General features: G+C 38.8%; 1 protein-coding gene across 5 annotated transcripts; it reads left to right on the top strand.

Moving 5' to 3' along the window:
* The first annotated feature begins 54,113 nt into the window (after positions 1–54,113).
* MANEA (mannosidase endo-alpha) lies at positions 54,114–98,574 on the top strand. Of its 5 annotated transcripts, none has more exons than XM_079780726.1 (5): positions 54,132–54,258; positions 69,661–70,242; positions 77,195–77,304; positions 91,740–91,816; positions 92,522–98,574. In XM_079780726.1, exons 2-5 carry the CDS (start codon positions 69,699–69,701, stop codon positions 93,177–93,179), a joined length of 1,389 nt encoding a protein of 462 aa, XP_079636852.1. In that variant the 5' UTR covers positions 54,132–54,258; positions 69,661–69,698; the 3' UTR covers positions 93,180–98,574. The 5 variants fall into 5 exon arrangements, with proteins under 5 accessions (XP_079636856.1, XP_079636852.1, XP_079636854.1 ...); XM_079780727.1 differs by having other exon boundaries at positions 54,164–54,258; positions 70,025–70,242; XM_079780730.1 differs by lacking the exon at positions 69,661–70,242 and having other exon boundaries at positions 54,114–54,258.
* Positions 98,575–144,179: the final 45,605 nt, after the last annotated feature.

Here is a 144,179-nt window from a genome sequence, read left to right as displayed (position 1 = left end):
TAAGCCTGCCAGAGGTGCACACCCCCACAGCACGATCCCCCTCCCCGCAGCCATAGCCTGGGCTGGGGTCTCAGCGTGCGAGGGGCGCGCACCCCCACAACGCAATCCCCCTCCCAGCAGCCATAGCCTGGGCTGGGGTCTCAGTGTGCGAGGGGCGCGCACCCCCACAACGCAATCCCCCTCCCAGCAGCCATAGCCTGGGCTGGGGTCTCAGCATGTGAAGGGTGCAATCCCCCTCCCAGCAGCCATAGCCTGGGCTGGGGTCTCAGTGCGAGGGGCGCGCACCCCCACAGCGCCATCCCCCTCCCAGCAGCCATAGCCTGGGCTGGGGTCTCAGCCTGTGAAGGGTGCAATCCCCCTCCCAGCAGCCATAGCCTGGGCTGGGGTCTCAGTGCAAGCAGCGCGCACCCCCACAGCGCGATCCCCCTCCCAGCAGCCATAGCCTGGGCTGGGGTCTCAGCGTGTGAAGAGTGCAATCCCCCTCCCAGCAGCCATAGCCTGGGCTGGGGTCTCAGTGCGAGGGGCGCGCACCCCCACAGCGCGATCCCCCTCCCAGCAGCCATAGCCTGGGCTGGGGTCTCAGCCTGTAAAGGGTGCAATCCCCCGCCCAGCAGCCATAGCCTGGGCTGGGGTCTCAGTGCAAGGGGCGCGCACCCCCACAGCCCAATCCCCCTCCCAGCAGCCATAGCCTGGGCTGGGGTCTCAGCCTGCGAGGGGCGTGCACCCCCACAGCGCGATCCCCCTCCCAGCAGCCATAGACTTATCTGGGGTCTCAGAGTGCGAGGGACGTGCACCCCCAAGGCGCGATCCCCCTTTCAGCGGCTGTAGCCTGGGCTGAGCCTAAGCCTGTGATGGGCGTTCACCCCAACAGCCTTAGCATGGGCTGGGGTCTCAGCATGTGAGGGGCGTGCACCCCCACGGCCCGATCCCACTCCTAGCAGCCATAGCCTGGGCTGAGTCTAAACCTGCGAGGGGCACACACCCCCATGGCACGATCCCCCTCCCAGTGGCGGCAGCCTGTGGTCTCAACCACTGAGTCACACCAGCCAGGCAGATATGGAGAAGTCTTAAATGTTACTTTTTTTGTTACATATATTTTATTGATTTTTTACAGAGAGGAAGGGAAAGGGCTAGAGAGCTAGAAACATCTATGAGAGAGAGACATTGATCAGCTGCCTCCTGCACACACCCCACTGGGTATGTGCCCCTAACCAAGGTACATGTCCTTGACCAGAATCGAACCTGGGACCCTTGAGTCTGCAGGCCGATGCTCCATCCACTGAGCCAAACCAATTAGGGCTGTCCAATATGTTAAAGAAAAAAACCCTATCTAATAAAGAGGTAATATGCAGGGGAGGGCATTTGGGGGTGATTGGGTTGTCAGGGGAGGGCAGTTGGGGATGATTGGGCTGGCAGGGGAACAGTTAGGCATCGATCAGGCTTGCAGGGGAGTGGTTAGGGGGTGATCAGGTTTGCAGGCAGAAGCGGTTAGGGGCAATTAGGCAGGCAGGCAAGCAGTTGGGAGCCAGCAGTTCCGGATTGTAAAAGGGATGTCTGACTGCCTGTTTAGGCCCGATCCCTGTAGGATCGGGCCTAAACAGGCAGTCAGACATTCCCCGAGGGATCCCAGATTGGAGAGGGTGCAGGTTGGGCTGAAGGACACCCCCTCCCCCAGTGCACGAATTTCGTGCACCAGGCCTCTAGTTATTTAATATTCTATAGCTTTATTTCTCCTCCTACTTTGTCTATTAAATATTGAAAGAGGTATTTAAAATTTTTAATGTCATTGTAGGTCTTTTTTTTTCTTTTTTTTTGTAATTTTATTCATTTTTACCATTAAGCAAGATAACATAAGAAAAACTTGGGATAAGACAACAGTAGATCTTGTATCAAATGGAAATCAAATCTAGGAATACGATTAGCGTTTTGGGATTCTTTGAAACACGGGCCTATGTAAGCACATAGAGATGGTATGTAAGCAAGAAGGTAGCAATGAGGTGTTCTGTGGCCTTGCGCTCCGCTAATCTTGTGCTCCAGTGCTGGCAGTTGTGTCTTCAAGAGGTAGGAAAAGAAACCACTATGACATTTCCAAGGTGTGTTGTCCTAGATGCATAAGAACAACGGATAGAGCTCACTTGCAGTACGGATCTACCTGCCCAGTTAGGAATTTGTGATCAGATCACTTACTGAATAACCAGCAAAATATAAGCATTATACATTTTAAAATGTGAAAAGTGCTTGGATATGATTATTATCATGGGCTTTGTAGGGGCTGGGAAAACTTTGCCCTTAGTCCTTTATTTACGACTGTTGAATAATTAAAAGGACATACAAAGCAGATTAGCAGGAAAAAATAAAATTTTAATAGATGCACAGAGGGAATTTATATAAACATAACATTCCCAAATACAGTGAGGCAAAATTGGGTATAGAAGTCATTTTGGACAAAGAAGAAAATTGGGTAATGGGGTCTTAGATTTCCAAAGTGAATATGGGCAATACAGAGGTAGCCCTGAGAGTGGGGATTCCTGGGACATGGGGAAATCTAGCTAACAGGCCCCTCATTGGATCCTTCCTGTCTCATGCTAAGTTGAAAATACTTAAGGTTTCCTTCCTGAAGCAGGATTTTCTATCTGAATCTCTTTAAGAAGAAAAGGGGAGATAAAACTCTTCCAGAGTTTGTTGGTCTGTAATATATATATAAGTTTGAAATAATCTGCTTCCAATGTTACATATTCCTGGGACACTCTCCCAACCCCCACAAAATAAACTATTTCTTCAAGAATATTCAACAGTAAAGTGAATCAAACATCTCAGATTTTATTTTTTATTTCTACCAAAAGTATGTCTCCACCAATCCACCTGGTTCATCATTCTAAACTAACCTTCTCATTAACCATCCTGTGTGGTTATTTTTGGTTACTGAAGTTGTCACATCTGCCATGTGGCCTGCCTGAGCTTGTCAAGTTTATTGCATAGCCCCTTTTTTGTTCACAATAGCACAGTCATAAATATAAATATCTAAATAATATTCAATGTAAAATAACTAATATAAAATTAACTATTTTGTCAAAATAAAATAAAGTTATATCTTACAATTAAGAAATTTGAAGTTAATATTACTGATTTATGGCATTAATTCAGATAAATTTAGTGTTTGATTTTAACAAACAAAACTGCTTTTGAAGTAACAGTGATATTTAGAACATGGGCTAGAGATAACTAATACTGCAAAGGGAGTTTCCAACTTATTAACAGTGAGCTTTCAATCAGTTATCTATATATATAAAAGCCTAATCAACTGTTTGACCAGTAGCTATGACACACACTGACCACTAGGGGGCAGACGCTCTGACCTGTAGGTTAGCTTGCTGCTGGGGTCTGGCCTATCAGGGTGAGACAGGCCAGACATGTCCTGCAGCCCTCCCACAGCCCCTCCCCAGCAATCTGGTACCCCTTGGGGGATGTCAGAGAGCCGCAGGCCAGGCTGAGGGACCCCACTGGTGCACGAATCTGTGCACCGAGCCTCTAGTATATGATATTCAGCTTTGTTCACAGAATTAGTACATTTTATTTAGTGAGGAGATTATTTTTACAAGTTTTGCTATATTTTCAAAGGAATGAAATAAAAATAAAAATAAATTTTAAAGACTAAATTTGAAGATTTCAGAGGAATATTATAAAACATTTGTCTGATGTGCAATAGTCTCAATATGTTACATTAATTAAGGAAATATTAGTCAATTCTTGGTTTAACAAAATCAAGAATTAATAAGAGAGAGAGAGAGAGAGAGAGAGAGAGAGAGAGAGAGAGAGAGAGATTACTCCTGAAATAATTTGAAGGAAAAATGAAATTAGAAACACTATAAAATGGAAGATTCGCATTAAATACAATGCTATCTTAAAATAAGAGTTAAAAGGTCAACAATGTGATAGCTTGGCATAAACAAGGTCATTTATGTTGCCCTTTCCAGGTTACATCCCTTCCTACCCCACAGGACAGAGCGTTGTCCTAAGAATTTAGAAAAGCCCAGTGCAGCAGAGGCCGTGCTGCTGGGAATGGCTGCATCTAAGGAAGGGCTGGTGTTTCACAGGCCACTTTAGACCAGTTGGTAATGCTCACCCAGGAAGCTGTGTAAGATTCTTAAGCTATGTCATGGTTCCCTGGAAAAAACACCATGATAAATTGGTGATGTCAGCTCCGAGTTCCAGAGAGGAATTTGTTGCATACATACTGTGTATTTACTGCTTTTTTTCTAAGGTCCATTTCTTTAAGGTTCCAATACTTTTCTTTATGAAGTTTAGTGGGACATGCAAAAGTTTGAGAAGGTAATTAATTTTCAGGGATTTTCTTTATGAGCAGGGTAGAACAATAATGTCTATACCTGATATAGAGGCAGTCTTCATGTGTAGAGAAGAAACGGCTGAAGATTTTTACTGGCAGGATGATAAGACTGAAAGTGAGGGACTCTGAACAAATCCTGATTTGTGGAGGCAGTGGAAACTGATGAACCCACTTACGCACAAGCGTGTGTGCCAGTTTCAGTCACCCATTGCTAATGATCAAGCCTCCTCAAAACTTGGTAGATTAAAACAGTCACTAATTAGCTAGATATTTTATAGAATAATGACTAGATCTGAGTTCAGGTGGCTAGTTGTTCTGAATTCAACTAGGATCCCTATGCAGCTGCAGTTATCTGATGGCTCCCCTTCCCATTGGATGGGCGAGGTGGCCTCACTCACTCTGGCAGTGCATGCTCAAAGCGTGCACACTTCAGTTTTCTTCTACACAGCCCCTTATTCTCTTGTAAGCCAAGTTGGATTTCCTACATGACAATCTTAAGGCAAGGTTCGAAAAGAGCAAATGTAGAAACTGCAATGTTTCTTAAAGTCTAACCTCCCTAACGCATTCAACTGTCACTTCTGGAATATTGAGTTGGCCAAATCAAGACCCTAAGGCCAACTGAAATTCAATGGGTGGGAGAACAGACTCCACCCGATGATGGGACAAACTACAAACTACTGTGGTCACTGTAATCTACCACAGAGGCTATCCTATTGTTGGCGACCATTAGACACAAAGGAAACTTTTAAAAATACTTTTCATGAGACTAGAGAGGAAAATCATTGGTCAAAGTATTAAGAAAATTAAGAAAAACCTGGGGGCACATTTCTTTCTTGTATATGCAAATTTAATTGTAGGATTCATGTCTTATTCATATTTTCACAGAGTGGGTGGGAAATAAAGATTGCATGTATTAATAATAAAAGGTTTTGAAATATGTAAAGTTGTTTATGAATTTAAAAATATAATTTTTCTATGCCTCTAGGTCTAACAAACAACTTGACTATAAAATGTTAGGATATACATTTGAATTGAGCAGTTTGGAACCTAAATATGATGATGTGTTAATCCAATGAGCAAGGTGGACATCCAATGTGCTACCAATGTTAAGTGCAGAGAGATGCAAATTAGATAAAAATTGATGAAGTATATACTTGCCATTTTTATAGCAGCACCCACATTAGCACAGAAAAAGTGAAGGAATTTATAGGCCATTTGCATTTCTATGTAGAACTTCTCATAATGATCATATATTTATGGCTAAGCACCTTTTAACCTTACAGAACTTTTAAATGAGATGCAAGTTCTACAAATATTTCCAATGGGAGTTTGTCACTTTCAAATACAACTATTGCAGACGTAAAGGTTCATTATACGTGTAAAGAATTGTATCTGTGTATTTACCACCTTGACAGAATAATTATGGATGATGAGAAAAAAAATCAAGTGCACAAATTAATGACCATTTTCAATATATTTGAGGGAAACATAATTAGTTTATTTTCAGGTAACTTTTAAAATATCATTGTCAGATAAAATTGCATCTTGTAGCTTGTCAGTCATGATGAAGATTTAGTTTAATGTACCTTCAGGATTTTAAATGAGTTTATCACATTATCAGGAAATTACAAGGGTCTATAAGCTAATTAGAAATACGGTTAATATAAAAATAAAGATGAAACCGTGCATTACTGATTTAAAGAAACTTAGAAATCAATAAAGCCTAGTTAATTGAATATGCTAAACTGTATAATTTGAATAATATGCAGAAAGTTTTTTTCAAGTACTCCAATAAAGTGCAATCAACTCTCCTTGAAATTAAGGCATCATCTACAATATAATGAATTAGCTGTAAAATTCATAAGTCTATGCTCTTATCCAAACACTATTGCTAACATAAATACTCATTACTTTTTACAGATTTTCTATAACATGTTAAATTTAATAGAAAAATTGTTTTTTACATTTCCCCCAAACAACCTCTATTACCAAGAAAATGAAGACAGTGGCCACATTTCCCCCTAGGATTCAGTGGCATTAATACAATCATTCTTTAAAGTATCCTTTCTTATTATCTTAAGAATCATAATTCCTATACTGCACCAGATAAATTCTCCCATCCCTCCTAACAGTAAATACATCAATCTTTCAACTGCAGTCACTGCACAGCCTCTGCTCAGGCTTTGTTCTTCTGCTCCTTCTGCTTGTCCAATTTCTCTCCCCTTGGAGCTACACAGAGAAGCATCCACATTTGTGGTACCCACTAGGAAACGGGTAATTCATACAGAGGTTGTCATCTCTGGACGTTGCCAAGGTTATCAGTCCTCCAGCTGCATTGTTGCAATCTGTGCAGAGTGGCACTCATCACTCTCTTCCTCAATTATGTTCCAGACTAGTTTCCTCCTTCCCGGGGCAGTTCTGATTTTGCCCAAAATAGTTCCACATGTTTCTGCCTTTAACTCCTCCCTCACTCAGGGCTCAAAAGCAGGCCATGGAGGAAAACAGAATGCACCATAGCACTGTTGTCATGATCTCACCTCTCTCCTTTCCCTATGAAAAAGAAAATGTTTCAGTGGATTCAAGCAAACACCATGAGGAGGTGAGAGTGCTATGCTGGAGGTGTTGGTTGTGGTAGCTATGAAAAAAAAACCAGCCAACCTGCCTTGTTACAATAAAAAATTAGGAAAATAGTCTTCATGGCTGGGTGTTTTTCCCATTAAAATAGCTATTTACCTCTTCTTGTTTTTACACATGCTGCTTGTATAAGATTAGGGCAATTTCCTAATCTTTCATCAATTAATTTAGATTTTTAAAACACTCAAAATAATAACACTCATGGAGATGATTGCAATTTAGGACACATTCTGAATAAAAGCCTGCCCACAAACTCCTTGTTTATAGACCTAAGACAGTCATAACAACTGAAATATACTCATTTCACCCAGCCTACTAAATATCTTTTTAATACCTGAGGCAATTATTGTCATCTCAACCCCATGGTAGCTGAACATCTCAGACATATGTCTATCTTAGATATATCATAGAATAAATTGATATAAAGGAAAATGTCCCTTTTCTCATATTACAATAGAAAAGACTTAAATATGATAATACAAAGGTATGCAAATGTGCAAGGCACATACTCAAACGCATTGTCACCAGCAAAATTCCTTTGGAAGCAATTGAGCAACTCCTGCACAGATTTTCTAAAAATGTCTGTAATTTTGACCCCATATCACAATGTTAAGAAACCTATCTTAAGGATATTGCCCAACGTATGAAAAAACTGCATTCACAAGTATATTCATCCCCAAACAATACAGAGATCATCAATAAGAGAACAATTAACTAATCTCTTCCCAAACTGTGTTCCACAATATGTTAATTAATGTTATTTGTATTAAGGGTTCAGTGACCAAGATAATTTAATAGATTATTTTAAACAGGAATCTTTACTCTCAGCTTTCTCAGAACATTAAATGCTAATATGCAGTATAAGTTCCCAAGAGGCACATTTCCTCAAAAACTTCATCCGTAAGGCATTAAAAGATACTATATAGATGAAGAGTTATTAATTCTGTGGAAATTGCTTATAAATTAGTATCTTATATTGAGAAACAAATGATGACGGGATGAGAAGAGCAGATTTTGTAGCTAGAACAGGAATGTTGTTTTTATGTCAAGGTAAATTTTTTTCTGTTTTTCAAATTTTCTGTAGTGTGTTTATAAAGCTTTTCCTCAAAGAAAGCCATAAGTGAAAATAAATTAAAAGGAGCTTTTATTTTTGTTAATATAAAACCAAGATACTTACCTAAAATAGCCCCTGGATATAAACTTACTTCTGGAAGTGGCTAAAAGAAAATACCAAAAGAAAAAATGTTAACCTGTACTATTTTCTGCATATGTGTGTGTGCATGTCCATCAAGTGATATACATGCAAGAGACAGAGGTTAAATATATCCATATACATACATCAGCTAGGTAAAAAGATGTGTTTTCTGATCCTGATATAGCAACTATTTTGACTCCTTCTCTGAGTAGAAAATATTTGAATTTTACTAAGATCTTCAATGCACTATAATAAAAATAACTTGATACTTCTTTAGCATCAAGATGTATAACATTCAACATAATTTAGTCCCCTCCGGGAGAGATGTAAGACATTTAACATTTAAATAGATGCAAAGAACCATGTGTTCTGAAAGTGAATGTGAAATAAACTGATTCTCAAATTACTCCTGAATCCAGACTCATTATTTGTCATCATGCTTTCATATTGTAATAACAATGTACTGTTAGTTTTATCTTTTTCTTTTTGTTTCAATTATAAACCCACTTTGTCTCTGGTTGGGGAGGAGATAAGTTACTAGAATAAGGGATATATCAAACCATAAAGTTTCTCCTTAATCTATCCTTTAGGATAGTTGCAGTATAAAGTCTGATGTATCATTCAACACATTAAAATCAATAAATTAATTACTACATTAATGGGTCATTAATTTAAAAAGTTATTAATGAGTTATTTAATTGATCATTAACTAAATAAGTTAAACTAACCATTGCAGCACACATTAAAATCAAATGGGTTTCTTTTGAGGTGATAAAATCTATACTAATAAAAGGGTAATATGCTAATTAGACCAGACATCTTCCGGACGACCTTCCGGACCTCCTTCCAGACAAAGCAATGGTGGTGGGGCCGAGGCAGAGGCAGATAGGGGCAATCAGACTGGCAGGGGAGAGCAGTTAGGGGGATCAGGCTGGCAGGGGAGAGCAGTTAAGGGGATCAGGCCAGCAGGCAGGTGAGCGTTAGGAGCCAGTGGTCCTGGATTAGAGAGGGTGTAGTCCGGGCTGAGGTACACCCCTCCCCCATGCAAGAATTTCATGCACCGGGCCTCTAGTTGTTTTATAATTGACTGTGGTTATGTTGCACCTATCTGTGAATATCCTACAATCCATTAAATAGTACACTATAAATGGATGAGTTGTATGATATGTGAATTTTATCTCAAAAAAGTTGTTTGGAAATACATGATGAGAGGACTGGATCTTGTAAAGCATTCCTGGAATTTTATAAATAGAAAAATTTTCATATACCAAGGTGCTGCAACATTAAGACCACTCATTTCATTCATAGCTTCACGGAGAAGCTAACTCAAATATCATACACTGACAAGACTTCTGCTCTGTCTTAAAGAGTTTTGTCCATTTTGTTGGTCTTTTATTTGAAACCATGTAGGTATATGTAGGCAATATTTACATAAAACTTTGTATCTTCTAGTCATACTAAAGTAACTTTATTATACTAAGATGTGATATACTTTGAAAATGGCTTTTAATGGAGATTATTTAAAATGTTATAATTGGCCTACAACACCATACTTCTTCATTAATTTTTCTCCTATATCACATATCTAAAAGGCTCCAAACTGTTTTGTGTTCTCATAAAGCTCATTTTATGTACAACTTGTCCACCCACTCTTGTAAGAAGTTATTATGGTATCATTTCTCTGTTGTCCTGAATTTATACCAATTTTTAACCTGTGTATTTAGAACTTTATCATTCAGCAATTATACTCTTTATTAGGAGGAATACAACATTTTATCTGTGGAATAACTACACTCTAAAATAAAAAATATTTTATGATTTAAATATATGAATCATATTTTATGGTATTTTGAGAGTCTAACTTTTCAAATCCACTTAGTAGAAACAGTAGACAGAAAATATGCAGAACTAAGATAAGTATTTTGGTGAGAAGCCAGTTTGTCTTCTCTAAATATGCCCTTCTGTACCCTACATTTTATGAAATAACTACATAAAATCCTGAATTTCAGAGTAACCAAATCAATCAATCTCTAACTCTTTATCAAAAGTAAATCAGTCTTTAATTATTAATAACTAGACTCCCAAATTTAGCTGCACTTGAAACTTTTAGAAGTCAAATCAATCATAGGACAACAACAATGTATGAATATACGATTAATAATGTAATATTTTTTCTTAAAGGAATATATTCTTAAATCTTAGCTAAAATAAGAAAATATAATTATAGGCTGAATTAGAGTTTTAAAATTACAGGGATGTGTGCTTCGTTGATAGTAAAATGATTTTACAGTCAGAAGAATGTCCAGTTGTCTTAATAATGGCAGTTTTCAACAAAGAAAGCTTCAGGCCTCCCAAATCCTAAGGAGTCATGATAAATCTATTTCGTGGTTCTTTAAATGATTGTATAAATTAAGCTTGTTCACCACTAGACTTGATTTGTGTGTTCTAGACCTAGTTCATCTGGAGCTCACCCATTCTGTTTGTGTCTACATTCTTAGGTGATCTTTAGCCATACCCAGAATTTTATGCATGCTTACAAGCAATCCAATCTTTTAGCAAAATTATGCACCTGTGATGGTTAACATTATGAGTCAACTTGACTGGCCTAAGGGATGACCAGATTGCTTGAAAAACATTATTTCTGGCTATATCTGTTCTGTGAAAATGTTTCTGACAGAGAGGAGCATTTGAATGGGAGGGGGGTGAGATGGGAGTGGGCTGGAAGAGGTTAATGGGGGTAAAAGGAGGACCTATGTTATAATTTCTACAATAAAAATAAAAAAAATCAACCTCATTAATGTGATTGGGCATCATCCAAATTTGCTGAGAGCCTGAATAGAACAAAAGGTGAAGGAAGAGCAAATTTGTTCTCTGTGCTTGAGCTGGGGCACTCATCTTCTGTCCTTGGACATCAGCACTCCAGGTTCTTGGGCTTTCACTCCGACTGGGACTCACAGGACTGGCTTCCCTAGTTCTCAGGCCTTTGGGTTGGGATTAGAACTACGCTGCCAATTTTTGTGGCCCTCCACTTCTCAGCCCATGTAATCTCAGCCTTCCATAATTGTGAGAGCCAATTCCTCATAATAAATCTTTATATACATCCTTATTGATTCTATTTCTCTGGAGAACCCTGGCTAATACAGCATCTAATAGGTACAAGGCATGTTAGCAGTATATGTGACCAGTAGTGCATCATAGGTCTTGCATCCTAAGGTGGTGGCTAAAGGTGGACAGACAACTAACAGGCTAACACATATTCAACAATGCATCAGGTAGTGATAAGCACTGTGAAGAAAACTTGAGGGAATCAGTGTAATGAGGAGGGTTACTTCAGCTAGGTTGTCTGCCTAGGCATGTCCGAATGAAGTAAAAGTGTAAGCTAAGCAAGTCTGAGAGAATTGTATTCCAGACAAGATGAGAAATGGCAAAAACCTTCAGGTAGCATTTTTCAGAAATAAGAATTGCAGTCCAGACAGAGCATGGTGAGCCAAATATGCAGGGTTTAGGGAATGGGGTCAGGTATGAGATGAATTGCCCCCTCCCCCGGCCCCAAATTTATGGTTTGAAGTCCCTAATACCTCAAAATATAGCTGTTTGGGGTTTTAAAGTTTTAAAAGGGTAATTAAGTAAAAGGAAGGAAGGAAGCAAGGAAGGAAGGAAGCAAGGAAGGGAGGGAGGGAGGGAGGGAGGGAGGGAGGGAGGAAGGAAGGAAGGAAGGAAGGAAGGAAGGAAGGAAGGGAGGGAGGGAGGGAGGGAGGGAGGGAGGGAGGGAGGGAGGGAGGGAGGGAGGGAGGAAGGAAGGAAGGAAGGAAGGAAAAGGGAAAGGAGGGAGGGAAGAAGGAAGGACATGGCAAACAATAAAAGCATTACCTTCACACATATTTAGTATGTATCTTTTTAAGGCATGTCAATTTAAGTTTAAGTGATCCTAAACTAGGTAACCATCTACTGAGCAGATAATAAGCATTTTAAATTACTACTAGAGAAATATGAATAATCTTTATTAAATAGAATTTTATTTAGACCTTTTAAATATCATTTTATGGAATTAGATTCATTTTGTTTACAAACATGTTTAATGAGCATAAAGAAATGCAAAATAAAATTTGATGTTATTTAACATGAGCTTTCATCAATAGGCAAATTTCTTTTAAAAAATTGCATGAAATTGGAACTTCCTTATTGAAGAAGAAAAAATCACACTGGGTAAGATGAGCAGACAAAAATTGATTTTATTTCAATACATTGACATAGAGTTCAGGTCAAGTTTGAATAGCTATTTTGTGCAGAGACAAAGAGCCGGAAGGTTTTTAGCACTGGGGTGAGCTAGTAGAAAACTACTGGAGGACAGAGGATATTAGATGGGAGATAGATAAACTGCATATGTTGATTGCATAGAGTTATTTTTGAGTTTGTGAATCTTTTCCTTTGGAAGTAGGCAATCTCTAATTAGTACTCATGAAAATTAGGTTTCTTCCCTCTCACAGAGACTGGGAGATGGGCGGCATTTCCTCCTTGATGATTACATTTCAAAAGGATGGCTCCTAGGTCCTTGAAGAAGATGATCCTGGATTATAAAACTGAGGAGAGGCTGGGATAGGATTTATATACATTTACAAAGGGCCCAGAAAGAGTTTACAATTGCAAGTTTTCTAAAGCCAATGCCCAAAGAAAAGAGAGATCTGAGCCTATAATCAGTAAGAAACCTGTCTGAAGTTTAGTCAAGTTGAGGGGAATATTAAGGCCATTTTGGACAACTATATCATGGTCAGTTTAAGCACTTTCATTGAACTTATTTTATGGAAGTTATATATTTACTATATTTTAACTGTATAATTTAAGCTTTTGTATGCAATTTCCTTACATTTTGGTACATCTGATAGCCCTATAAACTTTCAGATCTTCTATAGTACTATTCAGAAGGAAGTATCTTCAGATAAGGGATGCATGGCTTCAGAGCTCACGGGCCACAAATCTGACATTTCATAGCTGGGTGACCTTAATTGAATGACAGATTTTTCTTGTAAAATAGAGATAGGAATAGCCACCTTCCACAGTCTTTAGCTAGATCTGACAAGATATTATTGTAAAACACCCAACACAGTGACTAGCACATAGAAGACTGCCATCAAATTCCAGTCTGTCCTCTTACTGCCCATAAAACTGTTGTAAATAAAGGCTATGTCAGCAAATATAACAAATTTTCTGATAGAGGAAAATTTCTGTTTCCCCCTATCATTTTTTCCTTTCAAACACACATAATAATATCTCCTATGATGAATGCTTAGAGCAAGGGCCTTGAAGTGGTCAGTTTGGGGAGTCCATGCACCAGTGACTTCTGTGACCTTAATTGGACTTCTGGGCCAGAGCTGCTCCATTTGTCAAATAGATATAATAATGGAAAACATCTCTCCCTCACGAGAGTGCTTTTAGCATTACCGGGGGGAAAAAGAAACTTTTTAAAGCACATGTGATGAAAGTACTACTGTTATTAAATATATAATGAATTGTTGCTAACTCATAGTCTGTGATGTTGTAAGATTCAATACCTTTGGAAGCAAAGACTCTCTTGAGAGTCTTGGCCAGGAGAAACTGTGTAATAGCAATTGAATTACCTGTTAAATTGGAGAAATCATTGAGAAAAATCAGTATCCCTATGGAGAAAGAAGAAGCCATTATATTATACCTCAGTAGAATACCTATAACACTGGAAGGAAAGTTGGATGTAATCTCATTTCTTGGCCATATCTATGAGAGGCAAGTGTTTCGCTAGGACATAGCCAAGACATTTCTTTTTTTAAAGAAATATGCTCTCACTATACACACACACACACACACACACACACACACACACATATGTGTGTGTATTATAATATATGTATGTATATATGTATATGTATATATTAATATATATACATATATGTATATATTAACATATATATACATATATATGTATATACAGTATATATACACTGAGTGACCAGATTATTATGATCTTTGAACGCATAATAATCTGGCCACTCAGTGTGTGTGTGTGTGTGTGTGTGTGTGTGTGTGTGTGTGTGTATTAGAGGCCCGGTGCATGAATTTTAGCATGGGTGGGGTCCGGCCAGCCTGGCCAGAGGGAGGGGATATGGGCGGTTGGCCGGCCTGCCTGCTGGTCAAACTCCTGGTCAAGGGGACAATTTGCATATTAGCCTTTTATTAATAGGATATACACCGAGTGGCCAGATTATTATGCGTTCAGAGATCATAATAATCTGGCCACTCAGTGTATATATATATACTGGAGGCCCAGTGCATGAAATTCAAGCATGGGTCCCTAGGGCTGTCCAGCGATCAGGGCCAATCAGGGCCTTCCTTCATTTCGTGCCACCCTCTGGTGGTCAGCGCACGTCATAGTGAGTGATTGAATGCCCAGTCTCCCAGTTGAACTCCCGAGGGGACACTTTGCTATTAGCCTTTTATATATAGATATATTAAAGCATTAAATTTAGTATTTAGAAAGTCAGCCTCTTTACCCACATTAAGAAATTAACACATACTAATTAATTTGCCACATACTTATTTTATACTAGAGGCCCGGTGCATGAAATTTGTGCACAGAGCAGGGGGGTCCCTCAGCCTGACCTGCACCATCTCGCAATCTGGGACATCCTTCTCACAATCCAGAACTGCTAGCTCCTAACCACTCGTCTGCCTGCCTGATCGCCCCTAACTGCTCATCTGCCTACCTGATCACCTCTAACTATTCACCTGCCTGCCTGATTGCCCCTACCACTCTACTTGCCTACCTGATCGCCCCTAACCACTTGCCTGCATGCCTAATCGCCCCTAACTGCTCACCTGCCTGCCTGATCGCCCCTAACTGCCTCTGCCTTGGCCCCCGCCGCCACAGCTTCATCCAGAATAACTGTCTGGTCTAATTAGCATATTATGCTAATGGTCTAATATTGGCTGTCTGGTCTACTTAGCATATTATGCTTTTATTATTAAAGATTATTATAGATATTGGTAAAGTATACAGTCAATAAATGTTTTCAAATATACAAATGGTCAAATGAATATTGAATAAAAGCTTCCCAACATTTACAGGTTTTCTTTGCAAGTTATAGAATTTCAGCTTTAGTTTTGTCAAAGATGAAACAAGTTTTGATAAGAAAATTAATGTTTTAAGTAAGATCAATACTTGCTGGAAAGAAAATGAAGTTGGTAAGCTTTGTAGCAGGTTGTAGTTAAAATTCTGAATGCATTAATTATAAATGATTCTTAAAAATTCTTCATGTCAAAAGTTATAAAATAGTTGAATACTAGATAAAAATTGTAAGAACAAAATTTGATGAGTAATACTATTTCAATAGGAAAAAGATTCCAGTGTGAAATAAATTCAAGTTCTATTTGTATAGAGGTGACGGGGTGTTCTGAAGGGAGAAGGAGAGAATAGGGAGGGGATTGAAGAAACTCAGTAGAGTTGGCTAAGTGAAAAAATTCCAAAAATGGGAAGGAAGAGTTGGCCTGTGTAAAACCTATCTGGATTTTGCTAACTGACATTTATCAAAAGTTAGGCATCTATTCTCCCACAAAGAAGATAGGGGCCCTATCTTCAAATGTTGGCTGGAACAAACAGAAGCAATTTATTTTGGCAGCCTATATTTTTCTCAAGCAGTCACTTTAAAGGGGACTAGAGTCATCTTAGGGATGCAGCTTTGAGATCTTAGAAATTACGTTAGTGTTTGTTCAAGTTTTTATGGGCCAAAGTTGAAATACAGTTGAGAAGAGGGCTCAGATGAGCCTGCATACAGTTTGGTCAATAAGAGAATCTTTGTCAGTGGAAACCCTGAAATTGGAATTATAGCCGTAAATAATCTCTCTCTGAATTGGACGAGTAAGAGACAGTGAGATGTCTAGTGAATGATGGAATCCATAACTAAAGGGATAACTGCTGTTACTTGGCAAGTCACTCTTAACTTCCTTATTGTGCCTTTGAAAAGCTAGAAGGCTTTGGCAACACTCTTGAAATTATTAGATTATATTAACTACTACTTAGCTGTTTATTTAGTCATATTTCCTTTTTATGTTTTTTAAAGTTTTATATTTTATTATCTGTATAGCTATTTAAACAGTCATTTATAGTCTCACACACAACAATGGTCTGACACAGAACAACATGCTTGCATGTCCCAGTAAATACACTGCATTAAAAAGTAAATAAATATTTCCACTGTGGAAACAGTATGGAGTTCCCTCAAAAATTAAAAATGGAACTCCCATTTGACCCAATAATTGCACTTCTAGGAATATATGCCAAGAAATCAGAAATACCAATCAAAAAGGATATATGTACCTCTATGTTCATAGCAGCACAATTTACAATAGCTTTAAGATTTGGAAACAGCCTAAGTGCCCATCAGCAGATGAATGGATTAAAAAACAGTGGTACATCTACACAATGGAATACTATGCTGCTGTAAAAAAAGAAGTACTCTTACCATTCGCAACAGCATAGATGGATATGGAGAGCATTATGCCAAGCGAAATAAGCCAGTCGGAGAAAGATAAATATCACATGGTCTCACTCATTTGTGGAATATAATGAACAACATAAACTGATGGACAAAAATAGATCCAGAGACAGAGAAGCATCGAATAGACTATAAAACTTGGGAGAGAAGGCAGAGGAAAGTGTGGGGAGAGGGGAGGTAAGAGATCGATCAAAGGACTTGCATGCATGCATATAAGCATAATCCATGGACACAGACACTAGGGGTGTGAAGGCATGTGCTGGGGGGGAGGTGGGAATGGCCGGGGAGAAGTCAATGGGGGAAAAAGGAGACATATGTAATACTTTGATCAATAAAGAATTGTTTAAAAAGTCATAAATAATAAAATAAAATACTTGATTGACATACTATATCTCTAACTTACTTTACAGAGAAAGCTAATATTTGACTAATTATGAACCACTAAGTTTGGCCATCAGACTAATGGAAGCCAACACCAGAAGTGTTTCCTTAGCACATATGACTCACACAATGTCTTCACTTCATGAGCACAATTTCTGGTTGCCCATGCACTGGGGCTTCCCTTTCTACTAAGGACCTAATTTGCAAGATTATTTTAGGCCCTTAATAACCCAAGTTCTATAAGAAAAGACAGAGCTCAAAATATATTATGGCTTTATTGGATGCTTTCTCTGATCCAGGCACTCTCTCAACCACATGCATTATTTTACTTAATTCCTACCACCATGCCGCGATGAAAGTGCTGTCATTAGCATCCCCAGTTTACACATGAGGAAACAAGCACAGATTCAACTGTCAGATCATGGGCATTAAGATAGATGTAAAATACAAAATCAGATTTCCATGAGGGAACAATAATTAAATTTTGTACATATTCGTATTATTTTAAAAGAATATTTTAGAGCAGTTTTAGGTTTACAAGAATATTGAGGGGAAGGTACAAAGATTTTCCATATACTCCATTTCCCCTCCCCTGTGCATAGAGTCCCCATTATCAACATCCCCCACTGGAGTGGTACATTTGTTACCATTGATGGACCTACACTGACATATAATAACCCAAAGTGCATAGTTTACCTTAAAGTTCACTCTTGGTGTTAGACCTTCTAAAGGTGTGGACAAAGGTAACGTATATCCACCATTAGTATCATTCTTAGTTTCACAGTGCTAAAATCCTCTGTGCTCCTCCTCTTCATCCTTCCCTTCCCCAGCCCTGACAACCACTGATCTTTTTACTGTCTTCATAGCTTTTCTGCCTTTCCCAAAATGCCATATAGTTGGAATCATATACTGGGTAGCCTTTTCAGATTGTTTTTTATTTGATAATATGCATTTAAACTTTTTTCATGGCTTGATAACTCATTTATTTTTAATAATGAATAATAATCCATTGTCTGGATGTACCACAGTTTATGTATCCATTCACCTATTGAAGGACTACCTGATTGCTCCCATGTTTTGGAAATTATGAATAAAGCTGCTCTAAATACCTGTGTGCAGGTTTTGAATGGACATAAATTTTCAGTCCCTTTGGGGAAACATCAAGAAGTGTGATTGCTGGATTGAATGGTTAGAGTATGTTTACTTTTGTAAAAAAAAAAAAAAAAAAAAAGCCAAATTATCTTCCAAAGTGGCTGTACCATTTTGTATTTCCACCAGCAATGAATGAGAGTTCCTGTTGCTATACATCCTCACCAACATTTGGTGTTGTTATTGTTCTGAATTTTGACCAATAGGTGGGCCATAGTATGTCTTTTTAATTTGCATGTCCCTGATGACATATTTTGTCTAGCATCTTTTCACATGCTTATTTGAAATCTATATAGCTTCTTTGATGAGGGGTCTGGTAAGGTCTTTTGGTTCATATGTTAATGGGGCTGTTTATTTTCTTATTGTTAAGTTTTAAGAGTTCTTTGTATATTTTATCAGATATGTCTTTTGCAAATATTTTCTCCCTGTCTGTAACTTATCTTCTCATTCTCTTCTTATTCATTTTAAGCAGCAAGTTATGTTACCTATTTGCAAAGCTCTCTTTGACCTAGGTTAATTAGATAAAAGCATTATTAATTTTATTTTAGATAAAATATTATTATAACAGTGGAGAGATACATTAATAAAAATATAAGCTTGATTCTTGCAGTTAAAGGGAGATGGCATTCAAAAGGTAGCCTTACTAGCTGCAGTACTTTGGTATCAAGGATGTAGTCCTTAGGTTTTTGAATGAAATAAACTTGGATTTCTCAGTTCCTTCACATATATAAGGTCCTTGGGTACTGATTGACATGAACAAAGTCATGAAACACTGATGTTTACCTTGGAATGTTAATACATGGACCCTGATACATCAGCCCGGTCACCAGAATTCTAGTGCCCACTATCTGGATTTGTCCTTTATTACATCAAGGTCCTTAGGAGAAAGATTTGAAAAAAATATGGAAGATAATTAGAAGATTGTATGGTGACCATAATATTAGCTCAAAGAAGCTGAGTGTTTTGGGGTATAATTCATCCATGCCATGATAAAGCCTGAATAATTACCTCTGCCTTATAGCAAAGTACATCTTTTAAGATTGAGGTGACCAGGGGTGGGGTAAGGTTTACAGTCAAATGGGTGATTGTAAACAAAGAGGAATATGTTGCATATGGTCAGAGATAAGAGAAATTATTGCTTGGAAACACAAGTATTTTAAAATATTTATCTATCTACTTATGGATTTATATGTAGGTATAGAGAGATTATAAATAAGAACTACAAGTGAGGGTGAAGCATTTCCATATAATGGATGGATGTTTCACAGAAGAGTCTGGCTGTTTTTGTTTTTTGTTTTTGAAAGCATTAATAGGATTAATGTTGATTTAGCCGTATGATAGGATATGAGCCACGAAACAAAACAGCAGCTCGACCTCATCTTCCTCTTAGCAAATCCCCAGAACTTCAGTTCCTTTGTCTGTCTCACACATGGACATTTGGGTTACATAAATGAGAGCAAGGTGTGTGGGGGTCACCTTGACACACAGCAGCTCCCAGCTGTATTTTCTACCAATCCTTTATACTGCTCAAGCCAATAGCCCTCACACCCGCTGCCACCTTGTAGCTCTCCCAACCCCGTGCTGACTTCACACAACGAGCAGAAACACCGTTTTTCATTTTTCTGAGCTCCCACTCCTTCCAAGGAAAGAGGGCTGTGGGAAACAGAGGTCATTCTCTGAGATGCTGCATCAGAGCAGGCAGATGTTAAATTATTTCTCACAGTTCACCCTCGTGACCACAAGCCAGTATTTTCACAAAACATATTCCTTCAATGTCCTGTGATTTTTTTTTTTCTGATGAGCACAATTCTAATATTTTACATGCAGGAAAAGGCAAGCTAGCACACCTACCACCAAAATCTGTACTACCCAATGATGTGTAGGTATTTTTTTTCTAAAACATGTTAATCTTGACCAGCATGCGTCTTGAGTCTTTTGACATTTTCTTATCAATTGCACAAGTCTCACTTTCATTCACTATCACTGGTATCTTTTAAAAAGTTATTAGAGCCATTGATATGTGTGTTTAGTTTCTTTCAGGCCAAATTTACCATGTTGTCTGGACAATCAGTTTCCATGGAGTTAATACTAATTGGGGGTTTTAAATGAGTTTCTAAAAATGTATTTTCATCCTGGGGTCATCATGAGAATACATTTCATTTCCTTCAATTTCCATATGTAAGCCCATAAAATGCTTTATTATATGCTTAGATGGAACATTAAAGCAATGCCTAGCACACAAACCACTCGTTTATATTACACCAATAGCAGTAGATACTACAGTAATACTTAGTACACCAAACATTGGTGCTTATTTCAGTGTAATTTCCCCATCCTTCCCAACAGAGTCATCTCTTACCTACATACTGTATATTTTCAGTGACAGGATGGTCACTGGAGTGTTCAGTAAATTCAGGATTCCTGCTGGCCCGGGGTCCTAATTCCTCCCAGCTATGAAGAAATAGGTTTTTACTGACACTGGTTCCCACATGTTAATGCAGAGTACAACCTATTTATTCTATAGAGAGGACACAGTGTTGGTTTTTTATCTGCTCAATACTCACTAACTGTATAACAAGAAATAGCACCTTCTTTTAAATTCTTGGCACACATGCAACAGGGAACGATAAGGACCACATGTTTCAGTGATCTGCTGCTATCCGTCAGATGGTCCTGAGCATTTGTAACCTGGCTTCTAAAACACCCAGCCATGCCTTTCTACACAACAGCCATCAAGCACAGAGGAGAGCCCTTCCTGGGTGAAGAAGATACAGCACCTTCTCAGAGCTGTTGCCAGGCAAAATGTTCTAAATCGCTTTTTATTTCCTCCTGGTAGCAGTGGAATCCCGCCATTCAGTACAAGAACTCCCATCAGCTAGTCAGCCAGGTGTTTTGCCTCAGCGGGCTTGAGACTCCTTGACATTGAGTGGGTAGCTCTGCAGGTGTTCCACTGTGGAGGCAGAGATGCTCCCTACATGGATACAATGCACTCCCCCAGAGCGGACCTCTTAGCATGTTCCCAAGCATACCATTTATAGTTTATCAAGGAACTTGGACAGCTCCCTTCTTTATTGGGATCTCTTTCTGATATTACACATGACATCATAAGAAACTCAAGCCTCAATATAATCTGATGCTCTTCCAGTATGGGGGCTGTTTGTGTTTGAGCCAAATAGTGTGTCAATACCTGTCTTTCACATCGGCTGTTCTCAGACATAGTGTCAGGGAAGGGTTTTTTTGTCCAGAAGTCTAACAATTGCCTTTAAAGGGCATGTTAAGGCTTCTGGCCGAATCTTGAGCCTGTGTGTGAGCAGTGGACATCTCTAAAAGCACTGCTTATGGCAGGATTATAAAGTCCCCAGGCATCGGCTTGGGCTACATTCTGCCCTGGACCACGTTCAAACCTTTTTTTTTTTTCTTTCTATTCTCTTTGTATGTGGGGACCAACAGGATTCCCAAATATGGAACATGTGTCCTCCAGAATCCAAACAGCCCTTTCAAGCTTTGTGCCTCTTTCTTACTAATACAGAACCGAAGGAATTGCAGTTTGCTCTTTACTGTGTGTAAAATGCCTTGAGTGGCCCTCGCCCCTCAAAGATTATTTCCAGATAAAGGATTGACTGGGCTGGGTTCTGAATCTTAGCCAGATTATTTAATCTTACTGGGCTACTCCTATTACAACTACAGCTTTTAAAGTCCTTCTCCCTCCAGCCACAGTTTTCTTTCTGAGAGGGGAAGTTTCATTATAGTCTCAACTTTATAAATCAACAGACAGAACAGAAACTGGTACCTGGAGAATGTGAGTAACCTTAAAGTGAGACAGGAAAAGTATATATCATGGAATCTTTCTGCTGCAGATACACACGGTGCTTGACACTTGTTTGAGATTCCAAGTCTATGACAACACAGCGTCACCATCAGCAACTAAAATTCCTGATGGTTTTTATCACGTCCAGCACCGCAGAAGCTTTGGGGAGAATTGTTTTCTTTAACTCTGGATTTTCTCCCAGGCCAGACAGGACTAAGATGGAGAGAAGTGGTGTTCGATGAGGACACCTTATTCCATGACTTTTTTCAATCAGGTCTGACATATCCTGTTGCCCTCCTGAAAGGTGGTATAGTTTAGTCTTGTGAAAATTAATAGACAGAAACCTCATTTAAAATCGAGTCAGAAAGCTAGAAGAGAGAACTCTAATGCACTTGCACCTGTCAATGCAGTGACCCCATGGGAAGAGATGCACTTTGCATCTCTGACAGGAAGTGATACTGCTTAACTTACCTCAGCTGGAGGAATAAAAGGTTCCTAGTTGCCCAATAACAGCTCAGCCAATGGGAGACGACCATAATGCAGCCAATGAAAAGTTACTAAACTTTAAATTTTCAATTTCTTCCAATGGAGTCTTTACTTAAAACAGCCCTTCCCAAGTGCATAAAAGAGCATTCCTCTTCTTTTTTACTTTGGACTTTGACGCGGTTCACCTTTAGACTACATGTCCAAATTGCAATTTTTTGTTTTTCCCAAATAACCCCCTTTTGCTAGTGAAATGCCTGGCTATTTGTTTAAGGTGAGTAGTCTTTACTACAGAAGAAGGTTAGGGCAGTTGTAAAGGCTTCCACTTAGCTGATCCAATGGAAACCTGGCAAAGTGCCGATGTCCCCAACATTCAGATACAGACCGGTAAGGGCAAGAACTTCCATTTATGCATCACACCCTTCCAGTTATACATTCAAGCAAAGGGGATAGCATCGCTGGATCTCTCTCACTTTCTTACGTTCTTATCTGGACTTTGACTAGGACCGTGGTAGCTCCTATTACAGTATCTCTGCGCTGTCCCCCAGCTTCCTTTTTGGCCTCTTAATATTGTCTTCTTGCTCCCTGGGGATTTATAGAACATTATATACTGATATCCACTTATCTCAAAAAGTTTTATCAACTCAAGGAAATTCTACTTTAACCAAAGCACATGGCCTGGAATTTCCCCTGGGGGTCAGGCAAAATATCCCATCTTTCAAGTCAACCCTCTAATTTCTTTTGCCTCAACCTACAGAGTACATTTAGCAGCCTGGGTCAGCACCATTTGTTAATGTTCCTCAGCAGCATCATTGGACTTAAATTCATCCAGGCTGGGTTTGAAAAAGCATATCTCATGGGATAAGGAAGGCAACTGCCAGATATGGACCAGATTTTCCTCTTTTTTAACCACTGACAATATGCAAGTAAATCTGTTAAAAGAATCCATTAAATTTCTTCCAATTTGCCCTGGCCAGTATTTCTCAGTGGTTAGAGTGTCAGCTCGCACACCAAATGGATTCCCAGTCAAGGGCACACATCTTGGTTGCAGGCTCAAACCCTGGCCCCAGTCGAGGCACATGTAGGAGGCAACCAGTCAATGTGTCTCTCTCACATTAATGTTTCTCTCTCTCTCTCTCTCTCCTTCTCCCCCACTCCCTCCTTCCTACCTCAAGTATTTTGACTCAAGGTCCTGAAAGCCTAACCTGCTTCTAACACCATTCTCTAACAAGGGTGGGGAATGTTTGGCCCGCAGGCCATATAAGGTCCTCTAATTCATTCGGTCTGGCTCTGCCAAGGCATTAGGGTTGAGTTAATTAAATGTTTGACCAAATGTAGCAGGCTAATTTTTAAGTTGATAATTTTGTATGGCCCACAAATCTATAATAATAAAAGCATAATATGCTAATTAGACCGGACAGCCGAACAACCTTCCAGACGTCATTCCGGACGTCCTTCCGGGTGAAGCTGTGGCAGTGGGGACCGAGGCAGAGGTGGTTAGGGGTGATCAGGCAGGCAGACGAGTGGTTAGGGGCGAGCAGACAGGCAGAGGCGGTTAGGGGCAATCAGGCAGGCAGGTAGGCGAGCGGTTAGGAGCCAATGGTCCCGGATTGTGAGAGGGATGTCCCACTGCCAGTTTAAACTGGCAGTCAGACATCCCCCGACGGGTCCCGGACTGAGAGACACACCCCCTTAAGTGCATGAATTTTGTGCACCGGGCCTCTAGTGATGCTATAAATATCTAAATGGCCCTTGGCAGAAAAAAGCTTCCCTACCCCTTCTTCTAGCATGACACAAATGTGAATTGACAATCAGATTCAAGAGGCACAGGCCAGACTTAACACAATACTATGTGCACCTGGCATTATAGAAGGAAATGAAGCAGTACATGCAGTAGGTTCAGCATATTCATCTCATCTCAGAGGCTACTCAAGTACACAAAAGAGGAGGCTTCATTTGCAGCCTCATGTACATGGACATGTATGGCTTTCACAGATGAGAGCCAAGGTATGAGTGGGTCACCTTGACACATGGAAACCTTAGCCTCTATTTCCCACCAAGCTTTTCTGCTGTAGTTATCACTAGGCCCAATGCCAACTCACAGCACCCTAACCCAAAGCAGATGTGTCCCACACAACAAATGAGGCATATAAAATATTCTTCATTTGTCTTAACTCTACTGTTTCCAAGGAAACAGTGCTATGAGAATTGAGGATTTTTTTTGAAGATATTAAGGCCTAATGTAAACCTTTACTTACAAATGTAAATAATACATTGACATATATATATTCACATTTTTATATATATTTACAAATGTGAATAATACATTGATATATATATATATATGTATTATTTACATTTTTCTATTTCTGTGCTTATATTTAGTGGTAATTTATATTTCTTTTATGTAACCTTTTAAAATTTGTGATACGTGTATCATACATAAAATATTAATCCAAAGTTTAGTAAGTAGTGTTTATATATAAATACCCATGCAACCACCTTCCAGAGTGAGAAAACGAACATTGTCTACTCCTCAAAAGCCTCCGGGTTATCATGTTCCAAAGCAACCCTTCTCAGTATTCCCAGGCCCCGTTCGTGTGTTTGGCTTTTATGGTGATTACACCATGTGTTCTTTACAGTTTTACCACTAGATATATACCACTAAACCATACAGTTAAGGTTTTCCTGCTTTAAATTTTATATAAATACTGGATGTGCCTTGCCCTTTTTTGGTGGAGTGGCTCAATATTATCTTTCTAAGATGCAACCATGTTGTAGTGTGCAGTGGTCTATAGTGTTCAATTATATAAAATATTAAAATTTATTTAATCCTGTCTCTTATTAATGGTCATTGGTGTTAAGTTCTCTTATAATATTCTTTGCAATCTGTAAGGTAAGCATAATCATTTTTGTCTTCCAGACAAAGAAAATGATGGATGGAGGAAATGTAATATACCCAATCCCACTTAGAGGCTAGAATTGAGCTTTAATCCAGCTCTCTGTGACTCCAGTGTCCATGGTCTTCATTTCTTCACTATGCTCTTACAATAATAGATATGGAAATAAACTAAGATAGTGGTAATTGAGATAAAGAAAGTGAACAAATTCAACCAAGTCTAAGAACGCAGATTCACTATACTTAGTGATTAATTTGAAGTAGTCACTGTAGGAGATGGAAAAATTGATGATAACACCATTGATCAAAGCAGCTAGCTTAAATGGTGGTTGGTGGTGTCATTTACTGAAATAAGAAATACAGAAGAAAGATCCAAGTTGGAAAATGGAGAAATTAGTTTTGACTTGAACCAGCAAGACAACTGGTACTTTGGTACTGGCAAGACAAGCTAGTGACTAATAATAGTAGCTTACAATTATTGTGAACTAACAATTTGCCAGGAACTGCTATAAATTCTCTACGTGCATTAACTCACATGGTTCCCAGACAAACCTATGAGGTAGATTCTATTCTTGAGTCCATTTTACAGATGATGAAACCGAAGCAAAGGGGGGCTTAGTGGTGTCCCAAGGTTACAAAGCTGGTAGGTAAATCAAGGTACTTACATAAGCAGCTATTTCTAGAGCTCGTGTTATTAAACACAAAAATATAATGTATCTTAATAAAAGAACACGGCCAATAATTGTACAATTACTTATACAGATTTGATACTTAGGCAAGAGGTCTGGGCCACAAATATGGATCTAAAAGCTGTTCGTCTATACATGCCAATGAATGCATGGAATGGATGCGTGAACCCCAGAGGAGTGGGGAATGTGACCAGCATTGTGGGCTTCATATGGAACTCTAAGGGATATGTGGAAGAATGACATGTTAGCACTGTCCATAATTAGGATGAGTGGGTGGCCTTTATATTCTTACATCAGTGGTTCTCAGCCAAAAGTGATCCCCCATCCCCCGGGACATTTGGCAATATCTGGAGACATTTTTGAATTTTATGACTGAGGGTAGATACTACTGGTATCTAGTGGGTAAAGGCAAGGAGTGCTGATAAACATCTTACAATGCACTTTCAATGTCCTTACAATGTAGGACAGACCCCTATAATAAAGAATTATCCTGTCTAAATGGCAGTAATACCAAGGTTGGGAAACCTTGTCCTACACAGATTAGTCGTTGGATGTGGGCCCACCAAGGAAAAGAGTGATGCAGGAGATGAAGCGCCTCAGCTACGAAGGGCTGACAGCACTTCCGGGAGCTGGGATAAGGTGTGTATTTCTAAGGAGGAGTGAAGCGGAGCATCAGAGCATCTGCCATGGCAGTGGGAGGGAGATAAGGAAGCCTGCTTTTAACCACCTGCTGGGATCAGCAGTGTATTAATCATGCACTTTTTACTTTCTGTAATTCTAATGATTTAACATCTTGGAGCATTGATTTTCAACCAGCCACAGGAATTTTTAAAACATGTAATACCTGACTATATAGTCAGAGGCACTGAACTATTTTTCCTTAGACTGTCAACTTAAAAAATGACAACAGCCAACACAACAATAGTCATCTGGTGTGAATAAATCAAAATTATACCTATTTTATGTCATATCGGCAAAAAATATGTTTTTTGGTGTTCCACAGAATTTTAATAATTAATTTAGGTGTGCCATGAGATTAAAAGGGTTGAAAATCTCTGTCTTGGGGCCTTGCTGGCCCAGGAGAGAAGATTGTCCCTTGTAAGTAAGTGCTGGCCAGTTCTACAAAGCAGCTGATTAGCCCTGGAGCACACCTTTTTTTATGCAAACCCACCAATCCAGAGCCGCCCCTCTGCCTCCCCACCACCACCACCACCTTTTCTCTCACTCTCAGGACCACTATGTCCCTATCCTAATCACACTATAGTTAGGAACTAGGCATCTTGGGACCGCCCAAAACACTCTAGCTTGCTGAAATTATTAAAAGTAGACAATGCTAAACCTGCCTACCCTGCCATGCCTGTTTCTTCCCACAGAAAGGCTCTTTCCCAAGGTTTCTCCTTGCAAACTCTGCTTCCTGACCAACCCTGATGCTTTCCTATGTGGCCCTGGATAGCAAGGCATGCATTCTCCTCTAGGGACTTACCAGTAGCAAACTAGCTTTTCCATGGCAATCATCTCCTTTTCTGAATAATCATCTCCGTGACTGAATAAAAACACCTACTTTTAAAAGAAAGCAGGGAATTTGAATGATTTATTTCTTTTTATTAGTTTTTATTTTTATTGATAGCATTTAAAAATATTGGCTTTGGCTATAGACTGAGTGCAATATTTTGTACTACATCCATGCACATTTTTCTCTTTTATAATCTGCTTATTCTTCATGGTAAAAAATATATTCACTCATGGTATTTCATCATAAACATTATAGGTGAATTGCTCTAGTGTTATTCACTGTCTACCTAGTTGCTAACACATCGTATCTTCTGATTTTAATCCAGTTTGTGAACATAAAGCTTCTAGAAAATATTTAATAAATTATTCTCATTCATCTTGTTTTGTAAACAATCAGTAATCCCATTTGAGTCATGCTAATGAGCCATGCATTGTTTATTTCCAAATAATTAACTTTTAACTTTTGTTATTAATGGCTATTATTATATTGTGATCTAATAGGGCATGCACAGTTTCAGCTTTTGTGTAACTTATTAAACTTTTCTTCATGGCCTATTGCATGTCTAGTTTTTGTATGATCCAAAGGCTTTTAGAAGAAAGTGTATATACTGCTTTTAAGTAAATTATAAATTGAAATATCTATACTAATAAAAGGTTAATATGCTAATTAGACCAAGAGACCAGACGTCCTTCCGGACAAAGCCATGGTGGGAGAGCCAAGGCAGAGGTGGTTAGGGGCAAGCAGGCTGGCAGGGGGGAAGTTGGGGGTGAGCAGGCTGGCAGGGGGAGGCAGTTGGGGAGCGACCAGGCTGGCAGGGGGGCAGTTGGGGGGTGACCAGGCTGGCAGGGGGGGGTAATAAGGGGTGACCAGGCAGGTGGGGGGGCAGTTAGGGGCGACCAGGCTGGGGAGGGCAGTTGGGGGCTACTAGACAGGCAGGGGGGACAGTTAGGGGTGATCAGGCCGGCAGGCAGAGACAGTTAGGGGTGATCAGGTTGGCGGGGGGGGGGGAGGGCAGTTAGGGGCAATCAGGCAGGCAGGCAGGTGAGCAATTAGGAGCCAGCTACCCGGATTGTGAGAGGTATGTCCGACTGCCGGTTTAGGCCCAAACCCCAGGATGGAGCCTAACCTGGCAGTCAGACATCCCCCAAGGGGTCCCAGATTGGAGAGGGTGCAGGCTGGGCTGAGGGGACCCCCTCCACATGCACAAATTTCATGCACAGGGCCTCTAGTGTATATATTGTCTTTATATATTTTTTTCCTCCTACATGGTTTTTCAAAACCTGGGCCATGTATCTTCAAAGCTACGTTTTTTTCTCTCCTTCCAATTTTTGTTTGTAAAGTTTTATAGCATAGTTTTTACTTTGAATATTTTGTAGCTATGTTGACATATAAAGGTTTATGCCTTTAATATCTTCATTTTTGAATATATCATTTTAAATAAAATTAGTTATTTTTCTATAATGATTTATTTGCCTCAAAATCTAATACTTAGTAACTGATTTTAGTATTACACACTCTCTTTTGTTTGCCTTTACACAATATATCTATGACAGTTCTTTTTTTCTTCTTCCTTTTTTGTTTTGTTTTGTTTTGTTTGTCTGGCTTTTTTATTTTTACTTTTACTTGGGAATAACATATAATTGAACTTTTTCTGTATAGGAGAGTTTAACCCACCCAACTTCAAATGTTTTAGCCTGTTATACTGGAAAAGCTTGCTCATTTACCCTTTTAGGTTCAATTAATTTTTAATACTTATTTACTCTCTCCTTCTTTCTCTTTCTTATCTGATTCTTCATGGAGTATAATTTTTATTACCTATGCTAGTGTATTATAAAACATAGATATTATCTTAAATTTTAACCAATACATACAAGTTAAAAATAAGTTCCAATAATCAATTTCACAAATAAAATAGTGTTTTGATACCATCCAATGTAATCCTGCATATTAGTATTATTTTACTTTTCTTCCTTCATCCCTCATTCACTTCTCAATTGGATAATAGGGAATTATAATCAGAAATTTGAGACCCAGATTTTTATTATTTTTACATTACATATTCAATTTCAAGAATTACTTTTGTATTTTGTCTGATAACCTATTTCTAACATATAATCCAACTTATTATGTATCACCATTTTTAATGCCTAATACCAGGTATTCTTTTATTGCATTTTTTTTGCTTTAATTTCTACCCTCCTTTCAATGTCTTTCTCTTGTCAATGTATTGAATTTTCACCTGTATTTTACCTTTTACACCTCAGTCCATATTTTCTTATATTGTATTATAGACAGAAATTAGATGCTTTAAAAAAACAGTGCTTTAAATTTATAATAGACATTTTCCAAAAATAGGTCCTTGCAGCTTAAATACTGTAACATTTCTTTTCTGTATCATTGGTTAAAATACCCACTTACCTTTTATACCTGCTTGTCCTAATAACAAATAATGCACCTAAACATGATATTTTATCCATAAGCATTGTGGGTGAATTCATGGGCCTTCTGACTCTATTATAACTTCCTCTCAGATGGATTTTGAGGCAGAGGGCTTATGGATGTACAGAGTCTCTATCAAAATTTCTTATATCCAAAAAACATTTATCTTTTGTGTCTATCTGGTTATCTTCCAAAAAGGATGATTTATAATCTGATGATTAGAAACATTCTTTCAATCTTCCCTTGCTAGACACAGTAAAATAAAATAAATAAATAAATAAATAAAATAAAAAGCAAACAAGCCAACAGCACACAGCATACAGTGTTCGTAATCCTGTCCCACTAATTCTTCCACATCCCCCAACAGCACCAGCACCTTCCATGTCTGCCGCTGGCTGGAACAGAATAATGATAATTTTACTTCTAGAATGATCAGACAAAACTACAAATGGAAGAAATCGAAAGATTGAATCGCCTTGTACCTTTCAGAAAGCAGCTCTTTCCTCCACTTTTGAGAAAAAGAAGTTTAGTGTTGCTGTTGGTACTGACTTAGGGTGTTGAGGCCAAGAGGCACTCTGTGGCAGAACAGTGAAGACTAATGACCTTGTTATTCTTTGTGACAGTTAATTTTGTGTGTCAACCCAAGTAGATGGGGAGATGTACAGATCCCTGGTTAAACGTTATTTCTGTGTGTGTTTGTGAGGTTGTTTCCAGACGTGATTAGCATTTGAGTTTGTGAACTCAATAAAGTAGAAGGCCCTCCCCACAGTGAGTGGAGTTTATCCAACCCATTGAAGACCTGGGTAGAAAGAAAAAAGGAAGAAGGAGAAATGTGCCCCACCTTTTCTGCCTCAGTACTTGAGCTGGGACATCTCATCTCCTCTTCTCTTCTTGCTCTGGAATTTATATCATCAGGTCCTCTGGGTCTCAAGCCTTCAGTTATATACTGAATTACACCACCAACTGTCCCGCGTCTCTACCTTAGGGATGACAGACTTGAGATTTTAATATTTTTATGCTTGTCAGTTGGGAAAGGCTTGGTCAAGCACTGCTACTAGATAGGATTCTTGCTTGTACTCTTCACTTTAAATATGCAATACATATCCTTAGCACACTTTAGGTTTCTGTAGTAACATTTATTTTGTAATACATATTGCTGTCATAATTCAGTGATTTAAACAGAATGTAGTTTTTGCCAGTAGGCATGTTCCCCCACACCTGGTGTTTTCTGACTTCCACCTACATCACTGCAGGTTCTAGGACAAGCCTTACCTTCTGATTTCTAGCCCAGCCTCTGACTCTCTGAGTTGTTACTTAGTGTTGCTATAATTCTGAAAATTTTGCCTTGGTTTCATTCTCACATGTGAGTTCTGAAGATTGGGCTTTTCCTTTTCCTTTGTGGGTTCAAATCCCTCTCTTGGTTACCTACTAAATACTTTAGGTCCTCTGGGTTTACTTATCTCCTGCAACAAAGGAAGGGATCTTAATCTTGCCTTGAAATGCAAAGCCTGCTCCCTGGTCTGAGATGGACATTCAGCTGCTGCCTGGCTGCCTCCCCGCCTCCTGCTGTAATTTCTAAACCTGTTCCTCTCAGTAGGCTTCCTCTGACATTACAGCCTGCAAAGTAAACATCTGTGATGGTTTCTTTTTAACATTGTACTCTAATTCTCAAGTGCACTTTTCCTACCTCCTGGCAGCAAGTTCTGTTTCACTATTATGGTTAGACTTAGCTCTAGGTCAGTTTACTCCAGGATTATCAAAGGTCTACTTTCCTGGGCCATGCATGGTCATGTTAAAAAACAAGGAAATGTTACATAAGCAAGGCATTACATCTCTGTGTTGAGTTGAGCATTTTCTTCTCTCTCATTCCAGCCAGCTCCACAGCTAGGTGGCTGCAAATTCAAAATGTATTTTAAAGCTGACAGTTTCTCACCAGTTTCACTAAAAGACCCTAAATCAAGTCAGCATTATATTCTACTAGAGTAAAATAGCCTCTAATGTTCTCCCCATCTTTACTCTTGTCTTTGCCCCCATCTCTTTTTCATGGAGCAGCCAAGAGGATCCGGTCACTCCCCCGCTTCAAACCCTTTAGGGCTCCCCATTGCTTTCACATTTGCTTTTAAGCCTTTGCTTTGACTCATGCCTTTATCCTCAGCTTTTTTTTTTTTTTCTCTAGCTACTCTCCCTCTCTTGTTCAGCATGCTCCAGCCACACTGGGCTGCTTGCTGGATTTTGAAAGTACTATTTATTTTCTTTTCTGTCTTGAATCCTTTCAGCTTCACTCTTATGAACAAATTCTAGTGAATTTATCCTTTAGGCCCTAGCACCTACTCAAACAGGACACCCTCAAAGAGCTTGGTATTGCCCAGCCAGCATGGATCAGTAGGTGAGCATCGACCTATGAACCAGGATGACATGGTTTGATTCCCAGTCAGGGCACATGCCCCGGGTGGCAGGCTCAATCCCCAGTGTGAGTTGTGCAGGAGGCAACCGATCAATGATTCTCTCTCATAATTGATGTTTCTATCTCTCCCCCTCTCCCTTCCTTTCTGAAATCAATAAAAAAAAATATTTAAGAAATGGCTTGGTACTGACCTCCCTATTAGACTACTCTGTTATATTCTCTGAGAGCACACTATATATTTTGTTGGTAGCATTTGTAATTTTCTTTTAAAATATATTTGTTTGAACACATGTCTGATTTTTGTTTTCTCCATTATCCCGTATACTTCATAATGGTGTCTATTTGGTTCATTACTCCCTGCCTGGGGTCTGGCAGTGTTTTGTACAAGTAGAAATTCAAACATATTTGATCAATAAATGAAAAATGTTAGGTGAACATGAAATGTAAGCACTAGCAATTTACCAACATTAAATATTTCCTATTAATAAATTATATGCCTAGTAATAATGCTAGGCATTGTGTTAAAATGTTAGTCTACAAGAAAGTCTATCAATACTTTCTTCATATACAGAATAAAGTTGGGAGGGAAGGGGGTTGGAATATATTTCACTGAAAGGAAACAATTGATTCAGTGACAAGTAGTAGGGCTGGTTAAGAAAGCTTCTGTTCTGTAGACATGCCAAAGCTCTTTAAACATTTCTTCATTGTTCACATAGATATTTATCTGGGGTTGGAAGAGTGCAACCATTTTTTATTTGCTTTATAACTGACGGTGACGTAGATTTAAAATCATCTTTTTTCAAAATCCATTTCTTAACTCTCTGTTCTAAATTTTATCTGCAAAACTACTAATAAAGTAGGTTCCTGCACCCTGCATCCTCACCTCTTCTAGCTCTCCTGACATCTGTCTTCCTCATGCAGTCTCCCAACGATATGTGAAGTCATGTACAATAGTGCACAGTGTCCATGAAGTCAGCTGTCCTCAGGGAGTCAACTAGTGACCTGGTTAGCTCCCTGTGCTTTTCCTCTTCTCTTATTGTGGATTCTTGCTCCTCACCTGTAAGCAGTAGTCCTGATAAATTAATGCATAAGACTTCTCAAAGGATTTGGTAAGGTTTTGGCAAAAACACAGATTCCTGGGTTTTACCTCAGAGATTGGGATTTGGTCATTCTGAACCAGGACTTAAATAGCTGAATTCTTGTTTGTTTGTTTGTTTGCTTGCTTTTTCTTTTCTCTCTAATAGCTGAATTCTTAACAAACACAGTAGGTACTCCTTATGCTGATGATCTACAGAAAACACATTGAAAAACAATCAAATCCTATTTGGTCATTTTTCATCTGGTCACCGATTGTCTAAAGTTGGCATAAGTATTATGTTGTTTAAGATCACTCAATTTTGTCACTAAAGCAGTTGCCTCTGTATAGGGTAAACCTTATTTAAAAGAAATAAGGTTTTCCACAAACTAGCATTCATTAATTTAGTATTACTTTTGACAACTCATATGCATTTTCAGTTAATGTTTAAAAAGGCTTAAATTCTTAAATTTATTCATTTTATCCAGTTATCAACATGATGACTATAGAAATATAGATTCAATTTTTTATTTTTTATATAATTTTTCTTAGGGTTCTACTACCTTGATAGTATAGGTTAAAATGTTTCTAAAGAGTGGGGGGAAAAAAGACTTAATAAACTTTAAATGGATTTGGAAGGAAGAAAAAACATCCATTAATTTAGTTCTTTAAAATTAAGTTTTAACGGTTAAAATATACAGATAAAATTGGCATTACAATACCTCTCAGTATGACTGCCATTTGTGCTGGATTACCTCCAAGAATCCCCTTTCCAATAAAAAATGATAGAAATGTGATGTTGTAGATCAGACACTTGACTAAAATATCTCTACTCATCAGACTTTGAAGAGTCAAACTGCAGGTGGTCCTGAATTTATTTTAGATGTCTGCTATTTTGCTCAATTTGAAATCTCTTTCAAGTAAAACAATTTAAAGGAATATCAGGAAGCAATTTATTGAAGATTATGTATTTATTTTAATCAACATAGAGAATTAACTCAATGACTGTAATATATCATCTGGATTCAGCTACATTCTGTGTGTTCTCTTTTTAGATGAAAGACTGAAATTTTCTGTGGCTCATTAAGTGTGGTATGGTTTCCTCTTTTCTTAATTAAATTTTAGTCCAAATCAATTATTATTTTTCACATTAAGTCCTATTCATCACTTTAGTTCAAGATATACTACCTTGTGTTCTATCTCATAATCATCTACTGTCGAGCATAATTTTTCATGCTGCTAAAAATCATTATAAATTATACTATTTTATGCTTTTGAAAATAAAATTAAACCTATATTTATCTAATTATCTATGTCATAACTGAGCAGTGTATATCTTATTGCTTCCTTTCAAGATGAGCAAATCAGTATACTTTTGGTTTCACCTTCCAATTTTCAGTAGTGTAATTTGCATGTTTGAAACAACTTACTATAACTTTTAAACATTGTTTATCTTTTCTTTCAAAACTTTTTGTTATTTGCCTTTTTGATATCAAATTACAATTATTTTTGCAATTATATATTTAAATATTTTAATGATCACAAACACAATTATATGGCTTAATTCTTATTGATTCAAAATAAAGTCCTTTTCTTAATTTTAATTGAGATAAAAGCTCATTGTTAAAATGTAATGGAACTTTCTGTAATTCCAGAGAAAAATATCTTTGCATTTTTTCTTTTCAGATATTTTTTATACATGTATGTAAAATTTTTCTACAGATACCCAGAGCATTTTACTCTCCTTGTTACATAGCTTGCTTTTTACTTAGCAATAAATTCTAAATGTCTTTATGTATCATTATATATATTTAATATTTTTATTGGTTTTTAGAGAGAGACACATATGGATGTGAGAGCAGAATATTGATCAGCTGCCTCCCACATGGCCCAGTACTGGGGATTGAACCTGGAACCTGGGCATGTGCCATGACCAAGAATCAAACCTATAAACTTTTGGTGCATAGGACGACACCCAGCCAACTGAGCCACACTGGCCAGGGCACAATATATTTTTACATATCATATGGGTATGTGTATATACAACTTATATAACATTTCAAGTTCAAGTATAATATGCAACTATATAAGTGTATCTTTCAATAATTTTAGATGGTTGACATCTAGGCTATTATAAACAGTACTAGAGGCCCGGTGCACAAAATTTGTGTATGGAGTAGGGGTGTCCCTCAGCCCAGCCTGCACCCTCTCCAATATGAGACCCCTAGAGGGATGTCCGCCTGATGGTTTAGGCCCTAGACGTCCCTCTCACAATTTGGGACCACTGACTCCTAACTGCTCACCTTCCTGCCTGATGGCCCCCAACTGCCCTCTCCTGCCAGCCTGATCACCCCCAACTGCCCTCCCCTGCCTGCCTGATCACCCCCAATGGCCCTCCCCTGCTGGCCTGATCGCCCACAAATGCCCTCCCCTGACGCGACCTGCCTCCTCCACGCAAGGTGGCAGAGATGCCGGGACCAGCATGTGGATATCTTGTGGCGGCCCTCTTGTGACGATGTCATGTGAGGGCATTGTGCGAGGGTGTAATGCCACCTAGGCTTTTATTATAGAACTAGAGGCCTGGTGCACGAAATTCGTGCACGGTGGGGGGTTGTCCCTCAGCCCAGCCTGTACCCTCTCCAATATGGGACCCCTCAAGGGATGTCCGACTGCCCGTTTAGGCCCGATCCCACCGGGATCGGGCCTAAACGGGCAGTCGGACATCCCTCTCACAATCCAGGACTGCTGGCTCCCAACTGCTTGCCTGCCTGCCTTCCTGATTGCCCCTAACCGCTTCTGCCTGCCAGCCTGATCACCCCCTAACCACTCTGCTGCCAGCCTGTTTGCCCCCAACTTCCCTCCTCTGCCAGCCTGGTCACCCCTAACTGCCCTCTCCTGTAGGGTTGATCACCTCCAACTGCCCTTCCTTGCAGGCTTGGTCCCTCTCAACTGCCCTCCCTTGCAGGCCAGGTGCCTCCCAACTGCCCTCTCCTGCTGGCCATCTTGTGGTGGCCATCCTGTGTCCATATGGGGGCAGGATCTTTGACCACTTGGGGGCAGCTATATTGTGTGTTGCAATGATGATAAATCTGCATAGTAGATAGGATAGAGGCCTGGTACAGGGGTGGGGGCCAGCTGGTTTGCCCTGAAGGGTGTCCCTGATAAGGGTGGGGTTCCCTTGGGGCGTGGGGCAGCCTGAGCAAGGGGCCTGTGGTGGTTTGCAGGCAGGCCACGCCCCCTGGCAACACAAGCGGAGGCCCTGGTATCTGGAATTTATTTTCCTTCTACAATTGAAACTTTGTAGCCTGGAGCAGAGCCAAGCCTGGGGCTCCCTCCGAGGCCCGCAGCCATTTGTGTTGGGGTTATAATTGAAACTTTGTTGCCTTAAGCGGGTGGGCCTGGCCAGGGTGTGTGGAAAGCTTTGCTTCCCCTGTTGCCGTCGGCAACCCTGGCCTGCTCTCTCAAGCTCCATTCTGCCGTCATTTGTTTGAATTTGTTTACCTTCTATAATTGAAACTTTGTAGTTTGAGTGGAGGCTTAGGCCTGCAACGGCTGGCAGAAAGCTTGGCTTCCTCTGTTACCTAGGAAACCTTGCTCTCTGTGGCTGTAGCCATCTTGGTTTGGGTAAATTTGCATACTTGCTCTGATTGGATGGTGGGCGTGGCTTGTGGGTGTGTCGGAGGTATGGTCAATTTGCATATTTGTCTATTATTAAATATGATTGGTTGAACAGATGACCAGACACTTAGCATATTTGGCTTTTATTATATAGGATAGGATTGTGATAGATATGTTTATTTTTACATATTGGTCCCATTAGTTCCTGTACATCTATACCTAGAGAGAAAAATGCTAAATTAAAGACATTCACTTTAAATATTGATATATGATTCCAGAGTGCTTTCAAATGGTTGAACTAAAAGTATGAGAGTGCTGCTTTATCTACAATTTTGACATTATATGATAGCAAGTTTGTTTTATCTTTTTAAATCCAGAAACAATTTTTAAAATTCAAGTTTTATTTTGTATTTTGTTGACCATATGTGAAGACTAACCAGAACTGAACTGACTACATAATTTGTAGGAACCAGGGCAGAATGAAAATCCAGGACCCTTTGTTTAAAAATTAGGAATTTCAAGACTATGACAGCAGAGCAAGCATTGGGCCTTTATAAATTCGGGGCTCTGTGTGACTCTCAAAGTTTCATACTCATAAAGCTGACTCCAGGGTTAGCTTTTTAAATGCATATTGTCCTTTTAATTTGATTTCTGACTACTGTTGATAAGTGGATTTCACCCAGTGTTTTTAAATTCTAGTGTGTCTTTTTATTCATTTGTATGAACTTTTTAAATAGCCCCACACCCAAATTATTGATATATTATCTATTTTTCTTACATATTTGAGTGTTTTTTGTTTACATTTAAATTAGATTTAAATATTTAATCTTTTTATAATTTTGTTACTTGAGGTCAGATCTTAACTGCATTTTCTTTTACCAAGCAAGTTATTCAATTGACCTATTATCATTTATTTTATAATGTTTGTTTTTTCCAGTGATTAGAAATGCCAACAGGAATGTAGGAATCAATTTCTAGAGTCTCTATTTATTTACATTGATCTAACTGATTGATCTTTCCCCAAAACCACAGTATTTTCATCACTGTAGCCCTATAATTCTATTCATTCTTCTTTCTTTAAAAATTTTCTGTTTGTTTGTTTTTCTGGTTAATTTTCTAGCCTGTATTTTTGAATTATTTTATCAAACTGTGAAATGGATCCCTTGGGACTTTGATTGCAAAAACAATGAATGTGATGATCTAGTTAAGAAATCAGGGTCTTTAAACATTAACTTTTCGCACATTAAAACAGGTATTTATCTCCATTTATCTAATACTTTATTCATATACCTCAATCGAAGGTAGCTTTCTTCATATAGGTTCTGCACATTCTTAAGTTAATTTTGTTTTCAGATATGTCTTTTCAAAGAAAAAAATTTTAAAAGCTCACCATGCTGTTTGCTTCTCAAGATCTGTTTTTCACTTTTCTGTACTCTGTGCTGGCCACAGGGGTAAGTCCACTGTGGACAAAATCAATCAGGTTCCCTTGTATTCTGGCTTTTGGGAGAGGATTTTATAAGCCCAGCAATAACATCATTTATAAGTTGCAGAAAAGTAATTTATGTGCTACAAGAATTTGGTTGAATTTTCTTTTTAATCCTTCTATTTATTGGGCCCCATTTGTTCATACACTTAGTAAGGGCTTGTCAGAGTATAACATTTTATTACCAAATTGATTGTTTAGCTGCCTGTAAAGCGGAGAGTGAAAATGACAATTTCAGAATACCAAAAACAAGGGATTTTATTTTTAAAACTAGAGGCACAGTGCACGAAATTCATGCAGGGGGGTGTGTGTCCCTCAGCCCAGCCTGCACCCTCTCCAATCTGGGACCCCTCAAGGGATGTCCGACTGCCCATTTAGGCCCGATCCAGGTAGGATCCGGCCTAAACGGGCAGTCGGACATCCCTTTCACAATCCAGGACTGCTGGCCCCCAACTAACCCGCAACTGCCATCCCCTGCAGGGCTGGTCACCTCTAACTGCCCTCCCCTGCCGGTCGATTGGCCCTAACTGCCCTTCCTGCCAGCCTGGTCACCCCTAACTGCTCTCCCCTACTGGCCTGGTCACCCCCAACTTCTCTCCTCTGCCATCCTGGTCACCCCTAACTACCCTCCCTGCAGGCTAGATCGCCCCCAACTGCCCTCCTTGCAGTCCTGGTCCCTCCCAACTGCTCTCCCCTGCTGGCCTGATCACCCAAAACTGCCCTCCCTTGCAGACCTGGTCCCTCCCAACTGCCCTCCCCTGCTGGCCATCTTGTGGTGGCCTTCTTGTGTCCACATGGGGGCAGTCATCTTTGACCACATGGGGGCAGCCATGTTGTGTGTTGATGTGATGGTCAATTTGCATATTACTCTTTGATTAGATAGGATTAGATAGGATAGAGGCCTGGTGCACGGGTGAAGGCCAGCTGGTTTGCCCTGAAGGGTGTCCTGGATCAGGGTGGGGGTTCCCTTGGGACATGGGGTGGCCTGGGTGAGCGGCCTGTGGTGGTTTGCAGGCCGGCCACATGCCCCGGCAACCCAAGCGGAGGCCCTGGAATTTGGGATTTATTTATCTTCTATAATTGAAACTTTGTAGCCTTGAGTGGAGCCAAGACTCCTGCTCGCTCCATGGCCACAGCCATTTTTGTTGGGATTTATTTATCTTCTATAATTGAAACTTTGTAGCCTTGAGCGGAGGCCTGGGCTGGCCAGGGTGTGCAGGAAGCTTGGCTTCCTCCATTGCCAGGGAAATGCAAGCCTCCTGCTCTCTCCATGGCTGCAGCAATCTTGGTTGGGTTAATTTGCATACTTGCTCCTGATTGGTTGGTGGGCATGGCTTGTGGATATAGTGGAGGTACAGTCAATTTGCATATCACTCATTTATTAGATAAGATTACTTCATCAAGTACTATATCCACCATCTATTGCAAGAATGTGTGATATGGATTGTTCTTTCATTTTGTTGTGAGATAGCCACATTGGTAAGAATTTCGAAGGGATTAAACACACAAGCTGGTGTCTTCTTTGTTGCATGGATGCATATTTGCTCTGCACTTGTACTTTTTTGACTTATAGGCCTCCATTTATGGAATCTGGCCTAAGCAATTTGACTATGCCCTTGCATTTAGGCATTACATATCCCTTCATCTATGACATTCCTTGCTATTAGCCAACTGCCAGTTCAGAGAAACATGAAAAAGAGGGTCCCTCTGGGTACTTTTCTCTCTACTAGTAGCTACATGTAACACTCTGAGCTCAGCAGCCTCGTGATTTTTGATGTGCAGCAGGGAGTGAAGCCTATAGCCAACATCTTCTGCCCAAATCCCTTGAAAAACTAAGAGACATTAAAGAGAGTATTATAAGTTTTGAACTTAGTATTTTGATTGTCATTTCATCTTATATTTTTTGCTTCAAGAGTCCAGGTGAATTTTTTTAGAGAGAGCAAAAGAGAGAGAGAGAGAGAGAGAGAGAGAGAGAGAGAGAGAGAGAGAGAGAGAGACTGAGTAGTTGCATACCATACATGCCCTGACCAGGGATCAAACTCTCAACCTGGGTATGTTTCCTAAGTGGGAATCACACCTGGAATCTTTTGGTGTACAGGAGGATACTCCAACTAAATGAACCACACCAGCCAGGGAGTAAATTTTTTTGACAGTTGAAGACAGACAGTTTTAAAATATTTTTTGTTTCTCAGGGAAGTTTTTTTGAAGAATAACTTTTAGAGAGCTGTATTCTCCTCCTTTTATTAGAACAAACTATTCCTTTTGATTTTCTTCTTTTAGTCATCCCATTTTTTTTTTTCTTGACTATGGAGAGATCTTTTATTGCCTGATATTAGCCCAAGCAGCACATGGTAAGATATATTTTTAAAGTCTTCACTGTATACCTGAATATATTTTTCAGGATATTTTTCTTATGTTTTAAACTAGAAATGCAATTAGCATAAGTTAAATGTATTAATCCAGCATTCTAAAAAGAATTAGAAGGAAGTTAACGCACGGGCAGGCATAGTGGGATAATGAATCTGTGCATAATTTCCTCTCTATAATTTATGAGGCTGCTATTCCAAAGACTACCTTTCTGTGCCTCGTCTTCCATTAGGCCCAGGCTTCAGTCTGCAGATAACATGTATCTTGTTGCCTCTCCTATGTTATTACCAAACTATTGGGAAGAAACACAGTGGGTCAGGGAGAAAATTACCCATCACCTATTGGTTTTTCTCCTAAATTAGGTTACATTCTTAGTCTCTCAATGCAGACAATTTAGAATGCTGTTGATCAGAGCAAGTAAATGGATCCAAAAGAGGTGCCTCCTGCTTATTCTATTCCGTGCCATTGCCTTCATCCCTCTCTGCTGGAAATTGTGAAGTGCCAGAATCTTCGAGATTTATTTTCTCTAATGTCACACTACCATCTCAGGATGAAGAAGCAAGGAGTCTTTCCTTAATTTGTTTCTAGGAAAATTAATTCAGTTCAAAGTATACTGATTAGTCATAGTTCTTAACACTATGCATGCTTTTCACCATTTTTAATGTCCTTTGGATATTTTACTCATTAATTACTAGGTGATTGAGAATGTTAGGTTGGAAAAGGGACTAGGTATATCATTGCTCAAGCCATTTACTTATCTGGAAGTCATCACCAATAGCTTATTATTCACAAACATAAACCCTCATCGATTTTTATTTGACATGCAGCAGGGAGTTTAATCGAGTTTTTATTCATTGATTTCAAGTGCTCTCTGCTTTCACCTAAAAAGTAGATAAATGCATTCCCTAATGTTTTACCCTTAGTTCTCTTTTTCTCTATAGTTTCTATAACCAGTCTCATCCAGTGTCTCTCTGTAGAGCACGCCCTCCCCCCCCCCCCCCCCCCGCTTTCTTTCCTTGAGGTGCATACCCTTGCTCTCTTTTTTCTAAGCTCCAAGGGCCTTCTTTTGCCTCTATGACTTGTTTCCTGCATCCACTCTGCCCAGCTGGCTGACTTCTACCTCTGTGATTTTCTAGATAAATTCTGCTTATATTTGAGTTCTTGCCTCAGAATTCTTTCATAACCAAACTCATGGACCAAGGTCTAACTTCACTGGTAACATCTGGTGCCATTCACTGTTAGCAGTTAGTGTTATTAGTGATACTACTCATACGATTATTCTGTACTAAGAATTGCTACTCTATTTAAATATGCAGCAACTCAGCCAATCAGTTTAGGTTAATTTCTTCAATTTAGAAGTGTCTGCCAACTTATTTTGATGAATAATTTAAGGCACATATATTTTACTCAGAGACTATTTCTTTCACTAGGTGTTTATACTAGGAAACTTAAGTGAATTAGATCAAGTGTCGAGCCTAATTGATCAATATATGGTTTCTTTACTTTTTTAAGTGTAAAATTAACGTAGGCTTTTTTACAAATGTAAAATATTCTTTAGTACATATATAATAACGGAAACCCTAGTTCCCAGAAATAGCCACTATTCAAAGTGTTTGGTATGTTTATTTCTTACAATTTGTTCTACAGGCACACATGTTTATTTTTTGTTGTTGCTGACGTTGTTCTCTATCTCTGCCTCTGTCTCTTTCCTCACCCCTGCGTTTGTATGTATGTGTGTGTGTATTCATGTATATATATATACAAAAGAATCTATGTAAATATATTACATGACATGTGGATATTGCAGTAGGCAGAATAATGGGCCCCCAAAGGTGTCCACATCCTATTCCTCAGAGCCTGTAAATATGGTACTCTGCATGACAAAAGGAACTTTGCAGATGCAATTAAGGTTAAGGATTCTGAGATGGGGATATTATAATGAATTATTCACTTGGGCCCAATATAATCTTATGAGTTCTAAAAAGTGGAAGAGGAAAGCAGAACAGTGAATCAGATGAATGTGACATTAGAAGGACGTGACCTGCCCTCGTTGGCTTTAACAATGAAGAGAGAGAGCCATAAGCCAAATAATGTCATGACCTCTAGAAACTGGAAACTGGTCTCAGTTTACAGGCAGCATGAAAATGCAGACACCCGTCATGCACCTGTAAGGCGATGAATTCTGCCAGTAAATGCATAAGCAAGGAAACATAATCTCCTTTAGAGCCTCCAGTAAGAAAGGCAGCCCTACTGACACCTTGATTTTAGCCTAAAGATATCCAAGTCTGACTTCCAGACTACCAAACTGTGAGATAAGCTATCTGTGTTGGTTAAGCCACTAAAGTTGTGGTCATCTGATAGGACAGTGATAGAAAACTGATACAGATATAAACATATTTCTATAGTTATGAACATAGTTTTACAACTTCATTAAAAAATAAATTCATGTGTACACCTGAAATTGATGTTATTAATTAATGCTATCCCAATAAATTTAATAAGAAAATACACATGAATTACAAAGAAAAATCACTTCTGTGCACAGCATTGCACATCCTATGTAATAAAGAGGTAATATGCAAATTGACCATCACTCCAACACACAAGATGGCCGCCACAAGATGGCCAGCAGGGGAGGGCAGTTGTGGGTGATAAGGCCTGCAGCTAAGGGCAGTTGTGGGCAAGCAGGCCAGCAGGGGAGGGCAGTTAGGAGTGACCGAGCCGGCAGAGGAGGGAAGTTGGGGGTGATTGGGTCGGCAGGGGAGCAGTTAGATGTTGATCAGGCTGGCAGGCAGAAGCGGTTAGGGGCAATCAGGCAGGCAGGCAGGTGAGTGGTTGGGAGCCAGCGGTCCCAGATTGTGAGAGGGGTCTCAGATTGGAGAGGGTGCAGGCTGGGCTGAGGGACACACACACCCCCGTGCACAAATTTCGTGCACCAGGCCTCTAGTTATAGTTAGAATTTTGTAGGATAAATTGTTAAAAATAGAGTAGCTCACACAAGAGTAGTTTTATCAGATGCAGACAGTTACCCTTTAAAAGGTTCTACCAATTAATATTTACACCAATAATATATGGGAATGTTTATATTCCACATCCTTGCTAAAACTAGATATTGTTGGTTATTTTAATGCTATGGCCTTTGCCTTTTCCAGGAATCAAAATTGCTTTTACAACTATTTAGTACCACTATTTATTCTTTATCTGAACCTCACATGTATTCTAATGTGACACTTTAGAGACCCACACATGATTGCATAAGAATGTCCTTTTGACCTTGTATATTTTCTTAGTGTCTATGATGAATTGGCAGTATAAAATTAATTATTAACTCATAAAATACTTAAAGACACTTTTGAATAAAAGGTCCATACTCCCAAGCCCCAAAGTGTGGGGAAGCACGGGACTTGGTTGGAAAGTCTGTAAGGAGGAATCTCCGAAAGGTTGGGGGCTTCTAGGGAGACCTTGTTGAAGATGGCAGACCCTGCCTTGACTTTTCCAAACAAGTCTGAGCCCTCGGGTGTTTTACTAGAATCTTTATATTTAGACTTCAAAACGTCTTCGCTTAAAGACACTACAGATGCATGTGTCTTCTCAAGGATGCTTACCCTACTGATAGTATCGAATAGTTAATTTTAGTTCAAGCTGTTGCTACAATAAAAGCCTAAGGAGGTAGGTGAATGGGGCTGTCTGGTTCCTTTAGCCAGGCAGTTCCTTAGCCCTCTCTTTCACAGAAACATGTGTCAGAGTCCATCGCTCAGGGTCTGCTGGTCAGCCCCAGCACCAAAGCTTTGTGCTTGGACTCAGCTGACGGAGCAGCTAACTGTCCATGTTCAGTTGGCTACTTCATGTGCCACAATTGATGATGTTAAGACCTATACTTGCCCTGACGCCAGTGCTTCTGTCCAGTGTCTTCCTACTGTCAACCTAAGAAACATCCAAACCTGGAGAATTTATATGAGTTTATTTGAGTCAAACTGACAACAGTTGTCAGTAAGCAAAATCTCAATGGAGTGAGAAAATGCTCCAGGGAATTACAGTTTTGCAGTTCATTTTATACGTTAGAAACAAAGGAAGAGGGCTACATCAAATATTTTGGTCATAGATTAGGGGATGGGAGAAAGCAAATAGGAGAAAATTCTAGGTTTGTATAAAAAGCCAAACGGAGAGGGACATACTTCTTTTACGTTCGTGGGTTCCAGGATAGTTAAGGATTAACATTTACAACACATACAGATGGTATGTGGGCAGCGAGATAACAAGGAGGGGTTCTGTGGCCATGTGCTCCGGTGTTGGCGGTTGTGGCTTCAAGAGCTAGGAAAAAATTACTCTGGCATTTCAAAGGTGTATGATCCTAGATGCATAAGAATAATGAACAGAAGTCACTTAAGGTGCAGATTGGCCTTTTCTAAGGAAGGTATTGGTGTGGAACGTGATTACCTGCGATGGCCTGCGCAGTTAGGAGTTTGTGATCAGACTGTCTTGTGTGGTGACTTTTGGCCACAGAGCTTGTCAGGCCTGCCATGTGGCCCCCTGAAGCTCGTCAGGTTTATTGCATAGCCCCTTTTTTGTTCACACTACCTGCACAACTTCAGAAAGTATTAGTAACTGCCCCAAGTTCAGAAAGTATTAGTTCCTCAGTAACTTTAAGAAAAGTTAGTGGGGTGCCTTGGGATGTTTTGTGAATTCATAACTAATATTCAGTAAGTTAAGCTAAAAGTATCCAATCATGTCTGACTCAGAGAAGTCTTTCATGAGGAATTTACTTAAAATTACACTTTCTTACCAAATGTTCTCAAATTCCTCCTAGATTATCCTTAGGGTTTTGGTTTTTTTTTAATTATAAGATATATATTTTTTTAAATCATGGTACTTACCATCCATTTAAATTTAGTCATATTTGCCTGAGACTTAAGTCTTTTTTCATGTTTCCTTGAATCTTTTTTTAGTCCCTCTTCTAAAACTATCTGTGCCTAATGGGTTGTTGCTATTTTATTTGTATTGTTGCTTTTGCTGTTTGATTTTAAATTATTTAATTTTGACACTCAAAAGTATAGCCTCTTCCCCCCCTCCCACTCTCTCTCTCTCAGCTCTGCTACATATTAAAACCAAACAGTTTTCAATTTCTATGCATGGGGGATGGTGGGCTATCTAGTTCACCCAGTTGTGTTCACCAGAAGTTTTATTTTGAAATTTAAAGTAAGGTTGATGTGAAGAATTTATGCTTTTATTTTTCTCGAGCTGCACTGACAGAGCAATCCTTGCCAAAATAGTGTATTTTGCATTGACAATCGCTCCTTTATTCTGGCTACAAAGTCACATGGAGAATTTTCAAAGAGATTAAAATACTCCTCTCTAAAAACCTGGAAAGAAAAGTAGGAACATATTCATATATTGGTAGGACTTTCTTCTAGAAGAGGGAGTATAGTATTTTCTATAGCTCCATAAAGAGTGCTAGGACCAATGTATGAAATGGATAGGGAAACTCATTTTAACTTAGTTTATGGACAATTTGCAGCAGTTTGTCCTGGCTTTGGGAGTGTCAGTTGCCTATTCTTGGCTGTTTCAGAACAAAGTATTATAACCAACTGCTTGGAGTGTTGAAGAGATTGATCTACTAAGACCGTGGTTGGCAAACTGCGGCTCGGAAGCCACATGCGGCTCTTTGGCCCCTTGAGTGTGGCTCTTCCACAAAATACCACAGCCTGGGTGAGTCTATTTTAAAGAAGTGGTGTTAGAAGAAGTTTAAGTTTAAAAAAATTTGGCTCTCAAAAGAAACTTCAATCATTGTACTGTTGATATTTGGCTCTGTTGACTAATGAGTTTGCTGACCACTGTACTAAGAGAAATGATGTCCAGCTGAATTTTTACTATCCTTTTACACTGTAAATCCTGAATTGCCATAATTCCTGCAAAGCACCAGTAGATGCAAGCCTGGTGTAATCAAAGGGGGGAGTTAATGAGCCTAAACCAGGTAATTCCAGTCAGTAAAATTTTTCAGATCTACATGTTAGTATTGGTAGAGGGTGTCACTAAACTTCCCACAGGAGGAGATTAAGGGAAAAGAAATTTCAGGTCCAGAGGCAAAGATGCCACAGGGAGAACTAGGAAGACAAAAACTGTCTAGGGAGCTTGAACGTATCTAGGAGGGAATCAAAATTGAAAGAGAAATTTTGGAGAAGCCAACATATTCTCTCTTCCTTGTTGAACCAAATCTAAAAATTCCTCATCTTATTTTTTGAATAAAAAAATAGCATTGATACTTACTTGAAAAATAGCTTTGACATTTCTTTCAATACTCTTCCTGAACAAGATGTACAGAATATAAAAATTAATGTTGTGGAATAAAGATATTTCATATCTTGCAGCAAATTCTAAACCTACAAAAGCCATTAAAATGTATGTATAAAACTCTATTTTAATAAATCTTCTTGAGAGCATATTATATTCTTCTAATGAATCATAAAATAGTACTGAGATATAGTAGTTAACAGAATATATATGTATATTTCTCAACTATGAAGTCATTAATGGTAATTTGAGAAATTCTGTTTTTATTCTTTCATTTTTTTTTTTACTTTAAAAGAAAATTAAACACCATACTCAATTTATTTTGAAAGAAGCAGGAACAGAAAAATGTTACCACCAAGTTATCACACACACACACACACACACACACACACACACAAACGCACACACACCAGTGCTTTGGTCCTTATTCAGTCAATAAAAAATGAATTTCTCGCTAATAGGTGCATTCAATTAATCAAAAATTTGAAGATTTTCTTCATGAAATGCACCAAACTAGGTGCTATTAAAATACAAAGGTGAATGAAGAAAAGCCTGCCTTACAGGAATACAAATGCTTTTGAGAATATAGATTATCCTAATATATAAACACCAAGGGTCCATAACGACTGACCGAAGGCTCGACCAAACACCAGAAGTCAGTCCTGCAGTCAGTGCTGGGTCACCTTCACTGACTGCTGAGGGAGCTGCGGATAAGGCTCAGAGAGAGGCCCCCGAAGAGAGAGGCAGGGTCTGATCCACAGCCTCCGTGTAAGCTGTTGATCAGCCATTGTTTCTCTCTTTTTCTCTGGGCTTTGCCAGCAGCCGCACCTCTGTTTCTCTCCAGGCCTCCGTGGGGGCTGCTGATCAGCCCCGCCTCTCTGATCAGGCCCGGAGATAGACCCAGAGATGCTGACTGGCATAGAAACCGACCAATCAGAACCAAATCTGGGTGAACTGTGGGGAGCCAATGGCTGCCTAGGAGGTGGAGCTTATGACACTGACTGGTATAGAAACTGAACAATCTGAACCAAATTGGCCGACAGGGGAGGGCCGTTAGGGGCGAGATCAGGCCGGCAAGAGAGGGCAGTTAGGGGTGACCAGGCAGATAGAGGCAGTTAGGGGCGATCAAGCCAGCAGGGGAGAGCAGTTGGGGGCGAGATCAGGCCAGCAGGGGAGGGCAGTTGGGGGCAAGATCAGGCTGGCACAGGAGGGCAGTTGGGGGCAACCAGGCCAGCAGGGGAGGGCAGTTGGTGGCAAGATCAGGCCGGTAGGGGAGGGCAGGTTGGGGTGATCAGGCAGGCAGAGGCAATTGGGGGAGAGATCAGGCCAGCAGGGGAGAGCAGTTGGGGGCAAGATCAAGCTGGCAGGGGAGGGCAGTTAGGGGTGATCAGGCAGGCAGGCAGAGGCAGTTAGGAGTGATCAGGGTCCCAGATTGCAAGAGGGATATCCCTGTGGGATCAGGCCTAAACCAGCAGTCGGACATCCCCCAAGGGGGTCCCCGATTGTAGAAGGTGCAGGTTGGGCTGAGGGAACTCCCCTCTGTGCATGAATTTCGTGCACTGGGCCACTAGTATATGTATAATTGAAGTAATCCAAGCAGTGGTAAGTGGGTAATTAATATAAACCACACCTTATCTATCTGTATCTCTCTTGATAGATGTCAAGTGTCTAGAAGACAGATTTCTTATGAATTAGTGTATTTGGAAAGTAGGCAACACCTAAATATTGTGAATAAATGAATAAGCAAATGAAACATCTATAATAATAAAAGTGTAATATGCAAATCGACTGAACAGCCGAACAGTGGAATGACCTTCTAGACGACCACGCTACGACACCCACTGGCACCAGGCCAGCCAAGGCAGGTGCGATGCAGTTGGTTGGGGGGCCCTGCCATCGTCCCATGATCACCCTGCAGAGGGAGGCCCAGGTCACCAGCCAGCAGGCTGCGGCAGGTGGGCGGGGCCTCCCTCTGAGGGGGTGATCCATTGTGGAACCCCAGCCGGGTGAGCAGGGTCTAACTCTTTGGGGCAATTGATTACGGAGCCCTGCAATCGATTGCCCTGCAGAGGGAGGCCCAGGCTACCTGGCCAGTGGCACTGTGGTGGGTGGACGGGGCCTCCCTCTGTGGGGTGATTGATCACAGGGCTCTCAGACTGCGAGAGGGTGCAGGCTAGGCTGAGGAACCCGCACGCCCCCCTGCCAAGTGCATGAATTTCATGCACCAGGCCTCTAGTCTACACTAATAAAAGAGTAAGATGCAAATTGACTGTACCTTCACAACGCCCACCAGCCAATCAGGAGTATGCAAATTAACCCAACAAAGATGGTGATTTAACTTGCATATGCAGGTGCCGAGCGGCCAGGGGCAGGATGCTTGCGTCATCGCCATGGAGACGATGCAGGCATTCCTCACCGCTCCCAGCAGCTCATGGCCTCTGGGCAGTGTGGGAAGGTGGAAAGGTGGCTTAGGCCAGAGTGAAGGCGGTGCCCTCAGCCAGGGGAAGAAAGGCCCATTCTTGCACGAATCTTCGTGCATCAGGCCTCTAGTATTATCATAAAACTAACATATTGAGCAATATTAACAAACTAAAACCATCCTAAAACAATCAGAGTAATGGTTGGTAAATAAAAACCCCAGCTTAGATAAATGTATTTAGTTTTAATTCTGTAGATATATTTGAAGGATGGTGTTTCTCTCACATCCAAAGAATATTTTAAGGCTAATAATAATAATGAGTATACAGTGCATCTATGATCTTTCTTCTCACACATCATTTTTAAATAAACCTGAGCATCTTGTAATGGATGTAATGTTTACTAAATACTTACTGTTCATTGCTTTATTTATTTAACACATTTATTGAACACTAAGGCTACTGGAACAAATGACCATAAACTTGGTAGCTTAAAAAAACACAATTTCTTGAAGTTCTGGAGTTCAGAAGTCTGAATCAGTTTCACTGGGTGAAATCCCATTGTTGGCACAGTTACTCACTTGTAGGAGGATTAGGGGAGAATCTGTTTTCTTGCCTTTCCTAGCTTCTAAAGCTGCATTCTTTTAGTTGAAGCCCCTTCCCCAATCTTCACAGCCAGCAGCACAGTATTTTGCTTCAGTGGTCACCTTGCCTTCTAATCTGTCAAATCTCCCTCTGTCTGTCTCTTATAAATAAAAATAATAGTTAGGGCCCATCCAGAGAATCCCTATCTCAAAACCCTTAATCACATCTGCAAAGTCCCTTTTGCCATATCAAGTAGCATTCACAGGTTGAGAGGATTAGGACTTAGATATTTTGGGGGGCCATTATTCACCCTACTACAAACAGTACTGTGGCATATGTCAGTAGGTGCTGGAGAAAGGAGACTCAGAGACTCAGACATTTCTGTATCTGCGCTCATAGAGCTTGACATTATGGGGAAATAGAAGAAATGTATAAAGCATAGATCTGCTTTTTAATTGGATTCTCTAGCAAAGGAATGCATTAGCAGAGAATAAATGCATTTTTTCCTATTTTTATTCTAACAAGAAAATTGCCAGCTACCTCTTAGAATAAGCAGGCACAGAAAATCACCTTTCAGCAGATACTGTTGAGAGAAATTAACTTTTTCTTTCTTATATAAAGACAGGATGAATGGGCTCATCTATCTTAGGAAAAAACAAGCCTTTTTTTTTTTTTTTCCTTTTAGTAACTGTGCAAACTGCTCTTTTTTTTTTAATGTCAACAGAGGGTGTTGTGACAGCAGAGGAATTTTGTTTGGTTAAGGAATCTTAAGGAATCTAAAGTATCCTGCAAAGGAAGAAACTCAAACCCTAAATGCCTTAGGAAATGACCTACTAAAATCTGGACTTTAAAAGTGGTGTAACATTTAGGGCTTGGCTGGTTAAGGTGTGAAACTAATGCTTGATTACAACACATGAAACTTCCTTCCTTCCAAACACTGAGAGGCTCTCTATCACCCTGTTTTCCCTCCCCGGAAGTGCTGCATCTCCCCGCTTGCCCAGCTTTCAACTACAGGCATGCATCCATCTCAGCTGCCACCATCCATCGGATGCCTTACGGCATGTGCCCTGACTGGGAATCAAACCCACAACCTTTTGGTACATGGAATGACACTCCAACCAACTGAACCACACCAGCCAGGGTGAATGATACGCTTTTTATTGAAACTACACTGGTCCTTGTACCTATCAACATCAAATACAGTTAACCAAAAGAATATCTACCACTTCTAATGCTAGGACCAGGAGTCCACTTCGATGTGTCTGCCCCCAAAATGGTATTAAAGAATTTGATGGCTTATAACTGGCACTGGGAGAAGACTTTCACTGAATGATTGTTTTATTTCCTCTGAACACCTAAAAACCTATATTCACCACCACTTATATTGGACACTGGAAGACTGAAGTGTGGTAATATTGTCAGATGTTGTCAATTTTATGGCAAAGCTTTTGTACCCTTTTTATTACCTTTCCATAAGCAGGTACATCCCATAGGAGAACTAAGCTGCAATGTGATAAGCTATATATTCCAAGATCTTGGATTGGGCCCAAGTATCTTGGTAAACTCTATCTCCTCTTTCTCTACTCTATTCTCTGCTGAGGTAAATCTTATTCATTTCCTACCCAATATCCATTCTTTGCTTCTTTCTTAGTAACAGAACTCTGACTTAATTGGGGGTAGGAGTTGTTGAGCACAGGTGAAAGGCCACACTTCTGAGAGTCCTTTGCAGCTGCATATGGCTGAATGACTCAATTACAGTCAATCACATGAAAGCATAAATGGTTGGATTGTACTTCCCAGAAAACTCATTACTTTAATAAGTAGCCAGAAGAGCCATCCTTGCCCTTTTCAACAGTTCCTGCTACCACTTCCTTCTACTTGCTGACTAGGATTCAGACAAGATGTCTAGAGCATAGCAGCCATCCTTAACTATAAGGTAGATCTGAGGATGAAAACCAGCATATTGATAGAGGATGGAAGCCAAAAATTAGGACTGTGGAGCAAAAAATAAGTTAAATGATAAAAATAAAATAAAATGAAAAGCGGAGTCTGTGGAGTTACAACTGTGGCGTTACCTTATGATTCTTGGACTCCTTTATACAAGGAAATAGCAAAGCTGTGTCTTATTTACAAAACTGTTGAGTATTCTGTTTTATGTAATTAAAGCTAATCCTAACTGGCATAATTTCTCACATACTATATATTTTGTATGCGTCTGAGGCTCATTAAAATGGAGACAAAGAAAGGAATGGTTGTAGGTATAAAAGTTTGCATAGGCCTGGGAAATAAGAGGATCTTTATTGCTAATGCCAAAAGAGAAAATGGTTCTGTTGTTCTAGTAGCAAGACAAGATTAACTCCAACGATCTTATGGGGTGGAGACTATTATAATAATCAATGGTAATTAGGAAAAACTAAAGGCTACTATTAGGTTAATGCATGAGAATAGAATTTGATAAGAGAGAAGTATTTAAACTTTTTTGAAAAATGTTTTATTATTTTTTACTAATTAAATTTACTGGAGTGACATTGGTAAAGAGCATCATATTGGTTTCAAGTGTACATTGCTATGATACATGATCTGTATATCGTATTATGTACCACCACCCATATGTAAACTTTTAAAATACATAATTATGTATAAATTTTCAAAAGCAAAGAAGCCGATTAAAAATTAGTTAAGAATTGAGAACAGGCATTTCACAGAAGCACAAATAGCCACTAAGCATACACAAAGATGCACAACCCAGATAGCAAGGGGGGAAATGCAAATTAAAAGAGACTATTTCCAGGCAAAAGTTTTGAATCTAACCACAGCAGGTGTCATGGATAATGATGTGCCAGCTTAGCCCATGTGAAATGGATTTAAGTATATGTGACTCTCAAAACCTCAGTGTGTAGTGAAAAAGGAAGAGTCTGATTCATTATCTAAAATACACCACCAGGATAACTATATCTTTATGGAATCATACATATATAACTTTTTTAAAGTAAGGGGATGATTAATACAAAATTCAGCATAATGGTATTTGATAATGATAGCTGGCTATTCTTTTTATTATTCTTTAAAATGTGCAAATATGAGATAATTTATATATGTATACTTCACAATTAATATGTGTGTAAAAAATTCAGTGAGATTTTAAGGAGAGCAAACTGAGTACATCAGTAAGTTCTAAACTGTGCGTCAGGATTTCCTTGTTACCATGTAACCAAACAAAATAGATAATTCTCTTGGCTTCTGAGGCTGATGTAAGATGGTACCTTCAGCTGTAACCACTATTTCAAAGGTTCTTTTTTTTCTTCACACCCTCCTCACTGTTCTCAATTACCTCTATACGTATTGTAATACAAAGGTGATGTTCTATAATACTTTGCAAATTAAAAATGTCACCTTCATCTGTCTGCTTTGGCCTTCCAAGTAAAGTTCCATTAAACACAACGCGGTTCCTTAATTTAAAAAGGCTGAAAATAACCAGTGTACTGGAGTTAAACGCACAAACAAATTAGCAGCTCCTGTTGTGTTATCAAAATCAGCTGACAGTTACTGGTGAGAGCGTTCCAGTGGAACCTTAGAGGACCAGTTTCTAAGAGAGGGGCGAGTCATCTACCCATGGAGAAAGAGGACGGGAATCCAGCCTGACTGTATTTGACCTTTTCTCCACCATTAATTAGCTCAGGACACACTAAAGAGCTCTCCACTCACCTCCACTTCCCTCCACTTCCCTCCCCATCCGCACAGCCAGAGGGGCCTTTGCCAGGGGAACCAGAGCCCCGCCCCCGCAGTAAGCCCCGCCCCCAACAAGCCCCGCCCCCGGCTCCCGGAACGCTCCGCGCGCGCCGGTTCGGAGGAGGGGCGTGTTGGCCGAGCCGCCGGAGGCCGCAGGCGCCCTCCCGCTCCCCTCCCGACCTCGGCAGCTCGGCCGGCGGAGTCGCTGCCAGCGGCCGGACTCCCAGACCCCCCGGTGAGTAACCTGGGGGAGTCGGGGCCCCGCACTCGCGGGTGCGGCGGGCACCGGGTCCAGTGCCTGCGCCTGCGCGCTGGTTCGCCAGCCAATCTGCTCGCCGCTCCCGTGCACCCTGGGGCCGGCGGCGGGAGGTGGGAGCGGCGAGCCTCGGACCCCGGGCCGCTGCGCTCTGTCCCTCGGACCCCTCATTTCCGCCTGGGTTGATTTTATTGCCTTCTACCTTGCTTTCCCCCCACCCCGTCGGCGTCCTCCCCGCCACTTGGGCATGGAACCTCCACTTGCCTCGGTTTTCCCTCCCTGCCCCGAGCAAATTGGGAACTGGGGAGCGAGGACCCCACCTTGTCCCTCCATCCCCGCGGCGGCCGGGCCGGGAGCGGGGGGCGGGGGCAGCGAGGCCGGCCCGGGGCGGGCGGCAGCGGCAGTGCGGGCCCTGTCTCCCCGTGCTTTTAGGCGTGGGGAGCCGAGAGCGGGGATGGCGGGGCCCCGCAGAGACGTTTTTTTCCGTTCACCTGCTAACATGTTGGGCACTGTCATCGTAGACTTACATTCTGCGAAGTCTCAGGGTGCAACTCTGGTGGGTGGGTGTCTTTTTTTTCATTTTCCAAAAGAGGAAATTGAAATTCAGGCAGTTACGATAGTTTGTTTTGGTTTTATTATTGCAAGACTCTACAGATAGCTGTTAAGGGGAAATGTAGAAGTGATAAAAAAAAAAAATAAAAAAGCAAGGGAGAATACCGTTATATGAACTTAAAAAAAAAAGACAAAAGGGACTGAAATGGGTTATGTTAATGTATTTAGACAATAGTTGGGAATATTAATACAAAATGAAATTTAGAGATTGGTAATGATGTGTCACATTGCAAATCATTTTCATGATGTTAACTCTATTCATGTTAAGCTATATGTAAGCCCCTTGAGTGCAGTGAATATGGGGATTTTTCAGGCTCCACGCCTCAAACATTGGTCACGTAATGAATAGTAAGTGTATGATCAGAAAATAAGCTGTTTTGAGATTAAATTTGGGCTACAATTTTTGAATAGGTAACAGTTAATCACTGTTTAATGAAAATATGGTCACATGTCAGCAGTGTTATATTCTGTAAACTTGGTGTGTCAATATGTTGTAGGAAGGTGGGATGGCGGATGGCGTGAGGGCAAAAGCTTGAGTTCTGGAGCTAGACTTGCCCCGCGCCTTGCTAGTTGTTTAACCTCAGGAAAGTAGCTGATAAAGTTATCAAGGGCTCTGTGCTGTAGTTACATAAGCTGTAAAATAGCGTGAAAAGGGATTTCTACTTCCTAGATTGTTGTGAAGATTAAAACAGAAGGATGAGATTATCCTTAACTGAATTTTTGTTAGCCAGAGGGTACAAGTGTTTCCTTAAAACCGACCTGCAGACCTGGGCAGGAACCCTTGGTTCTGAAACTGATTTTGAAAGTTCCAGCTATGTCTTACAGTACTAGTGTATTTCTAGTGGCTTCATAGAAAATAAAATTAGAAGAAAACAATAGTAAAAAAAGAAAAGCACCAGAAGTCTGTATAAAAGATAATTAAAAGGTGAATTTTTTTGGCTTTCCTGAATATCATGATAACAGTAAATACTTTTTAAAATAATAGTTAAATCATACGGCTTCTGGATCCCTTGGTCCTCACTAAACCTCCAAGTCAAAAGCAAGCACTTCAAAGATTAAAAGCGCAACACACCAATATAGAAACCATAAAGTTTAGAAAGAACCTATGATGTAATGTGTGAACTGTCCTTTGCAGATAACAGATTTTTAATAGCCAATACCTGGAGTCGGTTCCTGCTTTGAGAACCTATACATCTATAATTAACTTGCAGGTTTTTGGTTTTTTTTCTCTCAAGTGACTTCTGAAACTTCTTTTGTGGAACCCAAATAAGTAGTTCCTCTATACCTTTCCTGTGAGATCATTACACCTGCTAGGCATTCCAACGGTCATTGTGGTTTTGCTATGTTGGACATAATTTTTATTAAAATTGATTTTTTAAATATTTGGGTCTGTCTGTATACCTATGATTCTTCCTGTATAATCAGTTCACTATAGACTATAAACATGTTAAGTATATGTATAGTCATTAGAATCTGTCTATACACATATTGCCCAAATACGTACCAGTATCAGAACAAAAAGGCCAGAAATTAAATTGTTTAAGGTGGACACTTAACAGTCACTGACTATGTATAAGATATATTGGGCTCTACTAGACTGTAGAAGTAAGGTTCTATTATATTTCCTATGTAGTAGGGAATATAATACATGTAAATAAATAACATGATGCAATACATTTTTTAAAATGCCAATTTAAAAAGCAGGTAACGCTGTAATAATAGAATATGTGAGAAAGTGAGTGCTTTTCTCTCTGGAACCATTAGAGGTATCAAGAAGAAGAGGCAACATTTCAGCTTTGTCTTGAAGGATAAGTAGTATTTTAAAAGTTAGCCATATAGACAATAGGCATTTAAAGAGAATAAATCATGTTTTAGTTTTCAATTTTTTGCCTGACACCCAGCTTTGATAGTAGTCATTGTCATCATAAATGCTTGTTCATGTTTATTCAGTGTAACGTAAGCCAGAAAGATTCTAAGAATTTTATAACTTATTTTATCCTCACAAAAATCCTGAGTGAGGTGAAAACACATATAGATGAAAAAAAAAAGGCAGGGAAAGGTCAGTTCACTTGTATAGGTGAAATAGCTAAAAAGGATACAACTGGAATTTGAACCTGGGCATCTGAACTGTAGAGCCCATACTTTTAATCACAATGACCCGCTGCCTTGCTTATGGTTGAGATGACATTTACTGTTATTTAAGATATGATGGTTGGGATAGAACCAGTGGGTCATCTATAATGATGTGATAAATTTTCTTAAGGGAATGTAAAAAAAAAAAAGAGAGGGTCCAGTTTAAGAAATTACATTGACAGGCAAGAGGGGAAAAAAGGCATCGATTTTCGTAAATGGATTTTTTTGGTGTTTTATGTTCATATGTAGATCTGAGAAGTTTATATATTACAAATATTTAAAAAATCAGAACTAGCCCTAACTGGTTTGGCTCAGTGGATAGAGCGTCAGCCTGCGGACTGAAGGGTCCCAGGTTCGATTCCGGTCAAAGGCATGTACTTTGGTTGCGGGCACATCCCCAGTAGGGGATGTGCAGGAGGCAGCTGATTGATGTTTCTCTCTCATTGATGTTTCTAACTCTCTATCCTTATCCCTTCCTCTCTGTAAAAAAATCAATAAAATATATTTATAAAAATCAGAACTATGTTGCCTATATTTCTTTTCTTTTTATTTATTTTTAAATACAATCGATATTTTATCAATTGATTAAGACATTACTCTTTTATACTTTCTTTCACATACATTATCTTGCATGGTTCACAGAACAACTTTGTCAGAAAGCAAAACAGGCAATATATACTCTTTTGCAAGAAGAGATTAAGTTACTTACTCAGGGTCACACAACTAAATCAACATGACTGATTCTTCCATTCCAAGATCAATATTCTTTCCATTATATATCCTGACTCTCATGCATTTCACCACTGAGCTAGTCAACGTCTCAAAAGTCAATGTCTTGCTGATTTCTAAATTCAGTAGTTATTTCTCCATCCTCTGTGACTCATCAATATTCATTACCATTGATTATTTTCTTTTATCTACCCCAAACTTTTCTTATAAGGATTGCTTTCATTTTAGAAGACAGAGTAAGAAAACATAACTATATTTTCTCACCCAGAGGTAATCATTATACCTATTTACTTTATTTTCTCCCTCTATGTGTATCTTTAATATAATTGAGATAATGTTATATTCATAATTTTTTCTACTTCATGGAAATTTAAGGACAACAAATCACAAGTAACCAAAAATAGTTATATCATTCCTTTATTCTTATCTACAGGGCTGCCCCATTCCATAGGTAGGAATTTCACTCCCTGGAGTCCCTCAGTGCAGAGCTTGAAAGAGTACATGAGTTGGCCCTTCCCAGAAATAAGCAGGAGTTAGGTTAACAGCGTATGCCCTCCAGTTTGCTTTCTTTATTTTTCCTTTTTAATTTTCAAACATGTTTAGACTTAAAAGTTTCAAAAATAATACAAAGAATTAAACAGTTCTCCATTGTTTTTTTCTGAAGCTTCATCAAATGGTAATATTTTACCACATTTGCTTTATCATTGTACACGTACACACTTACATAGTACATTGTATACAATTACGTATATGTAATTGTATGCATGTGTGCACATATGTGTGCAGATATAAATATACATAGACCTGTGTGTGTGTGTCTAACATTTTGATGTTTCCTCATACTTAGATCCAGATTAAATTTTGAAAGATACCACAGCAGTGATTCTGTGTCCTAAAGACATTCTCTCAGGAGATTCATGATATCTCCTTCCAAAATTAACTGAAGAACTTAATTTTTATCACTTGTCTAATAACGTGGTTCTATACTATTACTATTTTCCCTTTGTAGTTAATTAGATATCTTTGGGGGAGATATCCTGTTTCTCATCAAACTTTTTCTCATTTAATATCCATTGATAACTCTTGCCTCATAATTATTGTTATGATAGTTGCCAAATGATGATAATCTAATTCCATTATTCCATCTAAATTTATTAGTTGACTTTCTAATATGAGTCTACTTTATTCCACTTATTTTTGCATTTTAAAAAATATAGATTCAGTAGTTCTCACTTTATTTTAATGCCTTAGTTTATTCTTATTCCTTATTTTCATGCTGAAATTGTCCCAGATTTCACCAGTGGTTGCCCTGTCAAGCTGGATATAATTCCTACATTTTTGTGTATACTTCCCTACTTTCTAGGCTTACCTTATAAATTTCCACCCACAGTCTTAGAATCAACATTTCTCCAAAGAACCTGGTTCTTTTAAGTAGAGAAGGGTACTTAAAAACCAAAATCTTGGCATCAGATGTGTTAATTGCTGCTGCTGATGCTTTGGTTCTAGACTCAGTGGTCAGAGCTAGGAAATGTGAATATATTTACATGTACACACACACATACACCCCTACACCTATCTTTTGATGGTAAAAGCCCCACATCCATACTGAAACTGCCAATTACAATCTAACAACACAATTTTTATTCTAGTCTCCTACTTTTTTATAACTCACTTTTTTTTTGTCAGTGAAAATTCTGGGCCCCATTTTCCAGCATATATTGCTTATTTGCTTACTTCTAGAATACACATTAAGTACTTCAAGATTTGCTAACCGATACCATTACAAAAAAAAAACCCAACTTACTAACTGGAGTTCAACATTTAATATTAGATATGTTTGTTTTAAGTGTGCTAAATATAAAATGGCTCAAAAAAGAAGACTATGCAAAGTTATAATCAGAGAAGAGTCTTTCATTCCCCAACCCTTCTATTTCATTTTCATCTCCTACATATTTTCCACCTTGTTCCTCCTCACTCCTTTTAAATAATCAACCTAATTAAAGTCTTGTTTAGTCTTTGTGTTTCTTTTGCTCATGAGAAAATGTATGCTTTCTATTTGCATTTGGCTTTTTTCACTTAGCAGTATATAAAAAAAAAAATCACTTTATGGGATTTCAAGAATCTCTTCCTCATTTTTTTTTCCCCGCTGAATATGCCAACCACTACAATTGCAAAGCTGTATGCGAACTTATGTACTATTGTTTGTGTATTTTCAAGCTAAATTCTATGAAGTAGGATTGATGACTCAAAAGGTAAATGGATGTGTAATTTTGTTAGGTATTGCCAAATTCCCAAAAAGATTGCACCAATTTGCCTTCACTGGCAATATATGGGAGTGCTTGTTTTTTCACTCTTGCAAGAGGATGTATTTTTATGCTTTTTCCCCCCATTGTCTTATGTAAGAAATGATATCTTTGTAGTTTTAATTTGCATTTTTCTAATTTTGGGTAAGGTGGGTCTTGCAAATATATTTTCACTCAGTTTGCCAGTTGTCCTTTTACTTTCTTTATAGTGTTTTCTGATTGTTAGGATGTCCCCCATACATTTTTTGATAGCTCAATTGAAGTTTCTTTTCAGATTTAACCCATTGGAATTAAAACTTATTCAAAGTGTGTATATATTTTGGGACACTGTATATATTTTTAAAGATTTTATGTAGTTACTGTCCTTTATTCCTTCTGAATTTTGAGTCATAAGTTATAAAGCCTATCACTACACTCAGGTTATAAGCAAATTCAGGTGGGATTATTTATTTAATCATTTGAATGATTCTGAGCCTTACAAGTTGCATTATTCTTTGGGAGGTTTGGGTCCGAAAGGGGGTGTGGGGTTTAAAACCCCTGTTTCAAAAGTAGCAGCAGAGAAGCAGAGATCATAAGTAGAATATGGCAGCTGAGAAAATGAACTGAGTTTTTAGCAGTTGTAGGACTCTGTGGGGAACAAAATTGGAATTGAGAGTCCTTCCCAATCCATGAAAGACTCATGCTTTGATTTTAGAACCTATGGTTGTTATTGAGTAAGGATGAATCAGAAATAAAACAAATATTAATAGGGACTTAAGCCCAATTTTGAAGATTCCAGTTTGTGATTAGATTAAGATAATTCTCTACTCCAGCAGACTAAGAAGCAAAAAATAAGCTTTCTCAAAGGAAAATAATATATAGGGCCTCACATTGTCTCTAAAATTTTTATATACAGTATGCAGCATTCAATAAAAATAAACCTAGTTTACAAAAAAAAGATAGTGAATGTCCAGATATTAAGAGAGAAACAAACAAACAAACAAACAAAACATTAAACAGGCAATAGAAATAGAATCTTTAAGATCCAGATTCAGGTTATTAGAGTTGCACTTTATATAAATGCAATTACAATATTCAAGGAAGTAAGAGAGAAGATAGATAGTTATAATAGAGACTGATCTTTGGAAAGAGTGGAATGTAAATTCTAAGACTAAAATGTCTTTAAAGAATCTAGAAAGAAAAAAAAAACAATAGTTGAGTTTTCAACAGAAACAGTGAAAGGCAGAAGATAGTAGGGAATGCTGAATGAAAATAATTGCCAATATAGAAATCTATATATACATGTTAAAGAGAAGGAAAAATAAAGGTATTTTCAAATGAACTAATATGGAAAGAACTTATCAGCAGCAGGCTACAATAAAGGCCCTAGTAAAGGAATAATTTCTTCACTCTAAGGAAATTATTTTTAATAGAAGTATGGAGATGCAGGAAGATGTGAAGATCAAAGCAAAGGGTAAATATAATGAACATTGGCTATACAAAACAATATAATAGCTGATTGGGTTTATGATATACTAGGGGCCCAGTGCATGAATTCGTGCACCTTGAAAGGAACTGTGGACTGCGAGGCTGCGGTGGGCACAGCCTCTGTGCCCTCGCCTGGCTCCTCCTGCCACAGCCCCCGGTGCCATGTCTGCCAGCAGCCCTGCTCCCGCCGTCACTGCTCCCACATGCTGATGGTGTGGCCCCGTTCGCACCTGCTGACTGCGTGGAGCGATTGAGGCTGCTGACTGTGTGGAGTGATTGGGGCCTGCACTAGCAGCAGGTGCAAGCAGGGCCATCGCCGGCAGCAGGTGCAGAGGTGGTTGCCGGCCCTGATCGACCCTCAGGAGCAGGGGAGGTGGAGAAGCCCTGAGGGGTGATCAGGGCCAGCAGCTGCTGCTCACACCCACTGACGAGCATCAAGCAATCGGGGCTGGTGCAAACAGCGGCTCTGGTGCCGGCAGCAGGTGCAAGCAGGGCTGGTGCCGGTAGCAGGTGTGAGCGCCGGTGGGACAGTGGTGCTTGGGAGCAAAGAATTTTCAGTAACCACCAGAAGCTCACCCTAATGACAGCGACCAGTGCCCTGCCTTGGTCTGGTGTCCCCACTCACCTGCTCCACCATCCTGCCGTGGCTGACGCCCACCATGTTCTGCACTCTGCCGCCTGCTGCCCATGCCCACCATGTTTCGCACGCACCCACTGGTGGTCAGTACACATCACAGCGACCGGCTGTTTGGTTGTTCAGTTGTTCCACCGTTTGGTCTATTTGCATATTAACCTTTTATTACATAGGAATATATAGGATGTAAAAAAATAAAATACACTTAAATAGAAGCAAAAAGTTGGGGCAAGCATAAAGACAATATATTTTTTTTTTCCTGTGGCTAAATTTAATATTTTTCTCCCCATCTTTGGTTTTCAGCTGTTTTTCTATGATATGTATACAAAACCATATATAGTATGGTCTTACTAATATTTATTCTGTTTTAGGTTCAAATTGCATCTTCAGTCTGTGAGTTGATATGTTTTTTTTAGCTTTGGAAAATTATCAATTATATCTCCAAATATTGCTTTGACTCCATTATTGCTCTCTTATCTCCCATTTTGGAATATGTTATTCACATGTTAGAATTTTATGTCCCATGTATTTCTTTAATTTTTTAAAACTTACCTCCTTTTGTCTCTTCAGTCTGAATAGTTACTTCTAAACTGTCTTTCATTTTCCTCATTCTCTGAATGTATATATTTTAGGAAAGATTGACAGTCCAATTTGAGAATAGTGCTGCAATGTGGAGTTTGAAGTCATATTTGAAGGGGCTACAGCATCTTGGTTTCAAGAACTTTTAAAAACTTAAGTTGCTGATATTTGTTCAGGATAAAACTCCGTATTAAAGAGTAAGGTCTGGAAATAATTTTCAAATTGATTAAGTGGGAACAAAATAGAAGTGAAGGAAATAAAAACTTCCAGATAATTATGGGAATGGAAAAAAACCTAACTGATCTCAGAAAAATTTTAGGCCATATCAAGACTTCACATAAGCAGCAGAAAAATGATCTCTGTAGAGTTGTGAAGCTGGAAAACTATCACAATTCAACATTTATTTCCAAAAATTAAGGGGAAATTCTTTCATGTTATATACTCACATATGTTCTCAATAGGTTCTGTGACTGTAAGCAAAACAATTTATAACAAAACCAATTTTACCATAATCTAATTGCTTATAAACCAAACTTAAGTTCCTACATCTCGTCAACATTGTAACAAAAGAGCATTTAACAAAATGAAGTTATTTGAGGACCTTGCTGCCTTTACCAACAGAAAATGATTGCAGTCAAATCCCATAAAAAGTAATTATAGGCAAAAAGTTATCATTACTTGTAAACTCGGAAAGCATGCTGGAGATGTGCTCACAAAACATCTGACAACTGTACCCTAATATTTAAGTTAAAGCAAACAAAATAATTAGTGAGGTATGAATGAATAAGTAAATTACAAATATGAAAACTCAGAAATTAGGTAATATTAATCAGAAAATATTTAGAATAAAAGCTTTATAAATGATTTGATAAATGAAGACTAAAAGACAAGCACAACAGATAAATCCTTATGAGAAATACAGGGTAAAGAGAAACTTAAAAATCAAAATAAAATGAAGAGGTGAAAAAGCAAGTGCATTTGTAAAAATTCAGCAAAAATTCAAAGGAAGTAGTAGGACTTCCCGTAGAAGAAAGGCAAAGCAATGCAACAGAACAAATTTAAATAGAAAATAATTTGATAACAGTAAAAAAGTGGATGTCTCCCAGCTGTCTTTGCTCAGTAGTTGAGCATCGATTTATGAACCAGGAGGTCCCAGTTCCATTCCCTGTGAGGGCACATGCCCTGGTTTTGGGCTCAATATCCAGTGTGGGGCATGCAGGAGGCAGCTGACCAATGATTCTCTCTCATCATTGATGCTTCTAGCTCTCTCTTCCTTTCCCCTCCTCTCTGAAACCAATAAAAATATATTGGGGGGATGGGGAGGGAGTGGATGTCAATAGGTTAGCTCATTTCTCAATGGGAAGATAAGTTTCTGTATTGTTTCTGTTTTTGCTATGAATTTTAAGGCATGGCTATTTGAAGAATGAAAGAAATTGGTGAGGTAATAGGTTTGATGAAAAATGAGAAGAAATGAAATAATTCTTTTTAGAAAAGTGAACATACTAGGGAATAGTAATAGGATTGTTAAGCAGTTGAGTGTTGATTTTAAATTTATGGTTGTAAATTCAAAGTGAAAAGTCAGCATGGCTGTTTTTCTCCAGTATCATTCTGTGATTGTGGATCAAAGTCAAGACAAACATTTATTTGAGGTTTTCTCACAGAAGTATTAAAAAAGGAGAAAAGTAAAGGTAGTTAAGGGTATTTGCAAGTGAGGAATTACAATGCTGTAAGGGTATTTGCAAGTGAGGAATTCGTGACACCCATCAGCCAATCAGGAGTGAGTATGCAAATTAACCCAACAAATATGACGGGTTAATTTGCATATGCAGGCGCCGAGCAGCTGGGGGCGGGGGGGACACAGGCGTTCTTCACCACCCCAGCTGCTCTAGCCCTCTGGGCAGCGTGGAAAGGCGGAAAGGCAGCTCTGGGCCGGAGCGAAGGTGGTGCCGGCAGCCAGGGGAAGGAAGGCCCATTCTTGCACAAATCTTTGTGCATCGGGCCTCTAGTGAGATATAAATTTACCAGAGACAAAACATGAAGAAAAGGGGAAATAGCAAAAAAGTGGTAGAATTGATGGGTTGGACATCTCAGTAAGACCCAGGGATTGCAAGAATGAGAATATTAGTTAGAGGGGTCCAAGCGCAGAAGATTATGTTTAGGAAATGGAGAAACATGAAATAGAGATTTTGGTCAATGTTTGTAAATGAACAAATTAAAAGTATGAGTATGACACTTTAGTTGGTGAAATGGGGTGGAAGAACAGATCATTAGAAATGAGGCAGTGAAGGACTGGGAGTCTAAACTACTGCATGGATCATCCATGTTAGTAGAGTACTAAAAATAGTAATAGAAGTTGGGTAGGAAGGAAAAGTCAGTCAGTGATGATTTTGCTAAAACCATCAGTGAATGGGAGATTATTAGATTCAGATAATGGTAAAGCTTGATGACTTGAATGTCTTTTTTTTATAGTTGCTTCCTCCTCCTTATTTAAAAATATGCCAATATCCTATCTAATAAAAGAGTAATATGCAAATTGACCATACATCCGCTACACCCACAAGCCATGCCCACCAGCCAATCAGGAGCGAGTATGCAGATTAACCAAGATGGCTGCAGGAAGTAGTAGGACTTCCCATAGAAGAAAGGCAAAGCAATGCAACAGAGGACCCTTGCATTTCCCTGGCAATGGAAGAAGCTTTCTGCACACCCTGGCCGGCCCAGGCCTCCGCTCAAGGCTACAAAGTTTCAATTATAGAAGATAAATACATCCCAGATACCAGGGCCTCTGCTTGGGTCGCCGGGGGGCGTGGCTGGCCTGCAAACCACCACAGGCCCCTCGCCCAGGCCTCCCCATGCCCCACGGGTACCCCCACCCTGATCCAGGACACTCTTCAGCTGGCCCCCACCCGTGCAGCAGGCCTCTGTCCTATCTAATCCTATCTAATAAAAGAGTGATGTGCAAATTGACTGTCACTCCAACACACAAGATGGCTGCCCCCATGTGGTCAAAGATGGCTTCCCCCATGTGGACACAAGATGGCCACTACAAGATGGTCAGCAGGAGAGGGCAGTTGGGAGGGACCAGGCCGGCAGAGGAGGGAAGTTGGGGGCAAACAGGCTGGTAGGGGAGCAGTTAGGCATCAAACAGGCTGGCAGGGGAGTGATCAGGCTGGCAAGCAGAAGCGGTTAGGGGCAATCAAGAAGGCAGGCAAGTGAGCAGTTGGGAGCCAGCAGTCCTGGATTGTGAGAGGGATGTCCGACTGCCCGTTTAGGCCTGATCCTACCTGGACATCCCTCGAGGGGTTTCAGATTGGAGAGGGTGCAGGCTGGGCTGAGGGACACCCCTCCTGTGCACGAATTTTGTGCACCGGGCCTCTAGTTTTGTTTATAAGTCTTCAGTGGCCCGGTCCCCTGTTTACCCAAATAAGAACTGTCCTCTTACTTAGGTACAGTTTGTTTACAACATGCCACTACAGCTTTGCTTTACCTTTACCCTACCATCTTGTTTTCTGTGCCTCAGCCAAACTTATTGTTTCATGTCCAGTATCTTTGGGCATACTGTTTCTCTGGTGACATTCCTTTTTTTCTCTCTATCTATTCCACCAGTCTATTTATATTATGTTCACACTTCCAAGATTTTACTGTGTGTTTTTTTTTTCCTGAAGAGTTTTCATTAATGCCTTAGTGTATATGACATTTTATTCCTTTATATGCCTTCCACTTCTCTTTTGACACTTTTCTTTGAGTTATAGTTATTTGCATATGTCTTTCCCTTACTCCTGGACACTAAGAACCTTGAACTTAAGAATTGTGTCTGTCCGGCCAGCATGGCTCAGTGATTGAGCATCGACCTATGAACCATGAGGTCACGGTTCGATTCCAAGTCAGGGCATATGCCCAGGTTGTAGGCTGATCCCCATTCGGGGGTGTACAGGAGACAGGCAGCCAATTGATGATTCTCTCTCATTATTGATGATTCTACCTCGCTCTCCCTCTCTTTTCCTCTCTGAAATCAATATATATACAGGCAGTCCTTGGGTTACGTCTGACTCAATGTATGTCATTTTTTGGTGGCATTACCATCTCCCATTTATTTATAAAAAAAAAATGTTCCGTCATTTCGAGGTATGTACATACATGCTTTATGTTTTTTATTATTTATTTACCACAAGTAAAGGTCAGGAATTGTTATCTTTCCATTAATTTTTTTTTATTGTTTCACTTCATTACTGCCGTGTATGTGCTCCATGTGAGTGACATAGGTGCTTATGTAGGTGGGTTCTGACTTACGGCGAAAATCAAGTTACATCGCACCATAGGAATGGATCTCGGATGTAACCCGAGGACCTACTGTATACTAGAGGCCCAGTGCACGAATTCATGCACCATTGGGGTCCCTCGGCTTGGCCTGCAGGATTGGGCCCAAACGGGCTCTCCGACATCCCCCGAGGGGTCCCAGATTGGAGGAGGGCGCAGGCCAGGGTGAGGGACCCCACTGGTGCACAATTCAGGGCTGGAGAGGGACGCGGGAGGGTTTCAGGGTACGTCCATTCTGTCTAGCTTAGTCCCGATCAGCCAGACCCCAGCAGCAAGCTAACCTGCTGGTTGCAGCATCTGTCCCCTGGTGGTCAGTGCACATCATAGGGACTGGTCGACCAGTTGACTGCCTCCTGGTGGTCAGTGCAAGTCATAGCAAGTGGTTGAGCGGCCTTAGCATACATTAGCATATTACCCTTTGATTGGTTGAGCAGACAACTGAAAGACCGGACACTTAGCATATTAGGCTTTTATTATATAGGATATGTATGAATATGCATGTACATATATATATATATATATATATATATATATATATGAATTATCTTATTAATCAACCTAGCATACTTCATTTTTATATAATACAGTTGCTCAATTGAAAATGAATTGAAAATGAGTTCTGCATCTTTTTGTTTTCTAGAGGTTTTTTTGTTTCTGTTTTTGTGTTTTGATATTTCAACCAAATAAAATAATTTTTTGTTTGTTCCTGGGAGAACAATAAGAATTCAACTCTTTCTCATTTTAAAGTCAACTATGTCAACTTTTATAATGCTTGTTTTAGCTTAAATCTTATGTTATTGATTGATTACATAACATACTTTAATGAGTTCAGCCTGTTGGTGTGGTCACAGTTTATTCATGTAATAACAGTATTAAAATATAACTTTATGGGTGGGGTCCCTAAATTAGATTATTAGGATCAACAAAAGGTGTTGCTTTTATAATCTTAGTTTTAAAGTTTAGGAAGGAGAATGACATTAGAGCATTTTCATCCAACTAGTGGATTAATATAATTCCAAAACAAAATCCCCAGACCCATCTACCTACTTCTTTGCTAAAAGTCCATTTTCATGGCTTTTTATAAGAGTGAAGGAACTAATGTGATGGAATGTATGGATGGGGAAGTGGCAAAGAAGGTTTAGTAATCAATATTGTTTCCCAGAAGTTTTGTATATTTCATATACATCGAATTATATATATATAATTACACATATTTGATATGTAAGGTATCCATATATCTCTATATAAGATGAATATGCACATTATATATTTGTGTGTATATATGTTCCTATGTATGATTTATATATGCTATATGGATGTACCATAGCTACTTAAATAAAAATTTGAAACCAGGAAAATAAAATTAATATTGGTTAGGTATGCTTATGTTTGGGAAAAACTATTTTAAAAAAGGGTGAGGGGATATTAAACACAAAACTCAAGTGGTTTCCCTTAAGCAAAGAGAAGGATTAGGGCTGGTGATGGGCAAAAGGCACAAAAGGTGGAGATAGACTTTTAAAAGCTGGCACTTTTATTTTCTAATGTTTGTTTCAAACTAAACATATTTTTTTAAATATTAATCTTTAGGTGTGATATTGTTCACAGTTAAACAAAGTTGACTTTGAGGAGAGTCTCTGAATTTTAGCCTTTAAAGAATTAATGCTTGCTCATCTTAGTATTTCTTGCGTATATGCATAGTAGAAGCATCAGTTTATAGACACTTTTTGTGTGTGACAAATACTTGGGTTTTAGATTAAATTTTACTTGTGTGTCTTTTCCATCATGGTTAATTTATTTTAACTTAATGCTTTAGAGTAACAACAAAGTGATAAATAGTAGAAAATCATATTTTATAAATACAATCAATATAAACATTTCATCAAATAACTAATAAAAATTTGTGCATAAAAAGACTTAAATATTTTATCCTGTATACATATATACCTATGTACATAAGCACACCCTATATGTATGTGTATATATACACACTTAATAAAACATAAAGAACATACATGAAACCACTTTAGAAGTTGTAAGTTAATTTTATAACCTCTGTTCAATGTGATTTTCAAAGTGATAAAGTAATATTTTTAAAAATCAGGAATCTAAGTTGTGATCATTTAAATTTTTTATCTCATTCTATTCCATATAACAAATGTCATTTAAAATGGGTGATTACTCCCTTCTTGTTTAATAATTATTTTTTGTTGAAAAAATTAGTTTCTTGAAAATCTCACAAGTATTTCCTTTTTTAAACTATGAACCTTAACTTTATATTTAGAAAATTTTAGTCCCTGTACATAAAATGTTTTAATTATATTCAGTATTTATAAAATCTTCCCAAATGATGAAAAATATATTTGTTTTGTTAATATTTTCAAAATGTTTATCTGACAAAATATAATTATGGTATTTCCAAATACTGCATTTAGTCTAGCCATATATAGATTCTGTTGTAGACATAAGTATTTGACATAATTAATACCCTAATGTACTGTTAAATTTTTTCAATGTAATGAACTTGGTGCATTTGAGTTTTCATTTTTTAATACATTGGAAAATATTAATAATACCACTTACTAATTACTGTTTTTCAATAAATTACAGCTAAACATTTATCATTTTGGAGTTTAAAGTATGTCATCATGGCAAAGTTTCGAAGAAGGACTTGCATCATTTTGTCACTTTTTATTCTATTTATTTTTTCTGTGATGATGGGTTTAAAAATGCTGAGACCAAATAAAGGTACTTTTGGAGCTCCTTTTGGACTTGATCTTCTTCCAGAAGTTCGTCGACAAATTCCTCGCTTGGGGAAAATTTTTGATTCTGAAATGAGTGACACAATCAACAGTGAAACAAATATCAAGAATTTAAAAAACGTTGAATTTACTGTGAAACCTCCCAAAGCCTCTGAACCTTACCTGGAAGACCTGCCACCTCTGAATTATTATTTACATGTATTTTATTACAGTTGGTATGGAAACCCACAATTTGATGGTAAATATATACATTGGAACCATTCAATGCTGAAGCATTGGGACCCTAGAATAAACAATAATTATCCACAAGGGAAACACAAACCTCCAGATGATATTGGCTCCAGCTTTTACCCTGAGTTGGGAACTTACAGCTCTCGGGATCCTTCTGTCATCGAAACTCACATGAAACAGATATACGCAGCTTCAATTGGTAATTATTTTATTTTATTGTGTGTGTATGAGTGTAAAATATATAATTCTTGTAGAAAATTAAGTTACTACCTAATCTTCACATTATTAATTATAAGTGTAGACTTATAAACTCCAATTAAACTATATATGTTCTTAAACATACAGAAAACCACTTTTTTTTTTTAATCCTCACCCAAGGATATATTTTTTTAATTGATTTTTAGAGAGAGTAGAAGGGAGGGGGGAGAGAAAGAGAGAAACATCAATGTGAGACAGAAATCGATTGGTTGACCAGGGCCAGGGATAGAACCTGCAACCCCAGGTACATGTCCTTGACCAGGAATCGAACCTACAATCCTTCCGTGCATGGGGTGACACGCTAACCACTGAACAACACTAACAAGGGCAGAAACCGCCTTTTAACACTAATTTGTTTAATTTTAAAATTTTGTAGGATTTCTGGATATATTTTTACTAATTTCTAATTTACTACTCTTTTCAAATTTTATTACATTTTTATTTATGTAAGAGACCATGAATTCTGCCCTTTAAGTATACAGCTCAATGATGTTTTTCAAAGATGTACACCTGTTTAAATACCACCCGTCATGAAATAAAATACTGTATAGCCCAAAAAGTCTTGTCATGATTCCCTTATTCAGCCCCACCATTCCACCCCAGAAATCCATGAATGTAATTTCTATAACTGTAGAGAAGTTGTGAATGTTCTCTTACTACATAAAATAGAATTATTCAGCATTTGTGTGTGTGGTCTTTTGCTCGGCTGCTATTTTGAAATTTACCTATGTTAATGATATCAGTACTTTATTATTGTTGAATAGTATTCCATTGTAATGATTATAGCAATTTGTTTCTGCATTCATCTTGATGGACATTTGGCCTATTTCTAGGGTTAGGCATATAGCATATGATTTGGTCTTTTTTCTCTGTTTTTTTAAACTAGTCTGACAATCTCTTCTCTTTTTAAAAAATATATCTTACTGATTTCAAAGAAGAACGGAGAGGGAGAGAGAGAACCATCAGTGATGAGAGAGAATCATTGATTGGCTGCCTCTTGCATGCCCACAACTGGAGATCTGGCCTACAACCCAGGCATGTGACCTGGCCAGGAATCGAACTGTGACCTCCTGGTTCATAGGTTGATGCTCAGCCACTGAGCCACACTGGCTTGGCAATCTCTTCTTTTTTAATTTTTGTGTTTATTTCATTTACATTTAAGTACGGTTGATTTTAAAAGTTTCATTTTACTATTTCTTTATCCCATCTGTTCTGCTCCTTTCCCCCTCTCTTCCTTCTCTTATATTGAATATGTTTTTGCTGTTTGATATTCTCCTTTGGTTTATTACATATAATCCATTTTATTTATTTTACAATTGTTCCAACATTTACAATATGCATCTTTAATTAAGTAGGTGAGAAGTCACCAGTAATTTTTATTCTTGTTCCCCCTTTTCTTCAACTTTCTAATTCTCACTAATTTCTGGCACTCCAGTTATACATATTTGATAGAGACATATTATCCCACTAGTAAATAATATGAGAAAAATATTGGGTGCCTAAAAATTCTTCAGGTCATTAATACATGTTTTATAAAAACCTCCCTGTTTTGGTTTCTTTTGTCTTGTTAGTATTCCTAACACTAGGGCCATAAGAAGAAATTAGGTATTCTCACATTTTGGTAGTTGTACAAAAGGTACAAACTCCCTATCAATCGTCTATGTATGTAGAGACCAAAAAAATACAGAATTTTGTGAATCTACATCAACTATGTGTAAGATCGCTTGTTTTTCTTCTGTGGGATTTTTTTTTTAACCATTTAAAACAAATCTAAGTTTATAGTATATACTTATAGCTCTAATTTCTATGTTCTATGACATAAATTATGACAAAATAGGATTGGTAAATTCAGATAGCATTAACTAGTGCATGTGTATGTGTCCGTATCTATTTACAATTTACTTTTTGGGGGGAAGACCTTTCAAATGACTTTTTCCTATTTTCTACAAAGAATTTGTATTACAGTCAATTCTTTTTTATTTCAAGGTTGATGTGTTTGTGGCTATAAAAGCCATGCTTGATTGACAGGAAAAAAAAAAGGATATTCATGGTAGTTTTAGTTTTCTTAATGCAAACTGAACTGTAAACAATAAGGCTGTTTTTCCCTTCGATCAGATGCATGACTGTTTATATGTGAGCAATATGTAAATGGCATATTGCATATATTATAGTTTAATTATGATTAAGAAAAAGTTTCAGTTCATATTTAGTTCTAAGCCTATCCAATGTTTATGAAGACCATTCCCCCTGTAAATTATATATTACTACATAATATGTATGAACATGAGTCCTTTCAAATAAAACATTGTCAACAATACATTTTTAAAATCTTCCCAGTTGTTGGCAATAATTATTTTTGACATTATAGCAGATGTTCACCTTCCTCCCCCAATAACCCCCTCCACCCTGCTCCCACCCCTCCTCAGGTCTTCCCCGCACTATTGTCTACCCATGGGCTATGCTTATATGCATATAAATTCATTGGTTAATCTCTTCCCGAATTATCTTAAATTTTGACAATTTCAGTATTGATGCAAATATTTCTTTGGTAGATTTTCTGCAGGAGAAAATTAAAAAACAACTTGATAGTAAAAAGAAAATGACATTATAACCCATTGGTAAATAAAGAATTTATTTCCTTATTAGTTAAATATTGAATTATACTAATCATTTTTAATTGAGATATGATTGCATTTAACATTTGGTAAATTTAAGGTTTATAGCATATTGATTTGATACATTTACATTGCAGTATGCTTGCCATTGTCGCATTAGTTAACCTCTCTATCACATCACATAATTATTATTTATTCTAGTGATAGGAACAATTAAGATCTAGTCTCCTAGCAAGTTTAATGTTTATAATATTTTTGTTTATACTCACTGTATATTAGATCTCTAGGTTGTCTTATTTATATAGTAGTTGCAAGTATGTGCCTTTAACAACATATACCCCATTCCCCACTCTCCATCTGCTAGTAACCACCATTCCACTCTGTTTTTCTTTGAGCTTTCTTTGTTGTTTTTTAGATTCCACATATAAGAGATACCTTACATTATTTGTGCTTCTATGTCTGACTAATCCCAGAGCAATTGGGTATGTTATTTTGTGTTCTTTTACCCATTATTTTTCCTCATTATATTTCATTTTGGTAATTTTTTGTGACTTGCTAGAATTACCTCTTTCCTCACTTCTGTTGAGTCTATTTATGAGTCTGTTGAAGATATTCTTCATCTCTTAATATGATTTTCATTTGCAGCATTTCTGTTTGATTCTTTTATCTGCTATTTTCCACCTGAATTTACCTATTGGCTATCTTTCCCTTTAGATCCTTTATCATGTAATCATAGTGATTTTATGCTTCCTGTTTAATGACTTCAGCATTTGTTTCTTGTCTGAATTTGGTTTCATTGATTGCTTTCTCTTGTCAGTGAGTTGTTTTCCTTGCTTATTTATGTGCCGTTTAATTTTTATGTGCTTTGTAATGTTCCATGTCATTCTGTATAGTGATAATAGTGTTTATGTCTGGGAATGGAATTGCCTTTCTTTCGGATAAATCTTTAGTTTGAAAAAATGTTTGAGATATTTTAAAGGGGCACTATATGTAAGTTTCCTATAATGTAAGAGAAGCTTTCATAAGCTCTGTGGAGTTAAAGGTATCTAAATTTATTTACTATTTTACTGTTTTCTTGTTATTGTTTTTTGTAATTAATTTTGGGGGAACTTACTCTGTGTGATGCATGTTTTCATATATATCTTTTTTCCTTAATCTTCACCCCAGGATATGTTCTTTTTTTAAAGTTGATTTTAGAGAGCGAGAGGAAGCGGGGGTATGGAAGGAGGGAGAGTGAGAGAGAGAGAGACTGATATGGGAGAGACCTTGATTGGCTGCCTCTCAAACGCACCTTGGCCAGGGATCGAACCTGCAGCCTGGGTACCCTGAATGGGAATCAAACCCACAACCTTTCTGTGTATAGGATGACACTCCAACCAATTGAGCCATACTGGCTAGGGCTGATTTATATTTTTTAAACAGACTTTTAGGTTATGAATTTATTCCCATTTTACACATGTGAAAACTTAAGTAAAATTACTTACATAAAAATAAACACCTGTCAAACAACATAACTGGGACTTGATTCTCCAAGTCTATCAATTTCATATCTGGTGTTCTTAACTATTACCTTGTTTCAATGCAGTATTTAACTTAACGGGGAAAAAATGGGTGTCAGTTATATTAAAGGTCATTCTTTGATAAGTTCTTTGGAGGGATGACACCATCAATATGACATGATCTGCATTTAACATACTTATATTCTAAGAATGGATTTCAATGAGTATTACTTTTCATTAAGCCATTGGAAAGGTAGAAATACATAGTAATCGGTATTACTTATAAATGATACCTGGTTGATGTGTTTTACAGGAATCTGGTGACTATGAAGGACTCATTTACCATTGTAAATGGTCCAGGTTACAATCATCGTTGGCTTGGTTCCCAGACTACTACTAACGTAGAGCTCATGAGTGAGTTTTCTGTACTATACAGCAGGTCCTCAAATAATGTTTGTTCTATGTCTTTTGTTATAACATTGACGAGATGCCATAGTGTTGCCAGTGGAAATGGGATACTTCCACGGAGTTGTGAAAAAAGCATTTTGGAGACTCAGGCATAGGAGGATGTGAATAGTGGCAGTATTTTTGGAGTGGAAACCTAGGACTGCCCCCAGGTGCCCGATGTCTCATCCAAGACCAGGTGGCTGAGCTCCATCTCTCTGTGGAAGTCTGGGGCCTGGTCAGCACAGGTACACAACCCACCAAGAGGGTCAGGATCCAGAACTGTACTGCCATCACTTTGGGCTCCTAGTCCAACATATTCTCTGCCCCTGGCTGCCCTCTGGCCTGATCAGCACCGTGCTTAACTCGTGTGGCTGCAATGAGAAGAGAGAAGGTGTGAAGAAACCAGCCCCTGGCATTTGTTAATAAGCTTTGAACATATTACTTAGGGCTTGTGAAGGGATAAGCTTTCTTTCAAACTAACCATTCTTTTCTAATTTTTCCTGGGCTTGCGCTGGGTCCTCCCCTATGCAATCCCTTTCCTTGGTCTTTGGGGTTCTGTGCCCTTATCCTATCCAGTCCTTTTCTCAGGTTTTTCCAGGCTGTTATGTCCCATTTTGGCTCCTACTGCAGTGGTCTAATAGTTTTGCTTCCTCATCTGACTTCTACTGCACATGCCTCAGTATAAGAATCTCTTTAACTGATTCTTTCCCCCCCCCCCCCCCCCGAACCTTCGTATTCTATAGAAAGGTGCTGGTTGTTCCCTGGAAAGTTGGTCCTTCTTACCTGGTGGAGGGAGGGATGTTAATCCCCTTGGCAGGGCAATGCAGCTATCCCCTGGAGTGTCTGGAAGTTGAACCTTCCAGACTTAAATCAGGCTATCTGCGTTAAATGAAGACTTACTGTAAAAGATAAGATTGGATTGTGAAGCACAGTATGGGATAGCATTAGGCACATGAAGGTGATAATGGATACAATAAAGAAATTGAAGTACAGTAATAGGATAAGGGAGAACAAAGAATATCCTCCCCAAGTCTTAGTACCTTTATTCATAATTGTCCCAAACTTGAAGCAACCAAGATGCCCTTCAGTAGGTGAATAAAGTGTGTACATTTCTACAATGGGATACTATCCTATATAATAAAAGCCTAATATACTAAGTGTCTAGTTGTCCAGTCGTCCGTTCAACCAAAGCATAATATGCTAATGATATGTTAAGGCTGCTCAACTGCTCACTATGACGTGCACTGACCACGAGGAGGCCGACAGTCGACCAGTGGCTATGACGTGCACTGACCACCAGGGGGCAGACACTCGGACTGGTAGGTTAGCTTGCTACTGGGGTCCAGCCAATCGGGACTGAGTAAGACAGGCTGGACATGCACTGGAGCCCTCCCGTGGTCCCTCCCTGGCCCTGATTGTGCACCAGTGGGGTCCTTCGGCCCCCTCACAATCCAGGACCCCTCAGGGGATATCAGAGAGCCGGTTTCGGCCTAATCCCGCATGCCAGGCTGAGGGACCCCACTGGTGCACGAATCCATGCACCGGGGCTCTAGTTTAGCAATAAAAAGAATGAACAATAAATCCATAAAAACACATAAGTGAACCTTAAATGCATATTGCTAAGTGTGAGAAGCCAGTCCGAACAAAAGTTACTTTTTTTATTTCACCTATATGACATTCTGGAAAAAGAAAAACTATAAAAACAGTAACCAGATCAATTATTGTTCAGGGAGTTGAGGGGGAGAGAAGAAGGATAAATAGGTGGAGCACACAGAGTTTTGAGAGCAGTAAAACTAATCTAGATGATACTGTAATAGTGGTCACACAACATGTATTGATTTATCAAAAGCCATAGAACCGAACAACACAAGAGTGAACCCTAGTGTAATCTGTGGACTTTAGTTAATAATGATGTATCAATATTAGTTCATCAGTTTTAACAAATGTACCACACTAAAACAAGATGTTAACTATATGGGATGGAGAGGGGTTGGGTAAACAGGGAGTACATATATGGAATACTGTACTTTTTGTACAGTTTTTCTGTAAACTTAAAATTTGTTTTAAAAAATAGAAACCTGTTAATTCAAAGTTACTGATGCCTGATAAAGAGTTCATAAAATTGATTATACAAAGTAATCTAATAACTGCAGGTGGTATCTAACTAATGTAACAAAAATGTTAAGGTGAAATTTCTTTTTTGTTAAAACTTTAATTCTTATTGTGCCCCTCCACCACTTTCTTTTTTTTTTTTTTTTTTTAAGAATACCTGCAGTCATTCTTGTTTCTGTATTCATTTTTTTTTCTTTTTCTTTTTGGTCTTTTCTGTTAGGTGTATTAGCCCTTTCTTGGTACCCACCTGATTCACATGATGAGAATGGAGTACCTACTGATGACTTGGTACCAACTATTTTGGATAAAGCTCATAAATACAATCTAAAGGTACTTTATTTCATGTATTTTAAATTTTTGTTGAGATATAATTAACATATGACATTATATTTGTTTCGGGTGTTCATTATAATACACCATTTGTATATATTTGAAACGATCATCACAATAAGTCTAGTTAATATCCATCATTATACATAGTAACAATATCTTGTCTTGTGATGAGAATTTATAAGATCTATTTTCTTAGTAACTTTCACATATGCAATGCAGTTATTATAGTTATTAACTATAGTTACTATGTTTTACTTTACATGCCAGGACTTAATAATTTTATGACTGGAAGTTTGTACCTTTCATCATCTTCAAATATTTTGCTCCACCCCCATCTCAGGAAACTATGATCTGTTCTCTGCAGCTCTGAGTTGGTTGTGTGTGTGTGTGTGTTTAAGATTCCACATTTAAGTGAGATTGTGTGGTATTTGTCTTTCTCTAACAGACTTATTTTACTTAGCATAATGCCATCAACATCCTTCCATGTTGTAACAAATTGCAAGATTTCCTTCTGTTTTTATAGCTGAATATATATACCACATTTTCTTTATCCATTCATTGGCAAATGGACACTACATTGTTTCCATTTCTTGGCTGTTGTAAATAATGATGCATTAAGTATTCCAATGTTTTTTCCACTTAGTGTTTCTGTTTCCTTCATATAGTAGTTCTATTTTTACTTTGCTGAAGAAATTCCTTACTCTTTACCATAGTGTTTGCACTAATTTATATTCCCTTTTCTCCATATCCTTGCAAACCCTTATTTCCACCCTTTTTGATAGTAATTCTAACAGATGTGAGATGATATCTCTCTGTGGCTTTGATTTTCATTTCCCTGATGATTAGTGATGTTAAAGTATCTTTTCATTTATTTGTTGGGATATGGATTTTTTCTTTGGGGGGTTGGGGGAGAGTCTATTCAGAATCTCTACCCATTTTTAAATCAGATTTGTGTTTTTGTTTTTATTGCTCTTGTGTTGTGTGAGTTCTTTATATAATTTGAATATTAACCCCTTATAAATTATTTGTAAATATTTTATCCCATTTGGTAAGTTGCCTTTTATTTTGTTGATGGTTCCTTTGCTGTGCAGAAAGAAGCTTCTTAGGTTGATATAGTTCCATATTTTTTTATTTTTCTTAAGATACTTTTTTATTTTTCTTGTTATTTTTCTAATGGATTGCACAGTAGCATATTTTTAAATCTATACTTGTGAGTTTTCTTCCTGTAATTGATTTCTAGTTTCATATCATTGTGATCTCAAAAGATGCTTGATATGATTTCAATCTTCTTAAAATTTTAAGACTTGTTTTGTGGCCTAACATTTGATGTATCCAAAAGAATGTTCCATGTGCACTCGAGAAGAATATTTTGATTCTTTTGGATTGAATTCTTTTGGTTATGTTAATTGCATCTGGTATAACATGTCTTTATTAATTTTTTGTCTGGATGATTTATCCACTGATCCTACTACTATTATTTTAATTTTGCCTACTTCAGTCTTTTAAGTTTTTTAATATTTGCTTTTTATATTTAGGTTTCCCTATATTGGTTGAGTAAATATTTAGAAATGTTTATATATAGTCTCTTGTTGGATTAACACCTTTATACAGGGTATGGAAAAAGTAGGTTTACAACCCGGCTGGTGTGGGTCAGTGGTTAATGGTCAACCTATGAACCAGGAGGTCAGGGTTAGATTCCTGGTCAGAGCACATGCCCAGTTTTCAAGTTTGATTCCCAGTGGGGGGCGTGCAAGAAGCAGCCAATCAATGATTCTCTCTGATCACTAATGTGGCTATCTCTATCTCCCTCTCTCTGAAATCAATCTATATCCTACCTAATAAAAGAGTAATATGCAAATTGACCATACCTTCGCTACACCCACCAGCCACGCCCACCAGGAAAGCATCCGCTGGAGGCTTTTCCAGCCTTGGGCACGAGCAGGGAGCCTGCGATGCATCACAGGGAACTGGGGGTCCGCTCCTGCGAGGGGGTCTGCTCCTGTGGTGGATTTCAGGGAGCTGGGGTCCCCTGCCCAATGGGTGGTGTCTGCGATCACAGGGAGCTGGAGGTCCCCTGCCTAGGCCTAAAGCTTTGGCCAGAGGCTTTAGGCCTGGGCAGGGCACAGCCCGTGATTGGTGTGAACTATAGAGGAAACACCTTTTCTGACTGCACATTGGCTAAGCTTCCTGTATGCCACTGGTAATATTCTTAGTAACTTGGGTAATAAGAATCCAAAAAGGTAATCTCGGGTTTTTCCACCACACTTCTGGAAAAGAAAACGAAGGTCCGCTGCTGGAGGGCTAAGAAATGTCATATCCTGCCCTAGCCAGTTTGACTCAGTGGATAGAGCCTCGGCCTGCCAACAGCAGGGTCTGGGTTGATTCTGATCAAGGGCATGTACCTAGGTTGCAGGTTCCTCCCTGGCCGGAGCCCAGATCAGGGCTCATGCAGGAGGCAACCAATCAAAATGTTCCTCTCACTTTGATGTTTCTCTCTGTCTTTCCCTTTCTCTTCCACATTCTCTAAAAGTCAATGGAAACATATCCTTAGGTGAGGATAACATAAAAAAAAAAGAAAGAAAGAAATGCATATCCTATGAAAGACACATCTTGAAAATGCCTAAAGAAAGTTGTCATTTTTTCTTGGTGAAGGGACTGGAGTCCGTGTTGATGAAAACACCTTGGTAGCTGTGGTGACTGACAGTGGCTGCAGCAGCGGGGTGATGGGGCTGGTGCCTTCCCCTGACCAGCCTGGTTGCCTCCCACAAAGGGAGGCCAGACTGCGGCTTAGGCCCACTACTCGTGGGGCGCAGGCCTAAGCCGTCAGTAGGACATCCCCTGAGGGCTCCCAGTATGTGAGAGGGACCCCCGACCCCCCCCCCCCCCCAGTGCACGAATTTCGTGCACCGGGCCCCTAGTACTAGTATATAAAAAGGCTAATATACTAAGTGTTGCTATGACACACACTGACCACCAGGGGGCAGACATCAACCCAGGAGTTGCCATGAAGCACACTGGTCAGACACAGACCCCACCCAACAAATTGCAACTGACGCTGCCGAGACCCATGGCCAGCCCAGAAATGGTCGCTGTGGGCGCTGGGTAATGATGTCATGTAGCAACGTCCAGCTTCCTCTCCCTAGCGACTACTGGTAACCTCCTTGCACTTTCTTCACCCCAGGAACACAACTTGCTTTATAGCCAGGTGGAAACATTTACACTTTAACCAAATGTCTGTGAAGCATTTTCCCGTGCCTCATCTCATTTGATCCTCACAGCAGTCCTGGAGTAAGCAGATAGGAGACTGTGTGGAATCCTATTTTATTTTCATTTGTTGATTTGCTTTATAGCTTTTTTGTAATTCCTTTGCTTTTCTTGTTTTCTTCCCTTTATGATTTGACTAGCGTTCCCGTTGCAGGAAAAATCCTGCAATAGGGTTTCCTGCTGCACTCTACCCCGGCCCCGCCTCCGCTCCTCCCTTGTCCCCCAGCCCGCCTTCTCCGCCAGCCCGCCCCTCTCTCCTTCCTTCGCCCCCAGCCCCGCCTCCGCTCCTCCCTTGTCCCCCGGCCCGCCTTCTCCGCCAGCCCACCCCGCTCTCCTTCCTTCGCCCCCGGCCCCGCCTCCGCTCCTCCCTTGTCCCCCGGCCCGCCTCCGCTCCTCCCTTGTCCCCCGGCCCGCCTCCGCTCCTCCCTTGTCCCCCGGCCCGCCTCCGCTCCTCCCTTGTTCCCCGGCCCGCCTTCTCCGCCAGCCCGCCCCGCTCTCCTTCCTTCGCCCCCGGCCCCGCCTCCGCTCCTCCCTTGTCCCCCGGCCCGCCTTCTCCGCCAGCCCACCCCGCTCTCCTTCCTTCGCCCCCGGCCCCGCCTCCGCTCCTCCCTTGTCCCCCGGCCCGCCTCCGCTCCTCCCTTGTCCCCCGGCCCGCCTCCGCTCCTCCCTTGTCCCCCGGCCCGCCTCCGCTCCTCCCTTGTCCCCCGGCCCGCCTCCGCTCCTCCCTTGTTCCCCGGCCCGCCTTCTCCGCCAGCCCGCCCCGCTCTCCTTCCTTCGCCCCCGGCCCCGCCTCCGCTCCTCCCTTGTCCCCCGGCCCGCCTCCGCTCCTCCCTTGTCCCCCGGCCCGCCTCCGCTCCTCCCTTGTCCCCCGGCCCGCCTCCGCTCCTCCCTTGTTCCCCGGCCCGCCTTCTCCGCCAGCCCACCCCGCTCTCCTTCCTTCGCCCCCGGCCCCGCCTCCGCTCCTCCCTTGTTCCCCGGCCCGCCTTCTCCGCCAGCCCACCCCGCTCTCCTTCCTTCGCCCCCGGCCCCGCCTCCGCTCCTCCCTTGTCCCCCGGCCCGCCTTCTCCGCCAGCCCGCCCCGCTCTCCTCCCTTCTCCCCCGGCCCCGCCTCCGCTCCTCCCTTGTCCCCCAGCCCCGCCTCCGCTCCTCCCTTGTCCCCCGGCCCGCCTTCTCCGCCAGCCCGCCCCGCTCTCCTCCCTTCTCCCCCGGCCCGCCTTCTCCGCCAGCCCGCCCCGCTCTCCTCCCTTCTCCCCCGGCCCGCCTTCTCCGCCAGCCCGCCCCGCTCTCCTTCCTTCGCCCCCAGCCCCGCCTCCACTCCTCCCTTGTCCCCCGGCCCGCCTTTTCCACCAGCCTGCCCCGCTCTCCTTCCTTCGCCCCCGGCCCTGCCTCCGCTCCTCCCTTGTTCCCCGGCCCGCCTCCACTCCTCCCTTGTCCCCCGGCCCGACTTCTCCGCCAGCCCGCCCCGCTCTCCTTCCTTCGCCCCCGCCTCCGCTCCTCCCTTCTCCTCCCCCCGGCTTGCTTGCTTCTCCGCAGCTTTGCTCCCTTCTGCAGCTCTTGGCTTCTTTCTATGCTGTCTTGATATGCAAATTAGCCGCCATATTTGTTTGGGGGTAATTTGCATACTCGTCCTGATTGGTTGGTGGGCGTGGCTTGGTGTAGCGAAGGTGCGGTCAATTTGCATATTTATCTATTATTAGGTAGGATGATTTTCTATAGAAGTAGGCTTATATTTTTCTCTTTATTTTATGTGTATATACTATAGGTTTTTACTTGTTATCATGAGACTTCCATATAACAACTTATATTTGTATTAGTGTGTTTTGTTGATAAATTAAATTTGAATGCATTCTAAAGTTGTACATTTACATGTTTTTACGTTTCCCATAAATTATTGTAGTTATTTTTACTATTTCTGCTTTAATACTAGCTTTGTAAGTGATTAATTCATCACTTTTACATTAGGTTTTTCTGAATTTTAATATATATTTTAAGCAGTGAGATTTATACTTTTATGTTTTTCTATTACAAATTAGTTCCTTTTTCTTTAAGCTAAGGAAGTCCCTTTAACATTTTTTTTGTAAGGCTGGTTGATCATGAACTTCTCTAACTTTTACTTTTATGGAAAAATCTCATTTAGTTCTGAAGGATAACTTTGCTACAGAGAGTATTCTAGTTTGTAAATTTTCTTTTAAAAGTGCTTTAAATATATTGTGCCACTCCTTTCTAGCCTATAATATTTCTGTTGAAAAATCTGTTGATATTATAGGGGTTCCCTTGAACATAACATACCATTTTTTTCTTTTGCTTCTTTTAAGATTTCTTTAACTTTTGACTATAATGTACCTTAGGAGTCTCTTTCAGTACATTTTATTTGGAACTCTCTGGGATTTCTGGACTAGATGCCTGTTCTTCCCCATATTAGGGAAGTTTTCTTCCCCTTTTATTTAGGGATCCCTATAATGCAAATATTGGGCTTTTTTGATATTGTCCCACAAGTCCCTTAAGTTCTCTCATTTTCATTTTTCTTTTTGCTGCTGATTGGGTGAGTACCACTGCCTTGTCATTGAGTTCATTGAGTCTCCTGCTTTTTCTCGTCTGCCACTGAACGCCCCTCCCCCCATTGTATATTTCAGTACAATTATTTTATTCTTTAACTCCATCATTTGTGTTTGATACTTTCTTATATTTTCTGTTTATTGAAATTCTCTCTGTGTTCATGAATTGTTCTCCTCACGTTGTTGAACATCTTAAAACAATTATTTTGAACTATTCATGTGGAAAACGTTTCTCGTTTCCTATTGCTGCATTACAAATTACCCCAAAACTCGGCAGTTTAAAACAACACATTTATCATCTTATACATCTTACAAATTAAATGGTTCCCTGTAATCCACATTGTCATCAATACTTGTTATATGTTGATTTATTGATGACAGTCATTCTGACAGGTGTGAGGTGATATCTCATTGTGGCTTTAATTTGCATTTCCCTGATTGGTGATGTTGAACATCTTTTCATATGTCAATTGGCCATGTGTATGTCCTCCTTAGAGAAATGTCTATTCAGGTCCTATGCCCATTTTTTAATTGCATTTTTTATTTTGTTAGTATTAAGTTGTATGAGTTCCTTATATATTTTGGATATTAAACCCTTATCAGGTATATTATTGGTGAATAGCTTACTCCATTGAGTAGGTTGTCTTATTGATGGTTTCTTTTGTTATGCAAAACCTTTTAGTTTAATGGTTTCTCGTTTGTATATTTTTTCCTTTGCCTTGCCCAAGGAGACATATCCAAAAAAGTCTTACTAAAAGCAATGTCAAAGAGTTTATTGCCTGTGTTTTCTTCTGTTTGTTTTATGGTTTCAGATCTAAGATTTAAAACTTGAATCTACTTTTAGTTTTAGTTTATTTCTTGTGTGTGGAGTCCGAATGTGGTCTTTCTTTTTTTTATTTTTTTTATATGTTTCTGTTCAGTTTTTCTAGCATCCTTTATTGAAGAGACTAGCTTTACCCCACTGCATATTCTTGCCTCCTTTGTCATAGATTGATCTTTTGGTAAGGGTTTATTTCTGGGATTTATGTTCTGTTCCATTGATCTTTGTATCTGTTTTTAAACCGGTGCCATGTTGTTTTGATTAATATAGCCTTGTAGTGTAGTTAGATATCAAATAGTGTGAACTTCCAACTGTGTTCTTTTTTCTCAAGATAGCTTTTATTGTTCGTGGGTTTTTAAGATGGTTATAGGTTTGTGAAAAACGTCATTAGTATTTTGATAGACTTTGAGTTGAATTTATAGATTGCTTTGGGTAGTATGGGCATTTTAATGATGTTAATTGTTCCTATCCATGAGCATGGTATATGGTTTGATTTATTTGTACCTTCAATTTTTTTAAGTGTCTTATTTTTTGAGTAATAGGTTTTTCACCTCCTTGGATAAATTTATTCTTAGGTATTTTAATTACTTAATTCAATTGTAAATGCTAATTTATCTTTCTGATAATTAATCTTTGGTGTATAATATTAAGAAATCAATTGCATTTTTTATTTTGTTTTCTGCCACTGTAACAGATTAATTTATTAGTTCTAATAGTTATTTGGTGGAATCCTTAGTGTTTTTACTATATATAGTTTATGCCATCTGCAAATAACAGTCTTAATACTTCCCTTCCAATTTGCATGGTTGTCATATTTCACATCGTTTTATCTTGTATACCCTAAAGTAGCTATTTTAGTTGTTCTTACTGCCTTTGTCTTGCAATCTTTTTATCAATATTATAAGTAATCAACTTCCTTTATTATATATTTACCTTTCCCAGTGAAATTTATACTTTCAGATGTTTTCTTATTATTTAGCCCCCTTTCTTTTCAGCTTAAAGTCTAACTTTTCCTTGTAAGGTTGGTTTTGTAGTGCTGAACTCCATTAGCTTGTCTGGAAAACTTATTTCTCCTTCAATTCTGAATGATATATTTGCTAGGCTGAGTATTCTTGTTTGGAAAGTGTTTGTTTTTCTTTCAGCACTTTGAATATGTTATATCACTCCCTTCTGGCTGCAGAGTTTCTGCTGAAAATTGTATAAATTCCCTTCTGTATATCAAGTTGTTTTTCTTCTTCTTACTGCTTTTAAAATTATCTTCTTGTCTGACTTTTTAATTGATATGTCTTGCTGTGGGTCTCTTTGGGTCCATTTCATTTGGAACCCTCGGCTTTTTTGATCTGGAAGTGTTTTCTTCCCCAGGTTAGGGAAGTTTGCAGCTCCTCTCTCTTTTTTTTCCTGGAACTCTTGCAATGCAAATTCTAGTCAGCTTGATTTTTTAGATAAGTTTCTTAATCTAGCTTCACCTTCTTTTCATTCCTGTTACTCTTACTGGGGGGGGAGGGGGGGGGTGTGACTTTTTCTGGCCTGTCTTTACGTTTACTAATTCTGTCTTCTAGTGAAACCTCTAGTACATTTCTCAGTTTACTTATTGTATTCTTTAGCTATCTGTTTGGTACTTTCTTATATTTTTCTTCACTTTATTGAAGTTCTCACTGTGACCACTCATTCTTCTCCCAAGCCTTGTTTATAAGCAACTTTATGGTCATTAATTTGAACTCTTTATTAGTACCTCCCCAAGATTTTATCTTTATCTGATGCATATTTCTGTATTTCTTTAATTGCTTAACTCTGTGTTTGTTTCTTTGCATAAGATGAAACAGCCATCTCTCCCAGTCTTGAGGGTTTTACTTTGTTTAGGACAGTGGTGGGGAATGTCCGGCCCTGTCAAGGCATTAGGGGTGAGTTAATTAAATGCTTGACGAAATATGGCAGGCTAATTTTTAAGTTGATAATTTTATATGGGCTGTGAAGTGATGTTATAAATATCTAAATGGCTCTTGGCAGAAAAAAGGTTCCCTACCCCTGGTTTAGGAGATTAACCTTATCACTCACCGTGATCTAGACCTTGGTTGTCTCTAAAACCTTTTTTCTAATTGATTTCAAAGAGGAAGGGCAAGATAGAAACATCAGTGATGAAAATCATCAATCGGCTGCCTCCTACAAGCTCCACACTATGGATGGAGCCTGCAACCCAGGCATGTGTCCTGACTGGGAATCGAACTGCGGCCTCCTGATTCATAGGTCGATGTTCAACCACTGAGCCATGCAGGCCAGGCTAAAACCTTTTTTGATTATCTAAGCCCGTGGTCGGCAAACTGCGGCTTGTGAGCCACATGCGGCTCTTTGGCCCCTTGAGTGTGGCTCTTCCACAAAATACCACGGCCTGGGCGAGTCTATTTTGAAGAAGTGGCGTTAGAAGACGTTTAAAAAATTTGGCTCTCAAGAGAAATTTCAGTCGTTGTACTGTTGATATTTGGCTCTGTTGACTAATGAGTTTGCCGACCACTGATCTAAGCAGTCTATTTTATTTTTAATAATCCATAATAGTTCCGGATGTGCAAAGACCAGTTGATTCCTTATAGGAGAGTGTCTCAACACCTAGATTCAGGCTTTTGTAAGCCAGACCCGTGGGCAGCAGCTTTTGAAGAATGCATATATATGCATTCTGTGGGACCAAAAGTGTCAGCCCCATCAGCCACCAGAGCCAGGCTATTTAGAGGTGTCCCCTGAGTGGCTGTCTTAAAAATTGGTGTTTTAGTCAAGTGTAAGCTCCTTTCTGAGAAGTACTGGTGAGCTGTAGTGGGGTAGAGAGAGAGCACCGATATGCATTTCCTGAGAGCATTTCTGTAGCCCCTACATGTGTGCCAGGCTTGTCCCAGGCAAGTAGGCCTGTTTCACAGTAAGGACAGGGATATGTTTCAGTCTTCTGTCTCTGTAGTGCCTGGTGGTAGCCTGCCAAGACCTGTCTCTCTAATTGTCATATTCCCTTGGTACCCAGGAACACAAGCCCCCTTGGCTACCAGAGCCAGGCAATTAAGGATTATCCCCTGGACTGTAGCCACAAATCCAGGTCACCAGACACATGTAAGAACTTACCCTCCAAGAGATGCTGGTGCTCTGGAATGTGGCAGAGGGAGTGTGAAGGTAATTCCTGGCCTCTTAACATCTCAGGGAAGGTTTTCAGTCACTCGTAGATGTGTGTTAAATGAGATGCCTGTTTCTCAGCCTACAGCTGTGATGATATGGTAATAGGCCTCTTTCACAGAAATGCTGAGCCTCTGGCTCTGTTGTGCCCTAAGGGGTAGTAGCTGTTTAAGACTCTTCATGTGTTACAGTCCTGTGGGACCCACTGCATAAGTCAGCTGGCCCCTAGAGCCAGGTGACGTAGATGTATCCACTGGTAACAGCTGCAAAAATCAGGCCACCAGCGGAGAATATAAGCTCTGTTCTGGAAGATAATGGTGAGCTTGTGTGAATGCAGTCATTGTCCTCGTTCCCTGAGAGCACCGCAGTATCCTTATATATGTGTACCCATCAGGCCAGATCTTCTGAACAAGCAAACGGGCCTCTTTCTCAGAAACACTGGGGAAGTTCCTTACTCATCTAGCTGTTGCAATGCCCTGGGAGTGGTAGTCTAACAAGACTGCTACAGTCCCATGGGACCCAAGAACACCACCTCTCTGGCCTCTAGAGCCAGGCGGTCAGGGATAATAGCCCTGGGTGGTGGTAGCCACAAAACACAGGGCACCAGACCTGTATAGAAGATCCTATCTGTGAGATATTATCACTTTGGAGTACTACTGGCTGGATCCACTGTGAAGACAATATCCACCTAAAAAAGAGAAAAGGAAGAAGAATAAAAAAGGTAGCACCCAGCAGCTTTAGCAAGACAGAGGGCACACAGAAAGATGGTGCCCACTAGCCTCCTTTCTCCAAGAGTATCCCAGCAGGACCCTGTTTCTCACATAAAGTCTGGGTACTTTTCCAAGGATTGCTTCTGCACTGGGCAGTTGAGCCTGTGCATAAGCCCTTTTAAGAGCTATTTCTCAGTTCACCATAGTCCCTTGGTGACCAGCCCCATTGGTCGTTAAATATAGATGCTTCGTGCTTGTCTCTCAGATGCTGGTATTAAAAGTTAGGTTGCCTGATGTTGGGTATGAACCCTTTGCTTCTCATGGAGAAGCTCTTGGTTTCTAGATTTCTGCCAGTTGTGGGTCACTGTTCCATGGAAGAGTTTGTGAGATTCTGTCTCAGCCTTTCCTACCTGCTCCAATGTGGGTTTCCTCTTGATTGGCAGATAAAGGAGTTGCTCCACCAGTTTTTAGGTGTTTGTTTTTGTCAAAGGAAATTGTTCCATATGTAGCTATCGATTTGGTGTGTCATCCTATCTAATAAAAGAGTAATATGCAGATTGACCATCACTCCAACACACAAGATCAAGATAGCTGCCCCTATGTGGTCAAAGATCCTGCCCCCATGGGAACATAAGATGGCCAGCAGGGGAGGGCAGTTGGGAGAGACCAGGCCTGCAAGGGAGGGCAGTTGGGGGCAAACAGGCTGGCAGGGGAGCAGTTAGACATCAATCAGGCTGGCAGGCAGAAGCGGTTAGGGGAAATCAGGAAGGCAGGCAGGTGAGCAGTTGGGAGCCAGCAGTCCTGGATTGTGAGAGGGATGTCCGACTGCCCGTTTAGGCCCGATCCCACCAGGATCCAGCCTAAACGGGCCGTCGGACATCCCTTGAGGGGTCCCAGATTGGAGAGGGTGTAGGCTGGGCTGAGGGACCCCCCCCCCGCCCCCATGCATGAATTTCGTGCACTGGGCCTCTAGTTTAAGATAAAAACTGTGAATACAGTGGGTATATAAGTACCATAGCATAATAAAGATTATATATGACAAACCTACAGTTAACATACTTCGTGATGAAAAATTGAAAGCTTTTTCTGTAAGATCACAAATAAGACAAGGATGCCCACTCTCACCACTTTAATTCAACATAGTACTATCGGTCCTAGACAGAGCAATTATGTAAGGAAAATAAATAAAAGGCATCCAGATTGGGAAGAGAAGTAAAACCATCACTATTTGTATATGGCATGATTTTATATAGAGAAAAACTTAAAGACTTCACCTCAAAAAGACTATTAGGGATAGTAAGTGAATACAGTAATGTTGCAAGGTACAAAATCAGTATACAAAAATCTGTTGCATTTCCATATACTAACAACAAAGTATCTGAAAGAGAAAAATACCTAGCAATAAACTTAACACAGGATAGGTAAGACCTGCACACTGAACACTACAAACCATGTTGAAAGAAACTGAAGAAGTCCCAAAATGGAAAGATAGGCTCCATTCATGGATTGGAGGAATAGACTAACATTGTTAAAATTCCCATATTCCCTAAAGCAATCTACAGATTCCGTGCAATCCCTATTAAATCCCAATGGCATTTTTCACAGAAATCGAACAAAATATCCTAAAATTTTTATGGAACCACAAAAGACCCTAAATATCCAAAGCAATCCTCAGAAGAAAAGAAAAAAAAACAAAACACAGAATGAGGCATCACACTCTCCAATTTCAAACTATACTACAATGCTCTATACTTAAACGGTATGGTGTTGGCAGAAAGACCTATATACTAATGGAAAAGAGTTGAGAGCAGAGAAATAGACCCACAAATATAAGGACAACTAATTTGGAACAAAGAGGACAAGAATATACAATGGAGAAAGTCTTTTCCATAAGTGGTACTGGGAAAACTGGACAACCATGTGCAAAAAAATGAAATTAGAACACTATCTTTCACCATACACAAAATTTATCTTAAAATGGATTAAAGACTTGTATGTAAGATCTTGAGACAATAAAATACCTAGAAGAAAAGTAGGCACTAAATTTAGTGGACATAAGTCTTAGTGATGTTTTTGTGTGAATTTGACTCCAAAGGCATGGGAAATAAAAACAAATAGCAGTACATCAAACTGAAAAGCTTTTGTGCTAAGGAAACTGCCAACAAAGCAACCAATCAAATGGGAGAAGGGGTTAATATCCAAATAAAAATCTCACACCAGCACCACAACAACAAAACAGATTAAAGATTGAGCAGAGGGTCTGAATAGACACTTTTCCAGGGAAGACATTCAGATGGCCAATAGGCACATGAAGAGATGTTCAACTTCGCCAATTAGGAAAGTGCAAATTAAAACCACAATGAAATGTCACCTAACACATGTTAAAAGGGCTGTAACTAAAAAGACAAGAAATACACTGCTGGTGGTAATGTAAGTTGGGGCAGCCACTATGGCAAACAGTATGAAGGTTTTTTAAAAAATGAGTAGAACTACCAAATAATCCAGCAATTCCTCTTTTGGGTATTCATCTGAAATGAAAACACTAATTTGAAAAGATATATGCACCCCTATGTTCATTGCAATATTATTTACAAGAGCCAAGATATGAAAGAAGTGTGTATCGACAGATGAGGTAAATATACACAGTGGAATATTATTCAGCCATAAAAAAGATGAATATTGCCATTGGTGATGACATGGGTGAGTCTCAAGAGTATGATACTAAGTAAAATCAGTCAGAGAAAAAGACAAAGAATATGATTACAGTCATGTAGGATAAAAAACAAAATGTAAAAACAAAACAAAAACTCATAGATTCAGACAACAGATTGATGTTACCAGAGGGGAAGGGGGTAACGGTAGGGCAAAGTGGGGTCAAATATGTGGTGAAATTGGAAACTAGAATTTTTATGGGGATCACATAACAGATGTTGAATTATAATGTTGAACACCTGAAATTTTTGTTAATGTTACCTCCATTTTTAAAAAATGGAGTCTTCTATGCACAGTATTTAAAAAATATTTTTGGTTACTGCTTCTATTACAGTAGAGATCTATAAACCATGTCAATAATAGTGAGCATTCTGAAAATTATTGCCCTTTATAGTACAAGTGAATATTAATAGTATAAATTAAATATACATTATTTTGTAAAATTCTACTTTAGTTATATAGAAGAATTTATCATTTAAAGGCATTTTCTGTTGACTCCATTTAAGTGTACACATAATGATCACATCTGAAAAAAAGAATCCAGATTTTTCTTGACTATGGTTTGCTTGCTTTGGGGTTCTTTTTGTTGTTTTTGCACCTTTCTTAAAAAAATAGTTATGTCTGAATATATAATATATCCCGATTTATTATTTCTTTAAATTTTTATTTATTGATTTGAACAAGAGAAACCGATTTGTTTTTCTACTTACTTAAGCATTTATTGGGTGATTCTTGTATGTGCCCTGACCTTGGGATCCAACCCACAGTATTGGTGTATTTGGATGATGCTCTAACCAACTGAACTACCTGGCCAAGCCCTACCTATTTTTTCTTTATCAGGAATTAACATACAGGAAGAAGTATGCCACAGTGGTTGAACATTTGGGCTCTGAAGTCAGATTGCCCTCAATGCCTCTGGCTGGCTGGGTGTGACTAGTTACAACACCTTTCTTAAATCTGCCTCCCTTAGAAAATGAAGATAGTAATTGTAACTACCTTATAACATCGTCAGAATTAACTGAGGTAAAATGTATAAAATACTTAGCATATTATTTAATAGAAAAAGCTCTTAGTAAATATTATTATTAAAATTCTCTGGTAACTCCTATGTTCAATAACTTTATTTTTTAAATTAAGGTTATTAAATCATGGGATTAATTTAAAACATAGGATATACTTTTATATTTACATCATAGATGATTTTAATCAATATTTTTGTTTTAGGTCGCTTTTCACATTGAACCATATAGCAATCGAGATGCTCAAAACATGTACAGAAATGTCAAATACATTATAGACAAGTGAGTTTCTCCTGTGTTTATAAATTAATTTTGTAGTGAATATTGAAATCATTTTGAGGAACATTTGAGGTTCCTTACAGTTCACTTTCTATATGAATAATTAAAGATTTCTCTTTAGTATTTTACATATATTTTAGGCTATTTGTGATTTCTTCATACTGACATTTTAAAATTATAAAAGTTTTTAAATCTTATGGATATAGAGTTTTGTCTTTTTAAAAGAAGGTTCAGATTATGAAGTGTGAACTGCTTTTATAACAGTAGACCCAACATCTAATATTTTCATTTATACTTAGTCTGATTATAAGAATTTAATAATTCAGTTTCACTTTGTTCATGAGTACTATTGATAATAGTCTGACAGATGCCATACTCTGACAAAAAAGCTTGTCAGCAACAGTTGGCCATTAGTATTGATACCAAAAAAAAGCAGTCTATATATTCATACTTTTCATGGCATTCGTCATCATTTGTAGACCTCAATATAAGAATTTATTGTTTAGTAATGTCTTGATATCTAGTATTTCTTTTCCTGATGAATAAAATTAAAATGCACTTTTAGTAATTACACTTATATAACTGACTCCCCAAAGAAGGTGAACAATGTGTGTAAACTCTGATTACCTTGATTTTCATACATAATTATTATCTATGGCAAATAAAATGTGAATGTTCATTTCACTTTTACCTATGTTTGTATTCTAGATATGGAAATCATCCGGCCTTTTACAGGTACAAGACTAAGACCGGCAATTCTCTTCCTATGTTTTATGTCTATGATTCCTATATTACAGAGCCTGAACAATGGGCCAATCTGTTAACCACCTCAGGGTCTCAGAGCATTCGCAATTCTCCTTATGATGCATTGTTTATTGCTCTTCTAGTAGAAGACAAGCATAAATATGATATCCTTCAAAGTGGTTTTAATGGAATTTATACGTATTTTGCCACAAATGGCTTTACTTATGGCTCATCATATGAGAATTGGGCTAAAATAAAATTATTTTGTGATCATTTCCAACTACTATTTATCCCAAGTGTGGGCCCAGGATACATAGATACCAGCATCCGTCCATGGAACACTCAAAACACTCGGAACCGAATCAATGGGAAGTATTATGAAACTGCTCTGAATTTGGCACTCCAAGCGCACCCTAGTGTAATTTCTATCACATCTTTCAATGAGTGGCATGAAGGAACTCAGATTGAAAAAGCTGTGCCCAAACGAACCAGTAAAAGAGTGTACCTGGATTACCGGCCTCATAAACCAAGTCTTTACCTGGAACTAACTCGCAAGTGGTCTGAAAAATACAGTAAGGAAAGAGCAACTTACGCATTAGAACACCAGCTGCCTGTTTCTTAATCTTAATGCACTGTTTAATGTTTAATAATTATAGAAAACACCTAATTTCAGTAAATGTCTATTGTTTTGAGTTACGGAACGAAAACTGTCAAAATCAGTATGCATTGTTACTATTTTCTTTTATAAAAAATCATTTGTACTTTTTTAATTTGTACTTTTAGCAGTATTACCATCAACATCGTTCACAATGCTGTACTGAGAAAATGCCTGAGAGAAAATTATGCAAAAACATTCCCTGTGCCATCTTCTGCTAAATTTCTGACTAAAATTGAAATGCTGCTTTCATGGCAGTTTAATTTTTATTTTACAATAGATAAATGCTTATTACATAAAATAATTAGCACACAGTTCTTTCTATCCTACTGTATTCTGGGCCCAAAGAAATAGGATTGTGTATTTGTTAATGTACTTGTTTCATCTCTTAAGTTTTTTCAATGATTCAATAAACTTTATGGTATTAGTACTTAGATTCTGGATAACTCTTTAATAATAATTCTTACAAAAATAAAATCATATATCTTAAACCTTACTGTGAACCATATTGCATTCGGAAGGCCTGCCTTCTGCAGCACAATATGTATTATCATTCGCAGATTTTTGGTTACCTAGAGCATGCTAGATGTTTTACATGTATAATGTTTCTGCTTTATAATGCTGAATTCCAGATTTTAGAAGTTAAAGTTTTTTATAAAAGTTAATGATTGCTTCTCAATTAAGAAAACATAGTTGTTTCACATTTATTATATACTAGAGGCCTGGTGCACGAATTTGTGCACCAGTGGGGTCCCTCAGCCTGGCCTGTGGGAATGAACTGAAACTGGCTCTCTGACATCCCCTGAGGGGGTCCCGGATTGCGAGAGAGCGCAGGCCAGTCCGAGGGACCCCAGCAGTGCACCATCGGGGCTGGGGAGGGATGCGGGAGGTTGGCCAGCTGGGGAGAGACCACAGGAGGGCTTCAGGGTGTGTCTGGCCCATCTTGCTCAGTCCCAATCAGCCAGACCCCAGCAGCAAGCTAACCTACTGGTTGGAGCATCTTCCCCCTGGTGGTCAGTGCACGTCATAGCGACTGGTCGACCAGTCGACTGTCTGCCCCTGATGATCAGTGCACGTCATAGTGAGCAGAGCGGCCTTAGCATATCATTAGAATATTACACTTTGATTGGTTGAACGACCGACTGGACAACAAGACACTTAGCATATTAGGCTTTTAATATTTAGGATAGATATAATGTCCAAAATGTTATAATTTTTAGAGATAACATTTTAGTCTTTATTTTTTTCAGTTTAATCGGAAACCTACTGTTAGATAAGAAAAAAGTTGATACTACTTTTAGATTGCCTCCTTTTATGAAATTAAGCTACTTTTACCAAAAGTAATTGAGAACATTTACTTAGCTTATTTTTAGTTTTTTAGGGACATAGAAATGAAAATTTCTTTATATGTTAAATTCATTCCTGAAGTTTTACATTTGATTAAGACTTAATGATGGAAATAATAATTTTGTTTCAAAGACAATATTTTAAAGTTATTGTTAATAGTATTCCAATTATATATACTTTCATGGTTCCTATCAGGTAAAATACTTGTGGTCAATTGTTTGTCATATTATGGCAAATTAAACACCTGTATGCTAAAAATGAATTTACTTATTTTAAAAACTAGAGAAAATATATTCTATTATTATACTTAATATTTATAACTAGAACTGTAGTAAAAAGTCTAATATATATGTTACTACATGAATATTATTTCTTATTTATTGAAGAGAAGCAATAGGGTAATATTAAACAATGCATATAAATCTTTAAAGTATAAAGACAGTCAAACAAATTAGCAGTGGAATTTATCATAAAATGGTCCATCATAGGATGAAATTTTATTTTTAACCAGCAGTTTTGAAGTAAAAGAACATTTTTATAACTTAGAATTTGCCATTTCTCAAAAAATGATCAGGCCACAGGAAATTACTATAATAGTAATAATCCACTTTCTGTAGGAAATCACAAGAAAAAAATCACTATATGATATAACCAAGCATCCTCATAGGAATACTCATGGATATAACCTGTGGATATTTTTTCTTATATCCAGTTAACCACTATATATAATGGATATAAACTCTATGTCATAACTAATAATATTTTATAACATTCCATGTTTTATTAAATATTGTTTAAAGAAATAGCTACTACAGAGGAATTTTTGTCATTGCTTATATTGTATATTTGAATTCACTATGGTAGGGAATACATTTTTTAAAATAGTTCTAAGATTAAGGGAGAGTGTATAAACATGGTCAGCATATCCTCAACACGGATACCACTAATTCCTATCCTGCTCGTAGGGCAGAAATAGGTAACCTACTACAGCACAGTTTAACTCTGACCTTCGGTGTGGTTCCCAACACATTACCCTACTAGCCAGTAACAAGCAGTCAGATTTCAAAGTAAGATAAGACAGATTCTGACTTCATTACAGAAAGTTATTATTGAGGGAAGAATTTTGGAATCTGATCACATAGTGGTTTAACCCTTTGCACTCGCTTGCTTTTTTCTCGATTCCTTTATTCTAATGCTAACCGTGTCGAGTCACACTCGACATCCGAGTGCAAAAGGTTAATACTTTATAATTATACTAGAGGCCCAGTGCACGACATTCATGCACTCAGGGGTTAGGGGGAGGGTCCCTCAGCCTGGCCTGTGCCCTTTAGCAGTCCAGGAGCCCTCAGGGGATGTCCGACTGACAGCTTAGTGCTGCCGCTGAGGCGGGAGAGGCTCCCACCATAGCTGCTGTGCTCACCAGCTGTCAGCCAGGCTTGTGGCTGAGTGGCGCTCCCCTTGTGGGAGCACACTGACCACCAGGGGGAGCTCCTGCGTTAAGCATCTGCCCCTGGTTGTCAGTGCGCATCATAGTGACCGGTCGTTCAGCCGTTTGGTCCATTTGCATATTACCCTTTTATATAGGATGACTATCATGTTTTTCTCCTTTTTTAAACAAAAGTTATTGGGAATTATCTCTGGTAGTTTTGTTATTATTAGGGAGGAATGCTTTCAAACTCTCAGGTATTCATTACAGCTGCCTTTACCATTTGACTAGTAACAGTTTAGATCACAAGTAAATAAGAGTAAAGAATGATTTCCTAATTTTGAAACTATAGGTTTTAATCCAATAAACTAAAATAACCGTTAAAAGAAAAAGCAGTGTAATATATGCAATGCATGAATCCTACTGAATTATTTTATGGTTTAATCCAATTGTTTTGACTGTAGAAACCAAATATTTCTTTCATTGCTCCCCTTAAGGACCTGTACTGTCAAAACTGCTATTATTGTTTATATAAGTTGCATGTTAACATTTGTTTTAAGAGTATGTAATTAAAATATGACTATTTTGTTATATGGAGTAGTTAATTTTCATCTAATAAAAGCATAAATGAAATACGTTATATCTTAGATATAAAAATGTATTCCTTTCTATTTATGCAGTGTTTTTTTTAATGTCTGATCAACAAATGAAAAGGTAGTATTCATCACACTATAATTTCTCTATTTGAGATATGTAGCATTTACAAAGTAGATATCTTTAATTGTACATGCTTTTGGAATCTGTGCATCTGAGTTACACCCAAAAAAAACTTTCTTTTTTAAGTTGGGAGGTGCTTTGTTATTTTATCCTTTGGGCATAATATTTTAGCTCTGACATCCTTTAGAAAATTGATCTTCCCCCGAAACAGCAAAAGTAACAAGCTACCTGAACAACGTACTAAGTTCATATACTTTGTGCTTTTTCAAACTAATCAGTTAATCAATTTAAATCCTGCTACTGCTCTTAAACTCTATTGTTCGTATAGAAACAGTGCTTGAAAATCTATACCTAAATTTTGAATTAAGGTCAACACCCTCATGTCTCATAGTACAGAGCTACTTTATTTACAACCAGCAAAATTTCAGTTATTTTTCTAAATATCTACAATTTCAAAATAAAAAACTGATCTAGCCACAAGCAAAAGAGTTTTTTGGCTCAGATAGTCCTCTTTTTTAAAATGTACTTCAAATTAAATTTTATACTGACTTTGTTATATATCCACATAAAGGCTAAATGTTATTGTATGCCTGATATATGGTTATTAATTTTGAAAATCCAGTTACTACTTTGACTTAATTAAAGAGATTCATTTATTCCTAGTCAAAGCAAAAAAACTTAGTAATCGTGCTGTTCTATTCCAGCTATCAATGAAGGGAGCATTTTTTAATGTGATTAGCTTTTGTTGTTATATGGTTACTATTTAATTGATGACATCAAAGACAAAATAGCCCGGCCAGCCTGGTTCAGTGGTTGAGCATCGACCTGTGAACCAAGAGGTTACGGTTCGATTCCTGGTCAGGGCATATTCTCAAGTTGCAGGCTCCATCCACAATAGGGGGTGTGCAGGAGGCAGCTGATCAAGGATTCCCTTTCATCATTGATATTTCTATCTCTCCCTCTCCTTTCCTCTCTGAAATCAATAAAAATATATTTTTTAAAAAGAAAATAATTTCAGTCCTAATCAGATAGTCTTAGATCTAAAATTTACTAAACTCAAAACAGTGGCACTTTTCCTATTGAATGTTCTAGATTTCATTTTTAAAAAAGCATCATGTATATTGAATTTTAAGTTTTCTATTTATATGCAAATTAACAATACATTTAAACAAAGATGAAAAGCTTTTTAGAAGCTCCCCCATTGAAATAACTATTTCATGACACAAAGCAATGATGTACCATGGTAAGATAATTCTATCTATAATTCAACTTATGGTATATGATTATATCCCTTTGTGCTTTTGTGTTTGACTTTTTGAAAGAATAGGACAGAAATCTGAGCAAAGATCATTGTAAGCAACACAAAATAAAGTGACAAACTTCAGCTACTCAATAACATTTAAAATATATCTATGCATAAAAGTATTTTTGAGTCGATTTTACAAAAACCATTATCAAACCACTATATCGCCATGTTAACTTGATAACTAATATAATGTGGTCTTGACCCTGGTCTTGAAAATAGCAAATGCAAAATAGAAAAATATATAAAAGAAATTCCATTGTAATACATGTAGTAAACTTAAGCAATTTATATGTTTGAATACAAGTCACCTAGGAGTATCATGCCACCATTTTTTGTTTGTATATACTAAACATATTCTTATTGAATAGTTCTGTTCTACGTATAGTTTTTTAATTATCCAGACTTAGATTAGCCATGTTTCAGACTATTAAGCCATTAATATTAAAATGGTGCAATTGAATCTCTGACTACATGAAAAAATTCAACTGCAAGTCCGATTGCTATATTCTTAAAAATTTGCTATGTTGCTATATTTATTTAATTAAAGTGCATTCTTAAAAATTATACTCTTTGTAGGTATTTTGTATGAAAAATATTTAATGACAATGATATGAATAGGAGCTGAGCTCATATTCTATTTTTCCTCGTATGAGTATTGTGTTTATAGTTAAAGACTTAATCTCCAAATAAAATATTTTTTAATATACATTATTTTTTCATTTCACTTTTTCTTAACTTGAGTCATTCTTAATTAGACTTTAGGTCATGTCTCCTTTTATTAGAATATGACGCTTTTCTAAAAGGACGTCAAAATTTTTTCCACAAAAAATAATTACAAAATTAATATATAAATTATGAATGATGGAATTTTTTAAATGCACATATGACTGACTACACATTTGGTATTGACCCTTTGAGTAGTTACTACAAGATATCATATTGTTCTTATTGCCAGAAAAGAAGCACCTCCTTCCTTATGTGATGCAAACTTTACTTTGTTGGTATGTTTTTAAAAAATAAATTTCTCAAACAGGCTTTTATCTAGGATCAAAATGCAAAAACCTACAGGAACCTATCAGGTCATGTAAATAAATGCATCAGGTTTAAGACTTCCAGAGAGTCCTAGGGACAGTGGATAACTGTCACCTACAAGGAGTAGTTGCTGATCAGCTCCTGTCCATGTCACCCTTTGTAGCTATGGGTCACTAAAATGAGGATGTATATATATTTGTGTATCTATTTAAATTTTTCTAATTATAACGTGTTGGCAAATATTGCAAAGTTTTAAAAAATATTTGCTGTTTGGATTCATTTCATGGGTCATTAATTTGTGACCCCTGATATAAAGAATGTAAAACTTTTAATGAAAATATCCTCAAACTTTTATAATACTTAAGAGGATTTCATATGACTAGTCAATGTGATGATTATTGGATAAATAATCCAATAATTTATTCTAAGTATCCTATATAATAAAAGCCCAATATGCAAATCGACTGAACTGCAGAACTACTGGTCGCTGTGACCCACACTGACCACCAGGGGGCAGACGCTCAATGCAGGAGCTGCTCCCTGTTGGTCAGTGCGCTCCTGCAGGGGGAGCACCGCTCATCCAGAAGCGAGGTTCATGGCTGGCAAGCTCAGCGGCGGTGGCAGAAGTATTTCCCGCCTCCGAGGCCGTGCTAAGGATGTCCGACTTGACAGGGTGAGGGCCTTAACTGCCAGTCGGACATCCCTGAGGGCTTCCTGCAAGAGGGCGCAGGCTGGGCTGAGAGACCCCCCCAAGTGCACGAATCTCATGCACCAGGCCTCTCGTATAACGATAAAGGCAAGTCAGTGAAAGTGAATTCCTGAGGGTTCTGATTATGTGATAGCTTTCCTCAGGTCTGATCTGATGCAAAATCAGAAATTAAAGCACTCCAAAGGGAGAGTTGGGTTCATATCCCAGCCAATCTTCTCTATTAATCCTCCCAATTTGGCTTTTGAATAGTGATTTGACTTAATTTATATTCACTGAGGGAAACTGGGATGCTTTTATTCTGTTGCTTATTAGATTTGAATCCATTTTGAAGCCTGGCAAGAAAAAAAAATAAAGTAACTGGGTTTGATTCTAGCCCCTTTACTGCAACCTACTTTCTACCCTTCGGTGGCCTGCTTATCTACTTTGTTTCAAAAATGATATTAGTGACTTGTTAGAATACAAAACATGTGACAGTATATAGTCTCAGTGAAAAGTAGATCATGAATAGGAATACACTTATTGAACCCAGCATTAAATGCAAACTGAATATTATGGCAAATAAACTGCTATACTGATAGTTAAGCTTTTGACTAGACAATATGAAAAGATATCTAATCATCTACGCATTGTTTAATGTCCACAGTACAAGATATAAACACATTTATCAATAAAAATATAGCTGCCTTGGTATGAAGAAAGGAATAGATTAGTGCTCACCAAGGCTTAAGGGTTGGGGATGGGGTTGATTACAAAAGAGCAGCACAAGATAATTTGGGGGGTGAGCGATCTTCTATATCTTTATCAAGGTAATGATTACCTGACTTTTGCCAAGCTCCAAGAGCTATACAATCCCTTTTCTCCATTTGCCAAGCTCCAAGAGCTATACAATCCCTCACTCACCCAATACACATGCACACAAAACAGAATAAACTATCTGCATATGAATAATTTTAAAAACCTACAATGTGGTACTACTTAGTAAACACTCATAAAAATGGCTAAAATTAAAAAGACTAGCAATGCTAAAACTTATTATTTCTGGTAGTGGTATAAAATATTTCACCTTTCAAAAACCATTTGGCAGTTTCTTATAAATTTAAGCATATCTTTACCACATGACCAACAATTCCACTTCTAGCAGTAGAATAGCTCATCTTCCTTATTCTCTCTTCCCTATCTCAATTCAGGACATTATCATTCAACCACTCAACCAGAAACATGGGGTCATTTTTGGTCTTATCACACTCTCATGCCCTGAATCCCATCAAACATTAAGTACTGATTCCTTTCCCGCTAGATGTCTCCTAAATATGTATGCTATTCTCTATCTGCACTGACTATATCCAGTTCATCATTTTTCACTTAGCCCATTCCATATTTTCAACTAGTTTATATACCTACAGTATTGACTGTTTCAAATCAATCTCTAGAATCAGAGTCAAGGTCATTTTCCCAGTTGCCTACCAAATAAAGCACAAACTAATTCAGAAGGCATATAAAATGTCCCATTACTGTTCTATGCCTACAGTGATAGTATCATTTCCTGGTTCTTTATTTTTTATTAAATTTTCTTCTACAATAATATTTTACTTCAGAAGGGTCACCAAACACAACTTATTTTATAACCACATGAAGATTTGTGTGTGTGTCTGTGTATGTGTGTGTGTGTGATACCTTTTGCATTGTCCCTAACTTTGTTTACTCCTACTAGAAAGAGGAAGCAAGTAGGACAAAAAAGCAAAGTAAAAAGGAAATAATATTTCTAATAAGTATCTAATGCAGGCGTCCTCAAACTACGGCCCACGGGCCACATGCGGGTGTTTTTGCCGTTTTGTTTTTTTACTTCAAAATAAGATATGTGCAGTGTGCATAGGAATTTGTTCATAGTTTTTTTTAAACTATAGTCCGGCCCTCCAACGGTCTGAGGGACAGTGAACTGGCCCCCTGTTTAAAAAGTTTGAGGACCCCTGATCTAATGTATATCAAGCACCATGTTAAGTGTTGTATGTTATTTTATGTAATATACATGCAACATTCTGAGGGAGCCTTTATTTATATTATAGTTAAAGAAACTATACATAAGGAAGTTGCCATGTCCCACAGCTGAGTAGAGAAAGACCTGAACTGTCATTTTAATATAGGGTCCATTTATCTAGAAGTATTTCCCCACATTCACAGATTAGACACTCAGAGTACACATTTAGCACTTACTACTTTTTTTATTGAGATAAGCTTTTATACATGAGCATCTTTATATCTGCTATAAGCACCTTGGGGGTAGGGAATATCTTTTTTTACACTTTTTAAAAAATATGTTTTTATTAATTTTGAGAGAGAAGGAGGGAGAGGGAGAGAGCAACATTGATGACAGAGAAACAACACTGTGATCGCTGCCTCCTGGACATCCCCCACCGGGGATCAAGACTACAACCCAGCCATGTGCCCTGACCAGGAGTCACACTGGCGACCTCTAGGTGCATGGGTCAACACTCAACCACTGAACTGGGCTAAATTTAGTGTTGTCATGGACCCAACACTCAATGTAATGAAATGCAGCATTTCCTGTAGCTTTGAAGCCTGGCCTCAGTTAGTATGTCCTTTCCACATTTATATCCCCTGTGCCTGACACAGTAGGGGCAAATTAAATGCTTATTGAACTTAGCATAGATTCATATGAACACTGCATATACAAAACAATATGTTCCTTAGAGGTTTCTGTTCATAAATATTTTTAACATTATTTGATTCCTCGTAGGCTACTTGTAAGAAGATTGTAGATATGTTCCATGATTGATGGTTGTAGCCAAATAATATTGGTATATATATGTAATTTCCTCTTATATTTACTAACTAAAACATTAAAAATAAAATTGTAGTTCTATTTCATAAGTTGTTTTTTGGTTAATGAGCCTTTCACACAAAGTCAATTTCAGGGAAGTTCTGTAAAGCAAACAAAGAAAAACTATATTGTTCCCTAAAAGTAAGGCTATTGCTGTTGATTTAATGTCTTAGTGGTAGAAATTCTGGAAGAGTCCCAGTTAACCAGACTTTTAATAAGTCATTTATTCTAACAAGTATTATGTTTGAAATAGTCATAGCTTCTGAGCTATTTGCATAATCCCTGTGCTCTTTTCATTAAATGTTTTGCTAAATTTAACACTATTAAAACAGAACATGCACTAGAAATTTTTAAAAACTACATATTGATGTGCTTTTCAAACAAAAAGATTTAGAAAAGCATATGCTGCTGAATATTAACCTCATTTCTCCATTATTCCTAATTCCTCATAGATCAATAAATCTTTTTTTTCAAAATTCATATTTTATTTTTGTTGAAATAAACTATACAAAATTGACTTTCTTTACCAAAAATAACAGCACTATTTTCTGTATTAGTCCTAGATAACTACAAACCTGTAGGTTTTCCAGGTCTGCTTATAAACTAGAGTAGGATGTAGACTCATTTTATTCTGGGAAAAGACAGAATAAAAGAGACAAATCAATTGTCATTGTCTACGGCCTCTGATCCTGTCTTGACCATGAAATAGAAGTGTTCGATATATACCTGCTAAACAGCTTATGAAGATACAGGCTCAACAAAGGAATGTAAATAGCAATAACCAGTTGTGGAACAACAATGGCAGGTTCTTCTATTCAATCTTTAACTTTAACTTGTTCCTTAAGATCACTGAGTAAAGACAAAATCTACACTGAAATCCCTGTTTGGCAAGCTCGCATGCTTATTTCACAGTCTGGTAATTGCCTTAACTATCCATTACAGATTTTTAATAGCTTACTTAAAACTCGTGAGCTTCACTGTAAGATTTTATAAAATATATTCCTCCCACACCTCCTCAAAATTTATTTCTTCAAAGAGCTTATAACTAAAAAAAAAAGTTAGTTCTTCAAAGCATGAGAGTTCAATCAGGGGTCATTTTAAACAGGCAGATTATCAATGGCTAATATACTCAAAATATTCAGTGATTAAGTGGCCCACATACACATTACAGCTTTTCTGTAACATGTTTTCAATTTTTTTCAATATCAAATATAAGAGAAAACCTACTTTTAAAGTCTCTTAGGTATTTTTAATGGTTCAGAAACCACCAATAAATAAATTTTAAGACAGTAGAATCAATTATTCTTACTATATATGACCAAGTCCCACAAATGCCATCCAGAATATTTAGTAATTGATTAAAGTATGAGGACTGAGTTGGATAAGCAGTTATCTTACGAAACCACATACTGGAAAAGCCCTACAAATCTTGAAGAGATTCTTACATATATTTCATTCTTACATATATTTCATTCTTTTTTCCCATTTTCTCAAACCTTCACTTCTTCCTCTTCTGGCTAAACAATTAATGTTCCTGCTTCCTACTTAAGAAAGTAGATGCAATTGAAGATGATACCCAATGAGCCATACCCTTATATAACCTCTGCCCCTAGGGTGTGGACAGGATCTTCTAACAGAATGTGACAAAGGTGAAGGGACTTTGAGGTTGTCATTAAGATCCCTAAGCAGTTGCTTAAATTAATCCAACGGCAGATGATGAAATAAAATGAATGCACTATTTCACGCCCAAAGAGTTCACAATTTAGAAAAGAAAATCTCTTTACATGACATCTGTTTTGATTGTTTCTTTTCTGCTTGCCCAGTGTCCCTTAACTCTTCCTGATAAAAATGCTGTCCTCTTTGAAGCACTCTCTTCCCTTAGTTTTGGTGACATCACCCACTTCTGGTTTTCCTTCTAACAGTGACTGCTCTTTTTCATTCTACCTTGCTTCATCCTCCCGCCTTTCTTAACCGCTGGAGGTTACAGTGCTCTGGGCTCTGCCTTGTACCTCTTCTCTTCCCTACCCACATTCACTTCCCAGGCAGTCTTGTAGACATGGCTTCGAGTCTCACAGACATGCACAAAACCTCTAAAACAACATCTGTAGCATGTAACTCTCAAACTATATCTATAGCTCTAAGCTCATATCAAATTGGCACTGGATTTCTAATAGGTAACTAAAATTTAACTTTTTCAAAATTGAACTCTTAATTTCTTTCCTTCCACAAATATTTGCTTTCTGAGGAAGTGGCTTCAGCATACTTTCTGTTCCAAATCCTTGGACTTGCCGAAACCGGTTTGGCTCAATGGATAGAGCATCGGCCTGCGGACTGAAAGGTCCCAGGTTCGATTCCGGTCAAGGGCATGTACCTTGGTTGCGGGCACATCCCCAGTAGGGGGTGTGCAAGAGGCAGATGGTCAATGTTTCTCTCTCATCGATGTTTCTAACTCTCTATCCCTCTCTCTTCCTCACTGTAATAAATCAATAAAATATATTAAAAAACATGAAAGAACAAATCCTTGGACTCAATCTTGATTCCTGTCTTTATTTCAGATCCCACGTCCATTCCTTTGTTGAGAAACTGCCTATTCTACCTTCAACATGGGTTCTAAATACCAACCTTTCTCATTCCACTCACTGGGACCACTGTGGTTCTAGCCACCACTTTTGCTTCCCTGGCTGTAGCTTCTCACCTTGTTTCTATTGTTGGAAACTTGCGGTCTATCCTTTTGTTCAGTAGAGTGATTCTTTTCAATATGTTAAGTTACACCATGCTATTTCATTTCTAAAACCATCCAATGACGCCCCTCAACACTAAGAATAAAATTAAAAGTATTTATAGTACACATCGAAGCCTGCAGGATCTGGCCCTTGCTTCTGCCCTGACCTCCTTCCTTCATTCTTCCCTTGCTCGCTCCCCCCAGGCACACGGGCTTCTGTGCTGTGGCTACAGAACTCTGTGCAGATGCGTTCCTGGGGTTCCTCCTTTCTTTTCCGTTGCTGTTTCCTCTTCCACAATGACCCTCCCATCTATTTGCAAAGATCACCGCTACCCTCATTTCATTTATGTCTCTGGCCAAAAGTCTCCAAACACCTTCCCCGTATGCTATTTAAACAGCAGCCATATCACTCTATTCCTTTGCACTACTTCACTTTTCTTCAAGGCTCTTTTACCTGAAGACAATATAACAGCTTTTTCCTTTTATAGCCTGTCATCTCTTCTGGAACACAAGCTCCAGGTGGTGGATCCTTTGTTTAGTCACTGCTTTATCAGATGGCAGACAAGTTCATGGGGTACATGAAACAAGCTCAGAGGAGCAAATCATAGAAAAATCAAAATATCATCATTTGTTGAGTTATAGAAAAGGCAGGTTTCTATTACATTTTTGTTGATGAAGAATTTGCTGTTATGCAATAGATCCATCACCTCTGTACTAGAATTTATTTGTAGCTGTTTATGTTCTTTTGATGAACTTACCACATTTCAGATAGTCTCATTTTTTTCTTCTGGGAAATAGGGGATCTTGTTTCCATTATCCTTGTCCCTGACTACCACGATTCACCTAAAAAACAAATAAACAAACAAACAATAACAACCTAAATTTTAACTCAGTAAACTATCATAGCTGTATTTATCTACAGTAGTCTTTTAAGAAATTTTCATCAATGGACCATTTTCTACTCCAACATTTTCACTGAGAAAAATAATGAGTTAGGACATTTTGTAAGATTCATTACCTAATCAGTAATCCTCTAGTTAGCTTTGATCTTTTCCAGATGGTGAAAACATTAAAATGATCTTTCAAAAAACCTTTTAAAGACCTTTTCATTATCCTAGCTAGAAATACCTTCTACCTCCTTCCAATGTATGTGCCAATGTATCCATGGATGTTTTTGTGGCTATCACAAAGCTTTTCTTTTTTCTCCCTTTTCTTTTTCATTATAAATATTACAAAAGATTCCTACTCACTCATTCTCAGTCTTAATTTGTTTCACATATTTCTCACACACCTGCTCATCCTCTCAGTTTGTAATACACAGCCCATTTGTCATTTAGTGCCTAACAATGGTGTTAAGCTTCTGCAGAGATGAGTCAATGCCAAACATGTACGAGCCCATTGTGCATAATCACAAAATCATCTCTTCTTAGTGCTTTTCCTTTTAAATGGCTTTCTCAAATTCTGGCTAAAAATGAAGATGAGAGTCTCCTACTAAAAATGCTTCATTTTCAATGTGCTTGCAGCTCTGACACAATCAAACTTGATCGTACTATTATGGTAAACTATATACATACAAGTACAACTTTAGGACGGGCTTTTAAATTTGCAGAAAACAATCACTGTGTGCCTTCAAATGAGCATTTCTTCCATTACTTCATTCCTCGTCTCCGTTTAGAATGTGTAGTTTTGTGCTTCTTGCATTTGAGATTAAAATCTGGCTCTATTAGTTTCCCTTAAAACTGCAAGTAGTTTCCATGGAAACCCAGCATGGCTTCTTGCATGTCAGTTCCTCAAACTAGCACTAGCAGTTTAGGAAGGATCCTTTATTGAAGTATGGCAATCTCTCCCATCTCTGTGAAGTGCGCAAGGAGCATTGGGACAAGAAGAGATAGTCAGGGACAAACTATCCAGTTACATAGTATTTCCACACCTAAAAATATGACGCAAAGACCCACCGATTAAAAATCAGTGTTTTAAGAGCATAGTTCCCCTCCTGCATGCTAATAAAAAAGCAGTGGCAGAGAAACAAACACAGGAAACATCTTGATTTTCTTTTTCACAGAATATACTAGATAGCTGTGTCCTGCCTCTTTTGCTGCTTTCAAGTCTCCTTCACAAAGCAGAGGGGCTACTTCACACAGAGCTTCCTCCCCCAGCTGGGGACTCCTGGGCCTGGACAAGCACTGGGATAGAATACGGAAAACGGGCATTGAGAAAGTAGAGAGAAATATGGGCAGTAGGCTGTGGAATGAAGATACTGAGCAGGCCTGTGTAAGCAGGAAGGATGGAGAGTGATGGGCTGGGCCTGGGCTCCTGCCTTCCCCAGATAATACCACAGAGAAGGTCAAACACATGGGTCCACGTACACGTGGATTTCCTTTCACGAGCACAGCCGGATGCTCCCCACTGGGGTCCAGGCCATGAAGTGAGCCTCGCTTCTCCATCTGCTGCCTGTACTGTTGTCTCAACAGACCTGCCACAATCCTTGCTACTTCACGCCTCTACCACATCCTCACCACCGTGTTCTGGCAATGACAAGAAGCAAACCAGGGATATGTGTGGCTCTAGCCACCAGATTGCCCCTGCAGGCCCCCAAGCGGACCTCTTAAAGATACAAAAGGGTTGTTTGGGGCTTTCCCCTGGATCACTTCCAAAACAAGCAAGGAAGAAAGAATTCAGCATGTTCCTGTCACTGCAGCCAGAATTCTGCTGACCAAATTGAGCAGAAGTCTGAGGCCACGAGTCCAAATAACCATGACCAAAAGAGGCTTTTAAAAATAAATTATTTTAGGAGTTTCTTTGAGTAGTCCTGAAGTCTGAAATTTACCTGCCTGGTTATTTTGTGTTTTTTTGGGGGTTTTTTTCTTCTTCCCTTAAAAGGAAATGAATTCATCCATAACTTACACAGTTTTCTTTTTGGGCACTGGTTGATTGAAATGTGGTTCCATTTACTACAACAGTTACCCAGAGAGTGGCCACTGCTCCCCTTCCCTCTCCTCCCCCTCCTCCTCCTCCTCTTGCCCTTTCCCTTTACATTCCTCAATCCCAACACGCCCCCCTCATCTTTTCAAATCTTTTGTCACCTTAATATTTTTTCATTTTTTTTAATGTTTATAAAAGTTGAGCATGAAGAAGTTAAAAATAGTCATTTTGAAGTTATTTGTTGTGTGTGTCGTTGTCTAGTCTCTGTCTTTGCCAAGTTATCTTTTCATTCTCTTTTCGTGTTCATTTTTGGCTTTGTCTTTCATATTAAATGCATTCCCTAGATTACCCTTGGCTGTCCACTCGTATTTCAGAGTGGACCAAGAAAAGCTGATAGAAGCATCTGGGTAGGACTTGTGTATGTTTAATGAGGGATGTCCCTCTGAACCAGTTATTGAGAAACATCCTGTCGGCATCATTAGGCCTTTCCTCATGATTGATGCGGGCTACTTCTTTCAGTCTCCTGCCGGGTTGCTAGCATTCTGGGGGCAAATGAAGAAGAAGGTTTGGGGACTCTGTAATCAGTATTTGCACTTTTATTTACCCCCTCTTTTTTTTATAGACCCCAACTTTCATCTTGATCTTCTGTCTCCAGTCGCGAAACCCTTAGTTTGATCCAATCCACAGACTTCACTCACTCTCCGGAGGGAGGAAGAAGCACTGCTCAGTTGCAAGAGCGGGAAGGGCATGCGGAGGTCCACCAGCACCTTAAAGAGATTCTCAATCAGCCTGTATAGCCCTACCTTCTGACTAATTTCCAGAAGCATCCATTAAAGTGAATTCTGGAGGCTTTTGAAGTCTCTCCAGTACCAATAAAGTAGTTGTTTCTCTGCCTTCCACACCATTGGCATAGGGCTCAGTTTTCTTGGCTCTACCAAGTCAGCAGCTCCTTGTGCCTCTGCTTTCCAGCTTCCAAATTTTGTTGCTATTGTGTTTTCTCCCATTCTCATGGTTCTTGTCATTTTCCACCTTATAAACATTTTTGTATCATTTAATGGTATTATAGAAGAAGCAGAACATAACACATACATTCAACATGCAATCAGTTGGGGTTTTATTCATTATTTTGCTGCTACGATATATGAACCTAGAAAGCTGAAATCCTTAATGACATACCTGGAAAAGCCTCTGTAGATCATATACTCTCTCATTTCACAGATGAGAAACCTAACCTCAGGGAGGTTAACTGGCAAGTCGATAATGTATCAGAGTAGATTTGAGATTTGGACACAGACCTTTTGACATTGAAATTTCAGCTCTCACAGCCTCAGAATGTTAAAGCAATACTAGGTCTTAGAATTGATCTCATCAAAACCCTCATATTATAAGCCAAATACCAGAGAAGTTAAAAGACTTATACCTGGTCATACTGCCAGGGGGAAAAAAATAGATCTTTTGACAAATCAATCCATATTGTCACAAATGCTTTTTAGAATTTTTTTTTCAAAGTTAGCAAAGATGGATTTAGAAGAGAGTAGACATGGTCAAGGTTCTGGAAATTAAATGAAAAGTAAATGACGTCTGTGTTTTGAAGTTCTCCTTGAGCCTTTACACTTAGACTGGCTCAGTCAATACTGGTGTTAGCCCTTAGCAAAGTTCTGGTCCGGTTTAGTCTCATTGCAAGTAGACTGCTAAGAAATAGTTGGATTATTCAGAACCCACACAAATCATATGATGGTAGAGGTGTCTTAACATGAAAGGTTTTCACATAGTAAATGTTGATTGAGATATGTAACCTGAGCTACTTGTAGCAATGATAAAATAACTTGATGAAAATGTTCAATCATTATAAAACTAGAATCCTTCAACTTGAAGCTAAGAAATAAAAACAAACAAAAATATAAAACTTTCTATCTTTTTACCATCCTCATACTTGGGGAAAACAAAAAAACACATACATACAGAAACACACACACACACACACACACACACACACACACATCTCGAGTTATAAAAAGAAAATGCAAATGATTGGGTAGGTTAATGTTAGTTTCAGGGAATATTTACTGTCTTGCTATAAAACTTAGAAAATAGGATTTATAATAAAGTGCTAGCTTTAATTATAGCAAAGAGAATAGCAGTATAATAATTAACATGTAAAGCATATGCAAATAGACTATTATGATACGAAAAATCAAGCTGAGGTTCAGTGCTAAAAATCTGTATGTTTAGTGAAAACAAATAAAAATTAGGATTAATTCACCCCAATAGCCTCCAAGTAGCTTCAGAGAATATCCAAGAGGTTCATGACATGGAAGGAAAGGGAGTGTGATTGATGGCTTGTCTTAGTAAAAGGAATAACTCTAGTTTCTGGCTATAACTTGCAAAACTGACCCAAGTATGGCTTAAGAAATAGAAGATGACTTCTCAAATTGACTAAATTCTTAAGTTGAGACCAATCTTTTTAACTAGATTATTTTTCTGGTTAATAAACATCAGCTAATAATGTGAGACAGTTTCCCACCTATTAATTAAATTTGCTTTACCCCAAGTGACTGGTAAATCATTTGTGCTGAAAAGAGAAAGAGCATGCTAGAGGTCACCTAGCCTGGTTCCTGCAGTAAGCCCCTGTCTTGGCACCATCTGGAACATTGAAACCAACACCCACAGTCAAGACTGATGTGAGAGAGGTGTATCTTGCTAGTCATTAAAACCCTTTCTGTTGGCACTTGCTAAAATATATGTGGGTTCTTGAGCAGCACTGATTTTTGTCTTCCTGGGTCTGGGGTCAAGGTGCTACTATTTAAGTTAAATACAGGCTAGTCAAAGAAACATTCAGGAAAACACTGATTTCTTTCAGGCCATGGTTCACTCTCTCTTTTGGTCTATATTATTGGTTGCTATTTCAAGGGGTCAGAAGGATTTCACCCTCTTTTTTTTTTTTTTTTTTAATCTCTCCAGTCAGGAATCTTTCTTCTCATTTTTTTTTAAAGAGTTATGGAGATAATAGAAGGGAGGGAGGGTGAGAGGTGGGGGAGAGGGAGAGAAAGAGAGAGAGAGAGATGAGAATGAAATAGCAGTTAGCTACCTCCTGCATACCTCCTACCGGGGACCAAGCCCCCAACCCAGGCATGTCCCTGGACTAGTAATCAAACCTACAACCTTTTAGTACATGGAATAATGCTCAACCAACTGAGCCACACTGGCCAGGGCAGGCATTCTTATTTATAATCGTTTCTAAACTCCAAATTAGGGAAACTGCCTGGACCATTTCTATGGTCTGAATGTTTGTGTCCTGTCTCCCCACCCCAAATTCATACGTTCAAAACCTAATACCCAAAGATGATGGTATTAGGAGGTGAGGCCTTTAGGGGGTACCTAAGTCATATGGGTGGAGCCCTTATGAATGGGTTAGTCTTTTTATTAGAGTCCTCAGAGAGCTCCCCTGCCCCTTGTACCATTATGTGAAGATACAACAAGTCTGTGACCAGCAAATAGGCCCTCACCTAACCATGCCAGCCCTCTGATCTCAAACTTCCAGCCTCCAGAGCTATAGCAATAAATGTCTGTTGTTTGTCAGCTGCCCAATCTATGCTCTTTTGTTTTAGCAGCTAGAACTAAAAAAGTCATTGTAATAGTGGTGATTATGATTAGACAGTAACATAAGTTTGTTACTAGAAGTCTCATACTAGTGCCAGACACTGGACTGTAGATATAATATGTATGGTGGGTTTATATCCTGAACTATTAATTAATCTAATCATTTTCTCTAATTCCCCACCCCTCTTCTTTCACACTTGTAACCCAGGGGCATTTCCCCTCCATCTATCTTACACTAAAGGGAAAAGAAAGATTGGGGAAAAACACACCTGCCAACCGAAGCGGGGAAATAGTTTTCTTTTCAGAGACAGACTTTTCATTAGATAAAACAGGACTTTGGACAGGAGTGGGAAAAAAGGACTAATTGCAATTTTTGGAGAGACATCCGATGAAGCTGTGGTGGTTCATGAAATCCCTCCACCCCATAAATCTATCAGCAGTGAACAACCTGACCTCCCATAGTTTGAAGCTTGTACATTCCCCCATTGAAGAGACGGTAGGAACATCCTCATGAAAATGGGGCTCATGGAAGACCCTCTCCCTGATCGAAGCAGTGCTAAATTAAACCAGCCGAGCATTACCCTATGACTGCCGGCAACGCAGGCTCACTCTGATTACACACATGTCAGGAAACTGAGGTTAAGTAACTTGTGAAAGAGCAGCTCTCCAGCCATTTTGGGAGCTGGGACACAAGTGCATGTAGCCTGGCATCAGAGCTTTCATTTCTCATAATAATCTACTACTTCCAAATATCCACTGCGAAATAATTCAGGATGAGGAGTTCCAGAAGACAATGTTGGGATTTTTTTCCTTTTTCTTTCTCTCTATTACATTCTTATTTTCCTCATAGAGAGATCTGGATCAAGGGCGTTTCTAACAAAAAGAAAATAATAATGAGGGGGGGGGGGGGGAACCAAAGCACCTCACCAATTCCTCTGCTGCTTGGGCTTTAGAATGTCAGTATCTCTTGCAGGTGTTCACATTTCAGATTTGTGGAGAACTGAATACAAGTTAGATAAATAGGCGTTTAATTGACAAAAACTGAAATTCAACCCAAGGGAGAGTATGTCAACCTTAGAATCAGCTGTATAATTCATCTAGTTTTTAAAATGTCAACCTCGCCCACCCACCTGCATTTCTGATAACTGTGCTGTGGTTTCCAAGGAGCTGTCTATAAATCTGGCCTCCTGGTGTCAACTGCTGCAGTGAGATTTGCACAAGAACAACGTAACTTTAGTTTATAAAATCAAGTTACACTGTCTTTTTTTTGTGTTTAGCACAAAAACCATGTAACTGTGAGATTGGTGATTATTTTTGATGCAATACTAAACACAGTTTCTAAAAGAAAAAACACATCATGTTTGTCTTTAATAAAAGGAAAAACTTTCCTGCAAAAGATACAATGAAGAAAATGAAAGAAAAGCAACAGACGGAGAGACAATATTTGCAAAACACATATAATAAAGGGCATCTAAAATATACATAGAACTCTTAAAACAATTAAGTTAAATTACTAAATAATGGGCACAAGAACTGAACAAATACCTCATTGAAGAAGACGTAGCAAATAAGTATATGAAAAGATGCCCAACATCATATGTCACCAGGGAAATGCAAATTAAAATGATAATGAGATGCCATTATATACATACTAGGGACCCAGTGCACGAATTTGTACACCTTGAAAGGAACTGTGGGCCACGAGGCTACGGTGGGCACAGGGGCAGGTCTCGGCCCATCCTCCACACCCCCTCCTGGCCCCTCCTGCCACAGCCCCCAGTCCTATTTCCCTGCAGCCCCGCTCCCGCCACTGCCACTCCCATGACAGCGCCGGCCCCACTCACACCCACTGACGGCACAGAGCAATTGGGGCCAGCGCCAGCAGCGGGTGCGAGTGGGACCGGCGCCCTCAGGGGTGATTGGGGCTGGCAGCCGCCGCTCTCTCACGTTGACAGTGCCGAGCAATCAGGATTGGCGCCAAGGGCCAGCTGCGGGTGCGAGCGGGGCTATCACCAGCAGTGTGTGTGAGAGGCGGCTGCCGGCCCCGATCACCCCTCAGGAGCAGGGGGAGGTGGAGAAGCCCTGAGAGGCAATTGGGGATGGCAGCCATCACTCGCACCCACTGACTGCGCTGAGCGATCCGGGCCCCACTGGTGGTCAGCACACGTCATAGCGGCCGGTTGTTCAGTTGTTTGGTTGTTCCACTGTTTGGTCTATTTGCATATTAGGGTTTTATATAGAGAGATTAGAATGGCTAAAATCAAATGCTGGTTAGGACATAAAGCAACAGAAACCCCCAGTCATTACAGAAGGGAATGCAAAATGGTACAGCCACTTTGGGAGGCAGTCTGTCAGTTTCTTACAAAGTTGAACATAATCTTAACATGTAATTCAGCAATCAAGCTATTAGATATTTACCCAAAGGATTTAAAAACATATGTACACACAAAATCCCATGCACACATTTTTATAGCAGCTTCATTCATAATCACCCAAAACTGGATACAAACAAGATGTCCAAATGCATAATCAAGCTGTTTTACATCTATGCAATGAAATACTGTTCAGCAATAAAAAGGAATAAAGTGCCAAGTCACACAAACAGATGGATGGTTCTTAAATACATATTGCTAAAGGAAAGAAGCCAATCTGAAAAGACTACATACATATACTTTCAATTATATGACAGTCTGAAATGGCAAAAGTATAGAAACAATAAGCAGATCAGTGGCTTCCAGGGATTGGTGGTGGAAAGGGAGAAATGAATCACTGAAATACAGGGGATGGGAATTTGGGGGAGACCTAGCTTTCAGAAGGATACTGTAATGACGGATACATGAAGCTACGTTTTTCTCAGAACCCATAGACCTTACAGCACAAAGAGTGAAGCTTTATATATGCAGATTTTAAGAAACCAATTTAAATGATTTTAAAGGACACCACAGATAGAATGCAGAGTAGGGCACAATGACCTAAATGTATGAAACAACCTCACTGATGTGATGAAAAGGAAGCTGCTGACTGAAGTAACTTGAGAAACGTGGAGTTTCTAAGACAAAAGGCAAAAGGAATAGCATAGAAGCATTCTACCCTAGTTGACAAGATTGTTTCACAATGCAGAACTGGTTAACAGTTCTGATTATATTTTACATGTACTGTGGGCCCTCTGTAGCCGTGCATTTTGCATCCACCACAGATAAGAAATATTGGGAACAAATCCCAGAAATGTTAAAAAGCAAAACTTGAATCTGCTCTATGCTGAATCCATGCGGTAAAGTGTAGGCATACCCTGCTGTAGCCTGTATGCAAATATAGGTTAAATGCAAGCACTAAAGGAATTTGAGCATTTGAAGATTTGTGTATGGCAGGGGGTGGGGGATCCTGGAACCGATACTCCAGGGATACCGAGAGACAGCACTCTGCAAAATACTGGACCAGTATTCTTACAAACTGTCAAGGTCATGAAAACTAAGAAAACTCTGAGATACTATCACAGCTAAGGAGGCATGATGTCTAAATGCAATGTGGAACCTGGGGTGGAATACTGGAGCAGAAAAAAAGTAATAGGTAAAAACTAAGAAAATATGAATAAATTAGTTATGGCAAATGAGAAATGTTAATAATAAAGGACCCTGGGCATGATGTATGGGGGAATTCTCTGTACTATCTTCACAATATTTCCATAAGTCTACGAGTAATCTAAAATTAATATATATATATATACATATATATGTATATATATATATATATATATATATGTGTGTGTGTGTGTGTGTGTGTGTGTGTGTGTGTGTGTACACACACACACTGAGTGGCCAGATTATTATGATCTCTGAACGCATAATAATCTGGCCACTCAGTGTATATCCTATATAATAAAAGGCTAATATGAAAATTGTTCCCTCGACCAGGAGTAGGACCAGCAGGCAGGCCGGCTAACTGCCCATGTCCCCTCCCCCTGGCCAGGCTGGCCGGACCCCACCCATCCACAAATTCATGCACCGGGCCTCTAATACACACACACACACACACACACACACACACACACAGAGTGGCCAGATTATTATGCGTTCAGAGATCATAATAATCTGGCCACTCAGTGTATATATATTTAAGAAAGTACATGTCCTAAGTATATAGCTCAATGTATTTAAACTTTGTACATCTAGCTCCCAGATCAAGAAATAAAACATTACCAGCACCACCAAAGCTCCTCACATTCCCCAGATCCCCATACTCAGGCACGGCCACTGCTCCCCAAGGGCAAACACATTCCTAACCCTCTAACAACATAGATTAGTTTTGCTTGTCACAGAGCTTAATGTGTAGATGGAATCATGCAGTAGGAAGAAATTCTTTTTTAAATGACAAATTGGTTTGAGTCACTTGAGTTTCCTATGGGAATGTATTTGCCCTTGATGTGCATTCAAAGGTATAAAGTTAAGGTGCTTGTTAAGAGTTGCAAAGCTTGCCCTAGCCAGTTTGGCTCAGTGGATAGAGCGTCGGCCTGCAGACTGAAAGGTCCCAGGTTTGATTCCGGTCAAGGGCATGTACCTTGGTTGCAGGCACATCCCCAGTGGGAGGTGTGCAGGAGGCAGCTGATCGATGTTTCTCTCTCATCGATGTTTCTAACTCTCTATCCCTCTCCCTTCCTCTCTGTAAAAAATCAATAAAATATATATTTTTTAAAAAAAGGAGTTGCAAAGCTTTATAGTTGACTTCAGATATAATTTAAACTATTTGGGAATGAAATAATTAGGGAGAGTGGAAGAATAAAATACAGGAAATTTCATCTTTTCTTTGTAAGATTTTTCCCCCTAAACTTTTTAATTATACAGAGTTTGCATTCTCTAGCATATTTCAACTTTTTCTAGTTAATAGTTACTAAAATAAATGTTGCTTGTTAGAATTTCAGATTATAAGAAAATGGCATTTGCATTTTCAACAGTTTATTCCCATCTTTTCATGTAGTCTGAAATGTAGGCATTTTATGTTCCTGCATAATGCCCCGGTGAAAGTTCCTTCTTCTTCTTCTTCTTCTTCTTCTTTTTTTTAAATATATTTTATTGATTTTTTTTACAGAGAGGAAGGTAGAGGGATAGAGAGCTAGAAACATCGATGAGAGAGAAACATTGATCAGCTGCCTCCTGCACACCCCCCACTGGGGACATGCCCGCAACCAAGGTACATGCCCTTGACCGGAATCGAACCTGGGACCTTTCAGTCCGCAGGCCGACGCTCTATCTACTGAGCGAAACCGGTTTTGGCAGAAAGTTCCTTCTTGATTTGTTCTAACTACCAGTTTGATAAATCTTTGGAACATAGAGTTCTATTCTACTTCAGTCCTCAGTCTGCCATATACTTGGTCATCTAACAAGGCTTTAAAATGCAGATTTCCAGGCCTAACCAACCCACTAATCAGTTTCTTTGGAGACAAGGACTGCACAATTTGTAATTATATCATATCACCATGGATTCTTTCACCTACTCAAGTTCAAGGACCTCTTCCTTGGTGCGAGACATGGCATCACTGGTGAATTTTCTTCATTTATCTTCATAAAATACTATTTAAAATCATTTTAAACAAGTGTGGGTGTGTATGTGTATGTCTGGAATTTTAAAATTCATTCACTGTAACTCAGATGCATAAAATCTATCATCTTATTTTCTATTAATGATTTTATCTTGCTACTCAATGCCAATTTCAAAAGACTGGGAAAGAAAAACCTTAAAATTAGATTATCCATTGCTTTTTTTTTTAGAATTGTGTTTTTTCATTTACACAAAGCCTCTTATGGAGGCCTAGCCAATCTTTTCATGAGTTAATCTCAGGAAATGCTGGCATTTATCCACCTTGCCCTTTCTTTCTGAGAATCTGTCATGCCATTATTTGCGCTACTTCATGAAGCTTAAACACTGCCTCCTAGACATGATCCTTAGCCATTTCTCAGCCACGACTGGCCATGGTCAGTTTTTTCAGAAGCCATACTGAAGGAGACGTTTTAACATTTCCCTTTCTACATGAAGGCATTTAATCTTCACAACAATGTTATGAGATTGGTCCTTTCATCACTTCCATTGGACTGAAACACAGTGAGGTCAAGTAAGCTGCCCACGGTAATATACGTAGTGAGCAATGGGGCTAATATACAAAATCAGTCAGTCAGACTCTAAAACCCCATGCTCTTCCTAATGCTGTACTCTTTCTCATTCATTTACTCCACAGAGATTTATTGAATACCACCAACTCTGGACAGATCACTAGGGAGAAAGCAATGCATGCAAAAGACAGGAGCCCTGATCATGGGCCTGGTGGGGCATAGCAAGACAAGGGAAGCTGCCCAACAAATAAACATATAATTTAATGTCAGAATGCAAAAGGTGCTATGAAAGAAATGGGACCAGTATGGTATCATTAGATGTGGCTGACAGGGAAGAATTATCTTTTATATATATAATTGATTTTTTACAGAGAGGAAGGGAGAGGGAGAGTTAGAAACATCGATGAGAGAGAAACATCGATAAGCTGTCTCTTGAACACCTCCTACTGGGGATGTGCCTACAACCAAGGTACATGCCTTTGACCAGAATCAAACCTGGGACCCTTCAGTCTGCAGGCCAATGCTCTATCCACTGAGTCAAACTGGTCAGGGCTTAAGGAGGTAACATCGAGCTCATTCTGAAGGATAATAAGAATCAGACAAATGAAATGGGAGAAGGGCACTCCAGATGGAGAAAAGTAGGGTGAAGCTCCAAAGTGAGAAAGGATGTGCATGTCAGAGAACACAGGACTATGTGACTGGTACAGTAATCAACGTGAGTAGAATGAAAGGTGGGATAGGCAGATCAGAGTCAGATTGTGCAGGTGGATGCCTTCCAGATGACATTTTCCTTGATGATTAATGGAAAGCAACCAAATCTTTCTTCTCTATCACAGTAGAGAAGGTGGATCTGTTCTAACATTCCCTGTTCTAAGCAGGGTGATTACATGACCTGATATGCCTTAAAAAATATTTTGGCTGCTGTGTGGGAAATTAACTTTAAGAAAGTAAAATGGGAACAGGAAGAATATTATGCCTTATAATTCTTTAACATGAAAGCTGTTGATTTTGTGGAGATTTGTGAAACTGATCAACAATAGATAAGCAGGATTTTTTGCTAGTGCAGAACATTATGAACCAAAGGCAAAGGAAAATTATGGCACTAGTGTCTTTGTTAATGTAATGCTTTTCATTTTTATACTAGAAGCCTGTTTGCACGAAGATTCGTGCAAGACATTCATTCACCTGGCTGCCTGCACCAGTTTTCCGCCGGCACCAGGGGACCCAGGCCTTGGCTCTGGCCACCGTCTTCCGCCTTCTTTCATGGTTGGGGCTTGGCACCGGGCGGTGGCAGCCAGCATTGATCTGGGCGCCTCCCGCTGGCCCAGGTCCGTCAGCCGCTCAGCGATGGGGGGCGGGGCAGCGCGTGGGGGCCGCCATCTTGGTTAATTTGCATAGTGCCCTGATTGGCTGTGGGCATAGCGAAGGTACGGTCAATTAGCATGTTACCCTTTTATTAGGTAAGATTAATTTGGTTATTTTCTAAGTTATTTTATTTTTCCTGATGTCATATAGATAGCTTCAGATGATTTCCCCAAGATGCCTGGTCCTCATCCTATCTAATAAAGAGGGGAATATGCTAATTGACCCTCATGCCATCACAAAGATGGCAGCACCCAAAGCCAATAAGGAGGGAATATGCTAATTGACTGTCACGCCCTCAGAGATGACGGCACCCAGTCCCCTCAGACCTGCTGGGGTGGCAGGCACGTGGCAAGGCTTGGCCTGCCACAGGCAGGCCTGGCTGCTCTGCGCGCCTGCCTCTGGAGCCCCCCAGTCTCCTCAGCCCCCAGCCACCCAGGGCTGGCCAGAGGCACAGGCAAGCCTCGGATGGTGGCTGCCTAGCCGCTCAGGGCCGCCCGAGGCTCAGGTAACCAGGGCCGGCTGAGGCTTGTACTGCCGGCAGTGGCAGCAGCAGAGGTGTGATGCGGCATCACCTTCCCCTGATCACCGGGTTGCCTCCCACACCTGAGGTTTCCTGGACTGTAAGAGGGGGCAGGCCGGGCTGAGGGACCCCCCCTCCCCACTCCAGTGCATGAATTTTCATGCACCGGGCCTCTAGTAAGACTATAAAATGCCTGAAAGTTCCCCATAAATCTATGGTTATAATTTTCCAGAAGAGATTTCTTTCAAAAATCAGGTTGGCAGAGTTTGCATCTCTTTTGAGGATTTTGTTTTAAACAGCCTGAGTTTGATTTGTATCATTGACCAAATGTTTATGGCGCACATTTCACAAGAAAGGTACTTACTTGGTTTTGCAGACAACATGCATATGTATTTGCTATGTCATCTCATTTTATAGAATTTAAAAGTTATGTCTTCAAGAAATGTTTGAAAACCTGGTATGTGGGAAAAAAACTAGGGTAGGCATCATGACTATGAAGATGAATAGCACAGAGTTTCCACTTTAAAGACTTTTACAGCCAAGTACAAGGAGGCATAATTAGAGCAACATAAATGTCCTACCATGATAGAGAAGAAAGAAATGGTTGCTTTCCATTAATCATCAGGGAAAATGTCATATGGAAGGCATCCACCTGGAAACAGACTGAGACTGCTGCTAGTAGGCAGGTTGTTTACCTTCAGAAGCAATCCCAGGGAAGAGTAGCAACAGACAAGGCAGAGGGAAATCGGTGAGGAGGAAGAGCTAACTCCAGAGGATGTTCTAGAATCGGTCAGCACTGGAGACAACTTAGCTTGACTCTGCCTGAACCTTCTGTGAAGCCATAAAGGTTGTGTCCCAGAACTGCCTGTCTGAAGAATTTAATAAGTGATTCTCTTTCCAATGATCAATAGTTGCCCATTAGGTTGTTAACTCCATTATACTGCTGGATTGCACACAGTAGCCAAATTGGTTCCAATAGGTGTTCTGTGTCGGAGAAGCCTGGAACAGAAAGTAGAAGAGAACAGGTATAGTTAAAGGGAGGTGCCCTCAGGGTACATCTGTGAGAAACTGGTTGCTATGGCAATGGCTGAAGAAAGGGTAGGTTGAGAGAATATAAGAGGACAGGAGTGGAAGACAAGACATCCTTAATACAGAAAACTTTAACTTGAGTTAGCATTTGAGCTAGAACTCAGAGATGGACCAGGGTTTTATACATAAAGATTAAGAATATATAGTAAGGTGGGTAAATTTTTTAGAAATGTATTTCAGGCAGAGAAAATCTGGTGAACAAATATATGGATTTGGGAGAGCACAGAATGTAAAGATATTATGACAGATAACAGTAGATATATCCCTAGGGTTAAAGTGTGAATGGACCATCATTGTCCTGTGGATGGAAGTCCTGGCTGGATCCGCTCACAGGCTAGCCCCTGGGTCCAGGACAGCACTGTGGAAGTCAGATGCATTATTATAGCTGAAGAATCATTCCCCACAGAAAGGTGTTATGCTTAAAATACAGGGTGGGTATAAAAAGTAGGTTTACAGTTGTGAGTATGTGAAACAGTTTATTCTTGTATCATTTATTAATTGTTATGTTATCTTTAATACGAACAAATGTAGACCTACTTTTGTCCCACCCTGTATGTTCACAAATTCTTTGGTACTCCTCCCTTTGAGAAGTGGAGCTTAATTCCCTTTCCCTTAAGTGTGGGCTGGACTTAATAAACTTGCTTCTGGCAAACAGAATATGGTGAAAGTGACAGTCACAGCCAGTCACAGTTCTGAGACTAGGTTATAAAAGGTATGCAGCTTTCTCCATGCGTGCTCTCGCGCTCGCTCGCTCTCTCTCTCTCTCTCTCTCTCTCTCTCTCTCTCTCTCTCTTTCTCTCTCTCTCTGTCTCTGTCAGAAAAAAACTACAGCTTTTCTGTGACTCATATGGAGAGGCCCTTATAGTGAGGAATCGAGGCCTCTGGCCAACAGCCATGTGGGTGAGCTTGGAGGCAAATCCATCAGCCCAGCCAAGTCTTCAGTTGACTACCATCTGATTTGAAATCTTGATTGTAGTTTTATAAGGAACTCTGAGCCAGAACTATTCAGTGAGCCACTCCCCAATCCTTAATACACAGAAGTAGTGTAATAATAAATACTTTTAAAGCACTAAATTTGGGGTAATTTGTTATATAGCTTTTGATAACAAATACAGAAAGGATGCTGAACAGACAGAAAAATGTACGACCAGAACAAGTTAAAAGGGCCAAATTTATGATGGGACAAAGAAAGAAAATAAAGACATATGGAGACTAGAGTTCTGTGAGAACAGTAAGAAAGGTAGACCATTCGAGAGGGGACATTATAGAATCCTACAACACCCAAAAAATGGAGTGCTAAGATTTCTTTTTCATCATCCCAGAGTTACATGTTCTCAAGGGTAATTAATGTTACATAAGGAGGTCAACTCCAGTTTTTGCCTGAGCAATATATAAAAAATAGGAAAATGATAGGATGTTGGCCCTGCTTGCTTGATATTCCTAATTTAAAAGAAGTTAGTGGAAAGTTCAGAATAAATTGGTAGATAATAGATTCCAAGTTCAAATTAATGCCACCATAATTCTATAGTTTCCTAAGAGTAATAAATCCAAAAATTTAAAATATATTAGTACATTTTTTCTTTTTCTGTACTGTGTTAATAATTGTTTTCATCAGCTAGAAGCATTGTCTTTGTAACACTTGATGCAGCAGGAATGAAAGGAGGATGAGTTAATGCTGTATACAGTTTATAATACTCAAAATAATATTTTGGTGAAAACAGCTATCTATATATCTAAGCTTCTCTCTATTTGATGATTAGGTCATATGTCTTGCTTTCCTAAGGTAGACAAAACAGTTACAGGGCGAAAGCTCCTTTCTTCTCGTTGTATTCAATACCCAAACGTTAAGGTGAGTGTTTTGAGAAACATCCAGACTCCTAGGTTAGGGTTTGAAAACATTGTGGCAAGCGACATAATTCCATGGGATTTGTGATGGAGGCAGAAAATCTCTGGGAAAATGCTCTGGATCCAATGTGCCAAAGTGGTATAGACATACTGGCTCAGAAGTGGTGGCCAGAAACAGATAAAAAGATAGATTTTGAGAAGTAGTCATGATCCTCTAGTCCCTTCCTTGTGTGCTAAGGCCCTGAGAGCTCCTAAGCACCCCACGAAGGGATGCAAACGTTATTTAGAGGGACAGGAGTTTTAAGACAGAGCTGTCTCAGGTAGGAACTGTGAGACCTAGAACAAATATCTGTAGCCATAGTCTTCAGAGGTGGCTGCCAGCACCTGGCACACACACAGTGATATATGAGCAGTCATACTTCAGACAGTCATAGGCCAGACTGCTGACTAACCCCAGACCCTCCACAGCCATGATTCTGGAGGAGAATGTGGATACACAGCCTGAGTCCCTTCTGCTGACATGAGATAGCATAAGTCTTGCCCTTTCTCAGAAGGGACGAGATAGAAATCTGAAAGAAAACATTTTATCCCAAAGAGCTGGAATTACATAAAGAGTGGGTTAATGTTAGAATTTTATTTCTTTCAGCTGCCCAGCGAGGGTGGAGGCTTCTGAGCAAGAACAGATAGGACAGAGAGAAGGAAGGATCTATGCACTGTTTGTTCCTCTCACCTACAGGGGAGCTGAATCCATAACCTGCTGAATTTACCTCCTTGTGAGTGTGATATTATGTTCCAAATTTTTCTGATTCCAGGAAACCACAGATAAAAATATGTTCATCTGTTTCAGTTGCACTATTTTGTAAAAGAATAAGAATAGGCAATATGGACACAATATACTTTTTGAACTTGGATCCTACTACTATCATTATGTAGATGTGGCTTTCTGAGTTTTCAGACTTGCGTGCTGTGTTGTGATTTTATACTATTTAGTGTATCTATATTGCAAGAACATAAGAAGCTATCTCTCTTAATAGGAGATGTCTGCAATTTTTTCCAGTTTAAAATGTGTTCTCATAGTGAATAGCATTCTTTACCATTTTCTAAATGCATACCCATTGAGATAATTTATTTCTATGACAACAATTTCCATGCATTGAAGCATTTTGTATTTTCAGTTAGCTTCATTTTTGGAAACATAGATAAATGAATTTTAATCCTTTTTTTAAAAAAAAGTTTTTTGTAATAGCTATTAAAGAATTCCTTAGAAACAAATTAACTTTCCTAAAACTGTATATTCAACCTATTAAATCTGCATCAAAAGTTTCTAATGAACACCACTCAGATAATTCAAGGATGAGTCACTGCTACATAATTAAAGTAACACTAAGGGGCACTGAGAGAGACAGAAAAAAATAGATGATTACTTCTGTAATGTCAGTTGCCTGATTTTAGTGCCTTTCCCACCCATTCTTCAGTGAAATTAAACTCCTTTTCTTTATTTACCAAATCCCGGAAACCCACAGTGTTAGCCTTGTTTCTTCTGAAGCACAAGCACATTCCATTCCTACCCTTTCTCCAGCATTCCACGAAACACTTCTCTGAATACAATTTTCCTAGTTTCAAACTCTCATTCATTTATTTATTCCTCTTAAATCTACTCAATGCCATGATTACTTTTTTTAACTTCTTTTCTATCCTCCCTATCAATCTTCATTCATTTATTTGACCACTAAGCTGGAGCTGCAACAACTTTTTTTTTTTTTAATTGTAGTAAGAACTAACCCCAAATTCTATTATCTTTAACTAGAGGCCCGGTGTATGAATTCATGCACTCGGGGGGGGGTGTCCCCTCTGGGACCCCTCTCTCCTTACTGCCTACCTGCAGCAGAGGCTGGAGAGGCTCCTGCCACAGCCTCTAAGCTCGCCAGCCATGAGCCCAGCTTCTGGCTGAGCGGCACCCCCCTCACCCCCCCCCCCATGGGAGTGCACTGACCACCAGGGGGCAACTCCTGCATTGAGCGTCTGCCCTCTGGTGGTCGGTGTGCGTCATACTCACCGGTTGTTCAGCCTTTTGGTTGATTTGCATATTAGGGTTTTATTATATAGGATACGAACAAATATAGACCTACTTTTGCCCCATCCTGTATATTCACAAATTCTTTGGTACCCCTCCCTTTGAGTGCATGCTTTCACTGATATGACACTTAATTTAGTAACTATCAGGTGAGATAGGAAGGGGATGATCAACCTGTGAAAAGAGATTGTCAAAATATTTTTAAACTATTTATTGGCTGAAAAGTAGTCTCCTTTATTTCTCTGTGTAGAAATAGTCTAGATAAAAATTATCTGATCTTAGTTTATTTTATAGCTTCCAGAGCTGGTCAACAGCATGGTGGATTTTACAGATTCTTAAAATTTTATTTTTTAATAGGTCACTCATAGGTGCTTCTGTTTCAATAATCACATTATTGAATTCAAACAAAGTTAAAAATTGAAAGAGATGGGAAAGTAATTAAGGCTGTGACCATGTGAAATGATAACACAGAATCAGACATATTGAGTTTCCTAAATCCAGAAATCTTGATTAAAATTGTACTAACACAAGGGTGTACTAACATAAAAATCACTATGACATTATGCATATTAAAGTATGATATTTATAATTTTCTCAATCATGTACATTGTATTGTCTAAATGCATCAATGTTTAAATCATTCTTTTAAGGTTCCCAAAGGAAAAATAGAAAAAAGTAAATATTAAAACGCTAGCAACACAGTAGAAAATCAAAGTGTTACCATGCCAGCTGAACAAAAGATGATTATTTGAAAATGTAGGTCTTTGAAAGGGAGGAGGTATGTCAAACTTAATCTGTGCTCTAATCACAGAAGAGCACAATGATCACGCTTGGTCTGTTGTTGTTGGCCTTAAGTTTATAATGTTTTGTAGCCCCTTAAAATCAACCCTACTTATCTTCCTTTTCCTTTTTGAATGCAACAATACTTAGATTTTTGTGGGGCCTCCCAAAAAGAAGATAAATTAAAACCTCCATTTTGACTCCTCATGAGACTATCTTGTTTTGAATCAAGTATGTATCCTACAATGTGGGGGACTGTGACACCTACTTGTATGGAATATTTTCATGAATAAGAAATGCATGATTTACTCTAGAAAGAGCAATTGTAGTACTTAAATGTGTATATGTCCTCAAAAAGGTTAAGCCCTTTGTTTTTATGGGAAGACATGGGGTAACAGGAAGGGTGCAAGCTTGGGAGTCACAACCATGGATGCAATTTCTGGTTTCATTAATTATTAGTTTCATGTTCTAACTTTAGCATCCTTGTTTATTAAAAACTAGAGGCCTGATGCATAAAATTCGTGCAAAAGTAGGCCTTCCTTCCCCCAGCTGCCGGGCTTCCCCACAGCCCCAGCCTTGTCCGGAAGGACAGAAGGACATCTGGTCTAATTAGCATATTATGCTTTTATTATTATAGATTATATTAAAATCCAGACCATAGGGTTATAGAAGGGTGAAAATAATAACTTTAGTACAAGATCAATTTTCATCCCTTACTCTTCTGAATTAGGGCCATGCCTAAACCATAAGTTGACAATCAGCTGACCTGAGCTAATCATAAGGCAAATGCATGTGTCACAGAGAGGGGCTGTATTCAGTACATAGACACAAAATAGAAAAAGAATCATAGTTCCAGGGTAGCCAATTGTTTGTTCTCTTTCAACACAGCTCTACTCATGCTCATAGACTTTTGGAAAGTTTACACAACAAAGGTATTTCCCAGAGTGCACTGTGGGAAGGAAATTCCTTCACCATGATAGGGAGCCCAGCCCCATCCCCCATGCCCTCATGACAACTTGCTTCATTCATGTGTGGGGAGAACAGAACTGTTATCTAATTTATTGTATGCCCTTGCATGCCTCTAAATTAATATTTCTGCCAAATTTTCAACTAATTTAAAATTGTCAATACATGACATGCCAGAAGTCATTATTTGCAGTCCTAAAGGACATGTGAAGTAAAGAGGCCAAAGAGCCTCCTCCTGGAACTAATCCTTGTATTGGTTTAAAAAGATTAAGAAAATAAAGTTATCTGGAATCCAACACATATAGATTGAGTATGTAAAATCAGTGTGTGGGGAAATGAAGATGGTAATAGTAGTAAATGAGCCTAAATTTGTTGTAGTACTCTAAAATACAATCTAGCCCATGTACCATTTTTTATTCTCTTACTCATTCTACAGACTTACCCATCTTGTGCTTCTATTGCCCTGTCCTTTTCTTCTTCTAGGTCCCATTTCATCCTCTTTTCATTATGCTCCTGAGTTCATCTCCCTTTTAAAGCATGACTGTCCAAGTTGAGGTGTGATACACACCAATTGGCATGTGGTTTGTACATCACACTTGTACTGAAGGAATGTGGACATAAATCTCCGACTATCTCAGTGTGTGAAAAACCTCAACATATATATCTATGCAAGGTGCAACCACTGTGAATATTTGAGCAAGTCTGGCTGCCAGTCACTGGAGTACATATTTCTACTTACTATCAAAAGCCAATATTGAAAGGACATTTAGAAAGGAAAACACTGTCCATTACACCCTAGATTGCTCCAAAAAACACCACAAACCATGATGCATGGAAATTTCCATTGAGTGATGCTATATTTTCTCTCTTGCATTAATTTTAGTTCAACTTGACTAGACTGTTTCAGTAAAAGTTATAAAAAGCCAAAGCAATGACAACTCATACTTTTTCCAGAGTATAAAAATTACTGTATTCTTGAGTACATGGTTCTAAAGAATATGTTGTATAAAATATCATTATGAAATAAAGAAAATTATCCTTTTATGATGAATTAGTTTAATATTTTTAAAAAACATGATCTTAGGTCTAATGTTATTGGAGATTAGAATGCCTTTACTTAATGCTTGACCCAGCTAAATGTAATTTCTGATGTTTACATTATTGATATATATTTTAACCATATATGAAAAGATAATATTTGAGAACAAAGTTTGAATTGTTTTTTCTATGTACAATATTAAGGTAATGAGTCAAGCAATGGTGTCTTTATTCTGGCTAATTCTAGTGATATAGGAGGAAATTACTCAGTGGCATAGGTTGTAGCTACATTAATGGGTGATCTATTTTATTTTGTCCTCTTATAAGTACTTGAGGTTTTAAATTCCATTTTGAAACAAAATTCTGATGAAAATAACCATAATCAAATAAGATTAATGTTTTGTTTTCTGCATATAATTAGGTCTTTAAATATTCTGGGGTTTTTTGGTCTAATATCTAGTCCATATATCTACCTGAAAAAGAGGAATTGTCTATTATGGTGTAATAAGAAAAAGCATATATCTTCTCCTTCAGAAACTAATAAATAATTGAGTTTCATGATACTGAAGAGCTATAATCAATTTTGGAAACAATTCCAACAATGTTGTCACTGTTGGAAGAAATTCAATGTGCTCTTTGCTAACAGAACACATATATATTAAATTGGTTGTAGAAATAAGTCGGATATCTAAATAATTTAAAAGTTAGTATATAAACCTTTGATCCTCTCATTTATATGTGCAAATGAGTTTCTTCCTATAAAATGTCAGAGGTTTTCTCTATGATTAATTTGAGGGAATGATATGACGTAGAACAGAAAATTCAAATGATCATATCCCAAACTTTCATAGTTCTTCCTACTTGCTTCCTACCTATGGACCTTTAATGTAAAGAACATCCAATACTCTACAACTCACATGTGGCTTGTAAAAATTTACAACTCTGACAGTTTCAGTGTAGAAATGAAACACTTTTTTTTTTAATCTTCACCCAAGAATATTTTTCCATTGAGTTTTAGAGAGAGTGGAAGGGAGGGGTAGAGACAGAAAGAGGGAAACATCTATATGAGAAAGACACATCCATTGGTTACCTCCTGTATGCACCATGACCAAGGCTGGGGATTGACTCTGCAACCAAGGTGCATGCCCTTGACCGGAATCAAACTCAAGACCCTTCAGTGTGTGGGCCAATGCTCTATCCACTGAACCAAAACCGGGTAGGGCAGGAATACACTATTTAAAAGGCTGAAGGGAGATTAAGCTTATGACATTTCCCCCTTAATTATGAGAAATAGTTAAAAACAGTATGTAGTAATCATGTGGTAAATATTGTACAATTTTTTAAATATATTTTTATTGATTTCAGAGAGGAAGGGAGAGGAAGAGAGAGAAAAAAAACTTCAATGATGAGAAAGAATCATTGATTGGCTGCCTCCTGCATGGCCCCTACTGGGGATCGAGTCCACAACCCAGGCATGTGCCCTTGACCGGAATCAAACCCAGGACTCTTCAGTCTGCAGGCCAACACCCTATCCACTGAGCCAAACCAGCTAGGACACAAATTTTAAAATTAACCCATTAATTAGCTCAATAAGTACTTTTTTTTAAAAAATAAATCATGTGTAGTGTGCATTGCTCCAGGAAATACAAATGTGAATGTGAAGCTGTAGTTCCTACCCACAAACAGCCTGCATATTAGTGTCAGGGGCAGTCAAATGTAAAGATTATAATACAGAGAGTACTCAGTGTTACAACAGAACTAAGAATAAAGGGATCCAGAAACACAGAGTAGGGTCCTGGAGACAAGGCACAGAATGTAGCATATGGCTGTCAAATAGAGTCATAAAATCAGCAAGGCCACAGACACTTGGAGGAAGTCAATAAATATTTAAGCACACATAAGGTAATTTCTAATAATGATTACTTAGGGTAAAAAATAAAACAGTATTAAGGGATAAACAGTGACTGGAGAGTGGGGCTGGGAGCTGTTTAGGCCACAGACTTCTATATAAGGTAATCCTTTGGTATAAGATCTGAATAATGAGAAGAATCTATAAGATCTGAGGGAAAGGCATACCAGATAGAGGGAACAGCTAGTGCAAATGGCCTAGGGCAGGAAATAAGATTGAGATGTTCAAAAGCAAAGAGAAGGACAGTAGAACTGGGTGGCAACAGCAGAGTAAGCTCAGAGAGCTCGTAGACATAGGCAGAAGCTCAGTATTGATTTATAGGCAATGTAAGAATCCTATTCTAATTAAATGGAGAATGTTAAGCAAAAGAACGAACCCTATTTTAATTATTCATGTCTGTACCACTCTACCTAGAAATAGGCTAGCCACAAAGTAGCTGCTTAGTAAATATTTGCTGAGTGAATAAATGATTATGGCAATGTTTGAAAAATGATGATTAAAGTATCATGAAAATAACATTCAGATTCATTACTTATATTTTTATATGGCATGCTGTCATTATTACATGATAAAAAAAGAAACAATATTTTTAAATAATAAAGACCATCAGTCAAGTTGGCCAAACAATCCAATTTCTTTTCTGTAACACAGTGATAGCCTATGGTTTCTATTTTTAAGTAAAAATACTAATGGGGTGGCCCTTGGATTGCTCTTAAGGAGTATCTTCTTAAAAGGATGTTAGACCTAAAAAAAAAACCTTCAGATTCTTGGAGCAGGTGAGACTGTGGATATGATGAATCACTATTAAATTTTTATTTTTGAATAAATTGAAAGAGCACAAAAATAAGGGTGGTTCATCTTCAGATAATATGCTTGGCTAATTTTAGGAAAACACCTCAAACAACAAAAAGCATACAGAACACCCAGATCTTCTGAAACTTTCTAATCCCTGTACGCAGTGCTGTTCAAATTGGATTTCTTTGGAATGGTTCCATTGTATTTATGTCAAAACAGGTAATATTTTTCTGGTCCACTAAACTAAACCTTATTTCAACTTTGATGGATGTGAAATAGCTCTGCTTTTATCTGGGAAGAATATAGCACATAGTGTTTATGATTTGCCTTCTGAGAAGCTTATTTTGTTCATACTGTGGAACCAATACATCAATCCTACAAGGTTTTGGCATGAAAATCTCAAGCAAACTCTTTTCTTACATAGACTAAATGGGATTATTGACTGCAATACTAATAAGTGAAATTACCTGGACTGACAACGAGCAATGAGAAATGAGAGTGAGGAAAAGCATATAAGCAATGAGGATTTACCCAGGAGGATCCTTGAAGAGTTGTTTTTTTGGTTTTTGTTTTTTGGTGTTTTTTTTTTAAGACTATTTTTAGAGCAATTTTAGGTCTACAGCAAAACTTTTTTTAAAAAAAAAAGAATATATGCACAAGATGTAGGAAGAGGGTATATAAGCAAAAATAAGTCCAAGGAAGTTGCAAAATTGTAAGAATATGCCAATAATAGTGGCAAATATTAATTGACTCTAGCTCTGTTGCAGTTATGATTCTAAGTACTTTATGCATAGGATAGAGCAAAAGTGAGTTACAGTTGTGAGTCCATGAAACAGAGTTTATTCTTGGATTATTACTTATTAATTATTATTTTCTAGATGAATAACTGTAAACCTACTTTTGCCCTATCCTGTATATTATTTCATTTAACCGGTACAATAACCTTATAGTAGCTGCTATTGTTTTTTTCCATTTTACAGATGAGAAACCAAGCACAGAGGGGTTAAGTACCTTTCTTACAACGACCCAGTTATTAAGTGGAGGAGCCAGAGTTGAATGAACACAGGCAGCCTTGCTCTACAACCTTATGTGGCCACATGAGTGGTACCTCTTGGATCTCTCCTCAAGAAAGAGGTGGCTATTTGGCTGCAAGAAGTGCAGTTGTCTAACAGTGTCCAACCACAATGTCTACATTTTTGAACCAAGATTATGCAATTTCCCCAGGCACTGATGAGCATAGTGTGGCACCATTACTAGGGTCTGGCCTTTCTGTTCAAGGTGAATCTCTTCTAATATGTAATTTTGTTCCAAAACCCCTTTGGCCAGATGAGAATTTGTCAGAACTCTATGTCAGTCCGAGACTCTCCCTTTTCTTTTCACAGAAGACAGATCTGAAGGCTTGTCCTGTCTCCCTCCCTCCAAAATCTCTTGCAGACTTAACTCCAGTCCAACGTTTCTTCCCAGAGAAACAATTTACACACAGTCATGCTGCATCACTCTGTGGTGATGACCACCATGGGAAGAGATTAGCCACAGAACTTACATGTATTTTAGCACAGCCCATGGACACAGACAATAGTGTGGTGAAGGCCTGGGGTGGGGTGGGAGCTGGGTGAAGGGAGCAAAGGGGAGGAAATGGGGGACATCTGTAATGCTGTCAACAATAAAAAATAAATTTAAAAAATTGTAAAGACAGTAAAAATATACTTGTGACTTAATGAAATTAACATTTTTATATCTACTATGTGCCAAACACTGTGCTAAATGTTTTATACATACATTGCATGTCCTCTGAATCCTTATCACAGATTTTGTGTGATATACACTTTTATCAGAATTATAGATAAAGGAAAAAGGCTTCTGGAATTTAAAAAACTTTTCTAAACTAATGAATAAAACAGAATTAGGATTCACACCCATGTCATCTTGGGTCCTCTAAAACCACCCCATTTCAGTAGAAGACAATGCACAGCCTTCTAAATATACTTGTAAAGAGATAGGAAAAAAAGCCTAGACATACAGGTTCGTGAAAATTATATTATTACACATGGAAGAAGAAAAAATAACCAAACGTTCTTTGTATTCCATCTTTCCTAGCAAAGAAAATGACCTTCAAACTAAATAAAACTAGAACAACATAAAAAAGATATTGTTGCTTGAGATAGTATGTAAGTGATCTGAGGCAGTCCCTAATTACTTTAAATGAATCCAAGTCTTGAGACCCTGAAGATTTATATTCTAGGGAGCTGTAGAAATGTACAAATGCAATCTCAGAGTCACTGCCAGAAATGTTTCACTTTAATTATGCAAGTAGAGAGATGTGCCGGACAACCAAAAACAGGAAATGTGCTGGCAACATTAGATATTGACCTCTGGAAGAAAAAATCTGGAAAGGCTATCAATTAGACTTAGTTTGTATTTTTTAATTTGTATGAAATCCAAGTAAAAAGATTAAGAAAAACACATGAAAGAATATAAAACGTGTGGAGACCAGAAATATACTCTCACATATCCATACATCTACATACAAAGACACAATAAGAGAAATTTGGTTTTTGTCAATAAATCCTATACAATAAAACCCAAATATGCAAATTGACTGAACGACCAGTCGCTATGACGTGCACTGACCACCAGGGGGCAGACGCTCAATGCAGGAGCTCCCCCTGGTGGTCAGTGCACTCCCACAGGGGGAGCACTGCTCAGCCAGAAGCCAGGCTCATGGTTGGCAAGCACAGGGGTGGTGGCGGGAGCCTCTCTGGCCTCTGCTCCAGGCGGGCGGTAAGGACTGAGGGGTCTTGGACTGTGAGAGCCCTGGACTGTGAGAGGGATGTCTGACTGTCGGCTTAGGCCTGAACCCCAAGGGGGATCAAGCCTAAGCCCGCAGGCAGATATCCCCCGAGGGGTCCCGGACTGCAAGAGGGTACAGGCCAGGCTAAGGGACCCTCTCCCGCAGTGCATGAATTTTGTACACTGGGCCTCTAGTGTTTTATAATTATTCAAAATCTGCAGAGTGACTTACAGTCATCAGAGTCATTACAGTCTGGGAATCAGTAAGAAGTCACCCAGGCAAGGCCTCTTGCCCCCCTTTTCTATTGCTTCCCTAGGTCCCTGGTGACAAATCAGGAGGTCAGGGGGTGTCTTAGTCTGTCTGGCTTTCTATAACAAGATACCATAGACTGGTGGGCTTAGAAAAACAGAAATGTATTTCTCATAGTTCTGGAGGCTGGAGGTTTGAGGGCAAGGTGTTAGCATGGTCATGTTTGGATAAGATCCCTCTCCCTAGGTCCTAGCTAGTGCCTTCTTTCTGCATCCTCCCACAGTGAAGGGGGCTAGGCATTGCTTTTATAAGAGCACTAATCCCATTCATGAGGGCTCTGCCCCCAGGACTTAACCAAATCTCAGAGGCCCCACCTCCTAATACCATCATCTTTGGGGTTTAATACTTCAACATATGAATTAACACTTCAACATATGAATTTGGGGGAGGGGGAGGGGAACAAAAACATTCAGACTATACAGCATGTGTTCAGGAGACTGGTAATAGTACTTACATTGTCTCAAACTCAGAGAACAGAAGCTAGTGAAATTATATTTTTTGTTGAGTTGCCAAGTTTTGAAAATGATTAGGTGATCCAGATTTTTCTGTTCTTTTGTTTTGTTTTTAAAAACATGTGTCTCTAAAGAAATAAGACTCTCTCTCTATCCAGTACTGTGACAAGCCACTCCATTTTTCTGAGACTAAGATTTTCTTATGTGAAAAAGAAATATAATTAATGTTACTTAGAGATGGAAACTTCTCTGCATGTGTATGAGGTCTATTGACGAGTACATTACTATTGTAGTGAGTAGAGATAGCTATGAGCAAAAGCACATCTTTTAGTTCACATCTCTTTCATTGTTTGCCATATGCACATGGCAAGTAAGCAAGAAAGCTTAATAAAAACTCGCAGGTCACCTAAGGGAGTAGCGTCATAAAGCTCAATCAAGAGAAAAGGAGACAGAAATAATTTATTACGCTGCTTGGCACTGAGTTAAATAAATACTTTAATTAATAAAAATAAGAAGTTAATAAAATATTTTTTAAAAATAGTTCACCACTCCAGAAAAAGAAAAAGGCATTAAAAATGTGACTGTTCATAGTAGGCACTAATTTTACACCCTTGTATAAACAGTATAAATTTGTAAAAATTTTTCTAGAGGGAAATTTGGTAGTATATAGAAAGCAATAACAACCTGCAAAGCATTTATCCTAGCAATAACACTTCAGGAATTTATCCTAAGTGTATGCTCTGAGATGAGCATTAAAGTTTATGTTTAAGTGTTTTTATAAAAATACTAGAACAAATCAAAAGTCCATTAATAGTTTAAATTATGAGACACCACATGATAGAATATGATTTAGCCACTAGTATCAATAATAAAAATAAATATCTATGTACCTATTTTCAAATGTTTTCAAAACAGTAAAATACCATTTGGTAAATAAAATATTGAAAATGTATTTACAGCAAACAATAACCACTGTTAACATTATGTTAACATTTGGTATGTAACCTCTTTGACCTTTGTATGCATATTTATGTATCATTAGAAGATAATCGTTATTCTACAAGTATTATTTTAACCAAAAATTGGCTTTTAATAATATATATATTTGTGCATGTAAAAACATAGCCTAGGTGATACACTTTGGGGTGGCTTCACAGCTGATTGAACAATTGCATCTAAATAGTATTGAATTAAATTTCAGTGTCATCCTAATGGATTAAATCTTTGTCTTTGTCCTCCTTAACAATTTTATCACTGTCTTAGAACAAGTTACTGGAGGTGTGACAGATGACACAAAATTGTAGAGTCCAGAATGAAAGAAAACAAGCAATAATAGGGCTGCATAAAAGTGAAGTGTGGATGCCCTTTCTGAAGGTATTCTACTTAAATTTTTTTTCTTCTATGCATTGCGGATGGCAAACCAAACCCTCCTCCAGACCCCACAAGGCTTCAGAGCAGAAGTTTGTGACCATATTAGGGAATGTTTAAGCTCACTTAATCATGCAGTTGGAATGCTCGATACGTTTCACAGATATTAACACATTTAATTCTTAGGCTGGGGGTCTGGTGCAGGTGGTACTACCATCTCTGTTTTACAGATGAGAAACCTGAGGCACAGAGAGATTAATTCATTTGTGGAAGGTCACACAGTTATTAAGTGGTGAAGTAGTGTCTGGCCCCAGAACTAGTGCACTTAGCCATCATACTACATAGCTTTTAATAATATATATATTTGTACATGTAAAAACATAGCACAAATCATACTATAGCTACTGAGGCCCTGCTGCAAGCCCTGTGCAAGAACACTGTTGATACAGAGTTAAGTGAAACATCCTCTCAGCAAACACAATTATTAGCAAAAACCACACATTGTGGAATGTGTTCTAGCTAAGGTACAAGAGGTCCATGAGTAGTGGGGGAGGCTGGTCTCAGCTCTGACTCCTGGAGGCTAGTTTGTCACCTATGGTTCTGAGTCTGCTTCTAGCTACTCAGCCCCTCATACCTATGGACTTCCATTGGGATCACTTACCAGGGTGCAGGCATTGTCAGGCATGCAGGCATCCCAGCAATAAACACAGCTAGGGCTCTAAGAAAAGGGTGGGGGCTGTGGGAGAGTGTCCTCACTGCTCATATCACATTTTCCATTACCAGGTACTAAATTCGTTAAAGTCATGAATAATATTGGATTCAGTTTTTAACCTCCATTACAATTTTGCTTCCAGTTGTCCTTGAAAACCAGTGTAGGGCTTGTGGACAGAATAGGGGCTCCGTGATGACCGGGGCCTGAGCTGGGAGCCTGCTTCTTCGGGAAGGAGTAGGGCAGAAGGTACTTAACCTCTGTAACACTTGGTTTCCCTGGGTTGAGTTGGAATAATGAAAACTACTACAAGGCAGGCAGGTAGGTATTAGAAAATATTGACTTTCCTTCCACGTTTGAAGCAAATTAATGAACTCATATGTACATGGCTCAGAGTGAGAGCAAACCTAATAAAAGTATGAAAAAATCTTGCAAGTATTCTTTATATGCCATGGAATTAAAGCCCCAGATACATAAAAAAGAAAATATTATATTAAATTCCTCTCTTCCTGCCCAAGGGAGGACCAAATTGTGTTTTATTCTATCCCCAAGGCTAAGGAAGAAGCAGTTTCCAACTTAAAACCAAATTATCAGTCTGTGGCTTCTGAGATAAATTATCTCAAAAAGGCACCAGATATCCCAGACCTGGAACCAGGCACACCCTTGGGCTATCGGCAATGTAAAGTTGGATCTTTGGAAATATGTGCTCCTTTGTGAGAAAGAATCTTCCACAAACTCCTTTCCCAGGAACACGTAGTCCCAGGAACGCAGAGCTGGGAGGAGACCCTGGGAAACTGAGGCATTAGCTTTTTCCTAGCAGCCATATTTTACCAAGTTGTTCTAGCCACGGAAAGCGCCACATTATTTCCGAGAGCAGAAAGACCAGTACTGCCTGGCCCAGGCCCAATTTAGGTAATTGCATTCTGTCATCTTTCAGGTCTCCCTGGCACTTTCAATTAGCCATAATTTATATTCTTCTCAGCTTACAACTAAAACTGCCTTGTATTGCAGCTGTGGAATTACACAGGCAGCAGCTACATTAACAAAAAACTGGGAAATTACTGCAGTTTTTCATGTCTTTTTTGCCTTACATTTCTGTGGAGTGCTGAAGGTCAGGGGTTACCAGTTCCATTTTATAAGAAAGACCGCTGCAACATCAGAGTTACCTAATATGTACATCTATGAGGAATTAAGATTACAAATTAAAAAAGTATTTCTCCTTTGGGTGTATACTTATACATTAAGACTGAAATAAAGGAAACAACAAATTTTTTCTAAAGGAAAAAAAAATCACTTAAATATAAATAAGGTGTATAATGTGCTCATTAAAAATTTTTTTTCAATACTGTTACCACTTATAGCTAGTACTATTCCAGGTGTTGAGGTCCAATCAATGGCATTTCTCAGATGCTTAAAATGTACCAGTCCCTGTTTAACTTGTTTAATATTCACTATAACTTTATAATATGTATACTAATATTACAAGTTTTAGTAATTTTCCAGAGATAGCATGGTTATCATCAAAGTTTCATATCGTCGCCATTTGATGCCAAAAACCGGTCTCTCCACCATTGTGATCATCTCTCCCATGGACAGGGCAGTCCTGGGCTTTAATATTCCATAAAGGAAGATGGGCTATAAACAAATAAATGAACAAGCAAGAGAAGTCTCCGCTTGCAACTTCATACACATGCTGTGCAGAGAATTGAATTATTCCAGCTAGATGAAGAATGATGCGGTTGCTTCAGGCTGGGGGATGAGAAGCCTTTTGTGTCTAAGCTGGGAGATCTGGAAAGAGCCAGCTAAGTGAGTAGCAAGGGAACGGTGCTCCAGGCAGAATGAAGAGCTGTTGCCAGAACCTCGGTGGGAACAGACTGGCATGTTTGAGGAGTCAGAGTAAGCTCAGAATGGCTGGAGCACAAAGGCAAGAGGACGAAAGGAGAAACTGGGTGGAGACAGGCCCAGGAATATGAAGGACTTGAACAGTGTAAGGTGGTTAGCTTTCATTGTATGTGTGATGGGGCCTGTGGAGGGTTTTAAATACATAAGTGGCATATTCTGTTTTAAATGATTACTATGAAAAAAGAATCCATTTAAGGGGTGGGCAAGAATGAAAGAAAAAGGAGATAATTCAAGGCTCCAGGTAAGAGATGACTGATATTTGGACTAGGGTGCATTGGGAGATTATGGGAGAAAAAGAGCATAGTTTTAAAATGTTTTTGTTGGCTTTGTTGATAAATATTGGAGAGGGACAGGTTAAAAAAAAAAAGAGAGAGAGAGAGATGAATCAAGGAAGAACCATAAATTACCATTATTTGTAGAAACCTAAGTCTCTATTTCATCAAAGGATTTTGGTGGATACTTCTTAGTTGGACCAAAAAGAGGATTAAATGGGATTTAAATTTGACTTTTTATATTTCATTAAGGGAGTCAATAGACCTTTATATTTATTTCCTTATATTTATTTTAAGAAATAGCAAGGGTCAATGGGGGAATGGAACATATGTAATACTTTCGACAATAAAATTTTTTCAAAAAGAAATAATAAGATACATATGTGCCCTATTAGCCTTGTTTAACTTACCAATTTGTATAAAATATATTTATGGTTTTGCAAAATTGCCAAGAAATATGTTCATTTGAGATCATCATCTATCATCATTACAGAAAGATCTGTTCTGAAAGTGTCTTGACAGGTTATTTTGGTGAATAACCCACAAAGTTAAATACAAATGAGACAACATTTTTAGCAACTGAATAGGACATCAAATTATCATGATTAGCTCATACTTTCCTAAATGGAAGACATTTTATTCATTTTTTAAATTAAGGTCTGAGAGGATATATCATGGTTCTTAAATTGTATTAATCATGAGAATAAAAGAGATCTAAAATAATTAAAATTTGATGTATTTGGCAGAAATTTATTTAAATAAGAATTTGGGAAAAATTGAAAGTATTTGCCTTAAGTCTTCATGGGACCTAAAATATGTTAACACATTTTGATGTTAAACCTTAAATTAAAAAAAAAATAGTTTATGTTTTCTTTCTTTTTCTGACATGCAATGTGTCTTCATAGGTCTGGGTTGGTGCTTTCACAGATTTTCTGTCCTGAGGCCCTTTTCCAACATAATTTCACAGGTTTAAAAAAAGCCACAAAAAAACAAACCAAAAAACCCCACAAACCCTGATATCGGAGGGTTTTGGTTAATTTTGGGTGTTCAAGAGAGATTAGAGGAGGGAGGAATTCTGGGTATACAATAGAACATCTGTAGTAAGTGATATCAATAGATGATCTATATCAATGCCACATTTAGTAGAAGAGTGTTTCCACCTAGGCATACTGCAGCTGGTCTAACCTAGTTAAAATTGCAAAGAACTTGGTTCTTTCATCACATAGCCCAATTCATTCAATGGTCATTTACCCAGTTCTCTAAGCTTCTATATTTAGAGCCTTTCTTAGCAACTTTCTAAGTCTCACACTCAATCTTTCACTAAGTCAGATTAATTTTACCTTTCACATATCTCTCCAGTTTATTATTTCCTCTCCTTCACTATCACCACTAACTTAATTCCTTCCTTTCTCCATGTCTTGGTTGGGTTCTTGAAGTAATTCTCTAACTCATTTCTTCTGATTCTACCCCACTCTAATTCAGCGTGGACACTGTTGTCAGTTATCTTTCAAAACACAAATTTAATTACCATTTAAAAGATATTAACTTTTCACTTTATCACCCTCAAATTAATCCACATACCTTAATGTGGCCCTATACAAAAATATCTTTACCCAATTGGGTTCCACCTCAACAGAAAGAATCTTAACCATCTCCCAAAGAATTCAGCTACACTGAACCTCTTGGCATTCCTTACAAACATTTGCAAGTTTTTAAATACCTTGATTCAGCTTTCTTGAATAAATTCTACTCTTCTCATTTGAATATATTTGCCACAATGCTGTATTTTCACATATTTCCTATAAGAAATCGTCTCTCTAAAGGTCTCAAAGAACAGGCAAAGATTATAAAGAAAAGCCTAGGTGGGAAGTCAATAACAATCAATTCCTCTAGGTCTCCCTTTCTCAGGAGTTATTGTTTTTCTTTTTTTGCTGTCAATTCAAGCCTAATATTCCTCAGATTTTTGGTTGGAGTAGCTGCTAGCAGCATAATGAACTCTGATTTCTCCATATTCTTTCATATCAGGTTCAATTTTTGAAGAAGTGTCCCTAAGGCATTTACACTGTAATCCCTGATTCAGTAAGTCTGGGTTTAGGGACATGCATATGTTTTTTATTTGCTACTAAATTTGAGAACAAAATTGTAAAAGCATAAAAATTTAATTCAGGCACAGACACTGGAACCCTTGCTTTGCTAAATCCCAGTACAGATGTTCCTGGCTGGGGTGATGTCATTCCTAAAGCATACCCCTTCTCATCCACATTCCCTTTTTATCCTGAATGTTCTTCACTAAACCATATCCTACACTGTGGTTTTGTTATTGTTGTTTAGAAACAAGTTTGAACCAGGAATCTCCTGGTGAGGAATAATGACCAAATGGATGTTCACATTCCCCTATAGGAGCATACCAGACACTACAGACAGTCTACTATTATCTCCTGCCTGACGAGGGATAAAAACTGACTTTCCATTTTCTTCAGTGAAATATGGTTCCCAGAATATGTGATAAGTGACAAGGATGTTGCTGTATCTAAATGATAGGATGGATGCAGATAGATGACAGATTGTTATTCAATCTAATGACCTAAAATATGCAGAATACAAGCTCTTAATTTTCAGTAGAATTGATTGTTCTAGTTGTATAATTGCTTGTCATCTGTTTCTTATCCTAATAGAGAGATTTTTTTTTCTTCTCTGAAATTTCTTACTTGAAGGAGAATAGAATCCAACAAACATTGAAAACACACTAAAAATTATGTGGATATGGAATCATGAAATATGTATAGAAAATCCATTTGAATACTGTCACTATTATTTAGTCTACAACTTGTATTTTTACTCATGAAGAAACCAAACCTGGGAGATTGAATAACTTTCTAAAGACCTGATCTGATCTCTTGGCTCCTAGGAATCCGGACTCTGAGTCTAGTGCTTTCTCCATCATATCACACAGCTTCAATACTTTTTCAAGTCTTAGTAAAATATTTCAATTTTTTCATAGGTTCTTTCTTCTTCTGCAATCATCTCCAAAAATTCTTGTTCTTGGAATTACCTGGAGTATAGAGAAGTTCATCTGAATTGTGCAGGAATAGCCTAGAATAAAGCTGATCCTCTAAATCCTGCTTGCCTTTGTGACTATCAGTACTGCCCTATAAAAGTAAAGCAAGGAAAGGGATGAGACTTGAGATGCTATTAATAACATAGTGCTGTGGATAAAACAAGATTTGTTCCATTTTCTTTTTCTAAAGAATGTCATTTCCCTAGATGAATGGTCAAGTCCTGGAGGATCAATGCCATTTGAAGCTCCTCGCAGATGTGATGGCTCTTCTCTGCAGAGGTGGGGGGTGTCCTAGCACTCTGGAGTGAGCTGTCCGTGGTGCTGAATAACCAGTGATAAATACTATAACCATGCTACCAAATCCTCTCCCTTCTGGCCAAGTGGCCAGTTAGATGGAGCAGTGTCTAACTCTGTTTCAGAGCTTTGCCAGGGCCCGGAGAAAGCTACAAAATACCTGCAACCCTTTCAAAATTATAACAGCTAAAAATTATAGCTTTGAGACAAATATTGATTATGATCACAACTGAGGTTAAAAGAAATAATTCATATCACCAGGAGACATAGATTTAAATTTTATTTTTAACTATTCTGCTTTTCCTAAAATAATATTCCTAATATGAAAAAGCAAGATCTTTGGTTGTTATGCCCTAGTTATATTTACCTTCACAAATGTAAGTAATATAGGGTGATGTAGTATACCTGTCAACCAAAATAATAACACTAACAAGAGAAAAATAGATACAATCCACCCTATGGATATAGAAACACTACATCAGCATTATAATTCAGCTTTAGGATGGGATCTATAAAATGACCAAGTAGGAGCACTTGTGGACAAAGAAAGGTGGAGGCACCTTTCATGGTGTCTTTTTATAAATTGCATGGTGTGGATTACTGCATATTTAGAAGACACCTTCCATTTGCAGCCCCTACGTGTAAAAAACATCTTCCCATTCAGCTTCCATGTCCTCTAAAATGAATATTCATAGAAGACAGATTGCTGCACCTAATTATCCAAATGGCCCTGGCTGCTTTGCTGTCCATTTTCCTGGCACAGGCACCCTGTATTCAAATTACAGGAATCCTCTGTTATACACATAGAATCAGGATTGCAAATTGTAGCTGTGCCCCTCACCTCTGTCAAATATGCAGCAATAATGTGTTTATTGGCATCCAAGCCTATTGACCTTGGTCTCTGCTAGTACTTTGTGATATCCCCCAAGGATTTCCTGAAATATTAAGTTCTGTGCCTAGTGGAGATTTGAGTCATTATCTCATATATTTTGTGTACATTTGCTTTTCACTTCACTCAGAGTGGAAGTTTGTTCTAATATGAATTTCCAACAAGTAGTTTTAAGATGCACCTTTGAATACTCCAACCATCCTATATAATAAAGATGTAATATGCAAATGGTCATTATGCCATGAAGCGACCAGATCACGGATCAGCAGGAGGGTGGGGCAGTGAGCTACAAACACGTGGCAGAGAGCTACAGGAGAGGGCAGGGCAGCAAGCTATAGGGGGGGCCGGGGGGGGCAGATGGAGCTACAGGAGGGTGGGGCAGCAGGCGGAGAGCTACAGGAGGGCGGCAGCAAGCTAGTGGCTACAAGCAGGCAGCGGAGAGCTACAAGAGGGGGCAGGGCAGCAAGCTATGGGGGCGGGGGAGAGGGGGATGGGGGAAACTACAGGAGGGCAGGGCAGTGGGCTGAGAGCTACTGGAGGGCGGCGGTGAGCTACTGGCACACGGATTCATGTGCAGGGCTACTAATAATATCATAATCATCATGCCCAATCTCTTTCTGAGTTTCAAACTGTCTAGAACCGTGGTCCGCAAACTGCGGCTCGCGAGCCACATGCGGCTCTTTGGCCCCTTGAGTGTGGCTCTTCCGCAAAATACCATGGCCTGGGCGAGTCTATTTTGAAGAAGTGGCGTTAGAAGAAGTTTAAGTTTAAAAAATTTGGCTCTCAAAAGAAATTTCAATCGTTGTACTGTTGATATTTGGCTCTGTTGACTAATGAGTTTCCCGACCACTGGTCTAGAACATAAAGGAAGACAAATGGGAGGGTGTGGTAACATCAAAAGCAATAACAACAATAAATGTCACTGCAAGTGAGGTGCTCAGAGGCCCTTCCTAAGTGTAGCACTTGTGAAATAATTACGTTCTTCTCTGTAAACACTGCTTTGTACCAGGATACTTTTCTTCACTTCCTTTTGTTTTGGGCATTGCTGGTACTTAGTGGGGTGTATGTTCATTTTTATAAATATTTACTGTAGACACTGTTGATGTATGTAGTGGGGTGTATGTCCATTTTTATAAATATACTGTAGGCACTGTTCCACTTTTCTCATCATTCTTGTTATTTTTCAACTCTCACTATCTCTGCTGATGAACATTTCCCTATTAGAGTTACAAATATTTAGTTGGTACTATTGACCTCCTCATTACTAAATCCAAAGGACAATTCCAATTCTTCTTTAACTTTCTTTTTTTCTGAAAGCATTCTCTCACTTTGGCTCTATGACAGCACACTATTCTTTTCTTCCACTGGTCCACACAATCTTAAATGTTAGCTTTCTTCATTCAGCCTTTGTACCACCCTCTCTTTTTATCATTTGACATTGCCTAAGTGGTTGTGTCTATTCACATGTCTTCATTTATCCTTCACGGACTGATGACCTACTCCAACCACTTTCCAAAAATCTTCTCCCAACATCCAACTATTTTTTAAACACTCCTGCCTGATTATCTTGCTGGCCTCTTAAATCAACATATCCAAAATAGAACCCATGACTTCACCTCCATCACACATATACAGCACCCCCACACACATGTCCCTCTTTATTATCATCTCAATGTTTACACTCAAAGAATGAAACCAATATCCACAGTTATCCACAACAGACTTCTGGCAGCCAACCTTCACACCATCAAGAACCACATTTCCCCCTACTACTCGTACAAGGAAACTCACCATTTCCTGTCCATTCTAGCTTCTAAGTGG

Source organism: Cnephaeus nilssonii (assembly GCF_951640355.1).
Source record: "Cnephaeus nilssonii genome assembly, chromosome: 9".
NCBI classification, from domain to species: Eukaryota; Metazoa; Chordata; class Mammalia; order Chiroptera; family Vespertilionidae; genus Cnephaeus; species Cnephaeus nilssonii.
The sequence above is the reverse complement of the archived record's forward strand: the minus strand, read 5'-3'. Positions and strand labels throughout refer to the sequence as shown.

Coding starts and splice junctions, on each gene's coding strand:
- MANEA (XM_079780726.1), top strand. CDS start 69,699: ATGGCAAAGTTTCGAAGAAGGACTTGCATCATTTTGTCACTTTTTATT. Junction 70,243..77,194: donor GATATACGCAGCTTCAATTG/GTAATTATTTTA, acceptor CTTTTCTGTTAG/GTGTATTAGCCCTTTCTTGG. Junction 77,305..91,739: donor CTCATAAATACAATCTAAAG/GTACTTTATTTC, acceptor TTTTTGTTTTAG/GTCGCTTTTCACATTGAACC.